Source organism: Toxorhynchites rutilus, chromosome 2 (genome assembly GCF_029784135.1).
Source record: "Toxorhynchites rutilus septentrionalis strain SRP chromosome 2, ASM2978413v1, whole genome shotgun sequence".
NCBI lineage: Eukaryota > Metazoa > Arthropoda > Insecta > Diptera > Culicidae > Toxorhynchites > Toxorhynchites rutilus.
In genome coordinates, this window is record NC_073745.1 from 92,308,933 (window position 1) to 92,453,111 (window position 144,179).

Sequence of the window (144,179 nt, forward strand, 5' to 3'; positions counted from 1 at the left end):
ATGATTTTGCTTCGGATTAGAATCGAAAGGATAGTTCTCAAAACCAAACCTGAAATAGTAAAACATCTGCCAGGGCCTCTGGACTCATGTTGTGAGTTGATTTCATACACTCTACGGCTGAACGCAAACAACGATTCTGTTCTGTTCCTGTTCCTCTCCAGTTTAGTGATGTAGATTTTAGCAGCAGAGTGGAAACAAAACGGAACACATTCCATTACCGACGGTGTTGTTGTTTTGTACAACCATATTAAGTCTTCAGGAAGTCTTCATTCCCCATGTGCCAGTAACTGTCTGGAAAAAAATTGTCAGAATCAAACCTGACTCTAAGATGTTTGTGGAGTAAACGATGATTTTGTTTAACAATTGAAGTTGAAATCCTCTCAACCTCCCAAGGTGTTTCCTAGTAAATCCAACGTGGACCCGTTTCTCTGTTGAGAAATCAATACCTACATCCAAAGCCTATATAAATGAATTTTTCAAGGAAATTTGCAGTGGCCTTACAATAGTTTCAATAGCAAAAGAAAGTTTCAAAAATTACCTGATATAGATATAACACTATTATCTGCCAGGTTTCTCAATGTACATCCATCTGCAACATCTGCAAGATGATCATCTTATCATTAATATAGAAGTTATACATAAGAGGATTTAAAGAAGAGCTCTGAGAAGGTAATTATTGTGGGTAATTCTAGAAACGGCACAATTTCCCTGAGAAAAAATTGCATTTTTATCGTTCAGATTAAGGCTTTATTCGAACGCTAAAAATGCCTGTTCTTGTTTTAATTAAGAATCTACTCCAAAATTGGTTTTGTTTTGCTTTCAACTTGCTTACTGATTTGATTTGATATTACAAAAGTAATTCATTCACATAATTGTTCTCATGATAATTCTTCATGATTTTTGTAGGGAAATGCGTTGGAACCATAGAAAAGAGGACTTCGATATCGCATAACGCATTGTCCGTTGAAACACGGTTGGGTCCGACTGAAACACGAAGCATATCTGATTAGGCTTGGAATCGATGCGTCTAGGATCAAATTGAGGCAAGTAGGAGTGGCTGATCGTAACAGAATCCCTCTTGATAGTAGTGTTGTAATTGACGTCAACGAGTTGGTCGACATCTATCTAACTTGGTTCGTTGATAACAACTGAATACAATAACAGCCACATGAAATTCAAAGACGGATAATCAACATAAATCGTACCTACTATGGATTCCGCAAATCCCTAAGCTCCAACAAACTCTGACTCCGTACGATAGTCCTCTACGGTCACGAAGCATGGAAGATGCTAGAAGAGAACTCGTAAGCACTTGGTGTACAGGAAAACGGAGTATAGAGAAGTAGGTTGAACCACGAACTGACGCAACTCTACGGGGCGAACCCAGCATCCAGAAAGTCAGGTCATGTTGCAAGATTGTCGGACAGCAGTCCCGCAAGGATGGAATTCGCATCGAATCCAGTGGGCAAGAAAATGAGAAGCCCTGGTGATGTAGGCCATGGCAAGGATTGGTGCGGCCCGGATAACTGCGGCTATAGACCAGGTTTATTGGCGAAACAGTGTTGTGATTAAAATCCAATTTCTTCATGGGTTGTTGCATCATTTTAAATCAATAAAATGTTGAAAAACGCTATCCGCTCTCAGCCACGATGAATAGCAGGAAGGACAGACAATCGTCTTGTCGAAGTTCTCTGCGAGGCTGAGACGATTCCGTCAGATCGTATGTATTCCACACACTGCACCGTAAACAAAATCCTACTATGCATGATGCTAAGTGTAAGGTGAATTAATCAATGCCCCCTCTTTGTACTACGCCCTTGTCATGTATTCTATGTTATTACTTGATGTGTCAGAGCATAATATTAGGCTGTCAAAAAAGTCCTGCGGTATTTTTTTTTTGAATTTTCTTTTGTTCATAAAATTAGTTACAATCATCTGTTTTAAGTCAAATATGCGCCGTTTTGTTCGATGACTTGTTCCCAACGAGATGCCGACTTCATAATACCCCTGTTATAGAAGCTCGCTTCCTTTTTGGCAGGACTATACGGCAGATGCAAAAGAACCTCCAATCCGAGCTCCCGGAGCTTCTGGCGCGTCACCAACGAAGTGTGTGGCCTGGCGTTGTCCTGATGGAAGACAATGCGGCCTCTGTTTATCAAAGATGGCCTCTTCTTCATGAGTGCTACCTTCAAGCGGTCCAGTTGTTGGTAGTACAGGTCCGAATTGAGCATTTGGCCATAGGGAAGTAGCTCATAATAGATTATTCCTTGACAATCCCACCAAACACACAGCAGAACCTTCCTGGCCGTTAATGAGGGCTTGGCCACCGTCTGAGCCGCTTCAGCGGGCTTCGACCACGACCGTTTGCGCTTCACGTTGTCGTAAGTGACCCAGTGACGCCAGTCACCATCCGCTTCAGAAACGGGTCGATTTTGTTGCGATTCAGCAGCGATTCGCATGCGTCGATACGGTCAAAGATGTTTTTTGCGTCAACGTGTGTGGTACCCATACATCGAGCTTCTTTGTGAATCCAAACTTCTTCAAATGGTTAATAACGGTTTGATGACTTATCCCCAGCTCTTGGCCGATGCTACGGCTGCTACTATGCCGGTCTTTCTCGGCTAATTCAGCGATTTTGTCGCAATTTCGACGACAGGCCTTCCGGAGCGTGGCGCATCTTCGACGACCTCTACACCAGAACGAAAACGTTGAAACCATCGTTGTGCGATGGAAATGGAAACTGTATCGGGTCCATGAACTGCACAAATTTTATTGGCAGCTTGAGATGCATTTTTGCCTTTGTCATAGTAGTACTGTAAAATATGTCGGATTTTCTCTTTATTTTGCTCCATATTTGCAACACTATAACTCACGAACGACTTAACCAAACAAAACACTGTCAAAGACTATATTATAGCGCGCAAAAATACCTTTCCAACAAGCTATAGTATGAATCAATACAATGAATACAACTAGAACTACGCGCTTACAACGACACCTCGCGGAAATACCGCAGGACTTTTTTGACAGCCTAATATTATCCTTGTCGCAGAAATGTTTGCATCAATCGACTGGATTTCTACGGATTAAAAAAAACTATTAAATAGTTGAAAAATCTCAAGAGTTATCTAACAAAAAATAACGCTCCTATTGTTTCTTTGGTACGTGAAATCTCTGCTCCCAAGATAAAGCCGTCAATGATTAGATAACGTAACAGTGGAATACGATTCAGCTGCTGTCTTGCAAGTCATACGGATCAATTGCAAAATTTTCTATTTGCTAGAATCCATGTATGATCATTCATCTTCGTTCTAAGCTTGGAACGGTAAACATACCGTGCATTCGTGAATTACATACATGTCGCGTCAAGTGAACAGTTGTTTAAAATAGTTGACATATTTTTGGTACATTTGTTTCCATCGATGTAAAAACCCCGGTTTCTAGTGTTTGCTGGAATATCTACGGTCGACTTTGACTCCCGATGCATCTTCAAGCGACAAAACCACATAGACCATCGTTCCTTTCCGGTAGCACTAAACCTTTTGGAAGAGTTAATTCTCAAATTTCGTTTCGTTTGAAAAAGATACCAGAAGAAACATATAAGCAAATCTCTACCATTTTTTATTTGTTATTCATTTATTTATAATTATTTTTTGGTATAGTTGCTTAGAAAAAAATCTCCATCATCAATCCACATAATTCAATGGTTAGTTATATATTTTCCTTTCATCGGTAGTAAAGTGTTTATCATTATAACATTCGAAATTTATTTTGTCTTTTTTGTTCAGTATGAACACATCTTAAAGCATAATAGATAACGCTGTTCCTCGGGCGGTAGGCGTAACGCAACAATGTTGGGAGCCGTTAACACTGCTCCCGTAACGTGTTCAACGACGGTCACAGAGAAACGTCAAACAGCAGTAAAACACACTACCACCAGCTCAAATGAACGACGGCTGCTGCTGGCGATCTAACGCAAAACGTAAACGATCGGTGAGACATCTGGATTTTGAACTAAGAAAATGATGCTAATGTAACCTAAAACTCAAAAACAAATCACGTATATTTTACTTCCGGGCTTTCCAAGGTAGTTCTCACATGCAGGAATCGTGCATTTTTCTACTTGTGTTTGATTGTGCTCTCGAATTTCCTTCTTCAATTCAACCATTGTCAACATTTTTATAGTTTTCACTACTGAAAGAGGTAAATAAATAACAAGTTATATATAAAGTTGCGCAGAATTAAATTTCTTACAAACTCATCGCAATCAAATAATCTTTTATGATTATAACATTGTAATTTCTGGAAAGAACTACAAACCTTCCATTCCATAAGCTCACATGGCAAAATTTAAAACCATCATCACTTTCACCGCAGCGCCGCCTAGGTGTAGATTTGTACGTTAGATCGCCAATTGCGTAGAGCGAATGCTGCTACTGCCGTCTGGGGTTCATTAGTAGTCGCGGATGTGTCCAAGTGAACGACGTTGTGAAGTTATGCGTTGTGCAAAGTGGTGACCCCATCGGATTTACTGCAACTAGGTCTCCCTTGGCTCCTCCGATTCTAGTGCGTATTGCGAGTGGATTTTCGGCTGCCACGGATATATAGTGAGATTGGGCCCATTCCGTGTGGATTAAATCTGTTTCGTGGGCTTTTGTGTACCGTATGGTGAACTAAAAGGTCATTGTGCACAAAAGCGGAGGAAAAAAGTGCGAACAAGTGGATAGGCAAGTTTTATGTATCTGTTTGCTGTCTGTTGGTGTGCTTTGAAATAATGGCGAATGTAAAAGGTGCTGTTTTGAAGAGTGCACTTTTCTTGCTGATTTTGCTGGCAGACTGTTGGGTGAGCTGTGAGGAAGGTGAGTTCAAAAGGCAAAAATATTGCCCTATGTTGCGGAATACTGCAGGATACGGATGTCGGTGCAAGTTTAGAAATTTTCCCCTTCCCCCCTGCCACTGTAAATCTTAATCTTTTGCGTGGTGAAATGTTCTTAAAATACTAAAAGATGTAATATTTCTTCGTTTTCTCCGCACTCGCTATTACTTAGGTATTGCTCTGTTACTGGCAGAAAGAGAGCAACTATATCGATAAATATCGCAAATGAATACCAGAGTGAGACGATAGGTTTTTATAGCAAGCGAGCCCAATATGCCCAAGATATGGTGGAGACGTTGACCCGCACACATCCAATCCAGCAGTAACATACCACTACACAGGCTACAGAGTAGATTTCACAGAATAAATGGGCTGCCCATCGCTGCCCGCAATCCACTGCACACATTGGATCGTCGTGTATATCCAACGATGCACACCCGGCTTTCATGTCTTACAGATTCCCCCCTATCCCCTCACTGAGCTAAGCATGAAGCCGGCTTCATCCCATCACCGCGGGGATTTTGCTAAAACATGTTTCTCCGAAGGTGGATCAAGCCGGGGACGAGATATTGCACTATTGAGAAGGTGAAATTTGCTGCTAAAAGCAATCAGTGCACCGAAAATGAATAATTTATTATTGATACAAATTTCTTTATAATATCATTGAAGATTTAGTCCGTTGATCGATACTATTTGAACTCAAAAGTCGATTGAGTTTATGACACGGAAGCTGCTACTGTTGATTCCTCGTTTCACTCATTGCATTGTCAACACATTCACCATTTTCCAGATAAAATTGCGATGCCGAACAAAACCTTTCTAGATACGGTTCTTATCAGCTGATTTCCTTTTTCTCGATTTGGCAGGTTGCAGTTGCTTTCTCTCTTTCTGTCGCTGTTCAACAGTTTCACGTGAGTTAAGAAACTTCGGACTTACTTAATTTAAAAAAATATCTTTTCTTTCGGAGTGAAGCTCCGTCTTTTATTTACTGTTTGAAATATAACTTCAGAATGCCTTTACTATTGTTATCCCTGTCTTTTATATTCACTGAGATGGTTTACAATAATTTTATCTTATCTTAGTTCAGCATATTTAGCGGGAACGATCCGGGTGGTCTGATGTGTTGTTGATGTTATCCGGGCCGTCTGAGAATATTTATGTTTATCGACCGCTGGTCGATATTGTGATGACTCGTATTTTGTTTATCTCGAGTGTCGTATGTTGAGCTGGCTGGTGTTGCGTTAACTCGTGACAAACATGTCTGGATAGGTATTTTTCGAAAGAATGAAAATATAAACAACGTGTGTTTATGTTTGATTGGTTCACCTTGTCTGTCTCCGTTGGCCACGGTGAGAACTTGGCATTCCCATGTGCATCAAACCTAGCCCTTGACACGTTCATCATGGCCCGTAGTGTTTGTTCAATATTGTTTGAGGATCACATTATTCAGTGTTTGAAACAATTGGTGCCAATTGGTGGAAGAAAAACCATTCCGACCCTTCCGTTACATCCATCCAGTTTTTCTGAACTTTTCACTCCTACAATTCATATAACATAGTGTGATGATTTATACCGAATTTACACAGAGTAAGTTAGTATACCAGTCGGTCTAGAATAGGGTTGAAATTGCATGCAAATCTGTCCATGTTTGTATAGGAGACGTAAGCGACAAAATGGACAAAATCGACTTTTTGGTCGCATTCTACGCAATGCAAAGAAACATTTTTTGTTCGAAAACATTCGAGCAATTATGAAAAAAATGATTTCGAAAAATCACTGTTTGTACGCATAACGGACGTAGTTACATACAGTTTGAAAATCAACAATTATCAGTATTATGTGCTACAAGCTAAATCTACATTTAAAGCACATTCTTAGTAGAGTCCAAACATGCCTTTCATGATAGTGTCTTATTACTTAGTGTTTCCTAATAGATGACTACAAGAAACCATTGAAACGCTGCTTATATAATTAACAAAGAGAAGCAAATGTGTTTTTAATGTTACAATTACCTGAATTTCTGCATTTGAATCTTCAAGTAAATAATGAAACAATCAGATCAGTAGTAAAATTTGAATAATATTGGTTCTTAGCATTATAACTCCTCGAATTCGATATTCGACGAATTCGAATTATTCCACATATTCAGCATTTACTCATACCGTTGGTGTAAGTCACTCCACCATCTTTATGCGATTGGTCGTGATATCGGTAAATCATGTTGCTAAAATTACCAACATTGCAGATTGCCTTTACAAATTCAATTAATTGAAAAACATGAACCTGCTGTTCATATAATATCCTATCATATCTTCTAGTTGAAGAGATTTTTCCGTAACTACACCATCGATTTCAACAATGTGAGCCGGAATATAAACTCTATATTCATTAGTGAAAAAAGAGTTTTCACTATCGCGTTAGCATCTTTGTAATTTGAGAGCACAACGCGAAGTTTATCTCTATTGACTTTCGTCATTTCTAAGACACCTGAGTATTTAGACGTCAGGTCTTTGCAAATTTTAGGTACTCTTAGAGGTTTCCCTTTGGGACGGAAGAATACCATCCAACGGTCTTTCGATGATTCTGCTCAATTTCCTGGTATTGTCTAATACGTGGAAATTGAGCAGAATTAGGCAGAGATTGTGTCGAAGAGCGAAAAACAGAGTCACTATTTGGTACAGACGAAGAGGTTGACTGCGATTGTTTTGGGAAAAAACACTATCATAAACTCGCAACAAATCCAGAGCACCTTTTCCTGACATTTCACTAAATTTCTTCCAAACCTATTTGATTTTATCCGACAACAACTGAAACTATCGACATAAACGTTTTGACTATTATCAGAAATATTAGATAGTAACGCTACAGACAGAGCAACCTGGTGATTACGTCTAGCTTTGCAAACAAATGTTCATTGAAACGATTGATTGTCCGCATAAATAGATGCAAGCGTTTTCCAAATGAAAAAAATATGTTTCAATGCACAAAATCTCCTAGGCCCTTTTTTCGCCGATAATATCCTTCAACTGGACAGATCATTTCATTGGAAATTTACATGGTTACGCTTGTAGGCAAAAAAAAAATGCAAAATGATTTTCTCAATACTAATGGTGTTGGTGATTACGTCTCCTATGCAAACATGGGTAGAAATGGGGACTTCTTTGTCGCTGTCCACATACCAAGTGGACAGAAAAAACATGATTTTCGACTCCCCCTCCGTGGATAAGGGACTGACTATACATTAGGGTGCCAATGAAAATGGTCACCTCGAATTTCAAAAAGTAAACACATAAAAAATGTTTACCACCTCGTAAAAACACCCTACGCAAAATATCAGCTCAATCGGACTTAAAGGAGAGTGGCGTGGCTCAAAACCGATAAATCACCGAAAATCGAGGTTTAAAAAAAATTGATGCCAAATGTCTTAAAATTGCATTACTTGTCGAGATTTACAGTTACTTTTTTATCAAAAAAAAAAATTTTTTTTGCACTTGGTCGTTTTTCGCCTGAAAAATCGATTTTTGACAATTTCTTTTGAGATAACTGTAAATCTCGACGTGTCATGCAATTTTAAGACGTTTGGCATCAACATTTTTTTTAAGCCCGATTTCCGGTGATTTATCGGTTTTAAAAAAAAACTCAAATTTTAACGTTTGTAACACCAGTAAATGAAGTCCGAATGGGTTAATATTTTGCATAGGGTATATTATCGTGCAAATCAACATTTCGTAGCAAGTTCCGAAAAAAAATTTCGAGATGACACTAGATCTTAACGTTTCATGTCATTTTAAGACATTTGGCATCAAAATTATTTTTTCGAAAACCCCTTTACTCTCCCTTGGGTGATTTTTCGATTGTCAAAAAACCCAAACTTTGACCGCTTTGCGCCACTCTCCCTTAAGTCCGATTGAGCTGATATTTTGCATAGGGTGTTTTTTCGAGGTGGTGAACATTTTGTATAGGGTAACTTTTTGAAATTTTAGAGTTCATTTTTTCCTATACATTCACTGGCATCCTAATGATCATAGATGACAATTTCCTTAAAAAATCAACGATATTGATTGATGAGACTTTACAGAAAATAAAGTATCACTTTTCAATTGTTTAGTAACTGTTAATTAATTTTATTTTATAGAATAATTGATCATTGAATATTTATTAGTATGACCTATGTTTTCCCTTCAATTAACACCTCCTATACTCGAGCATACGGTCTCACAGACCAAGAATCAGCAATTTTGTTTTGAGGAGGCTGAATAAAAAGCCTATTGAAACTGAATGAAGTTGAAGAAAAACGTATTTTATGGATTTTTTTTATTACCCCTTTCAGGACCATAAGATATCCAAGACTAAATATGCCAATATTTTAGCTATCACAGTTATCAGAATATCACCAGAAAAACATAGCAGGGTGTATACGTTTCCTGTAATTTCATGGGAAATATTTTCCCCTATGGATCATGAAAGTAAATAAACGAAGAGTTTTATTATATTGGTATTTTATTTATTGCTTTGTAATACAAAAAACATAATAAAAATTATCAGAAAAGTAACATAAATAGTTAGTTATGGTATTCTACGAAACAATTTCGTTTACTTGTGAAGCACAAGTGGACATTGCACATAACACATTTATTATGTGGACCGTGTTAAGGCAGACCGGACCATGTTTGACAGTTCTTTTTTTTTAATTCATTCAGAAACACATTTGCTGCCTTGGACATAAAAAATATCGACTCAATAATAATTGAACAATCGATAACGATTTTTGTAGAAGGGAAAAATATTTCCCTTGGGAGTGAAAGGGTTAAGCAATATTTCATTGAAAATGCTGCTATCCCCGAGGACTAAGAATACGACTGTTATTTGGACCTTTTTGCTTTCTTTTTGATATAAGAAAGTCATAATACAATTGTCATCCATTATAAAAAAATCAGTTACAATTTGGCTCATAAAATCATGAAATCGTGATTTTTTTCAACATTGTTTTGTTTCTTCAATAGATATTTCATATTGCAAATAATGACGACACCATATTTTGTTAACCAATCCAAATATACTCTGCCTACTACCTCACTGCCTCACCTCATATGTACCTCATTGGAATTGTATGATCAATATTACGCGATATATTGATCACTACAGCCCTCTACCGAGAAAATAATGGATTTCTTTTTCCTCAACTTTATTTTCCGTCATTACTTGACAGAAATATAACTAATGGATGGTGATGATCTGGAATACCACGCACAGTATCTTTCATGGACAAGAGTGATAGAGGGATTGAACAAAATCGAATAAACGGCCTGAAAATTAGATCAAGCAGAGAGACTATCCAGTGTCAGAAATATGGGGACAGAAGAGTGCCTATGAAAATGGTTATCTCTAATTTTCAAACTCAAAATCAACGGGATGTTGATTCCCACGAAAAACTACCCTATGAAAAATATCAGCTCAATCGGACTTCATTTACTAGTGTCGCAAAGACTTCAAAGTTTCTGGATGACAACCTTATTTGAACAAGATCTGATTTATTTAATAAAAGATATCCTTTGTTGAAAAAAAAATTAGAGAAAATTTGAAAACGGACCCGTAATCGGATATTCGGCGAAGCATTCGTTTGATGTAGGAATTGGAGCGTTGTACGGCCTTCATGTCAAATTTGCGACTGCATCTCTTGATTCTGTCAATGAACTATTAGCAAATCATGGCTCTTCGATTGGCTGACACTGAGGCAGATTTGTTGGGTTGAGGTTTTTGAGTATAAATGGTATCGAATCGGTATTCAGGAATGACTGAGTGTTTTGGGCGTAATGCGAAGACGCTTTATTCGGCCAAAACACATATTGTCCATCTGCATGATGTTTTTTTTTGGAACGAGATCAAAATTTTCTTCAAACAATCGTTCTGGTACACATCTTACTTGATAGCCAAACCCGTCCCCCCTGGTTTAGAAATATCTGCCTCGGAAATGGCAATGTACAGCATCACTTTTTGTTCAAATCTATGTTTCAATTTAAAGTAGAACGGTCTATGGAATAGTATCGATCGTTTCCGGGAATGCGCGTCTCCGAAAAAGAAAAGTAACTTACGTTGCCCAAAACAAAACTATCTCCGGTGTATTTTTCTATCAATCAGCGGCATTGGGATTTCATCGTCGAAAGCTGTTTCTTAGTGTATTCCTCTTGTCTTCTTTCGGCACTTTATTCTGTTTTCAATGTTTTCTAGATAAACAGTTGGCTCAGTGTTGAGATTGAAGGTACGAGAAAGAGAACATCCACAATTTTGTATTCCACTATTTGCGTGCGAGTAGTGATCTTCGAGGAAGTCCCATGTAGTTAATGCGCAAAACTGTCAAGAATCATGGGAAAAAGTCATAAACAGTAGAGTTATTCGCGAACGTGAATTCCCCAGAATAAAAAGTTTCGATCCTCAAAGAAATCCTCAATTTTAATTCAACCGTCAATAACACAACATTGTTGGGAAGTACAATAGGCTCTCTAATGGGAACACTCTTGTTCTGGTCAAGGTTTTTAAGTTATTTTATCATTGATTTATACAATAGTTTTCAATCTGCAATTTTGGCTATCTGTTGTGGGCCTTGCCACCCTATTCCGCGGATAATCAGGACTTTACTGTATCTTCACGTATCAAGTTAGACATATTTTTTTTTATTCTTGGAGAAATACCATTCAGGTGAAACTTTTGAAGAGGGAATTTAGTGGAAACTGAATCAAAAGCAGCAAATGTTCCAAGATATCAATCTTGGAACATTTGCTGCTTATTATATTAGGCTGTCAAAAAAGTCCTGCGGTATTTCCGCGAGGTGTCGTGTTGTATTCATTGTATCGAGTAATCGAGGCCTGTCGTCGAAAATTGCGACAAAATCGCTGAATTAGCCGAGAAAGACCGTCATAGTAGCAGCCGTAGCATCGGCCAAGAGCTGGGGATAAGTCATCAAACCGTTATTAACCATTTGAAGAAGCTTGGATTCACAAAGAAGCTCGATGTATGGGTGCCACTCACGTTGACGCAAAAAACATCTTTGACCGTATCGACGCATGTGAATCGCTGCTGAATCGCAACAAAATCGACCCGTTTCTGAAGCGGATGGTGACTGACGATGAAAAGTGGGTCACTTACGACAACGTGAAGCACAAACGGTCGTGGTCGAAGCCCGCTGAAGCGGTTCAGACGGTGGCCAAGTCCTCATTAACGGCCAGGAAGGTTCTGCTGTGTGTTTGGTGGGATTGTCAAGGAATAATCTATTATGAGCTGCTTCCCTATGGCCAAACGCTCAATTCGGACCTGTACTGCCAACAACTGGACCGCTTGAAGGTAGCACTCATGAAGAAGAGGCCATCTTTGATAAACAGAGGCCGCATTGTCTTCCATCAGGACAACGCCAGGCCACACACTTCTTTGGTGACGCGCCAGAAGCTCCGGGAGCTCGGATGGGAGGTTCTTTTGCATCCGCCGTATAGTCCGGACCTTGCACCAAGTGACTACCATCTGTTTTTGTCCATGGCGAACGAGCTAGGTAGTCAGAAGTTAGCCACAAAAGAGGCCTGTGAAAATTGGCTATCCGAGTTTTTTTTTGCCAATAAGGAAGCGAGCTTCTATAACAGGGGTATTATGAAGTTGGCATCTCGTTGGGAACAAGTCATCGAACAAAACGGCGCATATTTGACTTGAAACAGATGATTGTAACTAATTTTATGAACAAATGAAAATTCAAACAAATAACGCAGGACTTTTTTGCCAGCCTAATATAAAGCCATGTCAATTTTTGATGAAGACAGGGCAAAACAGTCATTTGTCCTTTGCTTCAATGAAATTTAAACTGCGAAGGTGAGAGGAGATTGTTGAATTAGTTAGTTGGTAATGACGGAAAATTATTTTCTCTAGTAATTGGCGGATGCAATTGATGGATCAGAAGCAGGTTTGTCCGGTTTCAGAATGGCTATAACTTTTTTCGCCACTCGTGCGGAAGAACGTCTGGCCCACAAAAAGTATTCAATAATTTTAACAATCGTTCCAACGCGTTATTAGGTGGGCTTTTCGATTGAATTTGAACTTATCTGAAGCCGGAGCCGTGTTGCCGTATGCAAGAAGAGCGATAGAAACGTTAGCTTTTCAGTCTTGCAACAAATATAATTTGTTGACCTTGCAGCTGAAAATCACTTTGCTGAATAAGTTCATTATTATTGTTATAAAAGTCTGGAAAAAGGAAGGTGTTCAACAGTGGCGTTGTCATATTGGTGTAAATTTCTCCCAACGGATCATCGCCCGTTCGTTTGTAGTGTAGTTTATTTGCGGAAAACGAACGCAAGTTTTCCCTTCTAGTTGTCGGGATTTCTACACGCTTTCTTAATTGAAACTAATGTGAGACAATGTCAACTAAGATGAGTTGGCAGTTTGAAATCGAACGTACTGCATAATATCGTCTGGGCATATATAGGTCTCGAAAGATATTAGTCAGGGTAAGGCAAAAAGATTGTCAGTTTTATCGTGAATCCTTGGAAATGATTCGCACTCTGTAAGCAATGAGAAGATTGGAATACTGTGTTCAATTTTATTGACTTTTGATCCGGCGTTGTCTTGTTTTAGCGTATATTTCATGCATGCAAATGAATATGAAGCAGATTTTGACGTCGTTCAATACATGAAGAGTTTTTACTCGAATCGGAACCAAAATGGAACGGCTAGTGTGTTTGAACAAGGCTAGTTTTTTTAGAGAATTGAATATTCGTGGATAAGATTTGCCTTGGATATTACGAAGCCAACTTCTGCATTGGGTTTTCCGTTTGAAATGTTACACGATTAAAATCTTCATTGAAACCCCTTTTTATTCATTGAAAATGCCTGTGTGAACGTGCGATCTTCTCAATTGTTTGACTCGGCATTTATCTTGTGCCATTTAGTTACCTCCCACGCCGCTGAATTAAACATACATAATTTGCGCTACGGCTTAGTATCATCAACGATGATTTTACTTTCTTTCTCGTGAACTGTGCATTACACTATCGAGCCATTTTAACAACGAAGACTATTTAGCCTCCCAGAATCAGTTATGAATGTTTTTTTACAGAGCCCTTGTTTTTTCTCCGTCTCTAGTCCCGCATAGATGCATCTTTGTTTACGTTTGAAACATCAACCTGACGACAATTATTCACACACATGTACACTCGATTATGTTCCTCGAGCATGTATTCGTGTTATTCGTACATCGATCGGCTTGCTATAACTCCTTCGGCACAATTTCTCTATGTCTTGTTCTGCTTCCTCCACTCAATTAACCCTGGAGATCTGCGAGATGATTACTCTTGTTCTTGTTTTTTTTTTGCTGACGAGGCTGGAATTAATAACCACAATACAGAGTGATGTGCGGTGGTATGCTGTCTATTGACACTCTGGTCCCGGTCTTTTGGTTGGTGGTGTCATAAAATGCGCCATCGCTTCGATGACTGATAATTTGTTGTGCTGTTGCATTGCTATGGCAACTAACGAACTGCTTTTGTTATTGATTTATTCTAGTCAGCTGTGTCCATGCTTTGGGGCTCGAGATGGTATGGACTCAGGCGTGAACTTGTTCTTGAACAAGTATTGATCAAGAACAATTATGTCGTTCCTATTTCAATATCGGCGAATATCGCTACCTCGTTATCGCTTGCAATGTTATTATTGATTGGACGGATTTCGCGTCAACTTGTCTATGAGATTGGCATGACCCTCTCAGAATTTAATGAAACTTTCTGGACGTGAAGACCTTACTTAATCAAGCAAATTGGCATGCTTAGTTTTCCGAAAATTTATCTAGACTAACATATGGAAAGGGCTAAATATTTTTGATTATTTTTTTATACATTTTTTTCTAACTATTGCCAACACTACCACACGTATGCATTATCGAACCCTAGACTATTTTATGGAGCTTGTGCTATTGCTTGAGCTATTTTGGTTAGTTTTATCCTCATGCATACGTCGTTTTTTCTTTGGAACACACCTATTGTACTAAATCACTGCCAAACAAGTTTCACAAATTCGCAGTGTATCATCCAACGGATGGGTATATCCCGTTAAACGTATTTTCTCTATTACTGTTGATGTTAACCGACGTAGTTTAGTACGGTTACACTTGGGGTTGCTAACCCGTTCCCGTACAACATCGAGTCTCGCTCGTAGTGTACTTGCATAACATAGGGCGCTAGAACGCTCAGCAGAGTAGTGAAATCACTTGATGTGTGACGTATTAAATAATACGGGAGGGGGTTAATACCTGCACTGCATTTGCAATCCTTACAAATCCTGGAGATCACGACTTGACTCATGTTGCTAAATAATGTCACACTTTGTTTGCTGATGGTTACGCAGAAACGGAAATAATGCTTTTCCGCCACTTTACATTTGCTGCCGGTCACGACTGGTAATTTTCAAACAAATGCAGAGCCATTTTATTCATCCGTTAGGTATCTACACAATCCATTTATTATTATCATATCTACAGTAACTTACAGTGACTCTTAACAGATACCTAAATCTACAACAACTATTCGATACCTGACCTGACGATCAAGAGATTTTTGGCAGATGGCTATTGTTTGAGAGCTGTCGTTGCTCTCTGAACTGAAACATATTGTATTTGACTACAAAACAAGCTGAAAACTGTACTTTAGCATCCAAGGGTCACCATCACCAAAATCTTGAAAAAGTTTTTGTTAGCAAAACTTGTTTGGCTTAAATATGTACAAGTTGCGTTGTATGGAAGATTTGTAGGGCAAATATTTATCTACAATTTATCTGTCATTTCATCAAAATCTGAGGTGACCATTTTGAGAAAATCGACTTTCAGTTTTTGAAATTGATTTTTTTTTTCAGTGTTGAATTTGAAAAAAAAAATTTTCAGTATTTTTTCTGAAAATTCAATTATTTTCCTAAAAATCTTCCATAGATCACTTTTTTGTAGGACATTTTCGAGTAAAAAAATTTTATAAAAATTATTAAAAATATTTAACCCTTTCCATATGTTAGTCTAGATAAAATTTTGGAATACTAAGTATGCCAAGTTGCTTAATTAGGTAAGGTCTTCACGCCCAGAAAGTTTCATTAAGTTCTGAGAGGGTCATGCCAATCTCATAGACGAGTTGGCGCGAAATCCGTCCAATCAATAATAACATTGCAAGTGATAACGAGGTAGCGACATTCGCTGATATTGAAATAGGAACAACATAATCGGCGATCAATACTTGTTCAAGAACAAGTTCACGCTAGAGCCCATACCATCTCGAAGGTTTCTTTGAGTTCTGACAGGGTCATGTCAACATCTGGCCGAGTTGGCCCGAAATCCGTCATTGCGATTTTCCTTATACGCGGTGACCTAGCCCGAGTATTCCACGGATAATCGGGGTTCTACTGTATATTCCATCTGATCATCTTTAGAAAGGTTGATGACCTACAAAGGATAAATTTATCTTGGGGACATTAAATTGACGTTCATGACATCCAGTCGGACGTTTATCTGCTCTAATAATAATTGTGTGGTTCTCACTAAGCATACATTCCAATGCCGACAGTTCACTGAAATTCATCGCATACCGTTTGATGATTAGGTTGGATGTTGATAATCATTAGCTGCGATACCGATTGTTGCAACAGTATGAATTCGACAATATGAAGACTGAATACCTGAAATTAACCAGATTCAAACAAGCAAATCTGCGGTCAAAGCAGTGTGTACACTCAAGAGATGGAACAAGTTTGAAGGGATATGAAAAAACATTAGTCGTTCGATAAATCTACTGCCACATATGTCGGAAGTCCACGATACATGAATAACATAAGTCCATACTAATTCATTACATTTATTCGCAACCACACAGGATTGAATTAATCAAATATGTGATCCGTTTCATCTACAAAATAAGAAAGGGTCTGAGATTCAATCGAATTCGAAAGGTGTTTCGTGAAGTCACTAATTGAATTACTATTGGAAAAAGTATTTGGCGAGAAATGTGAATGTTCAGAATTATTGGAATCTAAAAAACGATTTTGGGCGGGATGAAATCCGCCACTTTCCGATCAAGAACTCATCATCCGCTCTATGGAATGGGAGTAATCGTTTGTGGCTTGCACTCACGATAAATCTTGAGTAGTAGAAGTAATGCTTCGAGAGTGGGGATTCCTCTTTCGTATTGCTTTTTTGAGATCTTGGTAGCTCACCGTTCCAAGTATTCTCTCTGTGTACATATGAAGAATAAAAGAGCATCGCCTGCTGGGGGTGATTTAAAGACATCCGACTAGAGTAATATACTTATGCATCGATCGTTGAATGTGATTTTTTAACATCCCTGAAAGCGACTTACCAAGTGATGCGTTATAAGCAAAATATATAGAAAAATTGGACTACAACATCTTGTGTTTTTTACTTCCACAGTGTGCTTAGCCAGAATCAGTCCAACCGCAGTTAGTCCAGTTTATGCGCTAACAGGGGGAGTAAAGGAAATGGGGGTTTAAAAAAATTTTTTTTTGGTGCCAAATGTCTTAAAATAACATGAAACGTCGAGATCTACTGTCATTTCGAAAATTTTGTTTTGGTCAAAAATCGACACTCTGGGACTCGTTTCGTTTTTTCGGAATGCGAGGCAAAACTTATGGTTTAGGGTGCCAATAAAAATAGTTCTCTCGATTTTATTTCGGAGCTTGCTGCGAAACGCTGGATTGCACGATAATATACCCAATGCTAAATATTAGCTCAATCGGACTTCATTTTTTAGTCTCGCAGACGTTAAAATTTGAGTTTTTTTGAAAACCGAAAAATCATCGGAAAACGGGGTTTAAAAAAAAATTATGCCGAAAGTCTTAAAATTGCACGAAACGTCGATATTTACTGTTATCTCTTGACTCGTCTATTGAGACATTTGGCATCAACAAATTTTTTTTTTTAAAACCCTGAAACCCTGAAACCCTGATTTTCCCAAGGGGGGAGGGTGATTTTTCAATTTTCAAAAAACTCAAATTTTGACCGCTTTGCGCCACTCTCCCTTAAGTTCGATTGAGCTTACATTTCGCATAGGGTGTTTTTTCGAGGTGGTGAACATTTTGTATGGGGAAGCTTTTTGAAATTTTAGGGTCGATTTTTTCTCATACATTCATTGGCACCCTAATGTGTACACTCAATGTCGCGATTGGCTTTATATTCCAATGTCGTCTGGATGAACCGAATCAAAAGCATGTGATCGTGGTGTTGTTTTTGCAAATTACTATTGTTCTGATGTTTCATAACGCAGCTAACCCTATTAATTATTCTCCGAAATGAATAAAAAAAAAATCCTTGAAGTTAGCGTACGGTTTTAGTAGCAGTGCAATATGGTGAGCCAGTCTCAAGATGAGAAAACATTTTAAATAAAACTTAATTTTCGGTTTTTCCCCCAACATAAAAACAAAGCATTCAGAACTTTCTCAGCTTTGTGATAGCAGATCATCATTACCCATTCGATTCGTATGGGTATTCCCCCGCACAATCTGTGAATAGTCTATCTGCTTACAAATTAGGTAGAGTTCCACAATGCTTCAATTTTATGAGTAAATATTTACGTGCTTACGCGAAAAACGCGATTGGTGTTGACATATTTGAACTTATTTATGTTTTTGAATAATTCAAGGTATTTTCTAGCCACCAGTTTTCTCGGGTCCGAAGGAAGTGTTCGGAATTTGAGCTAGCGGAAAAATACATCTCGCAAGGTTAAACAACGTGCTCGACGTCGTCATAGCCTTGGCCATTAACGCGTTTGCATTAACTCATAAAATTGGTGATTTGAGCGGCATTGTTGTTTGTAGTATGGAGAGCATTACCAAAGATTCTCTTGTAGATAAATTTAACCCATTACTGGCCAGGTTTACAAGAACTTGAAATGGCATGAAAATGGTTTGTCCCGAAACGGGGGGGAAACGCAATATTTGGTTTGGAGTTCTTTGAAAGTTGAGATATATGACGTATTTCATACGCTGAGCCGATACAGTATCAGAAATGAAATCATTTGAATATCGAACAAAACGGTTTTATTTCATAAAATTCAACTTCAACAACCATTTTCATGGTTTATTAGCACTTTCGTGTGCTGCCGTTCTACGCATAATTGTCCCACGGTTCATAGGGATTGCATAGAAAATAGTACAGTAATGCGTAGAACGGCAGCGTATCGGATTTAGTATTACTGAGTATGGTATGGAGCATTCTTGTGATTGGCCTCGTTCAATGTTGCTCTCTATCTTAACTTGTTTGCAATAACCGGAAGGGCCGTCCTCCGAGTCACTATCTCCAGCATCCACATAGCTGTCTCCACCGCTTGGGTGGAGTCAATATCATTTGTTGACACTAGATTTTCGAAAGCGTCTTGTCCAAATCAATCAGATAATCGTACAGCTCCTCCGGATTATCGGGAAGCTGATATATCTTATTGAGAAAAATATATACCGTAGTTGCACTGCGTATGAAATTTCATACGCTCAAAAGTAAACATAGATTTTTTTTGCAGTTTCATAATTTTCATCGGATTTTATGCTAGATATCATTTTTAACACTCGTCTAGTAGTGTTGTGCAGTGTTGCTATATTTCGACAGTATAAGCCGACCCTCAAAAATTGAAATATTTCAATCAGTTACATACCTTAATATTTCACAGCGACTTTTGATAGCCTCACATTTGACATTTCGAAAACAAATGATTCTATCGCAAGACTGGCACTGACCCTTGTATCACAGCAGTGGAACCCCATACAATTCACTCACTAAAATGTGTCCACATTTTCATCGCTTGTTTACGTGAAGAATATAATTTTTTCAGGCACACTTGATTTGAGAGTGTATGGATTTCTAGCTGTCTTGACGCAAGGTCTTTAATGAAGAATTAGAAGATGGGATGGTTTATATAAACATGTTTATAATTACATAAGTTTATTCAAATATTAATATTGCCCTTATTTAACTATTCAGTGCAATTTTATCAAAATTTGAAAGAGAAATTAAAAAAAGAATGTTTTTTTTTTCAATATTTTTATGAGACGTCTATTCAAAATCCATGACTACCTTTACTTTATTATTAACCCCCCATTATTTGTTAATTTTTCCTGCTTTTCGTTCTTTGACCTATCATTTTGACAATTCATTTTGAGAGGTTTAAAATTGCGACAAGATAGAAATTTGGTGTGAAAGAGCGAATTGTAGAAAATTAAGAAGCAAATTCTCTAAATTTTATAATTAAAGTTTTTATGTAGTATTTAATTTTTGAGTTGGATTGAATGACAGATTGAAGTTGATTCATAGAAGAATAAGATTTCATTTGATATTACGATTTTTGAAATCGACTCAATGGTTGTAAAATTATGACGTTTTGGAAGAAATCTTACTTATTTAATCAGCAAAAGGCCCCAGTGGCATGTGCGGTACACAAAAGTCGTCTCCATTCACATCAATTTAATTTTTTTTTCCAATTGTTAACTTTCAAACTTATTTCAAGGATCAACATATCATATCTTTCCATTAATCCGCAAACATGCCTAGTAGTAATTTTTTAGTAGTTTTATAGCGCTTTTTAAGTTGGAGTGTCTTTTAATTGGCAGTTCGCCAGTTGGAGCACGCGCCAATCAAGAAGCACTCAGTTTTTCAATGCCATTTTTATTGAAGGGTCCTTGAACGTTAAACTCAAAAAATGAAGGCACAGTATAAAAGTATTTAGTTTTGCAGTTTGTTTGACAAATGTATTCGTTTGAAAATATTTATTAATATATATATACATATATAAAGTGGATTATATCACATCCACTATTCAAGGAAGTTAATGATATTTTCTAACATCAATCCAAATGCAGTAATCTCAATTATTATTATGGCCGCACTAAAAGACATGAAAAACAACAAGAAAAACGCGAACTTTGAAATTTGTGAACTATTGCAGTATTACTGCAGTATTATTGCAGCCATTCCATGCCAAACTGATATAGTGGTTTTCAGATTTTCGTGAAAATTGGTAGCTTGTTTTCGTTATGGTAAAGTATTGAACCTGTATTATTTTTCTGTTGGGTCCCAGCAAACATTAAGTCGTATGAATAGCTATAATTGGAGGCGATATACATACAACCAAGACACGTATATGCATGATATATGATGCATATAACTAGCATATACACGCAAAAGTGGAGGCGATATACGTATATGCCATATTTTGTACGCATATAAAGCTGTATATAACGATATGCGATGGTTTTTGGACTGCTATGCGAATTGATCCGACAATGTTACCACTCAATCCATCGATGACATGGAAAATCGTGTTTTTGCATTTTATGCGAGACTTGCGTCATTTTTATTAGTACTTAGTTGAGATTTCTATGCCAAATAACACGCCTTGAATGCATTCTGAGTGGCAAGCTCTAGAATACGCGTGATCACAGTGCAAGTCGGAGGAAATTTTTTTGACGAAAAATTCCCCCGACCAGAACGGGAATCGAACCCGAACACCCGGCATGTTAGTTATGACGCTAACCACTCGGCCAAGGGAGCACTACCCAAACATCATACGATATTGGAAACTTTATAAGACATTTTCGTACACAACATTTTAAAGTAGCAAAGTCACAAAACTTATTCTCGGATGATGTAAGTTCCGCTTGTCAGCCTCGACAGGTTCCTATCGATAAACTACTGTAAAACTTGTTAGCTTCCATAACCTTGCATTCAACTGTTTTGAATGGGAAGGTTTCAAACAGCTATTTGACCCTATTGGGACAGTGTTGAGTGTTAAATTAAATCGAACAAATATTAGGGATCATTTGAAAAACATTGCTCAAAAATTCGATTCTTCCTGACCGAAGAAATGCAAGGACAGTTGGTTTGTCTCAAGGTTGATTCGGCGTCGAGGTTTAACCGGAAAGTATTAGGTATAAATGCACAGTTTGAAATGGATGGCAAGGTCGTCGTCCGTACGCTTGGTACGTATAAATAAGGTATATTATTCCCATATATTTCCATCGTCTTTTATTTCGTGATGAACAGGCATGCTGGAGGTGATTCAGCGTCAAACAGCTAAAATGCTCAAGGAAAAAATTCTGGAGGTAATTAGAAGCTACGGTGTAACCCTTGACCAAATATTTGCAATAACCGTGGACAACGGGGCGAATATGGTGTCAGCTGTTAAGGAACTCAAAAAAGAGTTAGAGAAAATGTGGATAATCGGAGATTACGAAGAAGATGGAGAGTATGCAACCGAGCAAAAACTAACCTATGAACTATCGGAGGAACTTCAAAACCAGATAAATCTTGTCAGGTGTGCGGCTCATACACTGCAACTCGCAATATTCGATGTTGTGAACAACATGGATAAGAATGTGAAAGAAATCACTGAGATCGCCAAACGCTGCAGAAACATAAAGTACAAAACGTATTTTGAATTTCACACTGCTAAATATCCACCAATCTGGAGTCAAACCCGATGGGCTGGAGTATACAAAATGATTGACAATTTCGAATCTCAAAAAAATTGTCTTCAAAAATTTGGGAGAAGAGTTTCCAGAATTGGGTAGAAATTTTATCGTGTTCAGATACCCGAAACCAATATTTATATTGGTTTATGTTGTATGTTGTTTTTTTTCAGATCTCAAATCACTGGAAATTTATAAACGATTATCATGTGGCTTTTAAGCCTCTTTATGTTTGCACCAAGGACATGCAAGCCGTACACATGTCATTGTCGGAATTTTATATACGATGGCTGAAGGTCATTAATGATATAAAAAAGCATGTCTCGAACATTAAAATCGTTCTATCTGCTGTAGTGCATTTTTTTATCTTCAATTTGATCAAAGTAAACGCGCTCGGAGAGGAAAATCCGGGCGTTCAGGACGAGAGAGCGAAAATCGTAAATCGTAAGCCATAGAGCTGCTCATTCTCATTGAGCAAGTTCTTGTTACGAGTTGTACACAAAACAAGTGAGGAAAGTAACTCAATTATTCGAACCAGGTTGAGTCTAGCAAAGCTTTGGTCAACTCAGAGTTACCAAGCGAGTATCATTTTGTTATGATGGAACAGAATTCATCGTTAGTCGCAGTTTGTACAGATCGTGATCTGTGCAGTTTGCGATTAACCCTTCCGCTACGAGCGTCGTCTATAGGCGATATCCGCGCGATGAGCTGTACGTACGAGCGTCGTCTTTAGACGACATGAAATTGATACTGCACATCGATCACACTAGCGCGATGTGCATACTTTTCGGCGCAGTGCTCCGTACTGCGGTAGCACTCCGGCGGAGCACACTGCCGTATTGAAGGGTTAATAGTGAATCGCATCATGCTCCTTTGTTTTCCAACCTTGAGCGTGAGTCAAAAAAATGCAAATTCAAACAGCGAAAATAAATTTTTAGTTTGTATGTTCGGTTTTTAAATGCCTTCATGAATGGATCAACTGTTTGTTTAGCTTATTACATAACGATCTTGAACGCTGATTGCTTCCAACTGTTTACAAGCTTGTTTCTATTATTTACCCGTCAACAATTAAAATCCATTATTCTCACTCACTAATTGATCCTCTTTACGAGCCCTTGCTAGACAGAACGAAAATATATAATCGCGTAAGCTGTATATGAAACCGGTGAAAGCCGGCCAGTGCAGAAACAGTTCATCTCCTTTGAAGTCGAAGTCTCATCCAGTAGGTAGTGGAGGTGATATACGGCAACAAATCCACGCGACTGCGATATACACGCATGGATACGAGTGTGAATGTCTGGTTTCCCCAATGTGGAGCAAGCCCCAACCGAACCGAAGTGGTGGGATCGGAGGGCGCGATCGCATTGGATCGTGAGAGGTGCGCTACTTCAATGAGAGTAGATAAAGCAGAGCAGCAGCTGTCAGACCCAAGCGTTGGGCGGTTCAGTAAGCGTGTTATACAAATGCCGTGATGTAATGATCTTTGGTCGTTATTTTTTTTTTGCGGCGGCCAGCGGTTGAAATATGGCGAAAGAGAAGAAAATAACTGGCCTCTGACACATAATGAGTACACGCCGTGACGACGTCAGATTGAAGTGCTTTTGTTTTGGATAAAGATGGCAAAATGAAACAAACAGCGAAAACAACATTGCTGTGGTGTAATAGCGGAGATACTTAAGGACGGATGGACATTGTTTCGTTACTTAATTGTAGAAAGGGGTGAACTTGCAGAGCGTGCCACAGCCGTTTTTCGCTCTAACATTGGAATGGGTATGAAAAAAAATTGCACCATAAACAACGAACGCGGAAAGAGAATGTAAATAATCACGTGACATTGGAAGTGGGATCTTTTTTTTGGCAAATTTCGATTATATCTGTAGCGGTTCGTCCGTGAACCAAAGTCATATGATTGTTACCCATTGAACCACATCAGTTTGTAGCTTTACAAGTGAAATCATCATATCGAAAAACTCCTATATTTCAATTGCACCTACGGATCGTTTGTTGTTGATTGAAAGAACGTGCCTTTATAGAATATCAGAAAGCCGCATGAATGAAGGAAATCACGAAGGTTTGATTTTTTACATCACTCTTTTCGTGTGAAGAGATAACTCATAACGGGTTGAGGTATACTATTTTCAAATTAATTCACATTAAATCTAGGTTATCATTTCTCCTAACTCCAGTCTTGAATTTATGATCATTGATCCATGAAAGCATTAGGTTGGCTTGCTAGATTATTGGTTCATATTGATTCGGCCTTGCTTATTGTTTTCGACTTCCATTAGTTAATTAGTTAAACAGCTCTCTAATGCATGCATTGAATTGTGCATGTTTATCACTTTGTGATTTTACGAATTTATTATATCTAGCGAATGTCGTGCTGTTGGCATGTTAAGGTTGGAAAACATTTTTTTCAAATGCGTTTACTTCAACCCTAGAACGTCGTACAGTCCATTTAATTGCAGTGTTAATAACCAATTTCTTCCGCATAGAAAATGTTGAATTTTGTATCGGAAGAACACAATTTGCGGGAAGTTTCATTGAATCGTCATCGTCATCGTTGGTTTGTCGAAGCTTACAAAGCATATACTTCATCGGTAAGCCACAAAATAACGGGTGGATAATATCGGGGAAATACTTGGAGAGACGTAGGAGCTTTCCGATCAAATTGTAAAGCGGTTAGAGAGCTTTCATGTGATTGATAGAAATAACCAAGTTTAATATGAATTTTTAGGTTAAAATTGATAATAACACATTAAAAATTAGCAACTTTGAAGTTTTCACTTTCAAAATGTTGTTCAAAGCAACTAATTTAGATGTTTCATTATTCTATACTAAATTTTCTCATCTTTCTAATGGAAGCAACAGAATCGTATTGTGTAGGTAGCGTACTTTTCAATGTAGTGCAGTTTGAGGCAACAGAGTCCAAAACAAACAAAAAGTTCTATAACTCTGTCATTGTTGTTGAAATTCGAACATATGCGTAGAAGGATTTTTTCATCAACTATTATTCTCTATCACCTCCTGAATGAATTCGGTTTGTTAATATGAGAAAGGCATAAGGGGATGAATCAAAAATAAAATTTTTCTTTTATTTTCGAAAAACCGAAAAATATACGCATAAAAAAACGATTGAAAGAGAAAAAATAGACTTGATTATATACAAAACTCGATCATATATGTACAGTGAAAATAAATTTGAGACTGTATATAATCGAGTCCGCCCTGTATGTAAAAATGAAGTGATGTCTGTCTGTCTTTCTGTCCGATTCTTATGGACTTGAAAACTCCTGAACCGATCGACGTGAAAATTTGTATTTTGTGGCCGGGTTTTTATGTTAGTTTGAGACCCCTCCTTCCTCTCTAAGGGGGGCTGCCATACAAATGAAACAAAAAATTACTGCATAACTCGAGAACTAATCAAGCAAATGAAACGTAATTTGGTATATGAAGATTTTAGGGTACAATGAATGATTCTATGGTGGTTAGATACTTCTCCCCCTCTCTTAGGGGTGAGAGGGAGGGGGGGGTGCGCTGCCATACAAATGGAACAAAAATTTCTGCATTACTCGAGAATGAATCAAGCAAATGAAAACAAATTAGGCATATGGAGGTTTTAGGGTGCAATAAATGTTTCTATGGTGGTTAGACACTCCACCCCCCTCTCTAAGGGGGGTGGGGGGTCTGTCTTCTATACAAATGAAACACAAATTTCTGCATAACTCGAGAATTAATGAAGCAAATGAAACCAAATTTGACATGTGGAGGTTTCAGAGTGCAATAAATGTTTTTACGGTGGTTGGACACTCCACCCCCCTCTCTAAATGTTTCTATGATGGTATGACACCCCTTCCTCCTCTGGAAAGGAGAGGGGGTCCCATAGAAATAATGCACATATTTCATCCGAACATATTCCAACCAAAAATGACAATTGAAAATTTTCGGAAAACTCTGAAGGAAAATGGGAAAATTCGAAAAATTCAATTCGCATGTGTTCTACAATTACATATTGACAAGCGTTGTTAGATAGATAACGAAATTGATCTTCGTTCGAAAGTGGAAATGGATTTTAATGTGATAAAACACACTCCTATATCGTCTTCTATCTATATAAATAAAAATGGATCGTCGAATATGTTGATAAGAGCAAAACTCGAGAAAGGGCTGTCTTCATTTTATCACATTTTTTGTATCAAACATTTATTCCATGTAACGGAGAAACATGTTATTTGCAAGTGGATGAAAAATCTTGCACGAGAATTGTGTCTGAAAATAATCTGATATTATAATGTCGAGTTTTGACAGAAGTACTAAAAAATAAAATACGAAAAAATAAATTTTGCCGAGTCAGCTAGTTATTAATAAAAAAAACTTCTTTTTATTCTGCGATAAGTGATTCATATTAAACGCAATTCTTGGCATCTTTCCACATTGAATCGAATTATACACTGCGTTTCACAACTATAGAACCACTCATTTTGTTTGAGTTTCCAGAGATATGTAAGAAGTCGGATGAATTGAAGTATTTAGTGTAGGACATAACAACTATCTTCATTTAAAAGACTGGTCATTTGAGCTTTATTGTTGTGTTCAGGCGCGAAACATTCAAAAATCAAAAATTCCAGTGTTTCATAACTATAGAACCAGATGGAAAAACTCTCACTCCTTTACAAAATTAACGTCAATTTCACATGAATTACAATGAGTTTCTAATTCGTAAGTCATCTTCAGTTTTCAATCAGTTCAAATAACCTATTCGGGGTGGTTTCATCAAGTTGCGCCATGTTGTAGTGTGTATCTCGTTCTACGAAGAGGATCGTTTAAGCTCTTCAAATCACTCATAATGCTTGTAAGCTGCATCTACTATTCGTACAATCACTCCTCATAAGTTATTGATAGGGATTCGATCTGGTAAACAAGATGACCAGTTCAGAATCTGAAGCCCCTATTCAATAAACCATACGTTGACTTTTCAGATTTTATGAATTGATGCCAAATTACCCAGTTATCAAATTGTTTTTGATGTTAAAATAGCAGTAAATGATTCTGAAGTACTTCTTTGCACATCTGACTGTTCATTCGTGTTGATGGTAAGCTACCTCAACCAGGCCTTTTTGAGAAAATTCTCCCCAAACCATTAAAATCTCATCTTCAAGGCTGCAGGTCCAAAAACTAATGTAAAAGCTAATCTCATGGGTTTCACTCTGTCAGGAGAACTTCTGTGATAAAAAGAAATCCAATTCGAATGAAATTTCTTTATACTGGAAGGACTTACGGATCGTGTCATGTAATTTTTCAACTCGTAACTTTGCAGGCGACAGTTTGACAGGTTGACAGTTGACAGGTTGAGGGAAATATTTTCAAAACGGCCTGGTTCAGATAGCTTTTCATCAACACAAATGTACAGTCAGAAGTGCAATGAAGTACTTCAGAATCGTTTACTTTTATTTTTGGATCAAAAACACCGTGGTAATTGGGTAATTTGACATCAATTCATAACATCCGGAAAGTCAAGGCATGGTTTATTAAATAGAGGCATCAGATTCTGGACTGGTCAGCTTGTTTACCAGATCAAACCCCTATCAAGAACTTATGAGGAGTGATCGTACGAATAGTAGATGCAGGTTTCAAGCAGTATGATTGTAAAATCATAAACAAGCAGTATCCTCTGCGTAGAATGAGATACACACTACAACATGGCGCAGCTTGGTCAAAACCACCCCAAATGGGGTTTTTGAACTGATTGAGAACTAAAGATGATCTACGAATTAGAAGCTCATTGTAATTCATGCGAAATTGTCGTTAATTTTGTAAAGGAGTGAGAGTTTTTCCATCTGGTTCTATAGTTATGAAACACTGGAACTTTTGTTTTTTGAATGTTTCGCGCCTGAACACAACAATAAAGTTCAAATGACCAGTCTTTTAAATGAAGATAGTTGTTATGTCCCACACTAAATACTTCAATTCAACCGACTTCGTACATATCACTGGAAACTCAGAAAAAATGAGTGGTTCTATAGTTGTGAAACGCAGGGTATGAGCAACTAAGTGTTAAAATAGATGACACTCATTCTAACAAACGATTTGATTAAAAAATGGGTGAGGTAAGTGATTGACCATTAACGTGATCGCAGACAAATAAAATAGAAAGTGGCACATAACTAATAATGGGACGTTCTTAAAAAAAATCTGTAAATTCTGTGTGACACCGAAAAACATCTTCAGTTATAGCAAAACTGCTTGGAAGTAGCAATAAATCTCTCTAGCAGCGAATATCATACTAATATTCCCCATACGATTGTAAAGTAGTGGTCAACGTCGTTATTGAATATGTAATGTTCAAATAATCGAAACATGAGTATGGATGGTCAGTCACAAATTATCAGAAAACAATGTGCAGCATTGAAATATATGCATGGACCAGTTCTAGTATAGTCACTATCATCATTTCCATGAAATTAGGGGTTATTCCGAGAATAACTTTGCGACATGACCATAAATTCTCGCATGTTTTTTGCCGCAAAACGAAGTAAATGAAAAATGTCAGTTCACTCTGTTCATTTGTCATTGTACTTTCAAATCGTCCGACTCTTAGAATTGGATGATAATTTTTCATGTAACTCCGAGAGGAAATATCTCACTTTTACCGCATCTCTCGTAATAATTTCCATTATCTTCAAATTTAATTTGTTGGAATTTTTCGATTATTTTTTAGAATAAATAAGTGATTCGAACTTGTTTTCATTCCATTTTTTATGAATGTAATTCGTGATCAAATGAGCAGAAAGATCACGTGCGTAAATTATGTATTTATAATTGACGTACGTGGGTCATTATTTTGGTAGAAAAAAAAATTAAAACTAATATTTAAAAAAGTATAACACTGACGTCTGATACGGCATTTTTGAACACACTATAGCAGAAGAATTCAACACATAGAACCTGCTCTGGAATTTCCACTATAGCACACATTTGACTTCAGGATTCCCAATTCCGATTGATTGGTTTAGTTTCATTCCCTCACCCACGACAGTGGAATTGTCTGGCTCAGTTAAATTTATTCGTTGCACTGAACTCGGCCAAAACTGGTTTCGGCACTTTGTGGATATGGAGAGCCGCCGCAAGAGAGAAACCATCTTTCGTTATGTGTGATGTCATATTTTTAACCTTGGGACCGAGCTTATTGACGAGGTACCGATACAGAAATTCGCAAAATATCAAATGCTTGCATGCTAGTTAACAATTTATATGATTCATTATACTGGTTGGATTTGAATTATTAGTTTCAATTCATGTTCAATTATGACATACATTGAAATTCGTGCAGTTACCTGTCAACTCTCGGAAACAACGGTCAGAAGGTCGATCAACTCTTCATCACGCAAACCTATCGCACTATATTGAAGATATAGAAAAAAAAACACTTCATGCGGTATAGTTAGCATTCTATACCTTTCGACAGACGGCAAGTTAACAACGATGGTTTGTTTGGTAAAAATCGCTTTCTGTAGTACAAATTTCGAAATCAACTAGAAAAACTTTTTTTGTTGTGACAATTTTTGAAAATTGTCATCAATATACGGAAGATCAAAACACTATATTACGCCATCAACGTCATGATTTATTTAAGGACACTAACGTTTCTTCCATCTTTTCAACATTTGTACATTTAGTTTTGTGAAATTCTTCCTAATCGTATATATGAGTATATATCATCAGTGAAACTCGAAATTGCATATCTTCGACACTCTGGGCTGAATGAAAATCGAAACCAAATCTTTTATCACAACTGTAAGAAAACGGAAAAAATAATTTATTTTTTAATATCGTAAACGATCGAAAGAAGGACAGGAGAAAAAGATTACACGATAACCGAGTGTACGATCCTGAAATAAACAACCTATCGGGAGCGGGTGCAATAAAACTCAGTGCAATAAAACAGTGAAAGGAAAGGGATTGGTCCGATCGCACACATTTCATATTGCGCTAGGCTCCGTTGGTCTTAGAATGCAGTTACAAATCTTAGATAAACATTAGCCAGGAGTTGTATGGTAAAAGCGATAGTTAAAGGATGCATATGAACGAGGCAAGAACGTTTATAGTTTTCTCTTTCCTTCACACATTAAGTTTAAATTTAGGCTAGAATTAGGATAGAAAAATTGAAAAATAGAAAATTGTATAAAAACCCAAGGTTCTCTGAATAAAGCAAGTAGTCTTTGGAATCGTGCCGTACGATTAAATCCGAAATTTCCTATTGAATCGACTGACGAGAGTTCTTCATATTCAAGTTTTCCAACGTCCGCAGCAATAGTTGTATAATTTGCGCTCGGAGTTCGTGAAAATTTTGTACTCGTTGATACTCCCGCTTAGTTGATATTTAATAGATTGATTCTGCTCCCGTTCGTGGCTCGTTCCGTAGGGAATTAGTGCGAAGGCAGTCAATTCAGTTTGTTCTAGGAACAAGGGTAATGCACTCGACACTTTTTCTTACTTCAACCCAGTAAAGTGCCAATCCAGATTCACAAGGTTGATTCCTTCGCATCAACCGAGTTTGCGTATTGGGCAGCTTTTACAACAACTTTGTGTGAATTGAAAAGAGCCGTTTCCGTTTCTGTAATTATTTTACGAACATTTTTTTTTATTTTTTTTTTATCCAAAATATATATTTTTATTAAGGCTCATATGGCGTCAACCTGACGGGGCCGGGAGTTCAATATTTCGACAATGTTTGCCTTATAACTATGTTAGTAATATGTAACCGATTACTCGCGGTTGGCTCGAGGTTAGTATTACAAGTGTTTTCGTAATTGTGATGTTGCTGTCTTCAATGATCTGTACCTGTGCCCGACACGGGATACTTCCTATTGGGATGCAGCTGACCATTAATCAGCAACGCCCCCCTAGTCTGTACCCCATATCTAGCGTGGTGCGTCTTCTCGAGGAATCCAGGATAGAATGGTCACTAGCCGGCGCAATCATCAGCTCGTGTAGAGTTGTCATGAGCGGTACAACCTTTGGCTTTTGTTGAATCATCAGTGGACTGCACAACCTTCGGCCCGTGTATCTGTAAAGAGTGTGTGTATGTATTGCCGCGACTAAGTAAAAGTTTATAGATCGAACAGGAGGGATACGAAACAGGGACACAACGAAGGAAAAATCATTAAACGTTGACATCGGCGTTCCTGAGGAACAGGTATAGATGAAGCAGAAGATCAGGATCACGGCTACCTAAGATATCCCGGACGGGGATATCCGATTGTCTGCCTTTTGCTCTCAGTGCTCTAGAGAGCTGAGAGCGAGCAGCATGGAACCGGATACACGACCAGACAATATGCTCGATGTCGTGGTAACCATCGCCACAATCACAAAGATTGTTTGCTGCGAGCCCAATTCGATAGAGATGCGCGTTTAGGTTGTAGTGATTGGACATAAGCCGAGATATCACGCGAATGAAATCACGACCGACATTCAATCCCTTAAACCAAGCTTTCGTCGAAACCTTAGGGATAATCGTGTGTAACCAACGACCGAACTCATCTTCACTCCACATGCGCTGCCAACTAACGAGTGTGTCCTGACGAGGAATGTGAAAAAATTCGTTATAAGTAATTTGCCTTTCAAAAAGTGTGCCTTCTGAAGCGCCCACCTTAGCTAGCGAGTCCGCTTTCTCATTCCCCGGAATCGAGCAATGAGAGGGAACCCATGCTAAGGTAATCTTGAATAATTTTTCGACCAAAACACTCAATAGATGTCTTATTTTTGTTAGGAAATAAGATGAGCGTTTATCAACTTTCATTGAGCGGATTGCCTCTATTGAGCTGAGACTGTCTGAAAAAATAAAGTAGTGGTCGATGGGCAATGTTTCAATGATCCCTAATGCGTAATATATCGCACCCAGTTCAGCGACATACACGGAACAAGGATCTTTGAGTTTGAAAGAGGCACTGGAATTTTCATTGAAGATGCCGAAGCCAGTGGACCCGTTTATGCATGAACCGTCAGTAAAGAACATTTTATCAGATCTAACTTTCCCATATTCTGCCGAAAATATCTCCGGAATGTAATCGGAGCGTAGATGATCTGGGATTCCATGGATCTTTTGTCGCATGGACAGATCAAAATTGACAGAGGAATTGCAAAAGTATGGGAAGCAAACTTGGTTGGAGATGCCCGGTGAAGGGTGCACTTCATGGGTAAGTTACTCATGGTATAGAGACATAAAACTTGACTGAGGAGTCAGTTGGAGTAGATTTTCGAAGTTATCAATCACCAATGGATTCATGATCTTGCAACGGATGAGAAATCTGTAGGATAATTCTGTGAACCGAAGAGTAAGCGGGGGTACTCCTGCCAAAACTTCGAGACTCATCGTATGTGTCGAATGCAAACACCCCATGGCTATACGCAAGCAACGATATTGTATTCTCTCCAGCTTGAGAATATGAATCCTGGCAGCTGATCGGAAGCAAAAACTGCCATATTCTAACACTGATAATATCGTTGTTTTGTATAACTGAATGAGGTCTCCTGGATGGGCACCCCACCATGTTCCGGTTATTGTTTGGAGAAAATTGATTCTTTGCTTTTTTTTATTGATCGTGATTAGGGAAACTGGGGGTAAGACGGACAGGTTAAGAAGAATTTCGAAAATTTATCTTTGCTGTGATTATCTTTTTGCAGTTTAATTTGAATAATACTGATAAATACAATACATATATAGAGTTTTGTTTGTTAAACATAATAATTCGATCAAAACTGTAAAAAAACGAAAAATATCTCCACTCAACTTAGAATAAATCGTCGGCGGATGATTAAACTAGCTTCACAAATCGTAAATCGAACATCAATCATCATTAAACATCAACATTACACCCCATCACAATGCTTCTAGTCCTTGAACTAGAAAATCGATAACGCGTAATGTGCTGCATTATAGGGACGGCGAATGCTTGTAGAGAATGCATCGCAGGAAACATCACTGCGGACATTTCCGGTTAATTGTGCAACAGGTCGTGTTGGGGGTCAATTCTACAAGCGAGCAAATGCGGCTGAGCGTTGCTGGTATGACCTCATCCATTTCGTGAGGCATCAGTAACTGTGTGGGTCGGGTTGATTATTCTCAAAACACACTGATCATATTTGCAATTCCATTGCATTTCTCTTATCTGTTCACATGGAGCCGTAATCATGAGCACTCTGGCAGACGCCTCGCCTCCCTTCAAGTTGCGAAGCATTTATTTATATAGAAACCAACGACAGCTACGTGATAATGGGATTAGCTTGTTACTATTATTACTAATGTGTGTCTTTTACGACGATTGACGGGCCGTAAAATGTAACTGACAAATTCTAGACATAACTTGAAGTTATCAAGACTTCTGCCATCCGGGACCCGTTATTATAGATAATTGAAAACACTTTTGTTCCCATTATAAGATAAAACAAATTAAGTTTCTCCCGGTTGGAAATTGAATTATTCCACTGATAATGATTGGTGTTTTTTTTCTCTTATTACAGAATGGGGGTCCAGCGGGAAACGACAGTCAACAGAAACGCCCAACAAAACGTCGGCCGAGTCACAGACACCTGATCCGGTAAAATTGTTCAATCTCAAATGGCAACTTGGGATCGAGAACGAGAACAAAACCAGCGCGACTAAGCAGAAATTGCTGAACGAGAATCTCACCGGTAAGAAGGCGTTCAGTGCAAATGAAACTTACTACACCGACCATTTGCTGGGGGTCAATGGAACCGGCCAGCGGAGAGATTACTCGGTGGTCTCGATTAAGCCTGGCGTGGAACCGACCACCGCCAAAACGCCCACACAGGGTAGCGTGTTGCTGAGTGCGATTAATGCATCGATTGAATCCAAAGGGAAACTCGAGGCCAAGCTGGCGGTATCCGAGGATAGCAGCACCACTACTACGTTGGATGCGGTGAGTGATGCCATCAATATCGATACGGTGGAACGAACCGAAGCTGAGTTGAATGCCACCTTGCACGACCATAACATAACCAAATCGCAAGAGGATTACCATACGTACTATAACAGTGTGTGGACCACCGATAAGAATGCAAGTGATGCGTATTGGAAGCGGCTGGATAACATGAACGTGAGCAGCCTACTGTCGAATTCCCATCGGAGAGCTACGGTGAGTGGTGAGAGTTTGTGTTGATGTGTATAAATGTTTGAAGATATAATTGTATTTAAAGGATTATAATATCAATCTATGCGTATATCATTGATATCGTCGCTAAAGGCAAGGATTAAGTTAAACTATGTAAGAGCTGTCGGTTTACCCAATAAGTGAAGGACTTCAAATAGGCCTCAAAATTATTGAACAAAAAGGCTTAATTAAAATCACCTAGAAGGGTCTTGTATTTTTTCTCATTTTTTCAAGTCTAAAATAGCTTCCGAAATGACAAGATTCGATGTGACCACCCCTTATTTCGATTACGCGTTTTAAGGTGAAGGTGGAAGCTAGCCACAAATGGCTGCTACAATGGCGCTCATTTCTTTCATCTCCCTCCCTCACCCCTCGCCCAAAAATCAATAATTTTGCGAAACAGTGTGAAGAAAATGATCGTTTTTGCACACTTCCCATCAAGTAATATCAACCAAACTTTAATCGATTACTCACAAGATATTAAATTTTCATCTGCTTTCGCACCGTATAGTGAAGAACGTCGGAAAACTCGAGCAAGTGCTCTGAAAGTTAAATTTTCGTTTTTCAATCTTCTGCAATGGTTTTGTTTGTATTGGTGGAAGCATCGTTATTTTTTCGACACTGATGCCAACAACATCATCGAAACAGCTATAAAAACCACTCAATAAAATGTTATTCCGGAGTCATAGCGTCCCATGTCATGAAAATCAATAGAATAAAATTGTGTTGATATCAATACAATTATTATTTTTACGTTTAATGGGTCTATAATGTAAGTTTTAGCAACTTTAACATTGGGTAAGAAAATTGTGTTGCAGAGCTCGGAACACTGCCACGGCTGCCTATGCTTTCAAAAACAGTAAACGGAAAAGTATTAAATTCAATCTAAATGCCTCGGCCAACGAAGAGAAGGGTTAAGGCTTTCCAACGTGAATATGTGAAAACAATACGATCAACGAAGGAAAATATTAAGGAATTATCAACATCGAGTTACTATGCGGAAGAACTTGTTAATACCAAAAGAGCCCCAATTCGCATGTGTTATAAATTTGCTCATGTTACGCTCGCGTATAATCAGAATCATATGCAAATGCACCTTCTATATATATTTATATTTGCAATTGTTCATCGGAACATATCGTTCATACATTTTACTTTAGTATTAAATTGTTATTTGTTTTTTTTTTTCAAATGTATTCAAAGACTCGTGTCAAAGAAGCGCCACACAGTCTGATAAGTGAATTGATCTATTTACGTGTGCTTTGCTCTTCTCTCACAAACACTATTACCCCATTTTTACACGAGGGTTTACCTATACTACTACAATGGCTAGCTTCGACCTTCACCTTAAACGGTCAACAAAATTCTTTATGCACAACTCTAACATTACGACTTCGTCGCTGTTGAAAATCCGAGTTATTTCTTCTTTAAGTTCCTCCCAATTTTGTGGCTTCTTAACATAGCAACGGTCCTTCTTCACGCACCTCCAGAGGAAGTAATCGATGACGAGAAATGTTGAAATTCTTACCATGAGATGACATAGTTTCATTAGGGCTTCGACTTCTCGAGTAAAATGTAATATATCAATCATACAGGGGTTTCCATCTTTTCCACTCTGTTCGTCTTCCCCGACCTTCCCCTACATTTGTTCGGTGCAATTGAGTGCTGACCTACCCGTGGTGGCAACAAGAAATCTGTGTTCGTGCTTTGAAGACAGTGAAGAGAGCAAATATTGCAACTTAAGCTCCTCCCGTTGATAACTTTTTGTATAAAAGGAACGATTCGCGGTTTGTAGCACATAGTCTTGTCCCAGCCAACGCTGAATCAACAGCTTTTATCAGTAACAATGTTTCATGCGTTGGTTCTGTGCATTTCAACTTTATATGGATCAGTAGAAAAAAGGAAAATTAGGAGAAGGCAAATATTGCTGTTCAAACTTCCTCCGTTTGCACCTTATAAAAGGGCAAGTTATCGAGAAATGTGAAAACCAAGAAAAAATCCTAGGGAATTGAGTTTGGGACATGACAGAATTACCGACGTAGAACTATGAAATTATATTATTCAATCCGCATGATTATTACTTCGGGTATTATTTCAGAAAAAAATAAAATCTTCGAAATAACTCTTTAGTAGAATGCTTAGTAGTCTGGACTGAGCCGTCGTTTTGTAGAATCATCTGAAATTGTATGAGTTACGGCTCGTTATTTTTCTCACGAGAATAACGAGCAAACATCACAACATCAAAAATCTGAACCTGAACCACACTGGACCTGAATGAAATAATGCAAGATTTCGAATGCTTACAACTCGGTTATTTTTTAATAGATAGCAAAGATCTTGTATCAATTGATTAAAAATATTTCTACGCATCTATCACAATAATTAAAATTGTATAAGAAGCATTATATACACGCGCTGAATATTACGATTTGATCGGCTCAATTTGTGCTTATCAAATTGTACCAACTTAAAAAGGGAACACGATATATACTTTGAATACATCAATACTACTGCGAAAATATTCGTACGAATCCACCGTGCATATCATTCTATCTAAGGGAAATTAAAACGAAAACGAAGGCACCATATCAATTTTGGCGTCACCCTTGTCGATTCAAGTCTCAAATCAGCTAGCGAGCAGATATGAGTTCAGCGATAGCGAAGCAGCAACAACAGTAGAAAGAATCTCAGCAGCATTATCAGAGGCAAACGATTCTCGGTTTTACTGTTGTCCAAAGAAGAACCGCCAGTCTCCGCTATCGGTCCAACACACACAGAGGTGCAATATTATTCGATTGAGACATCACATCCCAATGTGGAATAATATGGTGCTGGTGGAACAAAATATAAACGCCGAGAACAAGAATTAATGAATCATCTTGAGCTAGCTGCTTGCATAGAACCACGATACATTTGGGGTCACTCAAAACCTTCACTAAAGATTTATTTCAAAAAGTACGAAGCATTCATAAATAATAATAATAAGTAAATTGATTTTCATATCTTTGCGGGGGATTTCTTGTGTAGATTTAAGAGTGTGTCACCAAAAACTCACAAATTTTAACGACTTTTTCGGGTAGCTCTGCGTCTCTCCAGTTATGTCCCCGACATTACCCACCTTTTTTTTGAGATAAGGATTTTCACCAAACGCACTGCGCGTTAACCGTATTAAATTAGGAAGTGTTAGAAAATAACACTAAGTTGAGCGTGTGAGAAAAAGAAACATCGAATACAACGAACGATCGAACAGTAAATGTCAAGAAACAAAATTGGTCAAGGGATAGAAAGATAATATTTATACACTGTAAATTTATTTTACATAAAATGGTTAGAACTGAAGCACACATGTAAAAAATCGGGATAAAACTAGATAAAAATTGGAAAAAACTGGAAGTTTCTGAAATTCGCCAAATTCCAAAAAGTTTAAACTGGAACATCGACAGCCACTTGGGTTTTTTTTCGTAGGAGCTTTTGAACTCTCGTTGTGGCTATTCAACCTTTGGGCGTGAAATAACTGCAACAAAAAGGGGCCGTTCAGTATTTTCGGTGCTTGTGGGAGGGGAGGAAAATCGTCATCTTCACTGACCACAAACATGTTACGTTTGCTATGGGTTGTAGTACTAACGATTGACTGCTGCACAAAACAAAAATATTCTGATGTGTCCAAAACTCGATTCCGCCATATATTATAGGGACATAGTTAGTTCCTTGTTGCCTTTCAATGTCAGTCGCTATTTGCTCATCATAATCGATCGGTTCATACGATGGCCTGAGACAATTACGTTGACTGACATGGCAGCGGAAACCGTAGCACGTGTCGGATCCCTGAAAGAAAATAACAACCGATCAAGGCAGACAGTTTGAATCGATTCTGTTTCGAGAATTTGCTCAAATCATGGGAGTAAATTACCACAAACTACAGCGTATCATCCAAACAAATGGTTCAGTTGAGCGATTCCATTGAACATTTAAGGCAGTTATTGTGGCAGTGTATTCAAAACGTTGCACTGATCGATTATCTTTGATTCGAAGGAAATCTGAGACAGTTGATTTACATGTGCCTCTTATGAGACCAACTCATTCTTCATAGAGTAATAGATAGTAATAAATTCGCGTCATGCCCAAGCTATGTGTTGAATGAATGGACATATCACACATGCTCCAGGAGCTTCTGGCGAATCACTCTCTGTGTGTTGCCTGAAATTGTTCTGATGAAACACAGTTCCTCTTCTATTGACTAAAACTGGTTGCTTTTGAGCGATTGATTCCTTCACACGGTACAATAGTTTGTAGTAGGAAATCTGCTCATAATAGACGGATGCCTGTCAATCCCACCAAAAAAACGGCAAATCTTTATCTTTGGCGCGCCTCAAATAAACCAAGCAATGGATCGCGCTTACCCTTTTCCAGAAATCGATAATTACAGCTAACTACCTAAAAAATACAAGATTTTTCCCCAATTTAATGTTATAACAATGTTCTCTCACATCTCTTCACAGACAGTCTTGCTGTCTTTCGATTTCCCATATTACGGTTATCCTATCCGAAACATAACAATCGCTACGGGTGGCTTCTTGTACACCGGTGATTACGTCCACTCGTGGCTTGCCTCAACACAATATATCGCTCCATTAATGGCCAATTTCGATACCAGCCTATCGAACAACTCATTCGTAAAGTTCCGCGACGATGGTAATGATGATATTCCAGAGTTTTGTAACTTATCATCCTAATAAATCGTTTTATTTGTTCAGGAGAAACATTCACGGTGGTGTGGGAGAATGTGTCACTTCAGGATCGGCCCGAGAATGGATCGTTTATGTTCAGCGCTACGCTCAACAAATCAGGAGACATTGTGTTCGCGTACAAAACTATTCCCATTGATATACAACAAATCTACGATGATAAACATCCGGTTAAGGTGGGACTTTCGGATGCTTACATCATCGATAAGACTATTTTCCGTAAGTTTATGATTTTGTAAAATGAATAATTGTGCGTGGAGTAATTCACATTTTTGTTCCAGGCACCAAACAGAAGACAATCTACGAGTACCACAGGGTTAATTTCGGTCGCTCGAAGGTTCAAAATAATACGCTGATTACACTCTACGCTCAGCCGACGTGTTTCAGCTTCAAAGATTGCCAGGCTTGCATGAATCATGAGGGAGCCGAATTTAAGGTGCGTTAGACTGTTCTTGTGTTAAAATCTTGCAACTAGAAAATGTAATTTTCGCTGTTTCAGTGTATCTGGTGTCCGACACTTAACCGCTGCTCAACAGGCGTCGATCGCAAACGCCAAGATTGGATCCACAAAGGTTGTCTGAAGAATTGATAAATCTGTTATCGAGATTTGTTATAAAACATTTTTCTATTTCGACTTCAGGCTGTGACAAAACTCAAATCATGGAAATCTCAGTGTGTCCAGCTTTGGGCCAAAAAGGCAACAATTACGGCGAACCGGTAGAGATCAGCACCGAAGGTAATGACACCAACGGTACCTACCGGCACGAGACCGAGGTCCATCTGTCGAAGAACACTAACAGTAAAACCGGGCCGAGCGGTTCCAGTGGGGACGACAGTGTCAACAAGGTTCCCGCTTTCCATGCCTCCACAGAGCAGGAATCGTCAAGCAACAGCTTGCTAGTGTCCCTGATGATCGTCTCGGGCATCCTGCTCAGTTGCGGATGTTGGGCACTGTATGCGTACCGGAATCCGCACACCAAGAGCGGCCAGTTGCTGATTAGAGTGAGTATCAGAGTGTGGCGTTGAATGTTCATGTTAGCGAGGCGATGTGGAATGACCAAACGTTTTTTTATCTATTCTACTTTCAATGCACTACTTATAAAAGATGCAAAAGGTATGAGGTATTTAGACTGTTGAATAACTTAACTATAAAATTCTATGAATCTTGATTCCATCATTGTACCAACCCAAATTTCTTTTTCGAGCTCTCGAAAAATTGTTAGATTTTAGGCGCCCTTATTATTTTTGGTGTTTTCAACCTTGTTATTATTTTATTATTATCACAACCCTTATTATTATTTTCGATATTTTTCGGTTTATAGTTTTCACTCAGAGTTTTTCATAAACTGTGCAAAAATCACGTAAAGCTGAACATACGGATTTTGTACGTCCTCCCCCTGATGTTAAATAGAGATCCTACGAGTTCAGCCTATAAAGAGCTGGTCGAGAAATTATTAGGAGAAACGGCTAAAATGAGAGCACTATCACAAGAAATCATGGTTGAATAAAGGAATCTGGACGAGACCACGACAGAAGCCGAGTTGGAAGATATTTCCTTGTCTATCGGTTTGAAAATGGCTTTCAGAGTTACATAAAAAGCTACGATAAGACTGCCGAAGAACGCAACAACCAACTGGAGACTACTAAGATATAAGAAGGTTGGACAAATACCCCATTAGAATTACCCATCAAACTGTAAGGTGCCACTACATGGGCTGAAAAGTCCCGGAATTTTTAATGAAAACAATCGTTTTTTGGGCAAAACTGTATTTATTACTCAACATAGTTTCCTTCGAGGACAATACACTTGGTATAGCGAGTTACATTTCGATTCCCTTTCTGTAGCATGAAACGTCTTAGTCATCGAAATATGCTTCAGTGCCACTCTGTAGACTGCCTATTGTACTCAGGAGTGTAGTAATGGATACACGTTTCATCCATTGTCACAAAACGTCGAAAGAAATTCACTTGATTACGCTTCAACAACGCCAAACCGGTTGTTGAATCATCACTGTTTTTGGTCGGCGGTCAGCAAACGCGGCACCCATCGCGCGGATAGCTTTTTCATGTCCAAAATATCGTGCGAAATGTATGTTCTTTTGAAATGTCTACGGCCTCAGCTAACTTGCGTAATTTCACTTGACGATCGCTCAAAACAAGTTGATGTACTTATTTTGCGATTTCTGGATTCTTTTGGCCTTCCAGAGCGACATGCATCTGTGGTGTTTGTATGGTTCATTTTAAATTCACTAAACCACCAATAAACTGTTGTTCTCGAAGGAGCAGAAGTGGAATAACATTCGTCAATCACTGCATTGACTGTTCAGGAGTTTTCCTCATCAACAAACAATGTTTAATCAAAATACGATTTTTCTCCTTTTCCATTTTCTATACGAATGATCAGGTAGTGTCACTTAAGCAACCGTAGTTTGTGATCAAATAAACTGAATGTCATGAATGTCACACCTAAGCTAGTGACAGATGAACCTCTCGAAATAAAACTTGTTCATTTTTAAGTGGCGCCATCTGTTGAAAAATCCCGGGACTTTTCAGCCCATGTAGTATGTGCATGGGATTCGGTCATCATGCGACAAATTGATGTTACCTTTGCCAAAGCTGCGGTGAAAGGGTACATGTAAACTGCAGCAAGCCACCAACATGTCTATTCTGCTAAGCTAAAGAAGGAAATGACCACGTTACAGGAGGCACAATATACCAAATATTCTTCAAGGAGACATTGGTTGCCAAAAGAAAATGGTAATGCAAGCAATAGTTGAAACGATCGTAGCCGAGTCGTAGGGTGTATTCTGATAACAAAAATTGGTTGACCGATAAGGAGAAGTTGTCCGCTATAATGAATACTGGAAAATACGAAAGTTTTTCAAGAAACTAAACGTCTCGTACAAGGATTTGTGCTGCGGACCGAAATGTGCAGGAGCAAGAAAGGAGGCATCCTGATGAACGGTACGGTGAACATCTGAACAGCGCGCAGACAGTAGACCAAAACGGTGTTGAAGAGAGCTACAACGCTGCAGTGAACAACGACGATGTACCACCTCTTACGGTTGGTGGAGTTAAGGAGGCCAGTTAACCAACCAGCTAAAGAAACACAAACCTGTTGGTATGAATGCCTTCGCAACGGAGCTTTTCAAGGGAGGTCCGGAAAAAAATGTAGATGGTAAACACCGGTTGATAGTCAGAATCTGAGACACAACTGCAGCAGAACCTCCAAAACTGCCTCGAATATCAGGTTCCTACGTTTCGTCGAATTCAAAGCCGTATATCATACAATCGAATGACGACAGCTATGGAGAATCATGGACGAATACGGCTCTCCTCAAAAGCTGACAAGACTGATTCAGGCAACGATGAACGATGTGCGGATCTTAGGCGATCTGTCGGAATCGTTTGAGACTCACAGGGAACTTCGCCAAGGCGATGAACTCTCCTGTCTGCTCTTCAACGCATCAACATACAGGGCATGATTTTCAACGAGTGTAGTTAGTTTATCTACTTCACCAATGACGTGTACATAATCGGAAGAACACATGTGACGGTAGCTGACTTTTATACCCGACTGAAATACGAAGCAGAGCTGATGCTAGCATGCTAGCAGGAGGGGCTGATTGTAACAGAACCATTCTTGGAGGTAGTGTTGATGTGATCGACGGCGATGAATTCGTGGTAGTCGAGGAATTTGTCTATTTTGGCCCGTTGAAAACATCTGACAACAACAACCGTGAAATTCAGAAGTTCCGACCCCGATTCAAAATTGCAGTTCGGGTTCCGGAAAGGAAGATCTACAGTGAATGGTATCCTGGCGAATGGCGTCGTCCAAATGACGAGAAAGCGCTAAAAAAAGGTGCGGCAATAATAAAAAATGCAATTTTCAATTGTGCTAGCTGCCATTGCAAAGGCATTACACAAATGATGGTACCGAACTACAGTAATCGTTCGCTAACTGGTCCTGGTTTAACTGGTCTGCGTTTTAACTGGGCGAACGATAACTGGTTCTTGGACCAGTGAAAAGCAGAATTTCACCATATTCAAATGGAAGATTTGCTGTGAGGGGCATTCGAATGTAATTTGAAATGTTATGATAATTGACATTATTTTCGCATGACGAAAACATTGATTAAATTACAGAAAAATAATTTCCTCAAATTATATTTGATATCTGTTGTCACACTCAATCCGAAACTTCCATTGGAATCCTTTTGTTCATCCAATTTCATGATCAACGCGAATCAAACAATTCATTGAAGTTCCCCTCGATTTTATTTGACGTTTAACATTCCGGACCAGTTAAAACGCAAATGTCGATAACTGGTCTTCCCTTTTCGCCCAGTTAGTGAATGTTTACTGTACCTGTACGAAATCTTGAAGAGATACGCTAAAGCTGTCGAAGGGCGTCAATATCATTGGGTTCGCAGACGCCTTTTCTCTAACAGTGGTGAGCGAGACAGTGGAGTAGGTGAAAATTATGGCTACCGAGCTAAAGAAACACAAAGCAGCTAGTACAAATGGCCTCGCATCGGAGCTTTTCAAGGGAGGTTCGGGAATACTCGTAAAGTGTATACACCGGTTGATAGTCAGTATCTGAAACACAACAATTGCCGAAAAACTGGAAAGATGGGGCAATCTGCCCTATCTGTAAAAGAGGAGACAAGCTAGGTTGTGGGAACTATCCTGTAATCACGATCCTGAGTAGTGTCTTCAATATTCTGTCTAGGATCCTCTTTCGCCGTTTATCGCCAATAGTAAACAAATTTGTGGAAAGTCATCAGACCGAATTCATGTCCGGTTGCTCAATCAAAGGATCAGATTTGTACACTGCGGCAAAACCTCCAAAACTACCGCGAATATCAGGCCCCTAAGTACGCACATTTTCGCACAGCCATGTATTATACAATCGACCGACGAAAACTGGAGAATCATGGACGAACACGGCTTTCCCCCAAAATCTGTCAGGACTGGTTCAAGCAACGATGAACGGTTTGCGGATCTCTGGCTACCGAGGTGATCAAAGTTTTTAGGCGATTTACTCTAGTGGTGAAAGTCCAGATGTAGAATCGCCAATGGCTGCATTCGGTGTATCTAGAAGAGAATGCATAACGTGTATTGCACAGTAATACCGAAGGAAAATTTGGACGGACATGAGCTTTTCGATCCATTTGTTATTCATTATAGTTATACCCTCATTTTCGTGTCAGTGAAAATTAGGGTGGGCCAAAAATCAGAGTAATAGAAAAAACAACTTTTTTATTTGCAGAATTAGCGGTATGAGACATTCGACAAAGTTGTAGATCAAGTAACTTTATGCAATTTTTCAAAAAAACAATTTTTTTTGTAACCCATAAATTGACCGACTTGCAGCAATTTTGCCAAATTTGACTTTTTGAACTTTGGAAAACGCAACTTTTCGCGCTGAAACATCGCCGATATCTTTCACCAATAGAAAGTAAACATCGTTTTAATTTTAAAAATTTGCTTTTTTTGAACGTTGATATCTCCGGTAGGCTGCCGTTCTACGCATAGTTGTCCCATGTTCCAGAAAACACAATCAAAATTTTCTAGCACATTTTTTACCAGAAGCTTCAGGCATTTCAGTTTGACAATACACCGGGTTTTTTTATGAACAGTAAACTGTTGTTTAATGAAATGTGTAAAGTTCTCCTCACTCGAATCAATCAAGCTTGATTAGGGTTTAAAAATACATAGTGGGACAGTTATGTCTAAAATAACAACATGGGACAATTGAATTTAATGTTGGTTTTTGAAATACAACGCGGACTCGATTATATACAGTTTATAATTTTTTTTCACTGTATATAATCGAATCCTGTATATGATCGAGTCCAAACAATTTTTTTTATTCGTTTTTGTATGTATTTTTTTTTTGTTGTTTTTGAATATAAAAGAGGAATTTGATTTTTGATTCATCCCCTCAAAGTCAGAGAGCACCTTTCTCACATAAAAAAAATAATTTATCCAAATTCTCTCAGAAGGTGATACACGATCATATTTGATGAAAAAAATCCTTCTACGCATATGTTCGAATTTCAACAATGACAGAGTTATAGAACTTTTTTTTCTGTTTCGGACTCTGTTGCCTCAAACTGGCTCCGCATTACAAGATACGCTACAGAAGACGATTCTGTTGCTTTTATTTGAAAGAAGAGAAAATTTAGCATAGGATATAGTAGTGGAACATCTAATTTAGTGGACTTTAATAACATTTTGGAAGTGAAAAACTTTAAAGTTAATAATTTTTAATCTATTTTAATATAAATTTTTAGGATGAAATTAATAATAAATTAATTTCATCCTAAAAATTTATATTAAAATAGATTGTTTCTATCAATTAAATTGAAGCTTTTTAACTGCTCTACAATTTATTCTTTGACACCCAATTTCTATCTTTCTCAACTTGGCTGCAAAATCGATACATTGATCTGTATTTTAGTGCTTGAATCCCAGCAGTTATTGGCTTGTTATTCTTTCTTTCTATGATTACACTCATTTTTGCAACAGGCGATCAAACCCGTGCATTAACTCAACATTGAACATCAAAAAATTGTAGTTGACACAAGAAGGTCAAATCACGCTAGTGTAAAACTTGATTTCAAGTCGTTTTCATGTATGCCAGTTTGGTAGAGATTGGTAGATCAAACAAACATTTTTGCTTTGATTTGATTGCCATCAATGTCCTGGAAAAAAGGTAATGAAGATGGTCGAGTTTCGAGCGACATAGCATGCGTTGTCATAACTATTTAGCAAATAGTGACGTCAGTCGTTGTGTTTATCTTTGATTGCCCACCGCATCCATTTAAAAATGCTATTTTCAGGAAGTAATTTATCAATTAAAAACGTACATTTTTTAGAGCTCCCGCTGAATATGAGGATAATGTGATAGCGTGGAGTGAATATTCGTGAAATCACATCGAAAAAGACGGATAAAAGTGATATTTCCATGTGCCATTTTCACTCCCCCATGTTCAAAGAAACAAACGAAGTTCCATTATTTTACCGTTATGAAGTTGATGTTTCGAAGGCTCTCAGTGTTGGTGTGTATGTTGTGAGATAATAATCGCCAATTAATCAAAATTTCACCGAAAATGTTACTGCTTTCGAGAACTAAGCATACGACTGCTCTCTGGACCTTTTTACGCAGGAATAATCGAAATAAGCCACGATATAATTGCCATCTGTTATAAACAACCAGTTGAATGATTTCATGAGAATTTTGGCTCAAATTATCATGCAACCGTGAGTACTTTGAACATTGTTTTGTATCTTCCATATACATTCCATATTGAATGCAAATAATAACGACTCGATATTTTGCTTGCCAATACAGATATACTTCGCCTACTGCCTCTATATGTACCTCATTGGATTGCCATGTAGAAATGCTCTACCAAATTGCATTTAATAACAATATTTGTTTCCAGATTGCGAACAGTAACGACTGGCTGCATTTGACGTTAGTTTTTCTCACTTCTCACGTTAATCGGTGCATTCTTTCGAGAAATTGTGAACCTTCTTATAGAAGGACAAAATTTAGAAAATTTAGTTACCTTATTCCCGTACACACTTCACGGTGAAAACGAAATGAACGGCACGTCATTGAACTAAGTTTTACGAGTTAGTGAAGCGTCATAGATAATAATGGGGTTCCGGGTTTCCAAGCAGAATGAATACCTTTCAAATAGAAATTATAGAAATTATTAAATTAACTTCTCCGTATCACATTAGTGCTCAATGTGAATGGAAAACTTTGTTTTTTTCATGTGATAAAATAATCTCGTACAAAAATTGTATCTGAAGATAATTTTATATTATGGTGATAAGTTATAGTGGAAAACTTATTTTGTATCCAGATGTCGACACCGTATCGTTGTCATCGCTGATACACTTCATTTCGTTTTCACCGTGAAGTGGAAACGGAAATAAGGCCCAATTTTATTCGTCAACGCCAACGATTTTCTAATGCTAATTCAGATAGTATCACCTTATTCAAACGTCTGAAATTTCTCATTTCACTAGTTCGAAAGTTGCAGAGTACAATTTGTGGAATATTTCCTTGGGAAACATGTTTTTGGAAACGTTAGAGATGTAATAAGAGACACAGAAAAAATATTTGATTATTCGATAAGTTATTTAAATTTACAGCCCTTGGCGTAGTCCTACGTTCCTCCGGTTATATCTCCGACATTATCTACCCGTCTTTTTCTTTGTTCTTTATTGAAGAATCTTTCATTCTCCTGTGCTGGTTTGTCTCTGTTCCAGTCAACAAAATGATGGATCAAAATATTTTTTTTCCCTTAATTTATTTAATTAGGCTCATGTGGATATAGAACCAGAATCCAGTACATTTTTAAACTTAATTTTAATGTCCAAATATTGATCTTTAATGTATTTAGTGTAAATTGCTTTCTTTGTCGTTCTGCGAATATTTAAGTTCATTTTTATATATTTTAAAAATTGCAAGAAATTTAATTCTCACAAAAATATTGGCATTTTTCGTCTATCGTTATGAATTTAATGTAAAATTGTTCATTCCTTATTAATTGTTCCCCTTTTTTATTTCCTCATTCCTCCAGTACCGCCCGAACAAATGGTCCTGGCGACGGGGTGAAGCACGCTACACTGCCGCCACAATCCACATGTGAGAACGGGACCAACAGAACCATCCCCAGCATCCCGCCTACCATCGACCGATGCTGCATTTCGTTGGCCACGAAGAAGAACGCCTGCTAAGTTACTTGTACCAGCTGGACGAAGCAGGTGGTGGCAACTCGATTGCCACATCCTGTGGTCTCGAAGCAGCCAACTATACATTTACAACGGAACTGGGTGACTGAAACTGCTAACTGCTCTTGATGAAAACGTTGGTAATGGCGATAATGATAATGATGATGTGATGATGGAGGAAAGAAGGAGTAATGAGCACATCGGTATGGGCGGAAAAGAATGAGTGCGCGCATGTATGAGAGAGCTTCTTTGTTACGTTTCCTTTAAATTCTACACACAAAAATACTTAATCGTATAAAAAAATTGTCCTCGACAGTATGAACTCGGCAGAGTAGAGGTTAAGGGTCATACCCACTTACCTTAACATCATCAAATGGCAATTATGGTTTATTATTTTGATTCTTTAACACTTGTAGTGATATTTACATCTATATTTTAGCACAAAAAAAAATCTGTCCAGTTATAACAGTAAGGTAGATTCGTAGATGTTTTCTGCTTTTGTTAATTTTTATTAGTACTTGTGGGCTCTATTGTTTTATCCACATGACTCTATTATTTGTGTTTCCGTTGTATTTAGACTTTCGAAAAATGCTTAGCACCTTTAGTTGTATGCTCATAAATAAATTAGACGTAGTTAGAAACTATTATTTCATTACTTTGTTTCGTTTTATCCTTCTGATATGTAGCATCTCAGCAAGTGAAATCCAAACTGTTAATAATCACACATTCGTTCAGTTATATCATCGATTTATTTCGCAAAACCTCAGTTGAAAAGTAATTTTTGTGTGAACAAAAAAAATAGGATGAAAACAAATTCAAAGTTAATCGATGCGATGAATGAACATAACGAAACCTACCTATATATCACACAACTTGCTGTATTCGTAACATAAGAAAATAATTTTCTAGGCGAAACTATGTGCAAATAAAAATATAATGATAATTATTCCTAGAAGTAAACACATGAGCAACATTATGATCTGTTAGTTTAAGAACATGCACACTTAACTATGATAGTAGCTATAAAACACACAAAACCATCTGCCGTTGCCCGACGAATTCCCAAATTGGTCACAAAGGTACCGATCATGTCACATATAACAAAATGCATCCAAACTATACTCACTTTTGCATAATAAATAAGTGTACGAGCAATGAAAAAAATACCTTACAGCAACAGATTATGTAGGTGCGGAGTAAACCCGAAACCCGGAAGGATAAATGTTTCATGAACGATTTTTTATGTTTGCTCATTGGTTTTGATTTAATCACACTGGAAAGATTGCAAAGTTAAACGAATATACAGTCCCGACTGTTATAGTGCCTTACAATGATAGAGATTTTGTCCCACGCGAGAAAAACACCTATCTAGGGAAGTTGTGTTTCACTCCAAGCGTCTCAGTAAAAGAAACCTTTCGAACGTTGCAAAATCCTAAACAATCCTAAACACAACATAGAGAAAGGATAGATTCCCAAAATCATTTCGATGCGATGAAAATGGAACGTAATTGTGGGTGAGTCTTTTGCATGCATATTTGGTAACGTTGTACGCTATAGGGAAATACACAATAATATGCCTAGGCATTAACTTTTAGAAGACGATGGAAATAATGGTTCAAAATCGTCTAAACAGAAAATGATTGAAATCGGATTGTTTTGTTATTTCGGTAGAATTGAAAGAAAATCCAAAAATACATACGCTACCAGTGATAATGCGTCTGGAAGGTTTAGTTACAAATGAAGTTATCGCGCTATATCACGAAACTTGGGAAAGGCTGGAAGAAAGGTAATCAGCTTCACCGCATGTCGACTGAACTGCACGAATATTTTTACAATGCCTCGATTTTGCGGATGATCTTTCTAGCAAACTGTTGTTTAGTTGAAGAATGCTTTAGAATAAATGTTCTATTTAATTAGTGCTCTTACATCGTTTTCTGTTATGTATAAAATTTGTTCTCTTAGTTCTTTCTTTATTTTGTCTATCTGTACCGGACTGTTTTGCAAACGTTTACACATTATAAATTTGCAAATACTATTGTATTATATTATTACTATTATTACTTTTCACACGTTGTTTTTCATGTTACGTGTAATTCATTTTTGTATTCTTATAGTTAATATGATATTGAGTTTCCAGTAAAGTTTAATTCGTAATCAGTTTAAGCTCACAGATACTTCTAACTGCGGTGAAGTAAAAACGTTTGTTTTGCTTGTTCCTGCTTATTTTAATTATAGAAACTTCTAAATGTATTAAACACGTGTCTTAATAATGTTCACACTGTTGTTGATAGTTGACTTCAGTAAATGTTGTGACTGGTCGCCGGGGGTGCTAGAGTTACCGATGTGATCGGTTTCCTCCTTCATCAACATTACCCTCATCGAAGCCCGTCATCAACATTTTCCCAGAGACTCAAGGCTCCTGTGATCAACGTCCATTGACAGTTGCTGCAGGTATGTTATTTTTTATATCCTGCACAAAATTATCCATCCAGATCTACTTTTACAATTCACGAAATATTGCTCTAAATTCCCACCGGTTCCTCGAATTGAAATATCTATCAAAGAACAAAATAACGCCGATTGTTTAACAATCGCACCACCAAATCGTTATCTGTGATCTATTGGAGCGGGAAACCCGTTGGAAATTCATGGCTGATGGTGCTATAGGTATAGGGTTCAGTTTCCAATCGGTTTAGAGCAGCTATACTCAACCTGCGGCAACCTACTCAGTCATGCAGCAAGCGACCAGATTGCATCGAATTTTTCCAAATGGCCCTTCTCAAGGGCGAGAGTTTAGTTTTTTGAATTGGCTTTTTTCATTGCTAGAGGATATTAAAGCTTCATAATTCAAATCATACTCATCATTATTCAAACACAGTTTCGCTCCAGCAGTGAATACTGATGTCAGGCACAACTGTTTTGCTCGATACAAAAGAAGATTGGAAGGTAAATATCGCATAAAGTGGTGCAATTTTGTTCGGTCAAGGTGCCGTGTTAGGAACACTGGCAACCGTAACTCAAAAAAACCACAGGGCTCACCGTTAGCAGGCGTTTGTCATCGAATTTACGTCATCGATGTGTCACCGAGAATGAGGTTGTCTCATCGAAAACGTGTTCAATTGATCATTCTATTTTAATTGTCTCACGAATAAAGTTTAAGTAATTGTAGCGTTAGTGTATTTTTTTATTTCACCACCTCGCGTTACAACAGTGCCGACGAGAACGCAAGTTTCGTGAGTTTTACGAATTTTGACGAAAAAAAAGAAAAAAAAGCGCGATCGAATTTCAACTACGACGACGCTGCCGAACAAAGAAGGATCACGTAATTCAGAAGAAGTTTCCGAAGCGGTCAACGGAGCGATGGAAAGGTCCTCCAGTGCCGGAAGAAGCGTAGAAAGTTCCTGCGACTCCGTGATGGAACTGCTGTGCGAGGCACTTCTCGAAGCATTGCAGTTTCCATAATCACAGATGCAACGAATGTAGGCAATTTGGCCACAAGGAGGGCAACTGTTCAACGAGGAAACGTTCCTCCAAATCAGTGAAACAACGCAATCGTAAGCTTTCTACCAAAACCATCGCACTTTCCGTGGGCAACATCCAGAGCAAACGACGGTTCGTGCAGGTGGAAATCAATGGTGTACCAGTGCGCCTACAATTGGATACGAAATCGGATATCACAATTGATTCCGAGCAGGTCTGAAAGCAGCTGGGTCATCCAACAACGGTGCCGGCAACGCAGATCGCAAAGTCAGCGTCGGGCGAACAACTCAATCTGCAGTACGAGTTTGCCTGTGAGGTATCGTTCAACGGATTGGCGCAGCAGGGCAGGATTTTCGTCTCCAAGTGTTCGCAAGTGTTCAACCTGCTTCATCGATAAATATAATGCCGATAGACAATTTCTGCAACCATATCAGTGGTGTACCAGTGGATGTGAATTCCTTGCAGAAGGCGTACCCGAAGCTATTCAGCAATACGTTGGGGCTGTGTATTATGGCCAAAGTCAAGCTAGTTTTAAGGACGCCTTTAAAAATAGCTTTCCGCCCTTTCCGAACAGTGAATCATGGTTTGTCCAATTTTTTGAATGCTCTAATTTAGCACACTTTTGTCAAATCAGGTATTCGAATGTTTCAAAACATATAAATAAAATTGTCTTTTTTATGATTTACAGTAGTTTTATAGAATTTTTCTACGGAATCACATGTTTTAAAGGATTATAAAATACACCATTTATTGGTGTCAATGCGCCCCTCATTCGAGCTAGCTTTTAATCGATCACCAGATGATTATTTCGCACGTGTTCAGACCTTTTCTGGATTATAACACTTTCAAATATTGTAAATATCATTCTTGCACACTATTTGTATCAGATTTACATAGCTAAACCATTAGATTAACGCATTTTGATGAACTCAATTCTGATCATGAGTTGTCCAATTCAATAATGTTGTTTTGTCCACATGATTTCTATGGCAACCGCTTGGCGCGCTGCAGTTTGTTTATTGTGTCCTTCGCGCATAACAGAAATAAAGTTTCTCTATGCTGAGTGTATTGAGGTGAACACTTTTAAAATGCCCAAGTAAATGCAATATTGTGGAGAAAGCCTAAACTATGAATGGATCAATATGCTGACAGTAAACTCAAACAATGATAAATGCAACATCTACTTGAGAATTCGGATGTTTTCATTCAAAAATGGTGATTTCTAAAGCCGGACAAACCATGATCATTTTTTGGACAAACCATGATCAGAGGTGGTCAAACCATGATCATAATTCCTCTTTGAGGAAAATCGTTAAAAAACATAAAAATTTGAATAATTTCATCGCCTTAGCCCCGCCGCACATGCCCACACTCGCACTCGTTCACGACACTGCGCCAATGTCACATTGACATTGGTGGGCACGTGTGTGTCCGCAATTCGTTTCACGAGTCGTACATCAGTCAGTGAAGCAAGATGGACGCGATTGATATAAATTCAGAATCCGACAGTGATAACGAGTTTTCAAATAGATTATTGTTAATAAGGAAATCATCCGAAAAAAATATGGAAGAGCACTTACCTGTCCAAAAGGAAAACACATGGTGTTTTACCACGTATAAGCATTTTTCACTTCGAACAGCTTCAATCAGTTCCTCCATTTTGCACTCGTGACACTGCCACTCGAAAACAATGTCTCGGTCACATAGCAGACACGCACGTGCACGTTCATGTACGTGCCTGCGTCGACACGTTAGAGCAAATGCGGAGTTTGGTACTGCGTCATAGGTTTTAAATACAGCCACTCGCACTCTGCTCGTGGCGGCCAATGCGAGTGTGGGCATGTGCGGCGGGGCTTATGGTAGTATTAGCCACTAGACACTTGGGGCTTTTCAACAAACCTAAACTCGTATCGATGATATGTTATTTTCATGAAGAAAAATCGATTTGCATTTACTAGTTGCGTAAAAGCACCCCAAATCGGACAAACCAAGATCGTTTACCCTATATGAGAGCCAAGTAATTGTAATTTTGCTAAGAGATACTGAAAAACTCGTTTGATATACAGTAAGTTCAGAGTTTCACTAACGCTCAATACAGCGAGGAATCAACAGTACATGTTAATTCTGAGAGTTAATTTCAAAATCTGCTCAAATTGGAGTCGCAATTCGAGCTTAAGTTGCACTATTTCCCTCCGCCACAGTGCATGTAATACGTACACTGCATTTGCATTTCGCACGTGCGATTTATCTGATTCGCATTGGTATAAAAAAATGTACTACATTATTTAATCATCATTAACAGCATCGGTATGTAAACATAGAAATGTAAAGAACAAATGTAAGGAAAAATGGGAATGACAATGTTTGAACTCTGAAACATAATTTGAATAAATTAAGTGTTTTCAAAAAATCTGTTGCAAATTTTACTCCCGGATTGATTTGTTCGACTAGATGCTCCGCAGATGATTTACTGTTTCGTCTACATCAGTGTTTGTCCAATGATCCATTCAGTGAAAAAATCGCTTTCGTTCGTTCAAATATGATCATACACAAATCATTTCCCCCAGCGGCATTTTTTTGTTGTTATGTGCTGCAAATCACGACACAAAAGAGAACGAGACAACTCTGCATCGGTTCGCACTTCATGATACACCAGCACGCAAGCAAAACCACCATATACGCTTTCGGTGCCGAATGTTTATTTTCTTCTTTGCCTCTAACATATGCATATCGACCTATCCATGCATCATGAAACAGCAGGATCATACGGACTACGCAAAGCGAATGATTCATATTCAGCTAATGTAACAGATCCTGATTTTTAAGTTTCAGAGAGTGCTAACTATATGATTATTTAGCTCGATAGAGGCTAAGGGAAGGGTAGACAGATCATATTTTCCTTTCACGCAGAGATCACGAGTTCAATTCTCACTCCCGACATTCTTCCAAAAATGGAAGTAAAAGTGACGAATCAGCCGAAATGTGTTGAAAGTCACTATAATAGAGAAAAAAAAGATCATATTTTCCATTTTTAACGCCGCTATCCCTTGAAATATGTATATTCATATAGACCGCATAGTTTTACTAGCAACACCGCTCTCTTTTCCCATTCGTTGCTCTCCGCAAATGGTGACCGAATGATGACGTATTTTTTCTTGTATCATTTATTGCTTTGCACTTGTCTGTACAGTGGGTTTCGCTATAGTAGAGCGGGACGATATATGCGGTTCAAACTTGTATGCAGGCTTTGAAAATGGTTTGCGATGTTTGATACAGCTCGAATATGCAAACAACAGTCTTCGTTCCTATCTTGGTTTAATCATGTAATGTTACACAAGTCATTACTGTCATTCATACAAGTATCTGAATGATCCTCTCATATTTGGTTATATGTTCGTGAGAGGTTACTTGCATGACACATTGTGTATCATTCGATTTTGATCGAAATCCAAACACTGGTCTACATGATTATGAAAGCTGCATAAACTGTCCTGACAGTTCATGATTGAAACAGATGAAAACAATATACAGACAAACCTTTTTTTGTGCGGGGGATAGGGTCCGCACAAAAAAAATCGTGCAAAACTTCACCAGTAGCTTTAAAAAATCGTTTTCGGCACACAATTTGAAAGCAACTTTTTTCTGTGCCGTAGATAGGGACCGCATGAATCCATGCCGTTCACCGTTCCATTTCCTTTCGTTTCCCTGCTTTGCGATGGTACAGTTTGCCATTTCGTTTGCGCATGGCTGTGTTGTGATTTTAGTTGCGTGTCGAAACTTAATGCTGATGGAAATCATGTCATGCACAACATAGAGCATTTGAGGGAAGAAAGGGAATGATTTGAGAAGTGGATAATTTAGACGCAAATATGCTTTTTTTGCACTGAAATGCATTTGAAACATCTAAAAAAAACTAAATGGACGATAATTCCGTCAAATATGCTTCTTTTCATCGTGCATCCGTGGCCGAGTGGTTAGCGTCTCACATTATGATGCCAGGTGTTCGGGTTCGATTTCCGCTCAGGCCGGGGGATTTTTCGTCAGAGAAATTTCCTTCGACTTGCACTGTGGTCACGCGTATTCTAGTGCTTGCCCCTCGGAATACATTCAAGGCGTGTTATTTGGCCTTAAGAAATCTCAACTAAGTATTAATAAATGACGCTAGTTAATGCATACGTTGAGACGGCAAAAGTTCCTAAGGGAACGTTAACGCCATTCAAGAAGAAGATGCTTCCTTTCATACACCGCACAAAAAAAGACCACACAAAAAAGGTTTGCCTGTACTTTGAACTAGTTTTACTCACAATTTCAGATTTTGGCATATAGAGATTTTAGGGATCGATAAAGGTTTCTATGGTGGTTCGACACACCTTCCTTCTTTCTAAGGAAGGGCTGCCATACAAATGAAACACAAATTTCTGCATAACTCAGGAACTAATGAACCAAATGGAACCAAATTTGGTATATGGAGGTTTTGCGCGGCAATAAATGTTTCTATGGTTGTTTTAAAGGGGGGGGGGGGAATGGAAGGTGCGCTGCATTACTCGAGAATCAATCAAGCAAAAGGAACCAAACATGGCATGTGGAAGTTTAACGTGAATATGATAACGGAAAATAAATTTTGGGTAGGACAAAGTTTGCCGGGTCAGCTAGTGAATAATAAATAACGTTACTCAGTATAAACAGAAGTTGTCACCCATGCTTGAGGAAAAGCTTCATGGAAAACTTCATGTTTTGCTGTAAGAGCATTGTTCTGTAAGTCCAAACAGAATGATAAAAGGTGGAATACGCAAAACTAATTAGTTTTGTGAGTCATGCGAACATCTGCATTTTGAGAACTGTTTCGAAAGATATCATGTGAATATATTTTTTTTATATGAAAACAATACATTGTTTAGTAAATACCTATCTGAAGCTTACATTAAAATAAATAAATTTTGTTCATCTTTCAAAAACTCGCAAGTTATACATATTCTGCAAACAATACATCGCTGCTTTTTCAAGTAGAAATAATTCCGACCGTAAAGGGTTAAAAAGATACAGTAGAATTTGTGCGTGGAATTTTGATTGAATATGCAAGTTACCACCAAGAGATAGCGTCACAGGAACTTTTTCGTGCAAGGTTGCAAAGAAAAGCCATTCGAATACTTTAAACTGCAAGGAAACAGGCACTAAAATGTGTTTTATTTTAAGACTTTGTACCAAACAATGGTTATAACAGGTTAGACCGATCGTCTCTTCACAAGCATTGACATTGTTTTTTCCTCAACCACCATTCTGGTGAAAATCGGCGAAATTTGAAAATGACGTGCATTCGTTATAACGGAAATTTCTTTCATAAATCGAAACACTACGACACTTTATCTTGTAACAATGCCTTTTGAAACTGAATTGTGTTTATTAGTATTAGAGTCTTACCTTTTAAAACATCTGTTTTTTTCCTTTTTTCATGGATTACATCCAAATATTTCTAATCTCAATCAGATTTAATCTTGTTCAATCCAGCTCGGTTCTTCAAATGGACTCTTGCATTTTTTATCATTTTAATTTCTCTTAATTTCTCCATTACATATTAATAAGTTTGGTCTGGGATAATGTTCTGTAATTGTTGGAGGCAAATAAAATGATTACGAGTCGTTGAGAATAGGTACAAATTTAGATAGTAACGATTCGGTAGAATGGATTTGAATCAAGAAGCCGTTTTTGGGATTCGCATTAAAAAAGTTACATTCTCGAGAAAGTCTTCTATGTTCGAGTTGAACGCGCGGCAATATTAAAGTCGCTCTGTTTGTCGTATTTTGAATATCTATTATCTTTTGATTATATGTATTCTATTTTTGAACGATAAAATAATCACCATCGTGGTATCCATATTTCCGTGTTTTAAAAAATCCTTCGACAACAATTTTGCGGATCTATCGCGGTTCTTTGTTTGTGCATTCCATTCTCCAGTCTACTTTAAACGCTACGTGACAAACCTAGTTTTATAATGCTTGTTCCTATAATAATCGTTATATATTTTGTATTTCTAACTCTATCTTCCATCCTCAGTAGATATATTGTATCATACGAAACACGTCACACCACAACTAAGAGGTGAGGTTTATGAAAAACATTGTTCACATGATGTTTCTATAAAACACAAAATAAATGCGTGATATTCACAATATGGATGGATTTGAACGTTCGTTACACACTACCACAATTTACCGCTACTAGGATGAAAAATCACAGATATTATTACCGTTAAAAAAATGGTTTGATTCCCTATTTTTTTTAAATTTATTAATTATTGAACTGACTTTGACTCAAGAATAATTCAAGTAATGATCGAATTTATATGATTAGATTTAATGTGATAATTGTTTTCGCGAATAAAAACTATGTGTTTACGTTTCCTGTCCACAACACAAAATCTTCATGCTTGAATAATGTTTTTTTACGATTTACCTTGCATCATTTTGAAATTTAAATTTAACGACTTCAATCAAACTACTAACATTCAAGTTATCTAAAATTTAATATCACACTATATTGTAGTAGTACATGTATGGTATGAGAGGGTTTTTTTTAAAGTTACTTTCTTTTTTTGTGGTTAGATGTCATACATGGTAGATTTTTTTTCTGATCTGTTATCACCATTAGCATCGAACTTCAAATAACAAGACTTTTGCAAAGGATACTTTCTTATTTCGATCAAACGTATCAATGAGTTTAGTCCCAAACTAAGAAAAACTAATAATGGATAACTAATAACTTTGAATATTCCAAGATTCAAACATGATTCTTTTCTCGGCCAAATTTAGTATATGACTTGTCAATCAATGTAGTGTGGAATTTATTTGAAATGCCTTTCTTGTTAATTTCAAAAAAAAGTAATCTCTTTCATCAAGTTGAAAGCCAGCTACAATATCTACCTCATCTTATCGGTTTAGACAGTACTCAAAATTTGTGCCGGAAGGATGAACAACTATCATGCTCGATATATTCAGTAGATTTGAGTACCCCAACCTTGTAACAATGTGGCTCCCGTGGCCGAGTTGTTAGCGTCCCACATTATCATGCCGGGGGTTCGGGTTCGATTCCCATTCTGGTCGGGGGATTTTTCGTCAAAGAAAATTCTTCCGGTTTGCACTGTGGTCACGCGTATTCTAGACCTTGCCACTCCAGAGTATATTCAAGGCGTGTTATTCGGCATAGAAATCTCAACCAAGTAAAAAATAAAAATAGCGCAAGTAATGCTACGTTGAGAAGGCAAAAGTTCCACTGGAACGTTAGTGCCATCCAAGAAGAAGAACTTTGTAACAAAACTCAAATACTTTGAACGTCTACCAAATTTAGTATCAAAACATCGTTGAAATGACATCTCCATCACCGACTACTACGATGTATTCATCTTCACTGAATAGCAAAGCATTGTTGCAACAAAAATGCGATTCACATACAACGTCGCGGAAGAGAACTTAATATTGATTATTCTCTCATGCTATTATGGAAACAAGAGGTGAATGAACTGCAAAGTTTGAAGTCTCTTAAAAACAAAGAAGAAATATCACTATATTTCTTCTTTGTTTTTAAGAGACTTCAAACTTTGCAGTTCATTCACATCTTGTTTTCACACGTTTTCAACGTTCACAACGTTTTCACACAACCGTTAACAAACTTCAAATTAGGACGACGTTTTTGGTTAAAGAGTTTTTCGCAACACAAAATAAAAAGCCTAAATTTTGTTTTGTTTAGGTCTCAAGTTTTTTCGTCAGCATAGAACCACCACCGTTTACTTACCCTCGTTGTCTTAAAAAAAAGCTGTTGGCTACTCGCTGAATGAAGTAAGACTTTGAATGTTGAAATATAAGTAAGCCCAATGACCAAGCCAAACATTCCTCCACCATAGTTATCAGCATTAGCGTCAGCAAGACCAAATCTTTCCATTTTCGTGGTAGCTGGGCAAACAATAGAGAAAGTTGATTTTTTTTTCAATATCTTGGGAAAAATACGGAAGTCGAACCAGATAATCCTGAGCATCAAATACCGGATTATCAAAACTAATGTGAAACCAGTGCTGTCATAGACCACCGAGACATAGTGTGCAATTTAGAGATGGGCAAACCGTTCACGAACGGTACGAAAGAACTAGTTCGCCGAAAAGAGTGAACGAACGGTCGTTCTTTTTCAAAGAACGGTAGTTCTCCCCAGGAACTGATTGCGAGCGAACGGTTTCTGAACGAACTGATTCCGAAAGAACGATTTGCGAGTGAACTGTTTGAGAGTGAACTGTTTGTGAACGAACTGGTTCAGAACGAACTGTTTGCGAGTGAACAGTATGGGAAAGAACTGATTGAGAGTGAACTGTTTGGGAACAAACTGTTTGAGAACGAAGTATTTGCGGGCGAACTGTTTGCGAACTAACGAGTGCAGCTGTACTGATTTGCGATGGACGGAATGGATAAATATAACGAGAATGCTTGTAAGGAAAATAAAATAATATTATTTATGAGCAAAATGCATGTAACGCAGGGTTTATTGTGTTAATGTATACTCAATTTTGGGTTAAACATTAAATTAGATTTTCGTAGTTTTAAAAGCAAAACTATATATTTTCAATTTCATGTATTTTTTCAATTCCGCGTAACATTCATATATTTCCTGATTATCAGAAAAAAATCTGGGGGAAGCTGGGGCGATTCATGGATTAGGTAAACATAAAATCTTATAGTGAGGGCATGTTGAGAAAAACGTTTTTTCGTTGCTTTCAATTCATTGTTTGGCTTATTGCGTGTACGTGTTATCGTGATTGTTTGTATGATTGATTGTTAGTGAAGATCGCTGCTGATTTTTTTCCCTGAATGAACATTATGAAATATGATCTTACATGGAACCTGTGTGTTGTCCAAAAAGAGAATATGAAAAATTGCACATATTTGGTGCGCATCAAATTATTATATAAACTTTTGTCGACCGATAAACCTCTTTTCTCATACAGTTTGCAACTTTCAAAGAAGAAGCAGCTTATCTTTCCCCACTAAATTTCAAAAATAAAAATCCCATTCGTACACTATCCAATCCAACAATATCAATTAATAGCTGTATATTGATGTTGGGTTCTAGCTAACATTCTATATTGTTCTTAATACCGCTGAACGAAAGAGCGAAAGAACTGATTCACTTAGATGAACGGTTAGTGAGTGAACCGTTCATCAAAGTGAACTGGTTTGCCCATCTCTAGTGCAATTGCAAACGTTGGCCCCTCCTAAATCATAGTTTATTACAGTATTGCTTCCAATTCTACGTTCTGATTTGGCTGAATAAGAAATAAAAATAGGTTTTGAGAGAGGAAATTCGTTTGAACGCACTATAGTTTTTATTAATGAAAACAATGAATAATTAACATTTAAAGGAAAAACAATAGTCAATATTTAGTTTGCTTGCCGTTTTTGCGAATAGTTTCGAAAATTCTGTTCGGCATGGAATTAACGAGATTTTCAAGCATTGCTGCAGCGATGGACCTCCAGGAGAGAAGCTTCTAGTTTTCCGAACTGTTCCATACTGACTTCCACCGCTGTGCACACGTCGTGCATGAATTCTTCAAAGGTTCTCAATTGGATTGAGGTCTGGACTACGTGCTGGCCAGTCTAAGATCTTGATGTCTTAGACTGGCCGGCACGTCAGCACGTGATGATGCTCCTAAAACCATTGCATACTTCTCTTACTGACATGGATAGCTGCATTGTCTTGCTCAAAACTGAAATCTTCAAGCATATAATCTTTGGTAAATGGTACCATGGAACTTCTTTTCATCCTAAAATACAACGGTACCTCTTTCATTTCGCCCTGCCATGTGCTGGAGTAAAATTCGCTTCTTGGTAATCGAGAATGCAAGTTCCTTCTTTATTTTCGATGCATTGAACTTTCCAGTTCTGGGCAGCTCCAGAATTCGATTCCTGTCAGGATTGCTTATTTTGGTATTCTTTCTTCTTAACGTCATATATTTCACCTTTCTTCAGCACATTTCGAATCGATGTTTCAGATCTGTTCATTCTCCTTCCTATTTCCCGGTTACTCATACCAGTTTTTCAGTTCACGAACAACTCTTTGTTCTGATTCACTCAAATATCTTTTTTTCGGCATTTTTCACTTCAGATCAACAAATTGCCAGCACCAACAAATGTTTTGCGTACTAACACAACAACAAAATTGAAATGACAGATTGCCAAGGTTTTTGGTGTCATAGGTGCGTCAGTCGCTTAGATTCAATTGTGTGCGTTCAAACGAATTTCACTCCTCAAAATGATATTTTGCCCCCTATTAAAGGTGTACAAAGTTTTCAAATTAAATTATTGTAGGTCTAAACTAGAGATGAAACGGATATCCGGTAACTATCCGGCCGGATACCGGATAGTGAACTACTATTCAGCCGTATACCGGATATTGATAAAAAATCAATAATTACTCATTAACACAATGATTTGTCAGATTTTTTTTCAAAATTAAATTAATATTCACTCATAGCATTAATCCATCAAGACTATGACTTTTATAATGATTTTCTTAACCGACCGATTACACTTCGCTTCGTACATCAGGCTTCAGAGAACAGTCGTTCACTGTAAACACTACTGCAAGGAGCTGAATGATAAACTCTAGTAAACCTTGTCAATTGGGGGTACTACTTAGAGTTTAATGACCACCAAACGTAAGAAACGTTGTTGCGATTAATTTGAAATATACAGTTGATTTTATTAGCAATGGGATTTTTTACTGAACGTGACGCTGACTATCTTTTTGAAAAAAAAATCCCGAAAGGTGTCGTGAGCTTCACGTGTAAGGTTTTATTCAGCTTCGTCTCTTTTTCTTCGTTTAATTTGATTTGTGGTAATGTGTACCCTCTATACTAAGACAACCAGGAATATTTATTGGTAATGATCAAATTTATAAGGTAATTGTAACTGCCCATTGTAATATTTTTTTTCATAGTGATACCTATTATAATTGGAGCTTAGAAGCTTGTCGGATATCCTGTATCCGTCCAAACTACTATCCGTTTCATCACTAGTCAAAACTATACACCCCACGACCAATCGAATATAGTTGTGAAGACAAATTTATGATCGCTTGTCTTAGGACTTCCAACAAAAATTAGCTTGCGTTTAAACGAATTTTCCTCACTATATGTACGCAATAACGGGTAGCAACTAAAATTTTGGAATTTTTCCGAGGCCTCTATGCTCAACAACAAACGAGTTCTGAGAGAAATGAGAATGTGTATGTGTAAACTCTCTCTCCTCTTTCCACTAGTATTTTTTGTTTTGTTTGTGTTTGTTCAGATTTGCTCAAAATGCTGTCGAAGAAAGAAATGTTTCTAAATGCGAAAATATTACGGCCTTGACTGTTTACCATTTCCTAAGGTCCCCAACAACTACTCGCAAGCATGGTAGTGTAAGACCAGGCAAACTTAGGGACGCAAAAGGACTTCGTTCTCTTTCTCGTGCCTTCAACAACAATAAATTCACTGAGCCAACGGAATTTCGCAAAAAAAAGTTCAACTGGTCTCACCAGTACATCTGCTAAACATTGAGAAAAGTCACAATAAGACAAGACATGAAGATAAGAGCCCCGGAATACACTGAAACACAAATCCCAATTAGGCTGATTGATAAAAAAACCGAAAAATGGTTACTTCCCTCGTTCGAAAACGCTCATTCCCGGAAACAATCGATCCTATGCCATGGATAGCTCTACTGCATCTTCGAACATAAAATATATGTTTAAACATAAGTTTGATTTCAAGATGCTGTACTTATCATTTCCGTGAGAGGTATTTCTAAGCCATGGTTCAAGCCCTCTGGCTTGACTACTGTAGCAGAACGAATGCTACAAGAAAATTTTGATCTCGCTTCAACAAAAACATCATCCGCCGGACCGCCGATTACGGTTCGTTTAAAAATAATCACTTTTTTTCAACGATAGGCAATGTATGTTCAATTCCAATCAATCAGATCTTATTCAAGTATGTTTGTCTTTTTTTTTTTTGGCAGCTTTGGAAACAAATTCCAAAATTTTAGCTGCCACCCGCTCTAAAACCTGGTGATCACATGACTTGATCTCGTGTATTGAGTTCCATTATCGATGTCGTCAGAGGCCAATAGGACACGAAATATACAGTAGAAAATTTCACAGGATTTGAATCCATTAAAATATCGCAGTAGAGAAAGACTCAGGGGTTCAAGGCAGCGGAATCTCAACAATGAAAAATACAAAAAAAAACAAATGAAGAAAAAAAGGCCAAACTTTCAGGATAATGGTTTTTACGTTGATCCTAGGCATCACTATGAATGTCCAGTTTTCATCTCAGTCCGAGAAAAGATAGTATCAATTAGAGAACTACGAAAGAATCATGTGGGACCTGGGCTCGGGTGCATCTTGAATCAGTGGAAACGACAATAACCTTACCCAAATGACTTCTTCTTGAGGTGTTCATGCTCAGACTTTGCCTGTCGCAGCCAATTCTTGAGATCGCGCGTCTTCTCAAGCAGATTCGCAGTGTACTGATGCTGATGTAGCTGATGTTGTTGCATCTGATGGGGGGCAGCATTCGGTGTTCCTGGTTTGGGTGACATCACGATATCGCAGAAGTGCTGTGAAGGATTGTTCAAATAATCTAGCTCCTCGTAGCTGCTGGCTTGATGTTGCGGATCTACAAGTAACGATAAACAACGGTTAGTGACTGCACGCTGATCAAAATGTAGCATTCGCCACTTACTCAGGATATTCCAGATGTCTTGAATCTCGCTGTACAGATGCTCCAAACACTTTAACGTTTCAGCTGACTCGTTCGCACTGAATGGATGACGCATGTTGCCGTGTTCTGTGGGCACATCAGTGCTACTGAAACCGGAACTCGAATAAGATGAAAGGTCACTCAGTGTTTCTTTGGGTTTCATGTTTATTGGAATATTCTCCGGCAGCGCTGGGCGTTCCTTTTCGGACAGCTTTTGCAGCGAGCGTTCGAGATGACGCAATCGAATCACCTTCTCTCCCAGCAGTGCCCTTGTACGATGGAGCGATACCTCCATTTCGGTCAACTCTTTCTCCTCCTGTAAAAACAAACAAAAGTATTTGATTAATCATTCGGTGCCCCACCAAACGACGGAACTTACATTAAAAATCTGATCCATCGTATGTTTGTTCTTCATCGTATGTTTGATCGAGATGTCCCGCTGTTTGGATTTGAAGAGATTCTTCTGCGCACGCAACGATTCCTTGGCACGTACCACCGAGTCCCGCTCGAGGAGGATGCGATGCTTGAAGAAGTCCAACTCGGTGCTTCCCCCATTGTTCTCGAGATCACTAAACGGATACCGCAAGTGGTAAGGCGTATCGATGTTACATTCGGGGATTTGATCTTCGAGCTCCTCCAATTTTTTTAGTTGAATCCTCAGATTCTCAACCGGAGTACAAGGACGCTCGCGGTCATGCTTCGAGGAATTAAGCTTTGATGTGGAAGCGGATTTAGTTTTGGTGAAGAGTTTCCTCTTTTGGCGCGACATGGGAACACTGTTCTTGTCGTGGTTTTTATCAAACTCCGAATCGGAACTAAAATTCTCATCGCGAATGTTCGCGAATATGTTACGGATTTGGAAGTAGTTCTTGGAGTATGTTGCCTCACTGTGACTGGTATCCTCAGCATTCTGGAGGCGGTTGTTATTCAGAATGAAAGGTTTGCGGGGTTCCGCTGGTGCAGAAGCAGCTACCACCTGTTGATGATTATTTCCGTTGAAGTGTAAAAGTTTGTTTTTGTTCTCCAGCAAATAGTTACCCTTCGCGAGGAAACGCTTCGATGCAGCTGACGGAGGCGGTGTGCTTATGGAGGACTTCTCTGAATTCATCATAACCGAGGGCGGTCCAGCCGTGTTGGTTTTACTCTCGTAGTGATACTGTGGCGTTGGCCTCGAATGGGTTCGGTCATCCGTTTCATAACTGTTGCTCAGCAAACTTTGCTGCTGCTGTTCACGACGTTTTTTGCGTCGCTCGAGTGAAATCCTCACATCTGTTTTCAGTCGGGTGTATTTCTCTTTCAAACATTTGTACTTGTCCTCCAGAAGTCGCTTCTCACATCGAATCTTCTCGTACAGACGATCCTCGCCAGTTTCCCTCATACGCTGCCTTTCAACATCCAACTCGTGTGCCAATTTTATTTTCATTTCAGTCGAATTTGTGGCATGCTCTTTTTTGATCAATTCTTCTTCCATTTTCAAATCACGTTCCAGCTCTTCCACGATCTCATCGTGATTCTTTTGTAAAGTTGCCATTGTCGCCCTATGTTCATCCGTCACTTCTTTCACACGTCTGTCGAACTCCTCCTGCAATGTCTCCCTGTATACTCTATACTCCTTTTCGTTTTCTTCCTCATAATCAGCCTTCATCTCATTAAGTTTTACTTGGTAGAACTCCTTGATTTCTGCAATATTTTTTTCATGTTGCTCCTTAATTTTTTCTCTTTCAACTGTCAATTGCTCCTCGAATAGGTTCCTTTCCTTCGCCAGTTCGTTCTGAACATTGGCTTCCTCTAATATTCTAAGATTCTTCAACTCATCCTCCAGCTTAGTCTTATATCTCATTTTCTCATCGGCAATGGAATCTTTAAGTTGCCGAATCGAATCATCACTAACCCTCTCAACTGAGAATCTTCGCATTGTGGTTTCCTTAACCACTTCCGCCTTGCTATCAATTTCCTCACTCGCATCAGAATCTTCCTCGGATGTCTCCGTCGATGATGAGGATTTCTTCTCGGAACCCTCTACCACTTCCTCTTCACCTTCTCCCTCGTCCTCCTCTTCCTCCTCTTCGGCATCATTATCGTAACCTTCCGCTAGCTCTTCGAAGTTAATCAATGAGTCATCCCGAACCCCTTCGAGTTTATTAGCTTTCAGTTCGGCATTCAAATCGATATCGAATCGTACACTCTTCCTTTCATCCGAAGAATCCTCATTTGGAGTTCCTTTGTTTCTTATATACGTTAGACTGGAGTCCCTTAAAATACCCTTGACCTCTTCCTTCTTCCCGAACTCAAAGCTTTCAAATTCAGGTTTTTTGGCGGATTTCAAAAACTGTGAACCCGTGCCTGTGATTGTAAAACCCTGGAATGATCCTCGCGAGGTGCTGTTCTCCGATCGGTCTCTCATACTGGAGCCCAAATTGAACGATATCTTCGACGGCACTGCCATCGTACTCGCAACCATCGGTTCCAATCGGCCACTCGTTAACCTTTGGCTATTATTCTCCTTGTTTGAATCGTCACTTTCTTCTGCCTCGATTCCTGCCTCTTCCTCAACATCAATTTCTTCCACCTCAATTTCCCTATCGTTTTCGGACTCCTCCTTCCTCACGTCAGTAGCCTCTTTCACGCTTTCTTCTCGATCGGATTCCACTGATCCCGATCCGGATCCCGTTTGTTCGTCAACAAAATTTTGCTGCCCCTGTTGTTGCTTTTGTTGATCAAATTTCTGCGAGTCCACCACAACTTCTCCCACTCCACAATCATCAACTTCAGCTGCACTTGTTCCTCCGGCCGGCAACGGAGAACCAATCTCGCACTTATCGCATCCACTTCCGCCACTACCACCACTTCCGCTACCACTGCTGTTGTTGCTGTTGTTGCTGGTGGCCGATTTCAGGCTGCGGAAGCCCGAATCCGCTAGCGATGTCGAGTCTGATCGATCAAGAGAGAGCGCCTTGCGCGCATCCACCACCTTCTGGCGGTACAGCACGTCAATCGGATGCTCCCACTGGGATTTGCGGGTGTACCGGTCGTAGTAGTAGTACGCCTTCACCTGCTTGCTGTAGCTGTGAATTGTAGGAAGGGAAAGTTGGAATTAATCGCCACGATATAATCATATAACACTTCTTAATAAATCCATTTCTTATAAGTAAATAATGCGTATGATTCAGGAAATTGTCAACCAAATTGAATAACCATCTGACAGGGGTCTGCAAAATTAACCCTTTTTTGTGCAATTGATGAACAACACTGAAAATGCGGACACTGATTCTGAACTGAAACTCGTAACATTTCTCCAACGTTTACCACGTGTGCCATTAATGTTACATGGCCTCTTTTCAAAACACCGTTATATTCTGCGCACCGATGCAGCATTTAAAATGCATGTGTCAATTTATGGAACCCTCATTTGTTACGGAATTAGAACGTTTCATCTCCCTTTTCCCTTCTGTGACCTGTGTGACTTCCCGCGCCGCGTTGGTAGCACTCATTTTCAGAACTGTTAACCGCACAGCACCTAAAACAGACAATGTACCGAAACGATATTTTTTTAGAGATATCTACGGAAATTATCTGAGTTGAGTGAATACGTTAATTGTTTTCCTTTAAAAAAGCTGAGGAATCGTTTCAAAAGTCGAGCAATGAAAATGACGTCTTTGAATTTCCGGGTACTTCGACAGATCAAGAATTTACCCTTGAGGAGATGACCCCCACACATCGGATTTATCGTGGTTGACACATTGCCAGTACGATAGGGAGAATTCTTCCTACGCACCCTACAGCCCAGTAAAGAGTTCAGTAAACGTACGTCTTGTTCTTGTTGTAGGATTCGTTCCACAACCTCAGTGAATAGGACATCAGTCAAATACGAGCAGTCCTCAAGTGTTCAACTGCAACTGAGGTAATTTACATTAGGATTGAATATAAATAAATATTGTGCGTAAATTGGGTCATTCATTGAGCCATATTAGATCAGCCTTACTTACCTTTTTTTCAGAGGGGCCACGTCAACGCATTGTTGATGTAAGACTATGAAATTGTAGCCGGCGAGAAGTAAAGGCTATAGAAAATCAAGAATGGCATTCTTTGGTACAAACATGTGGTATCCCTGATAATGACCTATGAATGGATGCTTTCACTGATTGAGGGGCACGGTGAAGTAATAAAAAGCTAATTTGAGCTGATTTTCGAATTATCTCTCATAATTGACATGTAGAGTAATGCGGGGCAAAGGTGCGCACCTAACTGTTGGCGTCCAATAACTCTTGAAATAAAAGCAAATAAAATTCCGTTTGTTTACCAAATTGTATTACCTTCGAAACGCAGTACAAGCATTTCTCGAGTTGTGTTTGTAATTGGACAAATACCTATTTGTATACAAAAAGACAAATGCGCACCTTTGCCCCATAGTGGGGGCAAAGGTGCGCACCGTACGGGGCAAAGGTGCACACTTATTGAATTGAACTTCTGAGATAACTTATACCAAAAATAAATGCTTTATCATCAGAAGCGGGAGAAGCATCATTACTAGAGAGTGTAGGCGCCGTCCAGCAGGCAGGAAGGGGGTGTTCTGTGTTTTTCTTTATGGGTGAGGAAGGATGGGTGTTATAGTCGAACATACCACGTGGAAATTTTTGGGAAGACTTGAAGATTCGGGAGACTGACAATATAAGATATCCGAAAATGTCCATCATTTGAAACAGAATTCGTTTTTATTAACAAACTATCTGACCCAGCGAACTTCGTCCCACCCTCAATTGATATATTGATATAGATCATTTCGATTTTTTTTCTGAATTATAGTGACTTTCAACACTTTTTGGCAGGTTCGTCACTGTTACTTCCATTTTTTTGGAAGAATGTCGGGAGTGAGAATTGAACTCATGACCCTTAGCGTGAGAGGTATGGATGTTACCACTACGCCAGATCGCCTCCTGAAAATCATTTCGAACACTCAAGTTCCCACAGAAATTATTTTTATGTACGTAATCTATACTCGCGGTATATAATTTCTTTTTTGACATATAAACCTGATGCAGACTAAGACGCATCAATCCTGAAACTGATTGTTTAAATCCGTGTCTCCGTTCTTGAGTTAAATCGTGAGGAACGGACCCCAAAACATTCTGATTTATATAGATCAAGCTTATAAATACATAGTTACCTTCACTTGATTTATTTGAAACTCATTGTTGAAAAAAAAACAATATTGATTTTAAGTTCATTGTGAAAACATAAACATAAACGAAACATAACCGTTATTGAATTGAATAAAAACATTTTTCATTTGAAATTCATTTTAAATTATTTTTAAGCAATTGTTTATTTTTATTCCTCATCTTGGATTTCGGTTTTGAGGATTCCGATGCTTTGCCTTGGAGCGCTGTTGCTTCGTTGCGTTGTTGTGGGGTTCGAAGAGACAGACGGTGTTTCCACATGAAGCTAGAAGCCCAATCTCTTCCTGCTAGTTTTGCAACTTTGTTGAATTCGTGCTGGAGGTTGTTGGCTTCCGAAAAATCGAACGCCATGCGCCGTAAATCTTTGAGAGTCATACCACAGAAAACTTTGTCCAGTGGCCTGCAGATCCTCAGACTGCTCACTCGTAAATACCTATCTAAACCGCACTAGGTGCTCGCTGACACATTCCAGCAGAAGTAGAAATGTCAATAAAAGAATATTCAAATCATAAATCACTATCGATTCAGAAATACCGAGGTCTGCCGCAATCCAACACTTCGAGACCCTCCCGAAGCCTCTGTCGGGCCATTTGAGCATTTCTGGAGTGCATTTCTTCAAATCGGGTTTCTTCTTGTGGGTCCCGTAAAAAAATTGTTGAAAACATGCGAGCTTTTACTCCACAGCCACTGCGCACCTTTGTCCCACAAGCAATTTTTGAACTTATCGAATTTTTAGAAAAGCTCTTGAACTTTTTCACAAAAACGAATACGCACTATCATCTACTATAGAATGAAGGTTTCCTTGACCGTGTAGTTTCGAACTTTCCAGTTATTGTAGGTAAGTAAATCGTCATCTCCAAAACTGAAAAAATTAGATCAAAACATTGCAAAACTCTTTTTACCTCATAACTTTTTGCCACTTTCATGAAATGTATCTTTTTTTTATATGTGTGAGCTGCTGGTGTAATAATGTATCAAACGACTACACTGTTGTCGGAATTTTATGCTCGTTTGCTTCAAAATGGCCAATGCGCACCTTTGCCCCGCATTACTCTACTGTTGATTGCTCGCTGTCTAGAGCGATACTGAAACAATGAGCTTACTGAATAGCCCAGTAGGTTTTCTGTATCTCTTAGCTTAGCAAAATTACACTCTCAACGCTACCAAAAACAATGCTCCAAAGAACACTCAGAACGGCAACAGAAAATCCGAACCGAATCGGTGTATTAGGATGGCGGTGTCGATAGCAACCACTGTCGCAAAGCATTTTCCCCTTCAATTTTCTTCCGAAGAACGCAACTCTTATGTCTTCTTCACATCCGGTTTGAATTGCACTACATTTTGCCGTCACTTTTAACCCGAAAACAATGCTTGAATTCACGATAACTAATTGATCGATTTGGAAAAGTAATCAATTAGTCTTTCACGATTTATCAGTCATTCTGCTAAATGGCAGCGGCAGCGAGGCTTTCCAAATGGCCTTTCTTAAGACCTAGTGAATGAAATAAGAAAGTCTGAGAGTCTGAGAAAGCCTTTATAATTCTAAAAATCATCTTCATTACACCAATAAATTTGAACACACTTCTTAATTCAGAAGCTCTCTTACAACAACAAAAAATGAAAAATAACTTTTGATTACTTCGAATATTATTTGAGTATGCATTGAAAACTTTTAAAATAACCCGAATGGTGGTCTTGAAACGATGACCAATGGGTTTGAGTGCTCTTGTAGAAGCAGTTGAAGATGGGGTATCTAAGATTCATTCTTGTTTTCGCGGGAACAATACACGAGATTTGTGTCCTTATTGATAATACACGTAGCGAATATTCTTCTCGTGCTAGATACAGTTCGGACCGAGGTGATTACACATTTATTTCCTCGCCACCGTTATTTTTACAATAACGCATAAAATCAATACGAACGTGTGATTCGATCATACACAACCAATCTCCACATAACGGTGTGGTCTGATACGGTCTGATCCAATTCAAAGCAAAGTTCGACCGAGCTTTAGTGAGCGTAAAAAATACAGCTCTTTCCAAAGCAACACTTTCGGTAACGTTCACTATTAATTGTTTTACTGAGTTTCAAGAGGTCTACCAGATTACATGTCGCTGTCCAAAAAAAAACAGCATTGTCGTCTTTCCGAAGCGATCTGACCTTATCATCGTTGTGAGCGGTTGGCCGCGGTTGGGATTCTTGAAGTACAGGGTGTTTCATCATGTGTAGATGCACACCTTGTGCATTCTGTGTAACTGGTGTCAGTTTTAGCCTCATAGATAGGCTAAACGACGCGCACGGCTTTGCTGTCATTTGTTGTTTATTTACCGCGCACGATGGAGTCGTACCGCGACATCGTAGTAAAGTTGTTTGCGAGAGATGAGCGACTCGGTGACATATTCCGGTCATTGAAATCCCACGAGGTGAAGCGGAATTTCATCTATATCACCATCCGTCGGTACCGTGGGACGGGCTCGGCCAAGGACCGTGCGAGATCCGGGCGGCCGCGTTCGGCGAGGAAGCCAGCAGCCATCAAGGTGGTGAGAGTGCGGGTTCGTCGAAACATGAACCACTCGATCCGGAAGACCGCAGCTGATCTGGATGTGTCGATCGGGACACCGCCCACACCATCATGACGAAAGAACTAGGAAGCAAGCCGTACAAGAAACGCAACGTTCACGGGGTGACGAAGGCTACAAGAAAGAAGAGGGGGATGGCGGTGGGTTTTCTACCATACAAATGAAACACAAATTTCTGAATAACTCGAGAACTAATTAAGCAAATTGAATGAAACGTGGTATATAGAGGTTTTAGGGATCGATAAACGTTTCTATGGTGGTTCGACACTCCTCCCCCCTCTTTCAGGAGAGGCTGCCATACAAATGAAGCACAAATTTCTGCATAACTCGAGAACTAATCGAGCAAAAGGAATTTGGCAATGGATGTTTCTGTGGTAGTTTGACACTCCTCCCCCTCCCTAAGAAGGGGGGGGTGCTGCATTACTCGAAAATCAATTAAGCAAACGGAACCAAAATAGTGTATGTGGAGATTTCAGAGGGAGGGGTGGAAGTGGTTTGTATTTGTAAATGAAACACAAACTTCTGCATAACTCGAGAACTAATCAAGCAAATGGAGCCAATTTGCGATGAGAGGGTTTTTGGGTACGAGAAATGTTTCTATGATGGTATGACACCACTCCCTCCTCTGAAATGGAAAGGGGGTCCCATAGAAATAATACACATATATTTTTTTTTATTTTCTTTATTTTCAATTCGCGTATGTTCTACAATTACATATTGACATGCGTTGTTAGTCTATTTAATGTTTGCGTAACGAAATTGTTCTTTGTTCGAAAGTGGTTGTTCACTTTAATGTGATAAAACGCACTCATATATCATCTTTCATCTATATACATAAAAATGGATCACCGAATGTGTTGATAAGAACAAAACTCGAGAAAGAAATTGTCCGATTTAGGGCTGTCTTTATTCTTTCATATTTTTTGTATCAAACACTTATTCCATGTAACGGAAAAACATGTTATTTAAAAGAGTATGAAAAATCTTGCCCGAGAATTGTGTCTGAAAGTAATCTGATATTACAATGTCGAATTTTGGTAGAAGTACTGAACTTTTTTAGTAAAAAATAACTTTAAAGTGTAGATTAGTTGATCAACCAATGAACAGTTCTGCGATTGGACCCATGAACGTGCGCTTTGTAAGAAAACGTGGATGTGATAACGAAAAATAAATTTTGAGCGGGACGAAGTTTGCCGGGTCAGCTAGTATCCTATAAAACTACTGTAAATCATGAAAAACACAATTTTTTTATATTTTTTAAAACATTTGAATACCTGATTTGACAAAGGTGCGCTGAATTAAAGCATTCAAATAAGTGGACGAACCATGATAATATTTTCAACTGGAAAAACCAACATCATTTACATTAACTTCTATTTTCATTTTTTAAAGTGTATTCTGTGAACTTATCGAACACCCTGTAACATCCCCAACCAATTCATCGGCCACGTCAATATTACCGTTGATTTCATTACTAATCTGATTATTTTTATTATCACCTTGATGTTTCAAATGCAGAAATTTAAGTCATACAATATAACAAACAAAATGTTCATTGCTGTGCTGTGAACAATGAATAGTAACAAATAGAGCAGGATTTCAATTGTTTGTAATAGGACATAATAAAAAGCATGTTTGGATTCTACAAGGCATTTAATTCAAATGTAGATGTAGCGTATAGCACAAAATACTGGTAGTTGTTAATTTTTGAACATTGTATGAAAGCTCTATGGAACTACGTCAGTTATGCGTTCAAACTGTGAATATTCGAAAACGTTTCTAAATTGCTCGAATGTTTTCATACAAAAAATGTTTTTTTGGATGTTGAGCATACGTACTACGTAGCAACCAAATACTTGAATATGTTCATTTTGTCGCTTACGTCATCTTTACAAACATGGGCAGATTGGTTCTTTCAAGTTGTGCTTTTTTGTAAAAGACGATGTAGCACCGTCAGTAGCAATCAACTATTCAATTATTATTATTTGAAAGAACTTGCCTTGCTTTTCAATAAGAATGAAAGATTGTGGTAGTTCATAGGGACCATCTTGGACTCTAAAAATCTGATGTACCCATACCTCGCTTTACGGCCTAGATACGTTCCTGGGCCGCTAAGAAAAAAGCCGTATAACGAATCAATTATTCCAATACAAATTCATACAAACTCTATCGGATCGGTTCCAAGCTTGTTCAACGAAAAGTCGTATAAAGAGCGGCCGTATACCGAGGTATGGGTGTATTGGCAGTCAGTTTTCTCCAGCCAGGCTTGTCATTTAATTTTCATTGAGAATTTACAGATTGGGCTTAATAGAGTTTGTGGGCGTGTCGTGTGCATGATTGTTCTATTCTGCTTTGAGCGTTTGCTCTTCAGTTCTCAAAATGGCACCGAAGCAAAATTTGCGGATAAAAAAATCGTCTTGAATGGGATGAGCGACAGTATAGTGGATGGGGTTTGCATGTATTGTGTAGTTCTCATTATTATTTTCAATGTATTTAAATTTAGTTTGGATTGAGTTTGTAACGGTTATAAGGACGTGGTATGAACAACGTTGATCCGATTGTAGAATTTTTATAAGGGTGAACCCTTACTCTACAAGTATGAATAAACAAACAAACAAACAAAAAGTCTGATAATGTTCAAGGTTTGTAATTCTAATTTCAGAAATATGATTTGACCTCAATGTAGTTTTTAGTAACAGAGAAAAAAATATTTAGAACAACATGTTTTAGTAATTACTGGAATACTTCACTATTATTTTATTATATTTTTTGGAAATTTTAAATAGCATTTTTCTAAGTAACCTTAACAACTTATGCTTGTTTCGTCATCATTCAACACATTTGAAGAGGTCGACAGCGTACCTTCTGTGTCGCGAAATGATTCAGTGTACTTTCCACTATCATTAATGCGATAATATCCCTTTCTTGTTACAGTAATAATCTAAAAATGCGAACTTGCATCATTATTGCCTGTCATTCCAACTTAACATGATCATTATATTAGGCTGTCAAAAAAGTCCTGCGGTTTTTTTTTTTTGAATTTTCATTTGTTCATAAAATTAGTTACAATCATCTGTTTTGAGTCAAATATGCGCCGTTTTGTTCGATGACTTGTTCCCAACGAGATGCCAACTTCATAATATCCCTGTTATAGAAGCTCGCTTCCTTATTGGCAAAAAACTCGGATAGCCAATTTTCACAGGCCTCTTTTGTGACTAACTTCTGACTACCTAGCTCGTTCGCCATGGACAAAAACAGGTGGTAGTCACTTGGTGCAAGGTCCGGACTATATGGTGGATGCAAAAGAACCTCCCATCCGAGCTCCCGGAACTTCTGGCGCATCACCAAAGAAGTGTGTGGCCTGGCGTTATCTTGATGGAAGACAATGCGGCCTCTGTTTATCAAAGATTGCCTCTTCTTCATGAGTGCTACCTTCAAGCGGTCCAGTTGTTGGCAGTACAGGTTCGAATTGAGCGTTTGGCCATAGGGAAGCAGCTCATAATAGATTATTCCTTGACAATCCCACCAAACATACAGCAGAACCTTCCTGGCCGTTAATGACGGCTTGGCCACCGTCCGAGCCGCTTCAGCGGGCTTCGACCACGACCGTTTGCGCTTCACGTTGTCGTAAGTGACCCACTTTTCATCGCCAGTCACCATCCGCTTCAGAAACGGGTCGATTTTGTTGCGATTCAGCAGCGATTCACATGCGTCGATACGGTCAAAGATGTTTTTTGCGTCAACGTGTGTGGCACCCATACATCGAGCTTCTTTGTGAATCCAAGCTTCTTCAAATGGTTAATAACGGTTTGATGACTTATCCCCAGCTCTTGGCCGATGCTACGGCTGCTACTATGCCGGTCTTTCTCGGCTAATTCAGCGATTTTGTCGCAATTTTCAACGACAGGCCTTCCGGAGCGTGGCGCATCTTCGACGACCTCTACACCAGAACGAAAACGTTGAAACCATCGTTGTGCGGTGGAAATGGAAACTGTATCGGGTCCATAAACTGCACAAATTTTATTGGCAGCTTGAGATGCATTTTTGCCTTCGTCATAGTAGTACTGTAAAATATGTCGGATTTTCTCTTTATTTAGCTCCACATTTGCGACACTATAACTCACGAACGACTTAACCAAACAAAACACTGTCAAGGACTATATATTTATAGAAACAACAAGCTATAGTATGACTCGATACAATGTATACAACTAGAACTACGCGCTTACAACGACACCTCGCGGAAATACCGCAGGACTTTTTTGACAGCCTAATGAATGTCATTCGGATAAAATAATATCCATATCAATGATCGCGAGAAAGAATATGTAGTTATAGTTATAGTTATAATTATAGTTATAGTTAGAGTTATTAACAAGCTACGCCATTAACACCGGCTGAGTGTATCCTATGGTTTACCTTTCCTATTAACAAATTCCTAAATTCCCGAGACATTTATGAGAGGTCGTAGAGTTCTCTGCATCTCTCTTAAGCAAATGTCGAACTAACATTCCTTCCCTTTCCTTAGCAGTTGCAAGGACGTGGCCAGGACAATTCTTAACTGTTGGAGAAAACATGCCTTCATCTAAGAGATATTACCAATCATCAGCAACGGATGGAGGCTAGTTTCTAACCTGACAGTATTGAATTCGTACCACCTACGATATAGTGCAACTTGCTCAATGCTAATGCTAATGCTAAATATCAATGATCGCGAGAAAGAATAGAACCAAGAGTTTCGAACGCTTCAGATGTAATGTAGGATATGTCGCCGTGAAAGATTAACTTGGAGTAGAGCATGATGCTTGGAATGTCCATGGACTATGATGGGTTCAACACGGTTCGAAATTTTACCATGCAGCTTATATCCGAAGTTTATCAATGATCCTCCTCGTGAACACGCTACGACACGCGTTTTTCGATTAATTCAAACATATTTTGTTGGTAACGGAGCATTCGACAAAAACTTATGTATATGTTTAGTACACTGCAAGCTAAATTCGACATCGTTGGAATACAGAAGAAGAATTGTATGGACCAATATGACTGCCTTGTGGGACATCATATGTTACTCGAATCGGTAAAACCTATTTCATTATATTGAACGAAAGACGGAAACTATCTCTTCTAGAAAAAAAAAATCTATGCTCGACTGGAAAACGCTCCAGTACGGTAACCATGCTATTGATTGCTTCCTGGCCTAACGCCAACACCATAAACTGCACTAGATTATTTTTCCGCTTGCATCGTTGCTGCAGCGCTATATGAGAGCCGAGAGCTGCTCCGGGTGTGGCATGCAATTGAATGTTGGGTAAATATTTGTCTTGAGACGTTCCGTGTTTCTGAATAAAAGGATGTTTAGAAATCTCACAGTTCTACTATAAACTAACCTAAAGCTTGTTTCGAGCACCCTCTCTGTAGTGAACTGACTGACTGACCTTAATAAATCTACGATGTCAACGTTCTGCTAACCAAACACGATGCGTCTCCACCATCAAGCCAGCAAAGATGCAGATGCCTGGCTTTTGGTGCGATTCTGATAACAGATGGTAGAATGGAAACCAACGAAGTTTTTTTCTTTTTTTGGGAAGGTTAATGCACGTCATCCCTTCGCGTGACCCGGTATCTGCGGCGAATGCACACAGAGCGAACCCGCAGAGCGGCAATAACAGTGGCCTCCGAGCATGCGATTCAGCATCCTTCCAAACAATGACCGAGCAATGGTTTACGGACCTCTCTGTGGTAATTTCCGGTGGGCGAATACCGATTCGAAACTTGAGGATTAAATTTCGAGACACACAATGATTGGGCTTGTTCATTAACCGTTGGTTGTGTCATCAACGCCCATGAGACAAAAGCCGTAATTTACTAAGTGTATCAGTCGATGAAGTCATCTGGCATGCTGTTTTCTCAATAGGGCGGGTCTTGCGGAATATAAACATGAGTTCTAAAAACGACAGATACTGAGCGTGACAAACGCTAATGCCATTGTATGTCGGGATATCGAGTAACAACGTAGCGCTTAGCTCTAGCGATGTGGTTAGCAAAGCATTATGATAATGGATGGAAAGAGACTGCAAATATTTGCTAGTTGATCGAGAATGGTGAGCAGCGAGAAGAAGAAAATTCATTCATGTGGATAGAAAACCAAATTCCCGATTCAGTGGAAAATGACATCGTTTAAAATATTCTGAAATTAGGTTTTATTCTTAATTCAATGCATCAATTACTCGTTCGAAATGACAGCAATGTCTTTTGACACCCGAATTAGAAAGCATGAGCACATCTCCACTGGCAGCTATTAAAATTTGATTACCTTTGTGTCCTAATTTGAGTATGATCCGGTGCACTAGAAACTATCAAATTGAGCGGATGAAACTTTAAAACAAGAACGAGGAAGTCAATTCATCCCGGCGACAGCCAACGGAACATAATCCATCTCAAGATGTTAATGAATACCATTTGCCTACTGCTTCTGACAAAGTGTACACTGTTACGTTCGCTTCCAGTCAAGTTGCAGGCCTTATGTAATGGTGAGAACCTCCGTGTGGACATCGCTCTCTCCCCGGCCAGGAGCAATGCAGAATAAAACGACAAAACCAAATGCACTGCCATGCACATGAGCATGCCAATGTATATACGGAGAATTCCATCATATCGCCATCAGCGGTTGTGTACTTGGTGTTGACAACATCCTGCATATTCACTCGGAAACACGTTCCCTTCAGCGACCCGTGTTGTTTCCATCGTTGTATCGAGAGACAACGCCTCTACGGTCCAATGAGGAACAGGAGGCAGGGTCGATTTCTCTGGATGGAGACCGGGCCCTGCTGAATGTGGGTGACGACGTCCTTGCCGGAACAAATGTATGTATTTTTATATCACTTGAACCACGAGAGGTACGGATGCTTTGCTTGAATTCAAATTGCTTATTATGTACAGTTATAACGCTCTCGGTGGGACACGCTGTGCATGCAAAACCAGCTTTGATAAAATATCTTGCAAGTATCAACGGAGGATTTCTTTGCCTCTAGCGGAGCAAAGAAAAGAATGCGTTTTACACTGGTGAACTGCATGGATAGTCCATATCATATCGAGAACAATAAATTTCAACCCTTAAAAGATGTTATTTGAAATCAAGTTTAAATTGTTCACTAAAACGCCGCATATATTTTGGCTGTTTTGTGTTTTAATCCTCGAGTCAATAGAAATGTACACCGGATCAGCTTCATCTTTAATCTAATCAGCTTTAATCTAAATTTTCTTGCAAATCACATTGTCACAACATAATTTGCCTTCACTACTTTTCTTAAAACATACATCAAATGTATTTTTCAGTGTTTATTCCTCCCTTGTTATTTTTTTCTTTTACTGAGAAATTTATGTAATCTGCCCTAACTACCCCAACGGGTCATTTGACCCGTGCAAACATTCATATGATATCAGAAAGATTTGTATGTGTGGTTGTGATACAAAACCATTGCATTACATATTTTTGCTATTGCTTTATACATTTTGTTGTATTTGTGAATAAATAGTGAATGATTAGTATTAATTGTATTGCTGACTATCCAAGCGAGCTAACAGTAACCATTCCAAGTTACAGTGCTATTTTGCGTGTCAAAAATTGTAATTTCATTATTTTGCTAATAATTGTTTTCCTAAAAATGTCGAAATATACAGGAGAAATATGGTATGCCACGTTCCTCAACAAAACTATATAAATCAAGTCATTGATCACTAACTATTCATAAAGGGTCACTTGACTCGATATGGTAGAAATAGGTATACAGAAAACATCGGTAGGATTAGTGTTAAGCAATTTTATATACTTAAAAAAATCTAGACAACTTTTTGAAAAGGGCCTATATATAAAATTTTACAAAAAAAATTCTAACTCAAAAAATATAAAATAAAAAAAATCACTACAATAGATGTCGCGAGAATTTACACACAAAAATGTTACGAATAAAATTTCATGTTATTCGTTATTGAAAAAAAAAATATCATTTTCAAAATAATTTAAAAAAAATAATCATGAACAACCAACACTGTAAATTCAACGTCGAGTTTACAGCGAATTATTAGTTATCACTAATACTGTTCGAAAGTTTAATAATGGAAATAATGAATTCTCGGTCCCGTCAGGTTTCCAGCCTAAGTAAAAATATATATTTTAGAAAAATGTGACTAGCAAAATTTATTCAATATTCTAATATTCACAACTGTTCGAACCCATTTGTATACAACTAGTTTTATTGGACGGGATTTATCTAAGACTTAATTCATTTAGGAATTTGCCACCAGAATTTGCTTCATCTGGTTTCTTGCACGCACGGAAATTACGATAACCTTCTTGCACACCGGATGGTACTTTAGTTAGAATTGTGTTTTTTGGTAATGTCGTAGCCCGAGAGTCCCGGGTCTTGGAAGATTTTCGAGGATCAAAAAAACAAAACTTTGATCGCTTTGAGGCACCCCTAAATCATGTCCGATTGAGCTGAAACTGTGCACAGATAATTTTTTTGGGCCAATAAACAAAATGTACATGGTCGGTTTTTGAAAGTCGATGATGAATTTTTTTCCATACATCCATTCTGCCGTAATCTTGCAAAGTGACGCAAGCGCCAGAGGGAAGAATTTTCAGTACGAGACTTTTCGTAAAATTGCATGTATAATCAGCTTACGCGTACATTACGAAAATCTGATCTGTTCAAATTGTGTACACTTGATGGAAAAACATTGCCATCGACTTGATTTTTGAAAAAATTCCGTTTTATTTAAGCTATTTTACCAACGCCAATTTGTTGTGGAAACAGCAAATTTTAATCGCTGTTTCCACAACCGATTGGCGTTCATCCATAAAAGTATGCGAGAATCTGTTTCCAATTATTTTACCCAAAATGCTGCCGTTGAGCGGAGTATGAGAGAGCATCAGGGAGAAAAGTTCTACACATTTTCCGACTCTGTAACATGCGTTGAACAGGCTAACATAGTTGAGAACCCGATTGTAACAATTATGGACAGTACGGATGATACAGACATCAAAAGACATCAATTCTGGTAATCAACAATTAAATTGATGAGTTTAAACTAATTAGTTACAATTTTTATGTGCAATATGTGATCGATCAAGGATCATTTTTTCCTTTGAGGTGAATTTGATTTTATGAATTTAAATATTTGACGAGATTTATAAACAGAGCAAAGTACATGATTTGTAGTTCTGAAACAAATTGCTATTATAAATGTAGCACTGCATGGGGATGGACTGTTTTGGATTAAAATATTTGACATGAGGAGCATTTCGGAAAAGTGATTTTCATCATGCTAAACGTTCATTACGGAAGATGTTTTTATGTGAAATTTGCTGTCCCTGCTAATCCATTCTATGCTATCAGATCAGATAGAAAATCACATCCTATCACAATTAAATCACGTCACACCATAGGTAAAATGGCGCTTGCGCCACATCACAGTGGAAATGGCGCTTGCGCCACTCCGTTTTTAGGCTTTTACGGGGTCATTTTTTCACATTTCTGTAAAACTTCGCAGTTGTTTGAAAGCATTTGGAATTCTTCATCGATAAATAACAAAAAAAGGAAAATGTCAATTTTGGCGCTTGCGTCACTTTGCGAGATTACGGCAGCATTGCCACCCTACTGTACGCCCCACGCTGCCTGAATGGAAAATCTTCAATAATTGCCGTGACACGGAAGTGTAAATAATTAACTCTTTAATCAAATCTTTGGTGGCCCAGATGCGTGATATTGATGTAACTTTATCGTAGCCTTCGAAAACAGATTTTCATATTGAGTGTCAGCACCAGCATATGGTGTTGACTGATCGCTGCTTAGGGTAAAACTTAAAAAATAGAAAAGTGGTGTCCAAGACACAACCGCATTGCTAACGTTGGACTACAAAATTAATGATAAGAGTTTCTTTGAAATGGGGGTAAGTGGAGGGAAAAATATATAAAAAATGTTGCCTGCGAGAGCAAATATTATAGAAAGGGCCTGGCCGGGTAAGCAAGTAAAAAGTGCCCTCAAACCAAATCACCCACTCTATGGAAAAAAAAGGAATAAACCGCTATGAGGTTCAACATAGGATCTATAGTAAAAACGTAGTTTCAATGTTTTGCACGCTATTCTCGATAGCTTTGAGATAAAAAATTAGAAAAAAATGAAAGTGCATCTTATGATGGTGTATCAAGAAATATTATCAAAAAAAAATAATAATCAAAAATTAAAGTGCCAAAAAAAACTTGAAATATGTTTTTTTTTGGCGATTTAGGGATTCACTACTACTCTAATTCGTATTTAAATGTATTTCTGCACCTTTTTTTAGATATGTGTGTTTTTTTTGAGAATTTTAACAGTGCTGCGCAGTACAAAAAATATATATTTCTAATTTTTTTTTGAATTCTGAGACCCAATACAGGTTTAGTTTATGTTTAAATATGTATGTTTATTTGTTTGTGTTTTTTTATATTGGTGATTTTTTTTCCGGATATTTTGAGAGTGGCGCAGTATGAAAATATCGTTTTTTTTCAATTAAATTTTTAATCCTTTTTTTATTTCTATTTTTTTGTGATTTTCTAACTTTTTTTTTATTTTCCTATAAATCTATTATTGTATTCGTGTATTCGTAAATAAAGCCCCAACCTTACCACCAGCGCTATTTAAAGTATTGTTTCAAATTAGAAAATTAGATAACTTCTGAATCCCTATATGGTTCACTAGAAGAGCTATGACTGAAAACGTAGTTATTTATTTTATTCAACACGCTCTCAACAGCCTGGAAAAGAAAAAATTGAAAAAATACTCATAGTGCATCTTACTATGATGAAATTTCCAAATTTTAGCCAATTTTTTTTTGGCATTCGAAGTATTTTTTTATACGGAATTGGATAATTCTATAAATAGATCAATGTTGATAGATCAATTTAAATTTACGGTTTTATTAATCATCGATTTTATAAAAATGGAAATTTTTTTGAATGGCGTTCACGTTCCCTGTGGAACTTTTGCGTCTCAACGTATACATTAACTAGCTTCATTTATTAATACTTAGTTTAAGTTTCTTTAGCCAAATAACACGCCTTGAATATATTCCGATGGCAAACTCTAGAATACGCGTGACCACAGTACAAGCCGAAGGAAATTTCTTTGCCGAAAAATCCCCCGGCCAGAACGGGGAGCGAACCCGAACATCTGGCATGAAAATGTGAAACGCTAACCACTCGACCACGGGTGCACGACTCAACTTTCACAACTCTACGTTCACTAAATATGTAATGCATTCTGTCAAATTTATACATATAATTTTGTGTTTTTAACCCTCCTGTACTCGCGTGCAAAATCATAACACGTATACTCGCGCACGGTGTCACAGACCGAAAATTGAACTTCTCTGTTATGTTGCCATTGTGTATTTTTCGGGCTTTATTGGCATTTATTTGAAGGAGAGGGTTTGATTGAATGAAAAAACTCCAAAAGATATGTTTTCTTCATCTTTATTATGTTTCAATAGTCATCTAATTCAGTCTCCTCGAAACAGTAATTTCTGATACTCCAACACAAATAACTAAATTCGAATTTTTCACTGTTATAAATTAAAAGTAAGCAACTGAATATAATTCATGGAAGTATAAAGAGCTATAAAACAACATAAAAACGTATTAATCGATTGTGGTTTCATTAGAGTAAGAATCAGAACATAGCATAACTGCATGCTCGAAACAAACATATTTTTTACATTTCATGCAGTTGTCGCGTATTTTTCGGGACTTTTATCAAAGAGAAGAATGTATAACGACCTTCTAGATAATTAACAGATGATAGAGGTTCTAATATTCTTTGTCTCTGTATTTTTGGAAAACTGAAAATCAATGCCTTTTTCAGATGGGGCATGAAAAGATGATATAAAAGGATTTCTAGGAACTTCCTTTTCTTTTTCTTGTTTTCTTGTCGATATTGTTCATTATATAAAAAAAATATCCCCGAAACTGTAACTGTTAGAAATTAGCATAAGCCACCGATTAGTTTATAGTTTACTGTTTACAATTATTCCACAAGTGAAATTCTCTTACAAGTGTGTATATGTATGACCATTATATTTAGCGAATAACTATACGAAAGTCGAACATTTATGTTTTGCTTTTGAACGTATGAATCTAACGACGAATAGTTAAATATGGATCCGTTCAATCCAGTTACAGAAGGGAATGAAATCAAATAAGAATAGTCCGGTAATGATCCTATGCATTATATGCAATAAATATTCCACTCCACTAACATTAATTTACACATTTCGTTCAACAATATTCTAGAATATGAAAAAAGGCACTTGTCCAAAAAAGTTACTCCTATACTCGCGTCGGTGTGTCAGACCGAAAGTGTTAAAAAAGTGGTACACGTCCCCTTTGTACCGACACATGCGATACGCTGAACGATGACGAACGACGAATAACGAAGCTAGAGAGAATCGCAAAGTAGTAGTGTTGATATTTTCTGAGAAATGAACGAATTATTGATTTCTCGGTCTGGCAGACCAATGCGCGAGTATATGAGTATTAAAGAGAATACTTTATTTATCATCTAAATTTATATTATCGCCTTCAAAATATGCCCCTTCTGAATCAATATACTTTTTCCAACGCAAAATCGATTGTTTATAGCTGTATTCAAGAATTGCCTTGAAATGTACCTCAATCCTCAATAAATTATGAAAAAATCATAAATATAAAAAACAGGTACGAACACATTTCAAAGCAGTACTGTGTCTCAAAACATAATTTAAAAATTTAAAAATTTCAAATTATTTAAAAATTGCACCGCAAAATGCTCTAAAATTCTGAAAAAATCATATATCAAAAACAGGAACATTTAAATGAAAATTATGTTTTAATGGATCTAAAAATTAAACAAAATCCAAATTCAAAATACCAAAAAAATATTTTAATTTAAAACAAAATTCTATAATAATTTTGTATAATTTGTAGTGGTACACCATCATAGACGTACTTTGAGTATTTCTCGAATTTTTATTTCCAATTGAGTATGGCGTGAAAAAAAGAAAAACTTCGTTTTTCACTACAGCTCTTATAGTGAATCATATATGGATTCAGAAAATTTTCCTAATTTTCCTAATTTTATAGTTTATACAACATTTTCCATACCGCTGGTGATAAGATTTGTGGGTGCTTTTCACGAACACATGAATACAATACAATTATAGATTTTAGGAAAATAACAAAATATTAGAAAAATAAACAAAATATATTTATTTTTAACACGTTGACTGCCACGTCAGTCACCGGTGACTGACACTGAGTTTTCGTTCAGGCCGCGTCAGTCACCGGTGACTGACAGTATAGCATATGATAATAGAGGTAAATAATATGAGAATATAAGCTCATAAGCTCCCTTTCGAACAAAAATACTTTCCACTATGATAAGAAACGATGGTCCTAATACGTTTAATTTTTTTTTCAATATTCCAAGATTTTTTTTAGTACTTAAATTTTTGATGAAAATTGAAAAAATAATTCTCGAAACACCATCATAAGATGCACATTCAGTATTTTTTAAATTTTTTATCTCGAAGCTATCGAGAATGGCGAGAAAAACAGTGAAAACTACGTTTTCTACTATATTTTTTACTATGTTGAACCTCAATTCAAAAAAATAATCAAAATTTCTCATTAAGTACTCTATACAATATTTTTCATAGAGTGGGTGATTTGGTTTGGGACACTTTTTACTTCCTTACCCGGCCAGGCTCTTTAGAAATGAATTCTTTAGTACAAATGGTCGGAGTTTTGCCAAAACGAACCAAGCGCAATTTTTTTCAAAATTGAGTTACACCATTGGATGCAGAAAATAATAATCTATCGACTGTAAAATGACCATTTCATTCGGATAATTGACAACAGTTCAAAAAATAAAAAATCTGTATAGTAGACTGTAAAAAAACGAAATTGCATTCAACCAAAGCGAACCATAAACCCACAATATGGCATCGGACGATAGCAATCGTTTACTCCAAGAAGGCAGATTCTAAGCTTCAACAGATTTTTGTGCTTCGGACAGCTCCTGGAATCAAAGTAAGACAGCCTACGGGCTGTAATGAAGTGTAGAAACGCTGATCTGGATTTTTCAAAATTCCGTTCAACCACAGCGAACCAAGTGTAAAGCATTCTTAAATCAATTTATTATCATTTATAAAGATATTATTTTGTCATAAACAGCAAAAGTGAGTCAATATATATACCATTCCTTGAAATTAGTCAAGAGCCGTTACAAAATACTAATGTGTTATGTAATGATACTATGTTAATAGCTAGCATGGACTTGGTTCGCTCTGGCTGCACAAAAAACGAAGTTTTGCGTGTCTAGCAGAAACGTAAATTTGTTCTTTTCATATTTCTAAAGGTTTTGAAGCAGAAATTGACGAAGATGTACTTACAGCATGAAAGGGAGTATTATGTTCGACATCCTGTTTGTAACACGTGAGCGATAGAATGATAGATTTGATCCGACACAGTCAATTAGTGGGAGCCCAAACTTCAAATTGAAATATCTCAAAATAATGTTTTTGGCGCGGTTCGTTTTGGCAGAACCCCGACCAAATATTTGATGGCAATGTCAAGGGTCGATAAATCAATACTTGCACTGAGGGAGGCCTGAATGATGCGCATAAAAAGCCAATAAGCCAAGTTGAGCAAATTGACGAATTGAATCTCAACAATAAGATGAACTGTTGATTGCTCACTGTGTAGAGCGGAACTGACACACTTAACTTATTAAACATCCAACAATTCTCCTATAAATATCATTTTCCGGAGAAATGATCCACAAATCATATTATGCAGCATCTTTCACAGAACGGCAACAGATAATCCGTAGTGTGGTTGCAGTGGATGCAATAGCAACCCCTTCGGGACAAAATTTCACCTTGAGTTTTCAACCGAAGAGCAAAGCACTCGCCGTTGGAGAATTCCTGCTTCACATTCGGTATTAAGTACGATGCACTTTCAATCCAAAAACAATGCTCGAATTCACAAAAATTAAATGGTCAATCCGAAAAAAATCACTAATAAGTCCAAATATACTCCTGAATTCACACAAGCCTTCTCCTGACAAAAAGTTATAAAAATCAATTTTCTTTTATTATCCTGGACATTACCTTAGAGTGCATCGATTTTTTTTGCAATATTTCCTCTCTCCACATTGCCCGTAGAACAAACGCTGCATTTGGTTTGCAGTGGTATGTAAATATTGTACCTGACATACTACATGGGCTGTAAAGTCCCGGGATTTTTCAAAAGATGGCGCTACTAGAAAATGAACAGGATTCATTTCGAGAGGCTTCATCTGTCACTGGATTATGTGTGAAGTTTCATGACATTTCGTTTATCTAAACAAACTACCTGAGCATTCACCTAGGAAAAGAGGAATAACATATTTTGATCATTGTTTTTGATGGGAAAAACCTCCTGAACAATCAATGCAGTGGACGAAATGTTATTCCAGTTCTGTTTCTTCGAGAACAACTGTTTGTCGGTGGTTTAGTGAATTTAAAATGAGCCGTACAAGCTCCACAGATGCACCTGGCTGTGGAAGGCCAAAAGAGGCTACGAATCCAGAAATCGTAAAACAAGTGTACGGTTTGAACGATCGTAAAGTGAAGTTACGCGAGTTAGCCGTAGGAATTTCAAAAGAACGAGTGAAATACATTTTGAACGGCATTTTGGACATCAAAAAGCTATCCGCGCGATGGGTTTGCGTTTGCTAACCATCGACCAGAAACAGCGGCGCATTGATGATTCAACAGACGGTTTGACGTTGTTGAAGCGTAATCGAGTGGACTTCTTTCGACGTTTTGTGACAATATATGAAGCGTGTTTCCATTACCACGCTCTTGAGTCCAATAGGCATTCTGCAGAGATTTACATCATTCTGCACTGGGGCATATTTCGAACACTTAGACGTTTCGTACTACAGAAAGGGGATCGAAATGTTGGAATCTCGCTATACCAAGTGTATTGCCCTCGAAGAAAACTATGTTGAGGAATAAATACAGCTATTGTTTTCATTTAAAATCCCGAATCAAAATCAGCCCATGAAGTGTTGAGAAATTGTTAATCAGAAGCTGGAGGAGTTCGTGGAAAAAATGGTTACATTATCACATTGTATACATTGTATTGCACCACCTACATGGAATATTTCTATCAATCGTTTCTTGAAAGCGAGACAGAAAACCTTTCGATTCCTCAACTTTGTTGTTTGATTGGAAACCTGTCGAGATAGAGCTGATTTTGTGATTCTGAATTCTAATTGACTAGAATTTCGTCTCATCTCTGCTTTGCCAAAAAAAAATCAACATTTACCTCTTGTTACCTAACAGTGTCATTCTTCTTCAAAATGAAATTATTTTGATAGGAAGGAAGATAACAAAGATCAATGAAAACACAAGATGCACCCGGCGTCGTAGTAATTCCGCTGTAGCCTCGCATGAAATGTTTGACCATCGTCATAATCGTTCATGTGAAACTACCCAGAATACAGCACTAACTTCAATAACAAAAAGATAACTTCATATCCTATTGTTCCCTCTTACAAAATATAAACAAAATAAAATGCAAATATTAAAATAGAATCATTCAATTTGTATATCAAACAGACAGTCTTGTGGCGTTATTTCTTTTCATCCCATAAATAGAAATCACATATGTCATTTACTATTATATAATCCAAACCCCGTCGAGTCAGAATTGAATAAGTTTGTAGCTATTCGTTATGTTTCTCTCCGTTAGCGAAATCAGATTGAGTCATGAATCCCACTGTCGCTATTTGCCTGCATCGTGCGGTGGAGCCGACGCTTCATGCCGCAGCTTCGCACCATAAAAAAACTAACCATAAATGTAATTAAAGTTGCAGAGAATGAGACCATCCCCAACCACCCAGACCCAGCAGAGCCGATCACCATTTATTTGCTGTCACATGAAGATATGACTCTTTGACATTTAAGCTGGAAGCATCGGGAAAACTTGAACTGTTCCAGTAGAGAAAATGTTTTATATCCCACGGGAGCATAAGATGGAATAGGGCATCTTTTTTAAGTTCGTCCCATTCAATTGTCAAATAATCGGATTAAACCATAACCCATTGTCTAAATTATTGATTTGGTTTAGTGAAGATTTCAGATAAAATGTTTTTCGGGAAAATAACTGAACTTACCAAGGCTTCCAATTTTCCGGCAACGGATGCAGCAATCCTTGCCGGGCTAAGTAAATCAAATTGGTTTCGTTCTCTGGATCGATTCCTATCTTCACTGCATACTCAAGAATTTCTGCATTGTCGTTGTCGAGAGCAAGAAGAGAAAAAACAGAACAATGAATAGGGTGAGTTTTTTCATCTTAGGAGAAAAATCTTCGTTGGAATGGGGAATGAGAAGCTGGTGAAATCACAGTGTATCAATGGGAAACATAATGCTACACAAAAAACACGTCCTTATGCCATTGATTTTTCCTTAATGGTGATGTACTTTTTTTTGCACCCCATCGTACCTTCCTTCGTCGGTTCATATGTCGAGTAAAATACTTCCGCCGGGTTGCTAGCGTCGAGGGCAGAGAACGAAGTCATAATCCACCACTTGGACCCTCGTTTTCCGTGGTCCGGTATCCGCCGTTAAACTGATTTTATCACTGATTTTCGCTTCAGTGACTTATCTTCTCGGGTCACTTTCTTACACCTTACACTTCACTGCACTCCATCACAACGCGCACTCGGAATGCTCTGCTTGGGCTGCAGACCTTTTCTATTTTCGGTCTTCTGGGTTCGACGTTTAATAAAATCAATCCAACCCACCGATCGGGTCGAGCAGAACTAATTCTTCCTCACTCACTACTCTCAATCCTCTGAACGGCGAGACATTGGAAGTTACGAAAATTACGTCCTGTCGGGTGGAGTGCTAGAAAATTTGTGAAAGCTGTGGAAAAAACTGGCAGAGCAAAACAGAGGACAAACTAGACTTTGGATGGTGCGCATGTGCCGCGAACATATGGGCCGTGCTGAAAACGGTGTCAGTATTCGGAAGAAGCTTTCGAAAAGACTGTTCCTGCTTGAACCCCGACAAAGTATTTTTGAAAAAAATAAATCATACAGTGGCAAACATTTCGAACGAATGAGAGTATTATCTCATTAATATAACTTAATCAATTATGAAATTAGGTTTCCCACTAAATCAATTCTGAATGAATCTTGGAATTAAAAATAGATCTGAGATTATAACGCGGGCATCACATATAGGATGTGAATTTTACTGATTAAAATCGAAAGGGCGATATGATATGATAGTAACTGACTCATTCAATGATGGACGGCGAAACGTACGTAAAGATGGATTTTTGGCACATTTCAGATCAAAAGTTCCATGAGACAATTACTCTAAGAGATGTCTCAAACAATTTATAATTTGTTATTGCTGATGAATCTGAAAAACCAGTCTGGTAAAGATTATACAGCAGCGGACAAAAAAATACCGTTCAATCGAGAAATGTTGGGAAATTGTTTCTATTCGGAATCAGAAGAAGGATGGTATCGTGACAAGGGTTTCTCCTGAAACGGATAGATTGTGTAATAAAAAGCCATTTCTTTCATTCTTCACACTGTAGCGAAGTTATCAAATCGTCAAATGAAAATGAACGGTTCCTATATCGAATGAAAGGTCTTATATTCGAATGACAATTTCGTTGGAGCTCGAGCCGTATTCACTGAAAACTAATGAAAATGATGATGTGTAAGTATGCGCAGTGTATCAGCAGGCGTAATCAGTGGCGTAAAACGGACGCTGGATGTGTGATTATGTATGCCCTCATATGCCACTCTTACTTTCACCTTTTTTTTAATACGATCCGGAACAATCTAGTTTGGGGAAATGAAATCGAACGAAACCTTTAGTTGAAAGCAGTGATCGTGAAAATGTGAAAATGAAACTTACATATAGCATATTCGAATGAAAATGCATATACCCCATTCGAGCAGTTTTAATCGTCAAGTGAAAGCATCTGCTTTCAAATTTAAAGTAAAAGACAGGTAGACAGAACGAAATTAAAGAATCGATGTTAAGTATGCCTAGTAAATACACACAAATTGAAAAAAAGAAAAAGCTAAAGAAAAAGGAAGAAATAAAAAAGGCATTTTCATCTTTTAGTTTCGAAATTGAAATGAGTTTGAAGCTAAAAAAAAAACCACTGACACAAAATCATATGTGATACTCGTGAATTTTTGTTTACATTTTAAGACACTGGTACGTACACCGTTTTACCGGGGTTCAAATATTTGACACTTTTCGACAGATGAAGTTTTACTTAAATGGTTCCGGTTTCGCGTATTTATAAAAATTATACATTACTAAAGTATGAGTTAGACACTGCACTACTATACGTCAAACTCTGTAAAATTAAAAGACTTTTCTAATTGAAATTTATAAACAATGTCGAAGGGGAGATCCTTTGAGATATAAAAATTTAATATTAAATTCAATTTTTGAGTGTGATTTTATTTTCTTGATATTATGTTTGAGCTGCATATTATATTTCAATCATATATTTAGATTTGGAGTCATGTTTTTTCCAAATAAAGATCAATGATTCTGGACACGCTTCTGCACGCTTTTATCACGAAAATTGTGATTTTGTGTAGCTGATGCCATGTGTACAAAGCCTCAAGAAATCGGAGAGAATCGGGGCAGTAGCCGGCAGGTTTGGCGTGGAAAATGCTTTATTTATCACTAGCTGACCCGGCAAACTTCGTCCCGCCCAAAATTTGTTTTTTGTTATCACTACCTTCAAACATTCACGATTTCTTACTAAGCGCAAGTTCATGTGTCCAATCGCAGAGCTGTTCATTAATTGATCTTCTAATCGACCCCGTTGAATTTACCTTTTACCTCGATCTTCTTATTTGAACGCTTCTACCAAAACTCATGATTATAATATCAGATTATTTTCAGACACAATTCTCGTTCAAGATTTTTCAACCACTTGCAAATGACATGTTTCTCCGTTACATGGAATAAATATTTGATACAAAAAATAAGATAGAATTCTCTTCTCTTCTCCCCCTAGAGAGGGAGCAGGAGTGTCTATTCACCATAGAAACGTATCGTGTCCCCTAAAATCTTCACATGCCAAATGTGGCTCAATTTGCTTGATTAGTTTTCGAGTTATGCAGAAATTTGTTTTCAATTTGTATGACAGCCCACCCTAAGAGAGGGGGGTGGAGTGTCTAACCACCATAGAAACATTTATTGCACCCTAAAACCTCCATATGCCTAATTTGGTTTCATTTGCTTGATTAATTCTCGAGTTATGCAAAAATTTGTGTTTATTTGTATGGCAGCCTCCCTAAGAGAGGGGGAGGAGTATCTAACCACCATAGAATAATTTATTGCATCATAAAACCTCTACATGCCAAATTTGATTTCGTTTGCTCGATTAATTTTCGAGTAATGCAGAAATTTGGGTTTCATTTGTATGGCAAAAAATCCCCAAAAATCCCTACATACCAATTTTCATGTTGATCGGTTCAGTAGTATATATATATATATATATATATATATATATATATATATATATATATATATATATATATATATATATATATATATATATATATATATATAGATCTAGATTCATATTATCGCCTTCAAAATAGCCCCCTTCTTAAGCGATACACTTATCCAACGAACAACCTAGTCATTGAAACATAGCTGTATTCATGAACTGCCTCAGAATTTGATCGTTCAAGTATATCTTCAGCCACTTGATTGCGAAGAAATTTTTGAAGAAAATTGAGCTTTTTTGACACTAGTCGTGCTGTGACTTTTCTCATGCCGAAAACATCAACCAAAATATGACGAACGGTCTCGTGAGAACCATCGTAGTCTCAACGTAGTATTACTCGAGTAACTTTCATTAGTACTTAGTTGACATTTCTATACCAAATAACACGCCTTGAATGTATTATGAGTGACAAGCTCTAGGATACTTGTGTCGACAATACGGTCGGTGGAAAACGGTGGAACGAGAATCTAACCCGATGTTGAGCTATACACTAAGTGCCAATCAGCAATAACTTTCCTAATTGTATTTATAATCCTGAACGGCGACACAAACCAAACTTGTTTGGGCTCTAGAGTAGCTCTATGAAGGCGTTTAAATCGGTGTCTTGTTAGAGCACCGCAATTGCAGAACAAATGTCCCTAGGTTTCGCTCTCGACATTACAAAAGCGACAAATATCATCTCGTACGAAGTCTATATTTCGAAGATGGTATTTGCCCGGACAGTGTCCTGTTATAAGACCAGTAAATGTGCTGGAGTCTTTCTTATTATCACTAAGCAGATGTGAGTAACTTTTATACTCAGATCATGAGGGATTTCACATGGATCAAAAACTCTAAAAAGGGACCCGGAATTAGAAACGAAACATTTGATGATTTGAACAGGTCGATTTATCTTATAGATAGTATGTATGTTTGCATAAAATTTAAGAGACCAGCATTATAAAGCAAAAACAAAAACGAACTGACTCTGTTGCAGGCATGAATTTCTATTAATCGAACATTATAAATTGGCGAAAACTGTAAAAAAACAATGTTTCTATCCGTATCGACATTGACATAATCATAGTCTCAACTTCAGATCCAAAGCTTTCACAAGGCCTGTCAAGAAAATTTCCAACCCGGGAAGATCCTAGACTGATTGGGAATTTAACCCAATATCTAAAAGTGTCAACTAAGAACATATTAGAGATCTGCCACTATTCAGAAATACTTGATATAACAATCTTATGATAAGATAGTTTACGACAATTCTGAATGAGCTATCCCCATTCCAGTTTCCATTTCAGACCCCATATAAAATTTCATTGTGTATCAGTATTCTGCCAGTGTTCACTATTAACATAGTCCAGACCTACCAAACGCGCGAGGCTCAAACTTTCGTAGACAACGCTCGTTATTATTTTTTACAATATACATTAACAACAACAAAAAACATCATCATCATCAGTACGAACATGGTAGTTTTACCTGTAAATGAATTTTGTAAATGTCAATCAATTATAAACATAGATAAGTTATTGAGCAAAAATTTTATGAAAATCTGTTTACAAAACAGATTTTACGTGTGAAATACACATTTTCTTAAACTCTGCCATTGTTGCCGCACGTTTTATTTCTCTAGGCATCGAATTGAAAAAATTTATACCTTTATACAACAACGAATTCTGTGACCTACTAAACATAAAGTTTGGTGTTCTTGCATCATTCGCGTTTCTTGTATTGTATCTATGAACATCACTTCCTCTTTCAATTCGATCACACAAATATCGAGGCAGCATACCGTTTAAAATTTTAAAGATGAACACCATTGTCAAATAATAAATTCTTTGCTTCACAGATAGCCAGTATGGTGGGTCGTTAGCTGATGTGTGGAATAACCTAGCGATCGTCAAAGCAGAATATATTGCAAACTCCACAGATGAAGCGAAATTAGTACGATATGTAGAGGAGACCCCTGTCTGGAAGGTAAAAAGTAATGAATTTTCGTGATTATTTATCGGATGTTAGGAATAAAGTGAAGTGTTCGTGTATTTTAGTTATTGTTTATGGAACATTTGAAGGTGTATTTTCCATTTTTTGGGTGCACGAATGATGATTATTACGCTGTTGACAGCTGGATGCGTAGATGCTGTCTGAAAATCGGTACCTTGCTGGTGGTATCGGTTCTGAAGCAACGGGGTGTCGTAGAACAATTTCCAATAAACATTTTGAAACTTAGGACAATACCTAAAGCGTCACATAGGGGTTTCCGAAAATTCAAAAAATTGCCAAAATGAAGGCCATTTTTGTTAAAAATGAGTTATTTTTCATGAAAAATCGCTGTTTAGAAGCTCATAGAAAATCGAAAAAATGAGATATCAAAAAAACGGCTATGTAACGATAATCCATTTTTATATGCTGATAAAAAATGTCAGCCAAATCGGTCGAGTAGATCCTGAGATAGCGATACCACCACTTCAAAAAACATGGTTTCGAGAAAAACGCGTTTAGAAATTCGTACAGCAATACTATATCCCTTGAGGTGATTTCATACCTTTGGCTATAACTTTTCAACGAAATCAAATATCAAAAAATCCTTTTAGGACAACATTTCTGGAGGCATAAGCTTCCCGGAAACGTAAAAAACAAAAATGCGATTTTTTTGGATTTTTCAAATCGGGGTCCCCCCTTAAGCCGAGTGGTTTGCTTGTTACTAAAGGACATCCCAAGTATCTTTTGCAAGTAATGAAATGTAACGATAGGAACTGCTGCAACCAAGGAATAACGTGCGCAAAATATAATTCAATGAACCAATTTTTTCTCAAATCCTACGTTTATTGAACTTTCTATAAAAATGTGTCGACGCCCTCATCGGTTGATCCGATACTTTGTTCGTACTGAGAATTTCTCCCCAGAGCGCGAAGAAGTTGGACATCATAAGGCACTTCGCCATCCGAAGTTCATCCATTTTTTTAACGCATAAGTCAGTTACTTTTGTGTAAATCAACATTAACCAGCCCATGTTCCTCTCAGCTGAACACCATATTAGTTGAAAGCACCAATCCTATTAAATGTGGGCATTAATTTTCCGTCTGTTTTTCGAAATTTTATTAACTTGTCGGAAGTTCTTCCGAAGTCACTATTTGCATATAAGAAGCTTCCGTATGAACATTTGGCAGATGTCTGATTTTTTGCGTTGATATTTCCATTTGTTCAATAATTCTCATAAAATCCATGGAATTCCAGATTATCATCGATCGGGGATCATTCCTACGATCTTCAATGCAAAGTATGGGCGTGTCAATTGTGATAATATGTACTTTACTGATGGTTCCTCTATGAATGAGTCCACAGGATTTGGAGTGTTCAACGAAATTTTTAGCACCTCCCACAGTCTTCAGAATCCTTGCTCTGTGTATATTGCTGAATTGGCAGCAATACATGATGATGATGATGATGATGGTCCCACCTCATACCCCTACAATGGTTTGAGCAGGACGATTTATCATTAAGATAATTTTTAAAGTTTAACAAAGCACATCTGGAACCAGTATGCAAAATAAAACGAACTGGTTCTGTTGCAGACATAAATTGATATCATAAGAACATTAAACAAAAGACGGAAACCGAAAAGTAAAGATATAAGGCATGTCGAGCAAATTTCCAACCCGGGAAGATCCTTGACTGATCGGGAATCGAACCCGATATCCTCAAGTTTCCACTAGATACTTACACTGAGATCTGCCGCGGTACAGAAAAAAACTCGATATAACCATCTGCTAATACGATAGTTTACAAGTATTCCGTCTGGGCTATCCCTGGTTCGAATCCGGTTTCCACTGAAGACCCTAGAACATTTAATTGTATAACGATTTTCGCCAGTGTTCAAAATCAAGTTATCTATGTCTACCGAAACGCGCGCGTGGCTCAAGCTTTTGTAGACTACTCATTTATTTTTATTTTTTTTCAAATCTAACTTACAACAACAATAATGTAACAAAAAATCCATCATCATCAATACGAACATGATAGCTTATGCAAACATAGAAACATTGAAACATTTTTACAAGTTCATAACACAGATTTCACATGTGACAGACACAATTCTTTGAACTCAGCTATTGTTGCCGCTCGTTTGATATTTCTGGGCATCGAATTGAAGAATTTTAATCCTTTATACAATAGTGAATTTTGGGACCTGCTAAATAAAAAGTTAGGTGTTCTTGCATCAATCGCGTTTCTTGTATTATATCTATGCAAATCACTTCCTCGTTCAATTCGATCACACAAGTATCGAGGCAGCATATCATTCAAAATTTTAAAGATGAACACCATTGTCAAGTAATAAATCCTTTGCTTCACAGATAACCACTGTAGCGCGTCCAACATTATGACAGAGGAAGTGTACCTATGACATCTTAAAATTAATCGCATGATTTTATTTTGTAACCGCTGCAATCGCAATAGTTGTGTATTATTTGCAAGAAACAGGATGGATGAGCAGAAATTTATGTGTGGTGAGACGAGTGATTTATATAGTTTGACTTTACTAATTGCGTTTAACTCATTCTTCAAACGACAAATGACGCCGTACTTTTTAGCAACCTTTTTGATGACATTATCAATGTGAGACTTAAAAGTTAGTCTGTCATCAATAACTACTCCCAGATATTTTATTTCTTTAACCCGTTCAATAGTCTCACCATCGATTTCAAAATTACCGTTATATCTGGAGTTTGCTGAAGAAATGAGCATGTATTTTGTTTTATTAACATTCAACTTTAATTGTTTGAATTTCAACCACCGAGCGAGAGAATGAAGATCTTCGTTCAAGTGCTCCGCGATTACATTCAACTCCTTAGCTGCGATGAACAGAACAGTGTCATCCGCGAACAAGTTGATATCACAAAAACGTAAAACCCGCCGCATATCATTAATATATAAAATGAATAAAATGGGCCCTAACACACTTCCCTGTGGTACACCAAGTGTGTTATCGATGGGAGTAGAAATAAAATCGTTGAAACGAGTCTTTTGAGTTCTATCACACAAGTAGCTTTCAAACCATTTGTATGATGTCCCTACAATTCCAAAGCGCTTCAATGTTTGCAACAATAAGGCCCTAGAAATTGTTTCAAAAGCGCGTTTCAAATCCAAGAACACCGCAAAAATAGTTTCTTTAGCCTCGATATTCTCTTTCCATTTTGCCAACACCAGATTTAGTGCGGTCTCACAAGAGTGTCCCTCTCGATATCCCGACTGTTCCGGTATCAGCAAACTGTTATTGTCAATAAATTTCATCAGCTGGCCTTTCACAACAAGTTCTAAAATTTTTTCTAATGTGTGCAACATGTTAATGGGGCGGAACTCTTCGGCTTTATCCGTCCCATTAACTTTGGGGATGGGAACCACAAGAGATTCCTTCCAAACTTCAGGCACGTGCCCAGTTTGCAATGATTCATTTATCAGGCCTAGCAATTCGTGTCCAATAACATGAAAGCAATCTTGTATCACTTTTGCGTTGACATTGTCGATACCAGCCGATTTATGCAAAGAAAAACAAATATCTCTCAACTCTGCAAATGTGATGGGTAGAAAACATTCTAATCTGCAATTGCTGCTTATCGGCTGTATTATTTCGTATGGCTCACTGACCAATTCAATACTTTGATTGATCAATTGAACACTATTCACGAAATAACTGTTGAATTTTTCCGCAATGATTTGTTCCGAATGTTCTTCTGAACCTTCAAAAGTTATGGACCGCGATAAACTATTTTTAGTGTTAAGTAAACTTTTTAGTATTTTCCATAACTCCTTGCTGTTATTCTGATGTTGATCGATTTTCCTCTGTATATATTCACATCTTGTCTTTTTCAAGGCTTGTGAATATATATTCCGCGCGCAGGTGTACCTTTTCCAATCGTTTTCTATATTACTTCTACAAAATTTTGAGTACATTTTATCTCGTTTACGTTTGAGACGCAAGAGTGATAAAGTGTACCAGCTGTTCGAATTTTTCAAATTGATTTGTTTCTCAAAAACTAGGCTATTGGTACACACTTTCAAGATATTAGTGAGAACAGCTGCTTTCAAATCCAGATTGTCCGTTATTGCAGTAAAATCCAGGTTTCTAGCAACAAGATGAGACAGTGCTTCCTTTGAATACTTGTTCCAGCACTTGATTTTAACTCTAACTCTACAATTTTTATTTATATTGAGAACGAACAGAGTGAACGTGAAGAAAAACGTTCACTCTGTTCGTTCTCAATATAAATAAAAATTGTCTCATGATCCGTTATTTTCAATTTGGCCTCTATCAAAGAATGAACTGTATTAAAATTAGAGAAAACGTGGTCTATCAAAGATCTACTGTTTTTCGAAATTCTTGTAACTTCTGTTACAGTCTGTTTCAAGTTGTAAAAATCAGATAGTTGCTTCAATTGCTTCGAATTCTGCACGTTGAGCCAGTCAATATTGAAGTCACCAGCAATTACATTCAATTTACTGGAGTCAATGAAACTCTCCCACCAGTTTTCTAAAATTTCTAAAAATCGCTGATCACTAGAACTGGGGGAATGATACAAAATTCCAAAATTTCCCATCTGCATACCTCTTTCAACTGAAATTGCCAAGAACCAATTATTTTCAACAGATTCGTTTAACCGAATGTTGAATTTAATCGATTCTTTTGCGTAAATAGCAACTCCTCCAGTGTGTCTGGAATGTGAAAGGCAAAAAGCAACTTTGTAACCCGGGATGCCATATTGATCAAATGAATTCTCATCAACAACTCATCAACAGTTTCAGAAAGAAAGACTAATCGTGGACGGAAATTTTCTACAAGTTGGCGCATTGCCACATAATTTGTAGAAAGCCCAGCTATATTGAAGTACAACATTTCAAACTTCCTATCACATCTTCTTTCCTTGGGTTGCTATTTACTAGAAAAAATGTTGCTTTTTTTCTTTTCTAACAGCCTCCGATACACTGGACACTGTGTACTATAAGCTGGGTGGTTTATGTCCAATTTAAATTTTTGCTCTTGATTCACTTTTAAACAATTTACGCACTTAAACTCAGTTGACGAGCATCCAGATGTTATATGTTGTTCATTACATCTTGAGCATTTATCTTCATTACTACAAACTTTGCTCTTGTGCCCGAATTCTCCACATTTGAAACAACGTAGAACAATAAAGGCCTCAGCAACTGAACACTTATCCCATCCGATGCTTACTTTACGAGTACTCATCAGACATCCATAAGTGTCATGATCTACTTCAATAATCGTATTATATTTGTTGTACTTTAAACGTGGATTTTCATATTCTGCAACAATTTTAACATCTCCAATCTTGATGTCATCATTTTGACTTTTTAAAAGATCTACGAAAACGTCTGAGGAATATCGATCACTCATTCCTAATATCTTCAATCTTGGTTTTAATGGTTTGGGAACAACAGCGCTCAACTTTTCTCCCAGATTACTTTCTATGTTATTTTTCAAGTTTTCAATGTTATCCCCTGCCGCACACTCAACAATAATCGAGCCGTCTTTCCCGTTCCTAAAATTGCTAATTTTATGGATTCTTGGATTTAATTTTTCTTTTAAAAATTTTCTGGTTTCGTCATTATTTTGCGACTCGACAGGTTTAATCACGATAACAGGGCAAACCTTACGTTTTTTTACGGATTTTGAACTCTTTAATACACTTGCATACGAGCGTGCATTGTTTTCAACCTTTTCTTCATTACCATTGTCATTAATTTCTATTTGTATCGGTTCCTCGCGCTTATTCATTATAATTTGTTTTTTCCTACTAGGGCAGTCCGGTTCCGAATACATTGGGCGCTGGACAGCGTCGCCTCACGACCTGTTGAACACTATTACATTGTAACGGATAGTCTTAGCTCTGTCGAAGCTATCCGTTCAGTGAGGCCGGAAAAGCACTCGCCGTACTTCCTTGAGAGAATACGAGAAATTTTGAGTGCTTTATCCAGACGCTGTTATGTCATTACCTTTGTCTGGGTCCCTTCACATTGCTCAATTCCGGGTAACGAGAGGGCTGACTCATTGGCAAAGGTAGGTGCAATTGAAGGCGATATTTATCAGCGTCAAATCGCTTTCAATGAATTTTATTCTTTAGTCCGTAAAAATACCATCGCTAACTGGCAACGTAAATGGAACGAAGATGAATTGGGCCGGTGGTTTCACTCGATTATTCCTAAGGTTAGCCTCAAACCATGGTTCAAAAGTCTGGACTTAAGTCGGGACTTTATTCGCACCTTCTCTCGACTCATGTCCAATCACTGTTCGTTAGACGCGCTACTCTTTCGTTTGAATCTTGCCGATGGCAATATCTGTGCTTGTGGCCAAGGTTACCACGACATCGAACACGTTGTTTGGTCGTGCGAGGAGTATCTTGTTGCCAGATCGAATTTAGAAAACTCTCTTCGGGCTAGAGGAAGGCAGCCCGCCCAATGTGCCGGTGAGAGATGTGTTAGCTGGTTTAGACCTTGATTACATGTCCCAAATATATGTCTTCCTAAAAGCTATCAATCTTCGTGTGTGATTGTCCTTATATCCTTATATTCTCCTTTTCCTTTCCCTTCGCGAGAAATCAAATCCCTTCTTACTAACAATAGAATAAGGTGAAATGTGAATACATGTTAGATATAAGATAGGCTTAAGAATTGAGTATGATGAATGTGAGTGCGAATGTGAGTGTGAACATTGTCAACATATCCTTATATCCCATCCTTTTCCTGAAACAAAATGTCACCCTTCTAAACTCGAGCAAGCCGCGAGTAATCGGTTCTCTACTTCATTAACATTAGAATTAATAAAAAATGTTTATATATACTTGTAACTATACAAATAGGAGTTTGGCTCCTTTAAACTTATGTAACTGAGCCTGTAAAAATAAACGATTTAATAAAAAAAAAAAAAAATAATTCTCATAACGAAAACTTTTCAACGACTTTGACTTTGATTATTTTAGCGTTACGTAATTTAAGGGGGGTTTGGCTTGGCTTACTTATGGTTACATGGGGGGGAGGGGGTCCATTTTTAGCGTTGACAGATTTCTATAGTAGCATGTCCGAAAAAGAACCTGAAAGTACAGTAGAACCCCGATTATCCGCGAAATAGTCTGGCAAGCTCACCGCGGATTACGAAAATCGTAGATAACGCAATAAATGCCCAAAAAATAAGGTACAAACACAAAAAAAAGACATGTCAGCATGAAAACTATGTTTTATCAATACAGTTATCATAAAACTATCCATCTGTAAGGTCGTGTACACCAGTGGTCAAATAATGTGATAGTCAAGACCAAAACAAAAGAACAAAATCCTACCACTTATTGACAAATTCAGAGAAGGTTCATAGAATTACTATGGAACTCGCTTTCGCGGATAAACCGCACCGCGGATAATCGGGGTTCTACTGTACTGAGAGCCAGAGCAGAGGGTCGAAAGTCCCTAAGGAGGATGGTTGTAATCAGAGATGTCAACTTTCCTGATTTTTCAGGATTTCCCAAATTTTTTGTCACGTTCCCTAATATCCTGACAAAAACTCAATTTTCCCTGATTTTTCCTGATGTTTATACTTTTAATTTTATCAAAAAAAAAATTTTATACACACAAAATAAACACGCTAGGATCCCTACCAAAACTCTTGTGGTGCAAATCTGTGCCTAACTATTTTATCATACATATTGTTAGTTATAAATCGACTGAATAGACTTTTCCAGAATTAAAAACCCGAATTATATTCACAACACATATAACGTGATTAAGTTTGAGGCACAACATTACCTGAGGATGATGTGTATGTAGGAGTAGCCGCAAAATTTATGATGAAGTAATACGGTTAAGAGTGTAAAATTACCCAAGAGAAAACATTTGCTTTCAAAGTCAATATTATACCATTTTTATGATCGAACCAAATAACATAAAAATTTGAAAATGATCGTGATTTTTTTTTTTGACTGGTTAAGTTGTACAGCCATGCAATTAGTTATCACTTCTCAGTCTTCCCATTCCTTTAACTCACATTTCAAAACACAATCAGAAACTTCACAGAATTATACTGGACTAGTGAAGGACATTTTGCAAGTTCATCTGCTTGTTAATTTACCTCTATACCGCAATGGTCTGGAAACCAGTACCGAGCTCATTAGACTTAGCTGCCGTAAAAGGCAAATGCATTCCCATATTTCCTGATTCCCAACAATTTTTGAAGAGCACTTGAAAGCTTGAAGCGCAGATGTTTGTATGTCATTTCACTGATGGCAGACATTTATAAGTTCTATTTTTGCAGCTATTTCTGCCTGAAAAACTGTTGGCCAGTAAGAGACTCGGGATGGCAAGCTTAAAGTAGAGCGCTTTTCTGATTTACTGATAATTGAATCTATGTGTGCGTTCCAGTTTAGTTTAACATCCAGGATTACGCCTAGATATTTCACTGAGACGCTGAATTTTATTTTTTTCTCTTCCAAGGTGTAAAGACTGCAGATGCTGTTTCGATTGTTGTTTTTAAGAGATCTAAGCTCAGACCTCTTGTGATACACCATCTTGTATGCAAGGTTACACCCAAACTAGCGTTGGCAGAAAACATTTCATCTTTGGTAGAAATGATGCCATTTCGTGTGCTGTTTTAAAAGCTTAAAAATGGTTTGTATGTATGCAAACAGACATCTCTTTCTGTTTTCTTTTCTCATTTAATTTGGAATTGTGCCAAAAAAAAAGTTGATTCGACGTCAATGGGGATCGAACCAAGGCCGACTGGAATGCAAAGATATTTCACACGACCACGCTATCCATATAGCTGCCAGTACTGTTATAAAGAAGCGTGATAATATTGCACCTCATCATAACATGAAGTTGGAAAGTGTTTTCTAAGAGAATAAAGAAGAACATGAACGAGAATATATCTTTCTTTGTCTGGGTCGTCTATTTGGCAAACTATATGAAAAGCTTTCATATTCTTTTATTTAAATGTGTCTCCTGTATCGCTCGCTCATATTGGCTTTCCGTAGTTTTTAGCAGTATTTATGATAAACTAATTGGTCTGAATGAATTTGGGGTGATTTATCACGTTTTCCATTTTTTGGAATGAAGTCACCTTTAACAAGTCTCCATATTGAAGGAATGTGCTTTAGTATCAGACTTGCCTTAAAAATTACGATTAGAGATGGAATTAGCTTTGATTCTCCATTTTGAAACAGAGCTGAGAAAATTCCTGCAGATATTCTTCAGATATGTAAGTTTAAAAGGATCTCACCGAGTTTTCTACTCTGGCCCTCGTGAACACCAAATCAGTAACTTAGTTTGCAAACTCTGAAAACAAAAGTGGACTGAAAAAATGAAAACTTTCTCCGGTTGGTTCCGTTTAGCTTGCCCGGATCTAAGACGTGATAGAGACTGCACTGCCTTCCTTTAGCGTGTTTAGTTTCCTAAATTTCGCTGACAGGAATGACACTTTTGACCGAACAGCATCTTCCTTCTAAGAGCGAACTTTGGCGAGCTTTGGTCATGCTCCAGGAAAGTGGGACGGGGAAATCTAGGCTCCTGAGCGTATACCTTTTAAAGTAGCTTTCAGAAAGCATCGAGTTGTGACTTAGTAGATGCATACTGTAAATGTTCCAGTTTGAATGAATATGCATTAGAGTGCCAATGAAAATGGCCATCTCGAATTTTCAAAGCGAACTTGATTAAAAATGTTGATCCCCACGAAAAACTACCCTATGCAAAATATCAGCTCAATCGGACTTCATTTACTAGTGTCGCACAGCGGTCAAAGTTTGAGTTTTTTGAAAAACGAAAAATCACCCAAGCGGGGAGTAAAGGAAATCGGGGTTTTCGAAAAAAAATTTGATGCCAAATGTCTTCAAATTGCATGAAACGTCGAGATCTAGTGTCATCTCGAAATTTTTTTTTGTCAAAAATCGACACTCTGGGACTTAGGTTTTTTTCGGAATACGAGACGAAACGTATGGTTTTAACCCTTTCATTACGGCAGTGTGCTCCGCCGAAGTGCTACCTCTGTACGGAGCACTGCGCCGAAAAATATGCGCATCGCGCTGGTGTGATCGAAGAGCAGTATGAATTTCATGTCGTCTAAAGACGACGCTCGTACACACAGCTCGTCGCGCGACGCTCGTAACGAAAGGGTTAAATGCCAAAAAAAATAATTCTTTTGATTTTTCATTCGGAACTTGCTGCGAAATGTTGATTTGCACGATAAAATACCCTCTGCAAAATATAAGCTCACACGAAAAAAAAAATTTCGTCAAAAATCGACTTTCCAGACAAAAACGACCTAGTGCCGAAAAGTCAATTTCTGACAAAAAAATTTTTTTCGAGATAACAGTAAATCTCGACGTTTCATGCGTTTCATTAATTCTAATATTTGGCATCAAAAAACATTTTTTTAAAACCCCGATTTCCTTTACTCGCCTCTTGGGTGATTTTTCGATTTCCAAAAAATTTAAATTTTGAAATCTGCGACAATAGTAAATGAAGTCCGATTGAGCTGATATTTTGCATAGGGTAGTTTTTCGTGGGAATCAACATTTTTAATCAAGTTCGCTTTGAAAATTCGAGGATCACTTTTTTCCCATACATCCATTGGCACTCTATATACATACTTGAATGTGGCTCTAAAACTACTCTACTTAGAGCGAATTATAGAGCGGTTGGAGAGCTTTAATTTGTTTGATAGGAACAGTCAAGTTCATCATGCATTTTCGAGAGAAAACCTGAGAAAATGCTATCCTAAATGTTTCTCACTTCTACCTTACTCATCTATATAAAAAATAATTTGGTATCCGTTCTTCACGATTTACCTCTTGAACGGAACAACGGAACAAGTTGGAATTAGGTGCGATACGTCAAAGTCTGTGTCAGGTTTACACGCCAAATTTTGTGTATTTATATAAATCAAAATGATTTGATGTCCGTTTATCACGATTTAATTGAAAACGGATTAACGAATTTGATTAAGTAATTAAAAAAATAAGAAGAAGTGAAGTGTACGATTCAATTATTAATTGAAATTAGAGTGGCGTTCTCTATTTTAGATCACGAATATAGATCGCGGGTCAGCTAGATTCAACAAATTTGATTGTTTTACAACTGTGGATACAGATACCAAATTTTCTCATCTTTCGAATGGAAGCAACAGAATGGAATGATATTTTTTTAATTAGAAAAGGTTGAAGTCGAACAAAACCGAAAACAACAAAAGTTCAGTGACTCTTCCATAGTTGTGATTCGAACATTTGCACAGGATTTTTTTCATCAAATATCAATCGCCTCCTGAAAGATTTTTTTAGGCCGTCCACTAGGGTGCCAATGAATGTATGGGAAAAAATCGACCCTAAAATTTCAAAAAGTTACCCTATACAAAAAGTTCACCACCTCGAAAAAAAACCCCATGCCAAATATCAGCTCAATGGGACTTAAGGGAGAGTGGTGCAAAGCGGTTAAAGTTTGAGTTTTTTGAAAATCGTAAAATCGGAAATTTTTGGAAAAGGAAATCGGGGTTTTCGAAAAAAAAATTTGATGCCAAATGTCTCAAAATTGCATGAAACGTCGAGATCTAGTGTCACCTCGAAAAAATTTCTTTTGTCAAAAATCGACACTCTGGGACTTAGTTTTTTTTCGGCATGCGAAACGAAATGTATGGGTTAGGGTGCCAATGAAAATAGTTATCACGGTTTTTCATTCGGGACTTGCTACGTTGATTGTTGATTTACACAATAATATACCCTATGCAAAATATTAGCTCATTCGAACTTCATTTACTGGTGTCGCAGACGTTAAAATTTGAGCTTTTTGAAAATCAAAAAATTAGCGGAAATCGGGGTTTTTAAAATAAAAAATTGATGCCAAAAATCTCAAAATTGCATGAGATTTACAGTTATCTAAAAAAAAAATTTTTTTTAAATCAATTTTTCAGACGAAAAAACGGCAAGTGCAAAAAAAAATTTTTTTGACAAAAAAATTTTTCGAGATGACTAAATCTCGAATAATGCAATTTTAAGACATTTTGAATCAAATTTTTTTTAAAACCTCGATTTTCGGTGATTTTTCGTTTTTCAAAAAAACTCAAATTTTAACGTTTGTGAAACCACCCAGCAAACATTAAATCGTATAATTTTGCACGTGCCAAGTCTTACAAGAAATCCGAATAAATCGTAATCGCATATAATATCAATCAAAGTATGTGTCGTGTATATTTGAAATCACATAAAATGCAAAAACTCGATTTTATATACCATTATCAAATTAAGTCGCAATTCGGTATAACAAACATCAATTTTATGATGCACATTGCCGTAAAATATATTTAATCCGCATCATATGCGTATATTACGCTGATGCAGTTTGTGTGTCGTATAAGCGTATTATTTAAATCGATTCAGTACTGTAGTAAATCATGTTGCATGCTGAAGAAAATCATGAAACAGTAAACCATATTAGATCCTAATAAAGAACATATTACATCATATTGAAATGTCAATGAAATTCTGATGCACTCGAAGGTTTCAACCGCTGTTGAATTAAATTTCAGATAGCTGGGGGATGATAATCCAGACGACCGGAGTTCGAACCCACATCGGAGCAATTTTCACTAAACATTTTAAACATTCATATTCCACGCCCAACACAAGTCAATCAAACAATTATTATTTCTACAAACATAAATACTCATATATAAAAATGGCGATTCGTGAGGCTATAATAAACATTTCACGAAAATATTTATATATGTTTTTTTTCTATGTCTGTAATAAATCGTACAGGAGTATGGCAAAAGTCATATTTGGTGCTTTGACAATTCATGAATATATTCATATTAGATCGCAATTCAATTTCAACATAATCGCTATTATAGCCGGTCAAAGTTGCATATTCATCCAAACAAATTCGGTAAGCATTTGCCATGTATGTATATGGCCTCAACTTTTGCATGCATATGCTAGTTAGGCGCATTATATGCCAACCAAATTTTAGGGCATATGATGTTATATATACGCTTGTTATGCGATTTAATGTTTGCTGGGCAGTAAATGAAGTTCGAATGAGCTAATATTTTGCATAGGGTATATTATTGTGCAAATCAACATTTCGTAGCAAGTTCCGAATGGAAAATTGAGATAACTATTTTTATTATCACCCTAAACCATACTTTTCGTTTCGCATGCCGAAAAAAAACTCCCAGAGTCCCAGAGAGTCGATTTTTGACAAACAAAATTCGAGAGGACACTAGATCTCAATGTTTCATGCAATTTTAAGACATTTGACACAAAAAAAAAATTTTGGGAAAACCCCGATTTCCTTTACTCCCCCTTTGGGTGATTTTTCGATTTTCAAAAAACTCAAACTTTGACCGCTTTGCGCCACTTTCCCTTAAGTCCAATTGAGATGATATTTGACATAGGATATTTTTTCGAGGTGGTGAACATTTTTTATGGGGTAACTTTTTGAAACTCGAGATGACCATTTTCCATTTTCATGACCGTCCACATTGGGGTCCCTCCTTAAGACACAGCAAAATTTTATACAAATGCAGATACAATAAAATGAGTCAATTCATAGATTGTTTGTACACTTTCTACATGAAGGATTTTTTTTGCGTGTTTTTTAGTTTGAACATTGGATCCATTTGAATTTTGTCAAACAGTGAAAATATCAAGCAAAACCATGTCCTTTTGAATGCTCCTTCCAAAGTTCTAACACTCACACATGTTATAAACCCAACTAAAAGAACAGACGTACGGAAGTTTCCAGCCCTTCTATCAATGAATCTCTGTTGCGTACCAATCACCACGGAACTTAATAATTCACTTAATAAAAGCACTTTTCACTAATGCAACTATTACATTCACAACACCAGTTCATACAATGGACTCATTTAGTCTTCATAATTGAAAAAATCACGCAATAATCTACATATTCTCGTATTTGGTCTCCATGCAAAAGGAGCAATTTTCAACTAACTACAGAATATCCTTTTGGGTTGAAACCTCCCACCCCAACACATGCATCGGTGTAAACCTTTGCCAGCACTCTCGCTCACGTTCTCCCTTTTCTTTCTCTCGAATCTCTTCAATTCACTCATGTGTTCAATCGAGTTGCCAGTAGATTTGTTCTATATTTTAGATAAAGTATATCTGATTCCAAGCTAAAAATTGCAATAATTTTTGATAATGATAATGATATATTTCTTCAACAAGATAAAAATAAATAACAATGAAGCTCTTCGCAAAAAAAAATAGTGAATTACGAATAAAACGAGAATAATCAGTTTGGCAACACTTGTGCTGGCATGGTATCATCCAAGGCGCGTAGAAGTATATCCTAAGGTGGGCCAACTTGCTAAAACCACTCTTCAGCCATCTTGTAAGTCTACTGTGTTTTGTTTGTAAACAAAACACAATACGTTTGTGCCCAAGCTCGCTCGTGATCAGTCTGTCTCTTTCACGCTTCAAGGAAAGAATTCCCCTTCTGCTTTCTTCCGTACTGTTTTCATATACCCCTCCCCTAACCAACTTAGTGACGAAACGGCCTCACCTAGTACCATAGACCCGTCTTGGGTATCATGAGGTTTGTTTTGATTGTAACTTCAACACAAATGAATGGAAATGAATTCATAAGGATCGCCTTGGCAATGGCAAAGGTTGTTTGGAAACAGAAAAAAAGATAACAAAACATTGACGAGGTTTCACGGGAAGGAAAATTTAAATCATGTCGTACGTCGCGTGGTTATCAAAAATCCGCAGTGCTGATAAATCATCCGCAATCCAGGGCACGGTAAGAAAGGTGCACTACAGTTTTCCCGATGGTAATGAGATGATAGAAGAATACAGCACCGAAACGGGAGTCATCCTACGGCGAGCCTGGAAGGTGCGCAGTGATTTACTCAAGAATGACAACTGGTCGATCGAGCTGGGGGACGCAATTCCGAAGGTGGAGAAGAACGACGGGTTCCTCATGCGAGAAGCTTCAAGCGAACCATTCCTGTCGAAGCGCGTAACGCGACATGCGATCGAGTGGCGGATCCGAAATTTGCACTACCCACTGTCCACGTACACGATTACTTGTGATGGAGACGCGAGGACCATCACAGTGAGGACGTCGAACAAGAAATATTTCAAGAAGATTGCGGTGCCTGAATTCGAAAGATGCAACTTCCCACCGGTGCAAGAGGATCTGACCGTGAGACATCAGAACCAAACTTTGATTATTTCGGTGAGATGTGATTTGACCCGGTTTTGAGACAGTTAAATAGTATTTTTGTATTTCAGTATAAGAAACCGCCAATTCTGATAGAAATGGAGAAAGCCGTTCTGGTAGAATTGCAAAATGTGGAAACTATTGAATACAACAATATGCAATGTGAAGATCTACTCAAAGGCTTGATCGGGTAATAAATGTCCATCCTAGTAATATTAACAAAAAAATCAGTAAATGCGAACAGCAAGTAACTGATACCAACTACATATAACTAAAAAGAACCAGCCTTTACAAATTGGTTATTCGAGAATTTTTGTTTGGGTACGGGAAACTCTTCGGAGTATGCCACTTCAAGCTTCAAGAATAACTGTCAAGGCCGTTCCATCCCTTCTGGCTATCATATATTTGTATTTTTTGATCCCTAGTTAGTTTAATATCTAATGGCCCATATAACAGATTTGCATTTTCAAGTCAAGAGATTTGTTTGTATAATGAGTTTTTCCATAAATGCAATTTGGTTATTTATAATACTCTGTACGTGTGGCCGACACGGATTATTTTCTATTGGGGTGCAGCTAAATATTAATAAGCAACGGCCCCCATAGTCCGTACCCCATATCGAGCGTGATGCGTCTCAATCGACTCGAGGAATCCAGGGTAGAATGATCCCTGGCCGACACAAACTTCAGCTTATGTAGAGTTGTCATGAGCGGTACAATCTTCGTCTCTCGATGAATAATCAGTGGATTGCACAACCTTCGGCCCATATATATGTAAAGAGCAGGTGTATGTATTGCCGCGACTAAGTAAAAGTTTATCGGCCGGAACGGAGGGATATGATACAGAGATACAACAGAGGAAACATCATTAACCGTTGACATCGGCGTTTCTGAGGAACATGTATAGATGAAGCGGTTCCCGGAATAAAACGCCGCAGAAAACAACTGGAACAGAATCAACCACTCAGAAAAAGTGTAGTAGCCTAGCAATAGTGTGGCGCGGGAGAACCATCATGGGTATAAGAAAGTCTGAGATACTGTGCGCGAGTATACGAGTTATGATTTTGCACGCTAAATGTCCAAACCAAAACACCTATGATTAATCGGGCAAACGTAATGCACCAGTCAAACGTATGCCGTCCGACGCTTACTAAAGCTCGGTCGGACCTTGCTAAAGGATCATATCCTATGATCCAAACTAACCGGGCAATCAGTGGAATACAGGTTTCCGTGCGAGACATCGCCGCTTCCGACGGCGATCTACATTCAATCCCTTGAACCATGCGCTCGTAGAGACCTTAAGTATAATCGTGTGTAATCAACGACCGAACTCATCTTCACCTCATATGATGAATGTCATGCCAACTTTTTCACTGGCCGTTGGTAGCACCATCTCAGATATTGATGAAACGTTGTGGGTGTAAACACATGGGTCTTTTAAGCAACTTTGCATACTTGAAATATTCCAAAAACAATTGGGCTACTTTTTGGAAAGGGCCAAATAAATTTTCTAATCGAAAATTTCTATCTCAAAAACTATAAGACTTACAAAGTTTTAGTCAAAAAAGGAAATTTAGGCAATCGGATAAATTTTCATAAAAAATACTTAAAGAATTATTTTATATATTATAATATATTTTTTATTTTAGTGCACCCATAGCCGATTGGTTAGCATCTCACATTATCATGCCGGGTGTTCGGGTTCGATTCCCGTTCTGGCCGGGGGATTTTACTTTCAAGGCGTGTTATTTGGCTTAAAAAATCTCTATTAAGTATCAATAAATGACACTAGTTAATGCATACGTTGAGACGGCAAAAGTTCCACAGGGAACGTTAACGCCATTCTAGTAGTATATTTTTTTATTTTACACTAAAATTATTTTTTTTCAAAAATTAAAACTCAATTTTCTCAAAATCGTATTTTCTTTTCACTTTAAAAAAAATACAACTAATCCAAATTTTGTTAAAAGTCGAGATAGTGATATAGAGCATTCGACAAAGTTTAAGATCTTATCAAAATATGAACTTTCGTCGAAGACGACAACTTTCTATTATTTATAGTTTCTGGAAAATAAGCAATTTGTATGAAGACTCCTGAATAAAATATGTTTTACTCGTAACATTTTTGTGTGTAAATTCTCGCGTTTGACATGTTTTTGCCTTCTTGATAGGAAAAAGATAGCAGAGCATGTAAATCGTGAAAATGTACACATAAAAATGTTACAAATTAAACATTAATAGTAATTTTTCAAAGAAAACATTAATAGTTGTTGTCAGAAAAACTTTTCCCTGTAAAAGTGCCCATTTTTCGATGTATGGGTAGCTTGTTGAAAATTGTATGGGCTATTTCAAAAATTTGTTTGATTTTTTTAACCAGTTAACTGTGATTGACAAGTATTCTCGTCATGAAGAAGTGACAAAAAATTGTGTATTAACGAGTATTCTCGTCATACGTATAAAACTGTGACCATTAGCTATTCAAATTGCATTTTTTGAGAAAAACAAAACATATCCCCAAATCTCAAGATGTTTAGATGCTGGAATAAAACCTACAAATAAAAAATATATACAGTTTTATATGATGTCATGCGTCCTCGTATGCACTGGTTCACCAGTTCACCAGTTCACATAATGAATTTATTTATGTGCGATAACAATGTTTTTTAGATGTTCGCATTGCTACAAACTTAAGATCAGGAAGTAATCGCATTATTGGTGTTCGATTTGCAAAGTCCCATTGTGTATAATACCCTGTTTTTGCTCCACAACAAGAATTTAAATTCTTACATTTATATGTATAATATTTAATTGAATTCATTGATTTTTTAGTTTAATATGTAGGTAATATATGCTTACGTTAACCGAAGAAGTAAATATAAGTAATAAAATTTTCAATTTTTTGCAATAAACCCATCTTTTTCATCCAATACCAGCGCAACTTACTCTGCGTCATGGCTCGATTCTGGTGACACAGTTGACTGGTTAATGAAAACATCAATAATTCGCTACATTTAATTCTTTGATTAAAATTTTGTAGGTCTGATAGATTTTGAGCGATTTTTTTTCTTGAAATTTTAAGTTTTTTTTCAACTTAAAAAAAATGTGAAAAAGTTATTGTTAAAAAAAACTTTTTTCTTGTAAAAGTGACCATCTAACGATATTTATTCTTTGACTAAAATTTAAGTAAATCTTACAGTTTTTGAGATAAAAATTAAAAAAAAAAATTAGAAAAATGTTTTGGACCTTTTCAAAAAGTAGCCAAATTATTTTTGGAATATTTCAAGTATGCAAAGTTGCTTAATTGACCAATATCTTTACATCCAAAACGTTTGACTACAATCTGAAATAGTGCTACCAACTCCTAAGACGAGTTGGCGTGAAATTCGTCCTATGCACTGTCAACTTACAAGTGTGTGCTGACAAGGAATGTGGAAAAATTCACTATAAGCAATTTGCCTTTCGAAGAGTACCTTCTGAAGCGCCTACCTTAGCTAGCGAGCCCGCTTTCTCATTCCTCGGAATCGAGCAATGAGAGGGAACCCATGCTGAGGTAAATTTGAATAATTTTTCGACACTCAATAGTTGTCTTATTCTTGTCTGGAAACAAAATTAGTGTTTATCAACTTTAATTGAACATACAGCCTCTTTAAGGGCGAATGAACTGCAAAGTTTAAAGTCTCTCTAATACAAATAAGGAAGGAAGGGTAGCCTCTATTGAGCTGAGACTGTCTGAAAAGATAAAATAATGGTCGATGGGCGTTATTTCAATGGCCCCTGGAGCATGCTATATCGCACCCAGTTGAACGACATACACGGAAAAAGGGTCTCTGAGTTTGAAAGAGCCACTGGAATTTTCATCGAAGATTCCGAAACCAGCTGACCCGTTTATCATTGAACTGTCAGTGAAGAAAATTCTATCAGAGCGGAGGCGATCTGACATGGTGGTAACATCCGTATCTCTCACACTAAAGGTCACAACTTCAATCCTCGCTCTCGATATTCTTCCAAAAGTGTTGAAAGTCGCTATAATACAGAAAAAAAAAACATACTATCAGATGTACTTCGTGGGTAAGGTGGGTTATTTATAATGATGCTTCATCCCTTGAAGTGATTAGATCTGACTCACAACATTGTTTCGCCAATGCACTAGGTTCACAGCTGCAGTTCTCCCACTCCCGGCTACACTGACTCTTGTCAAGCCCTACTCCACCTTGTCCAACCACCTCGCTCGCTGGGTTCCTCTCCTTCTTGTTCCTATTGGATTCGATGTACCATATTTGCAAGGCTGTTGTCCGGCAATCTGGCAACATGCACTGCCCATCGAACTCGTCCAGCCTTGGTGACTTTCTGAATGCTGGGTTGGCCGTAGAGTTGCGCCAGTTCGTATTTCATTCTCCTTCTCCATACTCCGTTTACCTATACACCACCATATGTTGTTCTGAGCACTTGGCTTTCGAAAACACCGAGTGCTTGTGAGTCCTTTTCGAGCATCGTTCATAGAGAACAACCGGTCGAATTAGGGATTTGTACATGGTACACTTCGTACGGGGTCGGAGTTTCTTGGTTTGGCAGAGCCCATAATAGGCGCGTTCCGTTGACTATGCGTCTCCGAATTTTACGGCTGCTGTTGTCTGTCGTTATCAACGAGCCAAGGTAGACAAATTTCTCTACCACCTCGGGCCACTCCTCTTGGTCGACCTAAGCTTTCGAATCACCGATGACAATTTTGATGTTCTGTTTGGGCAGCGATCGTAGGCTTTTTCTGGGCGTAGAATTCTTCCTTATCGTCATTGGTACCAGCTAGATAGGGGCTGTGGACATTGGTAATGCTGATGTTGAATAAGCTGCCACGCAACCTCAGTCTGCACATTCTTTCGTTGATTGGCCACCAGGTAATCACCCGTTTCTGCATTTCACCCATCACGATGAAAGCTGTACCTAGCTTGTGTGTGTTGTCGCAGCTCTGATAGATGGTACCTTGAAACGATCGCACCATCGAGCCTTTCCAGCACACCTCTTGCAGCGCTACGATGTTCAAATTGCGGGCTCTCAATATTGCCGAAAGCATTCGGGTATTCGCAAGAAAGTTGAGAGACTTGCAGCTCCATGTCCTGAGTTTCCAATCTCCAGTCCGTGTTCTTTGCTTGGGTCTAGTCCGAATGTCCGAATTTCGAATTTCTTCGAGAATTCTCTGTACCCCAGCCTCTCTGGAGGACCATTGTGCATAGCTCTGTTGAGAGTCTCACGCTGGCACGAGGACAGTGATCAGCTGCCTCTGACAAGGGAAACAGACGCTGTTTTGAGCCGCTCCTCCATGGTGAAGAGACGCTCGGATAGGCCCCCTTCCCTGTCAGCATACGACCAAGATTCCACCGTTATCCGATCTTCAGCTTTTCGATTCATAATATAAGTTCAAACAATTTACCTTCCTTTGAAACAAAAGGATTGACTCTCTTATAAAAAAAATACAAAAAAAAATACCAAATACCAATACAACTATAATGAATTGTCAAATTCCGAGTATTGTTTTGGAAAATCTAAAAATAAAGACTATGAAAATGGAAAACCTGCTGCTTTTGCTTTTGTATTATTGGAATCGTAAAACAATTCGGATTCTGTTTTTGAAGAGTATATTCGCGTAGACAGTATTATGCTTCGTGTGCTTTCATTGGGAGGCGAAAATAATGATGGATATTCAGGTGGAATAAACATGCTTTCAAAATCAAAATTATGAATGAAAATTTACTTTAACGTATCGAATATTTATTTTATGTGATTAAATAAAAGTTTTTTTCCGATATCGCAGAATATTGAACGAAAACTGTGTCTAATGATGGTTTTATATTATAATAGTAATTATTTGTGGAACAAACAGGAAATGCATCGACAAATGGTTAAGTGAGTGTCAGAACTACATGTGTTAGGTAATCAAACAATATTAAGTAAAAATTTTCATTCAAACTTTTATATGTTTACACTGCACTTGGCCCTTCTGATCTGATGGAGAACAATTTACCTCCCAAGCACTAATATCACCACCAGACGTCGACACTGTACATTTGCCGTCGTAAATATAAACAAATCAGACTATATAACGCACACCAACAAACCACCGCATTCGTGAAACTGAAAACGTTTTTTTATTACAGAGTCAGTTTGGCACTGACTCAGTTTTAAAAACGAAATCGCTATGAGTGAATTCAAAAACGTTTTGACAGCAGTTAGTGCGGCACTGGGGTTGAAACTGAACAAAAACGAATTCGCTATTAGTGAATGGCGGTTGAACAGTGAGATTTTGAGAAATCCTGCGAGGATGACTGTGACGGGGCGCACTTCAAGTTCTAGGGCAATTTCTAATGTGTACCCGTCTCGACGGGTAAACGGGTACTGAGGCGGAGAACAACAACATGCCTGCCTGGCAACGCCTGATCGTAGCCTGGATGGAGCAACACTGCATGTGTCAAGGAGGACGTCATCATTAAACCAGTGTATAAACCACGAGGGTAATTGTGACGGATTGCGCGTCAAGTTGGAGGGCATTTCCTATTCGGTGCATGTCTCGAAGGGTAAACGGAAATGAATGAATTGGAACGAAGAAAGAATAAAAAGAACATGAACAACGTTATTCAGAGTTGCAGACAGAAGAAGTGCATGAGCACTGCCGCCCCCCGAAGTAGTCGACTAGATGTGGTCCTAGGGGGAATGAGGCTACGAATAGAGGGCTTGGTTTAAGTGGGTGAGAGCATCACTCAACGTCTGGGTTAACCCTTCCCAGATAAGGCTGGTAGAGCGTTCCTCACCTCTTTGAAAACAAAACATGCCAAAATACACAAAACAAACTATTTCAATATGAAAAACAAATTAAAAACATTGAAAAAATTTATGGCAATATAGTTGCCACTGCCCGGCTAGCGGTAAACACATGATGGTAAAAATATTGTTTACATTTAAATTTTTGAGGTTAGTTTCAACAAAAACAACTAATAAAACTCATCATCAGACTTAGCAAGTCCTAAACAGTTCATATGTATTGAAAAGTTTAACAAATTGACTGTTTCTCAATGACTTTTTAAGAAAGGGCCTGGCCGGGTAAGGGAGTAAAAAGTGCCCCCAAACCAAATCACCATCTTTATGGAAAATGTTATATAGGGTACTAAATATGAACTTTTGACAGTAGTACCATATATTTGAGTTCTTATATGGTACAACATAGGATCTATGGTGAAAAATGCACCTTTTCATTTTTTTCACGCCATTCTTAATAGCTTTGAGACAAATATATAAATAAAAAATACAGAAAGTACATCTTACTAAGGTGTATCGATCAATATTTTCAAATTTTTTTTCATCAAAAAATCAAATACTAGGAGGATGGCGTCAAATAAACGAAAAAGTACGTTTTTCACTATAGATCTTATGTTAAACCACATAGGGGTTCAAAAACACCGCCAAACTTTCTTATTTAATATCCTATACAATATTTGCCATACAGCTGGTGATTTAGTTTTGGGGAACTTTTCACTCTCAGCCAGGCCCTTTGCTCTTGCTGCTCTAAATTGGGAGTTGTTAACACAAAGATGGCTTCAAATTATATCAGATATCAGAATTAGTTACCGCATGAGATTAGAAATCATAATTTATTGTTAGAGAAAAAAAAATTGTTGGTAGCAATAAAGTTGCCACCACCCGTAAAAGGGTTAAAATATTCAATGAAATTAAATAAGAATCATAAATCATGCACAGCCTAGCATCATTTAGCGAGAAGTTCGTCCACACCCACAAGATCCCGATGTATTAAGATGAGCGATAAACCTTTAATGATAAAAAAATCCCTTTCCGAAAATAGGCGAATGTAACATTTTGTCGTTGCTAGATATTGCTGCGTATGTCGCTCACTTTTCTTCAAAATCGTGACAGCTCCTAAAATTTAAGCAAATTCAACATTCCCTATGAATTATTTCGAGGTTTGATCAAAGAAATTTTGCAAAACAAAATGCTTCCCCAATCAAACTCACAAATAAAACAGGTAGCTTTCCTACAGCTAATATTATCAGAGATTTCTTCCCGTAATAACAACACTAATTACAGATGTAACTTTTCACGAACTTTTATTTTCGAATCCACATCTCCCACTGCAAATATCCTTACGACAGCACAATCGTGGCAGCTTCCTTCTTTTGGGCGGCCCGCTGTTTGCTCACAATTTGTGCAGCGATTCGGTCCAGATCCCGCTGACCCTGGCTGGTCAACTTGCGTCCACCCTCGGGGTGTTTCTCAATCAGTTTAATATTCTCCAGCGCTTGGACAGCCTTTCGGGCGGCACTTCCATCAGCACGGCAGAAATGGGAAGGTCGCACACCACAACGCTTGCGGCCACCATAGATCCGGGTGATCGAACCCACTCCCGATGGGCTCTGGTGGTATAAACGACGCAGGATAGAAGCACAACGAACGTAGAACCAGTCGGGATCGGTTGGAGCCAGCTCCTTGAACTTGGCTGTTTTGATCAAGTCAATGTAATCTGGAACCTTCAGCTTGCCAGATCTGAAACATAATTGTATTGTGAAACCGTTAACAATTCTGCATGGACATGACTCACTTCTTCAGGAACAGGGCAACACCCTGGACAACTTTGTCCTGATCGACGTCCTTTACGGTGATTCCTGGCATCTAGAATGAAACCACAAAATACATTTATTTATTGTGTACAACTAGCATACCTAACCTAGTAATAACATGAAAAAATCGGACAACTTCATTAGGACTTCTAGAAAGCTTTCCAGAAATTTTGTCACCATCTTTGAACGTAATTTATATTAAACAAATCAGATCTAGCAAAAAAACAAGTCCTTACATTCTTTTATTTTAGTAAACAGTTAAATCTTGAATTATTTGAACAGAAATGTGAAAACCTTACGTTCACTTCTATGTGCAACCGGAAAAAGAGAAGGAAAGAATTTACGATAGCTAGAAATTGACGTCAGTTTGACGTGAATGCAAGCAAACTACCCAGCTGTCAAATAGGTGACAGATATCAACATCCGCTTTCGAGTGTGATTCCGGGTTTAGGTCAGAGGTGCGTGCAGTGGTGATTTCATAGAGCGAAACAAACCGAAATTGAAAGAAAGAAAAGAGTGCAACATGATCAATTTTGCGAGTAATTTTATTGAATTTTATATATAGTGGCGGCTATCCTAAATGTATTTTTTTAATAGTGATTAAAATAAAATACTTTTCAAAAAAAATCATGCATTGAATAATTTCTGGTCCAACTGAAAAATGGAACAACTAAACGATCTTTGTCGAATCGATCTCTGAAACATTAAAAGTCTTTTTTACAATTTATCTACTTAATCTATATGAGTATAATTTTTAATATTTCTATTCAAATATCAAAAGCATGTTGTTTCGTTTTAAAGTCCAGAAAAAAGTATTTTCCATGACATTTATCTTGTGCCGTCATGGAATCATTGAATTATATAAATTTATTGAAAAATCAGAAATTCTACAACTGGTATGTGCCCAAAATCGATCTTTAACAAACGCCTGCAAAAAAATCAACGGGGAACGACGGCATATCGAAAGAGTTTTCCTGAAGGATTCTGAAATGCTTCATCGCTATTTAGAACGTTGTTTTAAATAGCTTCAACCCAGGTACAATTGAAAAAAAATGTGCCGAAAGCGTTCAACAGAAGGAACAGCTAATGGATTTAGGTATATTTCTTTACAGAAATTTGATTACGAGTACTAGTACTTAATTATACAAAACTCTAACTTTCTTACCATATACTGACAACATTTAATGGTTGAAATGAATCTAAATAGAAATAAAATGAATAATCACGGCCGAATCTTGACTTTCAGTGCGTAGAATAAACAAACATCATCACTTTTGTGGTTCTGAGCTCTAATGTAGGTGTAAATGAGTTAATTCAGCTTTGCGTAAATTCGTCAATTATTCACCAGATATTATTGAAATTTGGGTAGCATTCGTTTCGAAAAGTGCTTCTCAATTTATCTGGAAAATAGAGGTCTTCGTAGCCTGATTGGTTCCGTGTCCGATACTAAGCGAAAAATACCCAGGGCCTCAACTAGCCATCTTTTGTAGCTATTGCGTCCACGCAACAATCACCATTTGATGTTGATCCCAGTCTTTCAGGTTACATACGATCTGCTGCATCGGTAATTGGTGCTAATAATAACATAACCATCGAAGCCTCATACCAACTGTCCCGCTTTGAACAACTTTGAACAATAGGAATATTCTTGCGTCGAAAAAAGTGACATTGTGTAATTTACAACAAGTTTATCGATAAGATAGGAATACTCTTAGGCCTGAATGGCTACAGTGTAATATAGAACATATTTATCGATTAGATAAAAAAAAAACTTACACGAATGAATTCGGCTCTGTTACAGCTATATTGCTAAATGAGCCCAATAAAGTAAACAGATGGGATAAAAAAAAATCTTTGGTGCAGTTTGGAGAAACATAAAGAATAAAAGAGTCACATCAGTAGAATTATTGACCTACTATCTGTTGGTAAATTCAGATATCTCACAGGTATCTTCAGGTCATAGGTACAGGTATTGTATTGTTTATCAGAACATAGAGTGCAATTTATGCTTAAATATGGTAGCTGAGAAGCTGAAAATAATTTTCCTTTGCTACCAAACTATGAGTTTGATGTGAGCTTCTTTCAGGATACAAATTTCAATGAAAAAGTTCGACGATATGGAAAAATGAGTATTCGTGGTATTTAACTATTATAGATTCCGAGCAAGTCGATAGTATCGACCGAGTGCAAGCTATCGGTGCAACTGTCAGAAATTTTCGAGTTGTTTGGTTTGCTTGTTGCATATGGTCGGTGTTAAGTCAGACCGAACCATGTGACATTTTTATGATTTCGGGAAGAACGAGTTTGAAGTTTTGAGCTATAAGAGGTTTCATTGAGCGTTCAAAACAATTTCGATAAGTTATTCCTGTTGTTCGCGTAATTTTCCAAATCTGGAAAATGTGGAATTTAGCTTACAAAATGTTTAACCTAATCCAATCAATAACTCGAAATTTTGACGTAGGACCACGTCTTTCATTTCTGTACCGGGATGTTCGAAGTTCAAAGTTTCGAAAACGAGAGCGTGACGCTTGGAGTGCAAGGTATTAAACGTTAATACTTCTTTGTCGGCTGATCGGAGTGATATGACTATCACTCCATTCGAAAGACAAAATTGCCAAGAGTTATATGATTGTTAATTATTGACCCGAAAACTTGTTTCAATAGCTTAAAAGTTGCTTTGAAAACAGGCTATTGAAATCACACAAATCGTGTATAAACGAATGTCCGCTCGGAAGTCCGCACAGTGGTTGATGTACGATCGCTGGAGTTCGTGTGTTTCCCTAATACAGATTTCAAAACCAATCAGCCAGGGGAAAACGGCGTTGCAAAATAGATGCTGATAGTGATAGTGAAAAAAACAATCTTTGAAGTACTGTTATTTGTAGCACTCAAAGCTAGAAATATTTTCCTATTTAATATAAGCGTTATAAATCTCAATTTCCACTTACATTTTAGTTTTTTTTTTAATTTCTCCTTTCTATCTCAATAGTATTCTATCTTCAATTCAATGCTATTTTAAATTCTACAACAATTTCAACCTTTTATTCGCCAATATCTTCTCGTTCTCAAAATGTGAACAAATATGTCAGATCTTAGTCTTGTATTTATCTCCGTTCATCTTCATCTCTTTAACTACATAGTGCGTTCATCGTATCTGATTGGTATATTCTGCATACACTGAACGCTGGACCCAACACAAGGTGTCGGAATTATTTGTACCCGCATGCATTTCTGCCGACCGGCATAAGTTACCCCAATACAGATTTCAAAACTAATGAGCCAGGGGAAATCGGCATTGCAAATATATGCAAGGAGCGGGTAATTTTACATCCAAAGGGAAATGTAAATACATTGATCGTTTAGCCATTCCTCCGTTCACATATTTTCCAAGGAATCATGACATACATCAGATTTGCAACGAAGAACGTAATCGATCACAATGCATGAATTGACCTAAATTGGGATTTATCCGCAATTAAACTCGGAAATTGTTTCATTCAATCACTTGTTTAATCAATAATTTAAATGATCACTAAGCCAACGCTAGTCCTACGTCTACTTTGCGGTTGTATCTTTGGTATAACCAAGCTGCTTATATAAATGTATAACAGGTGAAGCAATATAATCACTTCAATAGGAAGGGGATTACGGTTTGTGGAGCGGGGGTTGTTTCTTTTGTTATTGCTAGGGTACGCCATTTTTGCATTCTCACATACGATAGTGGATGAACTGGATGAGAATGAAATTTTACAAAATCATCCCTTTCTTTTCAAATAAATTCGAGAATGCCGAACATATAAGGAATCTTTCGAATAGACTTCCTAGCAGTTTGCAGCGTTCTGATGATTTTCCTGTTCTTCTAACCGGCAACAACCCTCGTCATTTGCAGTTGCTGCTGACTACCTGATCCACTGGGCTGAGTCGAAATAGTTACTTGACCGCCTGTAGTATTGCATGCTTGTTTTGCTACCCGTTCTTGTTCAACACTTTTATATCGCTTCCTTCATACAATTTCAAACGTTACACAGAGCTGTTTGTAAACAATTCCGACAGCAATTCCAATATGACTGAAAGTGCATTTCATTCGATTGTTTCACCTGGTATGTATATATATAGGCACCTTGGGTATAACCCACTCATAGTTTTTAATTGTGCGACTTAGTCCGACTTTTCTTAACGCCGACAGTCTTCAGAGAATTATTTTGTTTTGGTTTGTGTCCTTGATCATTTCCTTTGGGAAACATTTTAGAAACGCTTAAATTTATGCAATCGCAACCAGAGCTGCTCAGTTTCATCAATATCACTGACAACTGACGTGCAACTTTAGTCACTTGCTACTGACGGAATACTTGTCCAAATGATGACTGACCAAGTACAATGCAACAAGATACCTGTTGAATTCCTTCCACTTTTCCTTAACCGAGATTCTATTTGAACTGCCTCCACAAATACCTCTAGCAATGTTTACATTCGCTTTCATTGGTTCAACAATTGGTGATTTGTCTGTCCACTCATTTTCAGCCACTGAAATCTGCTCTGGAAGTAAGTTTTGCATTCTAAATTATAACATGATTAATATAAATAATGCTGGATTGAACACTTACCTTGTATGGACTATTCTGGCAGCACCGTAAAACAAATACTGATCAAAACGAACGAACATGTGTTGAAAATTGCATATATTTAAGCGTTTCTGAAATGTTTCCCAAAGGAAAATATCAAGGACGCATACCAAAACAAAATAATTCTCTGAAGATATGCAACACGTGAACCAAACAACTCGAAAAGTTCTGACACTTGCATCGAAAGCTATCACTCGCTCGTTGCTATCGAATTGCTCGATTTCTATAATAGTGAAATAGAGCTAACGAGAAAAATTCTTATCGCCTCGATTTCTATAATAGGGCCCAAGAAAGTGCATGAAAAAGTACATTCTCTAATAATTATATTTTTTTTTGTAAAGCAAATTGTTCCATGATGTCGTTTTTAATACACATCCATGAATGCATTAGGCACATTAAGCTTCATTCGTTGAGGGAATAAAAGTTTTCTCCAAAACATAACCATATTAACACTTCTGAAAACATATATATTTATAATTTTCGTAGCAGATGTCTCAAAAAAAGATTTGGCATCCTTTCTATAGTGCTTTGTGAAACATTTCAAACTCGTTTCAAAATATTTCAGCATGGCCACTGACATTCGAGCAGAGTAACGAATCGAGCTGTTTTCCTCTATTTCTATAATTCCAGATTTTACTCGGTGTGATAGTGATAGTGATTGTATCGAATCCTCGATTCAATTTCTATAATAAGGCTCCTTATATCGATATCCATTTTGATTAGATTCAATACAATAAGTTAAGACAATCTTATGGTTTCTAACTATGCATATGGCAGGTTCGGAATAAAATTAGTTTATCTGTTATATTTTTATTAAGTTACCCGCGCAACCAAAATATGATAGGTTTGAAAATTCATAACTCAAAAACGAAAAACAAACCTCTCTGATTTCTGCAAATTTTATGTAAAAAACCTTCAACTTTTCAAAAAAGACTAGCTCGTTGGCTCCAATTTGTTATATCGATCATCTGAATCGGCCCAGTAGTTAAAAGTTATGAAATTTAAAAATGTCATTTTTGGAAAAAAAAACGAAAAGAAAAAAGCGCAATTTTCAATTAATAATGAAAGAATAAAAACATACAGGTCCAATATTTCGCGATGAGGAACAAAACCACAAATTGCATACATATCCTAGTGCAACATACCGCACGTGAAAATCCATGGAACTCATTGAAGCAAGACGAACAGTTTAAATTGACTTTTTGATTCTATTCAAAGATATCTACAAATTGTTCTCTTAAACTTCTCCGTTATTCTTTATAAGAATTTCGGTATAAATACTAATAACATTCATTAATGGTGTGACCGAAGATTTTTTAAAATTTCAAATAAATTTCAATGATTTACCATTCTCACAACCGACATTATTCCGAAATGGAAGGTAAAAGTGACCAACCAGCCAAATATGTTGAAAGTCACTATATACAGAAAAAAAAGATTTACCATTAAACCAAGACACACCAAGATAAGGAAACAGTTATGCTTAGAGCCCCCGCAGACTGTAGACTGATTTGTCGACCGATAGTTTGGTCGGCTTCCTAATCAGTACGGAGAGGTATGCATGTGTGTACATTACGCCAATTCAGTTGGGTCGGTTTTTGCACCAGAAGGCCGACCTGACCAAACTGTTGGTTGACAGAAAGTCTGTAGTATGCGAAGGCTCTTAGGCTTCTTGCATAAATTATGCCTTTATGTAATTCGTTACATGTATCATTTTTCCTAATATTACACATAAGGTGTTTATTGCGGGTGAATTCAAGACAGAAATTCAACTAGCAATGATAAATCTTCATATGCCGATCTAATGAAGACATTCCTCTTCGATTAAATCCCTTTTCAGTTCATTCGTCTCTAAAAACGTATCTGGCAGTTTTTAGACTCATTTATATATTTTGTTCTCCTCGAAGTTTAGCATTTTTATACAATAAGGATATTTACGAAGTGCAACGTAAATAAATAAACGTAAACGTGTAAACTTTAGTTATACAAGCCGACTAAAGTGTAAACTTGCATTACATCAAGTGACATAGTTTTCCCGTCTTGACCATAAAAGTGAACTTGTTTTGTCGGTTTGTATTTTGTTGCACGTCGTTCGATGATAATGTTGCCATGGTCGTCATGGTAGCTAAAATATGTGCAGTGACAGTGACAAATTTCAGCTCTGATCGTAACACATGAATAGATATTTTTTTTTTTTTATCCAAAATATATATTTTATTAAGGCTCATATGGCGATTTCTAGAAATATGATTTCTGCTGGAGCTGTTGGAAATTGCTGGAAATATGATTTCTGCTGGAAAGTTGTAACGATCGTTCGCGTTGTTTTTTAAGTTGCATTTCTAGATGAATAGATATGATAGTGGTAATGATTGTATCGACTTCATGATTCGATTTATATAATAGGGCCCAGTGTACCTAGTTTTCTATTTACGTTGCCGATAGCTTTCACTCGGTCGATGCTATCGACTTTGCCCGGTATCTATAAACTGTCATTATCGTTCGAGCTTGTTGTATAGCTTCAGAGAATTAGTTTTTTTTTGGTTTGCGTCTCTGATGTTTTCTTTGGGAAACATTTCAAAACGCTCTCATATATGCTAACAACAACACAAGAAGTTCGGGCTAGAACTAGAATCGATACGCTTGCCTCGATTTACAAAATACAAAATAAAGTGATGGTCGATTCTTATCGACTCGATTTATATAATAGTACCCTAAGAAATCCTAATTACCCGACACTATTTTCTACGCGACAGAAGGTTTGATTGAATTTTCATCTACATTTCATTCATTTATTCAAACATCAACAACTTGTGTAATACATTTTTATTGGAATCCCACCGTTCAAGATATGTTATCGCTATAGGTCTTGTTTATCTTAGCTCACCTTTTGCCTCCATCAAGACCCTGAATAGATGCCATTTCGGCACTGCTGAATTTTAGTACAGCTGCGATTGCATTAATCATATGCTTCTTGCCCTCGGTATTTTGCGAAGTGAGGAAACTAAGCACAACATTCTTCAGGTATTCCAGGTTGGCCCCTTCTCGTGATTTGCACCGTTCCAATCTGGAAGTAGAGTACATAACTGTCAGGTGAGGGCTAAAATAGGACACCACTTTACCTATCAATTTGTTCTTCCAGGTTAGCAATGTGTTCATGCAACTCCTCCTGCGAGGCAATCTTATCGTGTAAGGCCTGTCGGAGAGCCGCTTCGGTGTTGTTTTTCGCCGTTCTCAACGAAGTTATTTCGATTTCTCTGCGAGCCAACTCATGAGCGTAATGCAGTATGTGGTGCGTCTCAGAGTTACCGTTAGGTTCCGTTTTGAAAACCGAGTTCAGGGCGTTCATCTTTTTGGACAATGCTGCTGGAAAATTGTCAGCATAGTCTGAATTGTTGTTTTCGGAACTGACTGGTTGCTTCTGTCCGTTACCATCATGCATCAGAATGTCGAATGATGTTCGAAGTGATTTAATTTCCTCTTCCTTCTCTTCTAACAGTTGTAACGATCGTTCGCGTTGTTTTTTAAGTTGCATTTCTAGTTGGGAAAGTTTGGATTTAAAATCTGACTCCAGAACGCAAATTAATTCTTGGGTTCGTGCTTTCTCTGTTTTGATCACATTATTGTATTCGATTTGTTTATTCTTATACTCCACTTCAAGGTCGTCAATATTCTTGTTTAGAACCTTAATTTTCTCCTGGAGAGTTTTAGTATTAGTGCTGTGCACTTCAATGCTCGCCTTCAAAGTTTCGTTTTCACTTAAAACCTGTGCATGGCTATGTTGTAAACTACGGTAATCTTCCAAATCAGTTAGCTGATGACCAGCATCCTCTACTGTAGCACTGATCGAAAATAGGCACGATAAATCAAATGGATTTTCTAGTTTGCTATTTTCAGCCAGTAACAAATTTTTCAAATAACTAATTTCCTCAACTATCCTTTCGACGTTGCTTTCTTGGCTCACACGTCTGGCCGTATTGTTGTCCAAATTTAATTTCGATAATTTTTCCTTCAGCTTTGAAATGTTATCTTGGTCTAGTTGTCTCAATCGATCGTAAGTGCCAACCACATCACTCAACTCGGCAAGACGTGCCTCCAGATTGGCAACGCGTTCCTCGTGTACTTCCTCTAACTTTTTACTTCTCTCTTCAGCCACAAAAACCCGTCTTTGTTCATTTTTGATAGCTGAGGCATGCTGGCGCTTCAAGTTGTCTATCTCCCCCTGAAACTGATGAAGGAGCGATGAAAGTGCTGCATTTTCCTTCTTCGAGCTTTCCAACTGCTCAGAGCTCTGTTTTGTCAATTCCGACGCCTGAGGCATTTCGTTGACCCGTTTCTCGGAATGTCGTTGATTGAATTGAATTTTCAAATCCCTAAGCTGCATTTCCAAAGTTTCATTGAGATGCCGTTCGTCAAGCAATTGTTTCTGTAGCTCGCAGATCATCACCAGCTGTCCATTACATTCTTCCTCACGGTCATGCTTCATTTTGGTTTTGCAATTCTCTAAATCTGTTTTTATCGTGTAGTTGAGGGCCTTTATCTGTTCTTCCAAATCCCGAATGGTTGCCTCTTTCTCAGCGATAACCTCTCGAAGTTGTTTCCGATCGTTTTTAAACGAAACCTCTATGCGGCCTTTTTCCGCCGTAAGAGTGGCTAACGAGTTCATCAGCGTAGCTACTTGTTCTCTAAGATTTTCGCCATTACTTTCTTTCGTACCAGCGGAAGCATTTGTTTGCTCCACATTGCCGGAATCTGTACTGCTCCCATTACTCGTGAAAGCGGCAAGGCTCGTCTCGAGCGCGGTTTTCTCCTTCAGCAAACCCTTGTATGCGGTTACGACATCTGCAACATCGTGTAACAATATTCGATTTTTGAGTCTGATGACTAGTTGAAATACGCACCTTTCAATCGTTTCTCATACCGTAAAAGTTGCTCTTTTTGAGAATTGACCACTGCCTCGAGATCTTGTTTTTGCATCGTAATCTTTTGACAAAGCTTCACCTTATGTTCAGTATGTTACTCCTACAACAAAGTGCAAATGCATTTGTAATATTTTGTTGATTATTATGCACTAGTTCCTGCGTGCAAAAGAATTATTCAATTAAACATAAAACCAAAGCAATGTTTACGTTTGAGTTTTGCAATTTTTAGGCAGGGGTTAGACATCAATTGAATATAGGCTACCCAAAATCAAAATCAATATGGCGTCATTTGTTTATCAACAAATCATTTACGAGGATTGAAATCGAAAAATGCGCTGCTTTATTCTAACAGCATGAGCGATTCTCATATTTCGGTTTCACATGGAGGTGTTCACATTTAACATGGAGTTTAAAGTTAGCCACTATTCGACTATATAACCGAACCGAGTTGTAAACAACAGTAATTTATTGAACCAAAATGTCAATAAACCGCAGCAATATTGGGTACACTGGCAATATGATGGATTTGACGTTTTAGTCGTACCCCTGTTTTTAGGTGAAATTGACATTAAAATACATGTAGAGAGTAAAGAGTAACCAGAAACGGCGATGAATATGATATATAGATGGCGCTATACAAATGGAATAAAACTCGATATACAGAAATTCTCCTCTAATTCCATATCTAGCTAATTAACAAATTTACGTTAGATTTAAAACCAGATGGGCGCAGCGAGTAAAATGATGTTTAAATGTTTTTTTTTTTTAATTTTAAACTTAATAAATTAAAAAATCTGCATTTTTTTAAATTACCTGTTTCGAGTATTCTTTCTACGCTAAAAAGGTTAAAAAATCATCATTCTTTGATTCTTTTGATTCGGTTTCCATAGAAATTCTATCAGACAATCTGGACAGATGTGGACTTCCCGGGATTTTGAATAACTTCTTGTACAATTTGTTGTCAGAAACGCGAATGAACTTCCTCCGTGGACAGCTGACAACTTCCATAAATAGTTATATGGGTCTACCCCAAGACTTATGTCTCAGCTCCCTTCTTTATATTTTTTATGTGAAAGATATTGACAGTTTTTTTTTACAGAACGGTGACAGCTTGCAGATGATGGTGTAGTTTCCGTCAGAGGTTCCCATCCTGAAAACTTGCAAAGTTCTCTAGATAACTTGTTTTCTTGGTCGAGGAACATATGGATCGAATTCTCGCCGCAGAAAACTGAACTGGTAGTGTTTACTCGAAAGCGGTTCCCAGCCCAATAACAACTTAAGCTTTTGGGCAGAAGCATTGACCTTCAAGTACCATGGTGTCTGGTTTGATTCAATATGCACTTGGAATACCCACATCACGTATTTGAAGCAAAAATGTCAGAAGAGGGTTAACTTTTTCCGCTCGATTTGCGGTACGTGGTGGGGAACTCATCCAGGAGATCTCATAACCCTTTTATGAAACAAATATTCTATCTATTCTGGAGTATGGCTCTTTCTGCTTTCTCTCAGCAGCTAAAAGTCACCATCTAAAAGTGAAACGAATTCAATATTATTGTCTGCGTATAGCTCTCTTCTGTATGCACTCAACGCATCACATGAGTCTCGAGGTTCTGGAAGGAATAACACCACTACAGAATAGATCGTGGGAACTTTCTCTCAGAATACTGGTGAAATGCGAAGTCACGAACACACTTGTGATTGAAAACATTGAAAAAATTCTTCATCTAAATATACAATCTCGGTTTATGAGAATTTATCACCACTATATTTCGTCAGATATTTATCTTCCATCGTTTACTCCAGACCGTGCTCACTTCACCATCAGTAGTTCCTCAATTGAATACGATCTGTCGATGGAACAAGCAATACTTGCGATTTCAGCTTCGACCAACTTCCATTCCCCATATTTTTAACCGAAAGCACCACAAAGTCAATTGCATGAAAAGACACTTCACTGATGAGTCTCGCCTCGATGGATCTACTGGCTTCGGTGTTTTCAATGAAAATTCGAGCGCCTTCCGTAAACTGCAGGAACCTTGTTCCGTTTATGTTGCTGAGCTGGCAGCAATCGACTTCGCATTGGGGATGATCTCCAACAAGATCATTACATCATTTTCTCGGATAGTCTCAGTTCGCTTGAGGCTCTCCAGTCGATGAAAATTAGTAGGTACCCATCCTATTTCCTCACAAAAGTGAGGCAGCAGATGAGTGCACTGATCGAAAGATCTTATAAGATAACCTTTGTATTGGCCCCCTCTCATTGCTCAATCCTGGCAATGAGAAGGCGAACATTCTGGTAAAGGTGGATGCCCAGGAAGGCGAATTGTTTGATGGACAGATTTCATACGATGAATTTTTCCAATTACTGGATCAGAGTTCTCTCTTGAGTTGGCAAACCGATTGGGACACTGGAAGTCTTGGACGGTGGTTATATCCAATTATTCCGAAGGTTTCTTCGAGAGGGTGGTTCAAAGGTTTGGACTTAAGTCGTGACTTCATTCGTGTAATGAGTAGACTTATGTCCAACCACTACTCGTTAGATGTGCATCTCCACAGAATAAATCTTGTAAAGCAATGTCTGTCGGTGTGGAAACGGTTACGATGACATCGATCACGCAGTTTGGCAATGCACGGATAATTACGCAGCCAGAGAGTACCTTTTGAATGCCCTTAGGGCTCAAGGAAGACAACCCTATGTTCCTGTTAGAGACGTGTTGGGAATTCGCGACATCTGCTATATGCAGTTGATCTATATGTTCGTGAAACGGTCTAGTGTAAGAATTTAATGCTTTTGTGTTTTTTCTTTTTCGTTATTAGTTTGTTTATCTTGTCCCCTCACCTCATCGTCGCCCATCCTCGACAGCTAATCGAACATCAGATGCTATCCCTGGTCATTACGCACAATGCTACAGTGCGTGCGGCAACCCTCGGTTGAGACAACGATACCTCATATCCATATCCCTAACCTGACCCGTCCCACAAAAATTGTTGCCCCTCTAACCTCGAGTAAACCGCGAGTAATCGGTCGAAACCTACTAAACATAGATTTAAGTTGAATTTTTTGACGTAGGACTACGTCTTTCATTTCTATACTGGGGTGTAAGTTTAAAGTTTCGAAAACGAAAGCGTTACACCGGAGAACGAGATTTTGAGCGTTAATAGATCCTAAACAACTGAAGGAAATGGTATGACAAACACTTCATTCGAAAGATAAAATGTCTACGCGTTATATGCTTGTTACTTTTTGACTCAAAAACTTGTTTCAATAGCCCTAAAATTGCTTTCAAACAGGCTATTTAAATCACACAAATCGGTATATAAGCGAGTGTCGCTTGGAAATCCACTCAGTTATGATTGCGCAACGATTGAGGTACTATCGCTGGAATGAATGGATGATTCCCTAATACTTCAAAACCACGGTGCCTGGGGAAATCGACATTACAAAATAGATGCAAGCTGCGAGTACTTTTGTACTCGCTTGCGTTTCTGGAAATCAGAATGTTTCCCTAACACAGACTTCAAAATCATGAAGCCTGGGGAAATCGGCATTGCAAAATAGATGTGAGCTGCGGGTACTTTTGTACTCGTTTGCGTTTCTGCAAATCGGAATGTTTCCCTACCATAGACTCCAAAACCATGGAGCCTGGGGAAATCGACATAGCAAATTAGATGCAAGCAACGGGAACTTTTGTACTCGTTTGCGTTTTCGCAAATTGGAATATTTCCCTAACACAGACTTCAAAAGCATGAAGCCTGGGGAAATCGACATTGCAAAATTGATGAAAGCTGCGAGTACTTTTGTACTCGTTTGCGTTTCTGGAAATCGGAATGTTTCACTCACACAGACTTCAACCATGGAGCCTGAGAAAATCGGCATTGAAAATTAGATGCAAGCAGCGGGTACTTTTGTACTCGTTTTCGTTTTTGCAACTTGGAATGTTTCCCTAACACAGATTTCAAAAACATGGAGCCTGGACAAATTGGCATTGCAAAATAGATGCAAACTACGGGTACTTTTAAATTCGCTTGCATTTTTGCAAACCGGAATGTGTTTTCCCAATACAGATTCCGAAACCAAGAAAATCGGCATTGCAGATACATTCAAGTCGGCAATACTTCTATACCCCTATGCATTTTTACACTCCGGAATTCGTTTTGCTCACACGGTCTACAAAAGCGGGTACAAATGCAACGCTTTGGCTCGATTATTCTAGACTGCATTGGAAGATATCTATTCATGTCGCCAGCTCACCGAACTTCTACACATACCGCAAAACGCAAAATGTAGTTACATATTTGCTGCGATAACTACTACCATAATACATGAATTGACTTAAATTGAGATTTGTTTGCAATTGAATTCTTAAATAGTTTCATTCATCCACTAGTTTGATCAATAATTTAATCAATGCACACAAAAGATAGCTCTGCGCAGCGCAGATATCGTACCCAATTTGGAACATTCGAGGTGGGATTATTGCTAATTGAGGAGATACAATTGATTACCTAAGCCAACGGCAGTCCTACGTCAACCTTGCGGTTATACCATAGGTATAACCCATCCATAGTTTTTATAAACAAATCTTGAATAAGCAGCTCCGCAAAGCTTATGCGATTGAGCCTTACAAATAAATGAATTGGAAAAAATACGTTTTCATTTTAAATTTTAATGATGTACAAACTTGCAATACAGTGTACATTTGAAACTTACTGTGTACACCTAGCTGGTTTTCTGTTAAAATTGTTTATAAAAACAAAAAAGCATACTACAAAGAGCAGCTCGATGTAAATTTTCGTCTGCAGAAAATAAGAAAATGTGAGTGTTTTACCATCACTTCTCTTCCAGTTTATCGAATCAGCGGTGAAGTTTTCTCATTTTTACTCCAGAAATATTGATGAAAATAAAATTCTAATCGAGTCAGGCAAGACGGACACTCCACCGACTGAAGACAAACATTTTGTTTTTAAAACAATTTGATTATCTCCTTTTTTTAACAGATGTCCACTAACTACGTTTGCAAGTGCAACCAGATATTATGGACGAATCAGCAGAGCGGTTTTTGAAACGTAATCCGAATTTGTCATTCCGAATACTGGAAGCTATTTTAGACATGAAAAATGGGAAAAATTACAAGCCCTTCTAGGTGATTTTAGTCTAGTCTTTTTGTTCGATCATAACCCTAAAACTTATCGAGTACATAAACTTAAATTTTCAGTTAGTGTCCATCTTTCCCAACCCAGGTGTCCATCTTGTCCGTCAAGTGTTCGTTTTTTCCGACTCAATCTTATTTTCTCTAAGATGTCGGAGATGTCAAAGATAAATTTTATTATAAAAGGACACCTAGACTACCAATTTGTGGTGAGATAGGTATATATTTTTTGTGGAATTCACGAGAAAAATCAACGTTTACTCAAGGTGTCCGTCTCATGTAAGCCCCTATATTATGAAGAATGGCTTGTTATAAGTGTTGTAACTTAATTTTTTTTTTTCAACAGGTAAACGATGAGTAGCATGTGTTGCTGTAAAAATACTGCAAATCCTTCTCGGATCGGCCCTTACATAATCAATGATATCATCCAACTTAATATGATATCGATTTCATCGCCATTATCCACTGTATTAATAACCTGTGACCGGGTGACACCCCGGGTCGGTTGTCTTGAGTGTCACCCCTCCAATCGAATTTTATTCTCCAGTCTTTGTTTTCGCTCTCTAATAAAAATTCATTTTAAAATTCGAAAGCATTTTCAACTTGTTTTTAATTGTGCTTTCGAATTTCCTTTTTTGATTCAGCCATTGTCAATATTTATACAGTTTTCATAAGCAATTAGCATGTTATACAAGGTGTGTTCAAAAAGTATCGCGAATTTTGTGTTTTTTGAAAAATCGAAGACGAGCCAAAATACGTGCAAGCAAAGCAACTGTCAATAATTAACTGAACATTCAAAATGACCGAACTTGTCGGCATAAATGATACATGAGTACCAACATAACGCCACTAAATAATCGAAATTACAATATACGTAACCCGTGATACTTTTTGAACATACCTCGTATATGAAATTGCGCAGAATTAAATTTCTTCTAAACTCATCGCAATCAAATATTTTTCCTGGTTATAACATTGTAATTTATGGAAAGAACTACACACCTTACATATACTCACTTTGCGAAATTTAAAACCATCATCGCTTTCACCGCTGCGCCGCCTAGTTGTAGACAAGGCGCTTATATCAATGTATAACAGGTGAAGCAACATCATCACTTCAATAAGATGGGAATTACGGTTTGCGGAGCGGGGGTTGTTTGTTTTGTTATTGCTAGGATACGCCATTTTTGCATTTTCACATGCGAGAGTAGTGGAAATAAGAATGAAATTCTACAAAAACATCTCTTCTTTTCCACAAAAATTCGCGAAAGTCGAACATAGTAGGCATCGTTCTAATAAGCGTCGTAGCAGTTCGTAGAGAGCCGCCGGCAGCGTTCTGATGCTGTTTGTAAACAATACCGACAGCAATTCCAATGTGAAAGTGCATTTAATATGATTGTTTCACCTGGTATATATAGAGGCGCCTTGGTTGTAGATTTTTACGTTAGATCTACAATAACAAAAGTAAACAAATGTCAAACCGGCTGTATATGCCGTCGATTCAACGTTGGTTTCACATATACCCTGAACATGGTCGAAAATGATTCAAAATAATATACAGTAGGTTACCTCTAATTCGACAGACTTGTAATGCGACATATATAATTGAACAATTTCGCCCCTAATTGGACATTTTTGTAAACATCGAGTTTGGGACCCAAATTATGGCCCAAGATTGAAGGTGTCCACAAGATGCCGATACTGTACCACTGTCATCGCGAATGTCCAATTACAAGTCACAATCAAGATGGTGGAGTTAACAGGTGGCTCGTAATTTACACTATTTAGAAAAGACGTATGAGGAATGGCAATACGAAAAGTTTGGATTTGTTTATGTTATTACTTACGTTGGTATGGTTACATTTGATTTCGTCGAAGGTATTTGAAGCAGTATAATAAATATACAGTTGTCGTTGAAAATAGTAACCTAGTAACCTTTTGCATATGCTTCCGCCAGCTGGCTCGGCTAATGTGATTCAGGGAGTGATTTGATCGTGGTACCGCCACTGGCGCATAATTTGCAGCTTTGTTTAGTGCTGGTTCATAACGACATTCAACCGTGCCGGCGAAACTGTAGTCAATGTTTAGTGTTGTTTGGATACCATTTATGTAAATAAGTTCAAACTTACGGGATACGTCCGAACGGCATTTCTGACATTACGTTTTACCTTCCACTTAACTTTACTTGGTCACAATCACCTCTAATGCAATACTGAGTGGTGTCTCGGTATGTCGAATTAGAGGTAACTTACTGTACATTGTTAAGTGCTTTTATTCTGGATCATTCGGATAGAATCAAATTGGTTGTCAAAAAGAATCCAGTAGAAATGTCAAAAGAGACCCGATAATCAGGAGGGGGAAAAAGTGTTAATATTTCACTACATAAAAAAGTATTTTTATTGAAGGTGCAAATAATCGAACTAATAAAATTGAACGAAGTACATTTTTAATAAGGAATCAGAAGCAAAATGTTTCAGTATTATTGACTATTAAATAAACTTAATTATGATTCAATTTTACTTCTCACCAAATGTTAGGTACTTATTATTATGAACGATAAAATTATATTTTTTGAACTTTCATCATTCATTAAAACAATTAAAACATTAAAACAATCAAAACAATTGAATCCACCTATTTATTAATCCTTTCATATTTTGAAGTTCAATAAAGTAAATGGACCTGATTCTTGAATACACTTCACGGTGGAAACGGAATGAAACGTATCCGCGATGACAACGTTACGGTGTCGACATCTGAATACAAGATTAGTTTCCCTCTAAACTTATCATTATAATTGTCGAATTTACGCAAAGCTGAATCAGCTCATGCGACATCTACATTAGAGTTCAGAACCACAAAAGTGAGGGTGTTTGTTTATTTTACGCACTGAAAAGCAAGATTCGGTGGTGATTATTCATTTTATTTTATTTTTAGATTCATTTCAGCCATTGCATGTAGTCAGTATATGGTAAGAAAGTTGGAGTTTTGTATATTTACGATGGTTTCAATATGCGATTTGACCAAAGTCATAGATAATCTTCGAAAATTTTAAGTTTGATAATGCATACCGGTTATTGATACTATGGATAATTGCGATGAAATCGATATCATATCAAATTGGCCATTGATTACGTAGGGGCCGATACGAGAAGGATTTGCAGTATTTTTAGCGAAAACACCCTATTCATCCTTTACTTAGTTGAAAAAAAATAATGTTACAATACTTATAACAAGCCATTCCTCGTAATGTACATAGCACATTGTAAAATGATGATTTTCTAATCTTTTCAGCGTGGAAAGAATACATGAAACCGGGAAATTTGAAGATAAATTCTGATTTTTCTAGAAAATTTGAACGAATTTCATACCAAAAAAACAAAACATCCTATTTTACTCGCTGCGCCATCTGATTGTAAATCCAAAGTAAATTCGTCAATATGAAATTATCTTCAGATGAAATTTTTGTATGAGATTATTATATCACATGAAGAAAACAAAGTTTTCCACTCACATTAAATACCAGTTTGATACAAAGAAGTTAATTTTCATTAATGATTTTTCATTTGAAAAGTTCTCATTCTGCCTGAAAACTCATTATTATCTTCGACACTTCACTAACTCGTAAAACGTAGTTCAGTGGCGTGCCGTTCATTTTGTTTCCACCGTGAAGTGTATTCGAGAATCAGGCCCAATATCTTTACATCTGGCATTCCTGCATACGATGTTCCTGTAGCACTCCCCTTCGCACAAAAGTACCACCTTCCTTTCAACCACCTGCAAATCTTGTTTATATTTTTGTTATGGATTGAGAAATCTAACAGCATAACAGAAAACGAAAACATTTGAATTAAAATTCCAAATAGTTTTAAAAAGGCGCGACGGCAGCAAACTAACATGGACCTGCTAGGATCAATTCTTGGATCGATGGATAAACCTCCTACTAGAGATAAAAAAGAGCGAGAAATCATTGAAAGTATTTATCGTGCAAAATAAATGTCGCATTTGATACCAACCATTTCTAAATTTAGAGCAAAAAAAGGAGCTGGAGCAGATGAAAAACAAGGAACGGGACGAGTTGAATAGATTTCGGAAATACGCTGAGGAACGTTTAGGTCGTCTCGTTAAAGACTCCAATCGTCGATTCATGGAATTTCAGCCACTGGATAAAGTCCACCGTACAGTAGTGTATTTATTATTTCGAGCATTATTCAGAAACGCGTGCATCTTATACCATCTCATATTTCAGACATGACATCGCCGAAATTGCTGGCTTAGTTGCAATGAGCTTTGGTGTGGAAGGCGTAGATCGATATATAGTGGTTTACAAGAAAGAACATATGCCTTCGGAGGAAGAATTGGCAGTGCGTAGGAATGGAGATCCCTGGAATAAGCAAACCGCCGAAGCGTATACTCAAAGACGAAAGCAGCAAAAATTGCTGGAAGAAGAACGCCAGAAAAAACCTCTCAAAGAAGCCGAAATCGCAGTTCCTGTGTCCAATTACAAAGACAAATACGCTCATCTCATCGGCCAGGAAGCAGCTTTGGAGGCCGCGAAGAAAACTGAGACAAATAAATCATACGGTTATGGTAAGGCAGGTTGAGATCTGTGAATATTTGAATACTAAAAGGGAATTATTTCTAGTTCCTAGCGAAAACAAACGCGATATTCGTTCGATCGAGCAAACTATGGCTGATATTCAGGCGAAGAAAAAACTTAAAATTCAACACGAAAATAACGTATCACACGATAGTTGCACAAGCGGACAGATTTGAATCCATTGAAGCCAAAGACTCAAAAATAGTTTAAGGAAAAGATATGGTTATACCGGATAACGGATGAGTTCAATCATTACGTCCGACTATGTAAGCTACGATTTCCTAGCGAAAATGTTTCGTAGTATTACTCACCATATAGTCATCGAACAAGATGTATAGCAATATATTAGTGTACAAGGGAAGAGCCAGGATTCTTCAATAACCGTCGTTCTTCCGAGAGTTAAAAATACTTTAGCGATCGCTATTTCACATAATTTTTTTCCCAGTGAAATGATAATCCTACCACATAAACACAGCCTTTTCACGCAGTATCCGAAGTCCGTACCTGTTCCACTCCGCTTTAGAAAGCCATAGTTCCGCAGCACTCTCGAGGCAAGACATAATGGCAGCTCCTTTCCATGATGTTATTTCTGGATCAATATCCTTTGAGCTAGTGACGATATTATGCTCTGAACGATACATTAGAGGGATTTTGAGTGCCACACGGTTCTGTAACCAGTTGCTAATGCCGACGAATTTCATTCCACCACCGACAACCAGAATGCATCCGTACATCTTACGTTTGAGCTCGTCGTTGGCTGAAAAATAAACAATGAAATTAGAAACAGAGAGTGAATCTTTGAAATCTTCCCTCAGGAGATATATATATATATATATATATATATATATATATATATATATATATATATATATATATATATATAAAACTAGCTGACCCGGCAAACTTCGTCCCGCCCAAAATTTGTTTTTTGCTATCAATACCTTCAAACATTCACGTTTTCTTACTAAGCGCAAGTTCATGAGTCCAATCGTAGAACTGTTCATTGATTGATCTTCTAATCAACCCATACAACTGCTCTGTTCTGCAAGACACATCGGGCTGCTGTTCTATATATAACTCAACAATGATCAATCAACTGTCTCCACTGTCCGGTGGTCTAACTGGATAATGGAAGATCAGAAGGAATACTCTTACACCTAAATGGCTACTGTGTAAATGTACCATATGCAATGGTATAGAAGGAAATACTCTTACGCAACTGTATAATGTGCCATTAGCACATTATACAGACAACTGTATAATGTGCTAATTATAATGACAACTGTATAATGTACTAATTATAATGACAACTGTATAATGTGCTAATTATAGATATGATAAAACATGTGACATGTACACGATCAAAATTCGGCTCTGTCACAACTCAAATGCTAATGAGCCTAAAATACATAAATGGGTGGAGGCGATCTGGCGTAGTGGTAACATTCATACCTCTCACGCTAAAGGTCACGAGTTCAATTCTCACTCCCGACATTCTTCCAAAAATGGAAGCAAAGTGACGAACCAGCCAAATGTGTTGAAAGTCACTAAAATACAGATAAAAAAAAATATACATAAATGGGGCAAAAAAAAAACAATTCTCGTTCAAGATTTTTCTACCACTTGCAAATAACATGTTTCTCCGTTACATGAAATAAATGTTTGATACAGAAAATATGATAGAATAAAGACAGACCACCCCTCTTTCCTAAAATCTTCACATGCCAAATTTGGCTCCATTTGCTTGATTAGTTTTCGAGTTATGGCGAAATTTGTTTTTCATTTGTATGACAGCCCATCCTAAAAGAGGGGGAGGAGTATCAAACCTCCACATGCCAAATTTGGTTTCGTTTGCTTGATTAGTTCTTGAGTTATGCAGAAATTTGTGTTTCATTTGTATGGGAGCCCCCCTCAGAGAGGGAGGGGGAGTGTCGAATCATCTTAGAAATGTTTCTTCCCCATAAAACCTCCACATGCCAAATTTAGTTCCGTTTGCTTCATTAGTCCTTGAATTATGCGGAAATGCATGCGCCATTTGTATGGCAGCCCTCCTCCTCCTCTTCCCTCAGAGAGATGGGAGGAGTGTCTATACACCATACAATCGTTTTGTGTCCCCTAAAACCTTCGCATGTCAAATTTGGCATTTTCTTGATTAGCTTTCGAGTTATGCAGAAATTTGTCCTTCAGTTGTATGACACTCCACCCCCCTTAGAGAGAGAGGTGGAGTGTCTAACCATTCTAAACATATTTATTGCGCCCTAAAACCTCTATATACCTAATTTGGTTTCGTTTGCTTGATTAATTCTCGAGTAATGCAGAAATTGGTGTTTCATTTGTATGGTAGACCCCCCCCCCCCAAGTGAGGGAGGAGTATTTAACCACCATAGAATCATTCGTTGCACCCTAAAACCTCCATACAAATCGCATAACTTGCGAATCAATCAAGCAAACGGAACCAAATTTGGCATGTGGAGGTTTTAGAGGGCACGAAATGTTTTCATGGTGGTTCGACACTCCTCTCCCCTCTCTAAGGGGAAGAGGGCTGTCATACAAATGAAACACAAACTTCTGCATAACTCGAGTACTAATCAAGCCAATCGAGCCAAATTTGAGCTGTGAGGGTTTTTGGGTACGAGAAATATTTTTATGATGATATGACACCCACCCTCCTGTGGAATGAAGAGGGGGTCTCCTAAAAATATTACACATATTTCAACCAAACATGACAATTGAAAATTTTCGGAAAACTCTGAAGGAAATGGGAAATATTTGCGAATACGTCGAAATTTCATAAATAACTCTTTAGTGAAAAGTTCCGGGGACCCTGAAAAGGTTTAATTCCATGCGTGATTTTGTAGAATCATTTCGAAAAGCAACGATTCTTTCTTACCATTGCGAGAACAATACACTAATTGATCATATGTAGCAATTTGTTTTTTATATCAATGCACAATGCAGTATTTAACGAGAGGCACGCATCGCCATTCAACAAACATCATATACGCGTCTAACAGATGCACACAGTTGCAGCGATAAAAATGAAACATCGGGAGAAACAAACATCGGCATGACCGTTCATGAAAAATCATTTCTCGACTCTCGGTCAAAACCGTCAACAAAGCTAGGAGCTTGTTGCATCAGAACAGAGCCGATACACACGAAAGCAAACGGCCTGATTCTACGCGGCGTGTGAGGTGAGATGACAATTGTCACATCACCATCACGCAACTCTCCTCACTCTATTCCTACAGTCGTTTCGGATGCCGTGAGAGGTTCATTTGATGTATGTGAGAGGATGAACAGCAAGTGACAAGGCGTTCATTCTGCTGGTTGCCAAATCTGATCAGAGATGCCACATTCGCACATGTGTTCACGAATTTGTAGACATTTAACTTTTATCATAACCTTTTATTCCTGCTGCAGGCTATTTAAAATAGTGACAAAACATTATTGATTCCATATGATAAACGAAGCTGGTCAGTATGTCAGACATTAGCACATATTTACAAATATTTCAGATTTTTATCGCATATATTTGAGAAAAAACATCTGGCATCCCAGAATTTTATTTGTTTCGCTCAGAGAGGTCAGATATTTGTTTTGCTGCAGTCAGTACCGTATCTATAGATCTGATTTAACCTGGCCTGTTGTTAGTGTATCAGGACATTCTGCCGAATTTGCAGGTATTTGATTTAGATTTGGTGAAACAGTTGATTGCATCCTGTAAAGTTTAGCATTTTTGTTTGTTTTGGTCGTAGTTGCTGCTGCTCTCTGCACTCTCAGTGTTAAATTGTTGCTCTGGCTCCGGCTCGGGCATATACCACGGCTTCTGAAATGGATATGCAGTTCGGTGACGATGACTCGCGGATAGATAGATGAAACACAAGACCCATATGATAGATATATTTTAGAGAAAATAAATAGATTTCATGAAATGAAAATAATTTCGGTGTGCTTATTCGTCCAATTGAGGAATAACAGACTCACTACCGCTTTCACAAAAAAAACAAACTACTTGCAATTTGTCTTTCGTACTGTGAAAATTGAAGATAAATTGAATTTATTGATACATATAATACCATTACTATCGATTCTATACGACCCAAAAAAACACTTATTATTCCTCTTCCTTTTTTCATTTGTTTTCATGCACTGTCGACACCTCAAGCATGTCGACGATTGTCACCTAGAAATCCCAGTTCATGTGACAATCGTCACGTATATTTGAGAGCGGGAATAAAGTGAGAGTTCATTCAAGTGAGATTTCTCACGGCATACGCCTGGTGGAATCGCGTGACATAAGTGACAATTGTCATCTCACCTCACACTCCACGCAGAATAAGGCCGAAATACTAATGGCAACTAGAAGTATCGGAGGTGTGTTATTCACATGTACAAGAAACGAACAAGTTCTAAGTTTCGCGCAACGAAAACAAGCAACACACACAAAGCCAAACACTGATGGCTAGAAGCGGCCAATAATCATGCACTCTTCTCTTTTTTCGCTAGCTTTGCCAAGGCTCGGATGGTTGTGTTAATTGCAATGCCAGATGTACTTCAAGTGAAATATTCGCTAGCGTTCACAGCTCAAGGGGAAACATAAAAAACAAAATAAGCAGAAGAATATTGTTTCGGGTACAGATAGATTCTGAGAATTTTCCTCAGAGGAAATGCAATGCTAATACGCTAGCGACAACTTACTTACTATGCAAGGGTGGAGTTTACTTCGCGAATATTCTCTTTTCACTATCCCCCTTCGTTGTTTCTATTCTAGCGGCAGCATAAGTTGTCCGTTATTGGCAGCTCTGTTCGTGAAAGCACACAAATGGACAGAACAAATGTATGGGGAAATGGGAATGCTTCCAATTTTCATAAATTTAAACCATATACAGATATAAAACATATAAAACATATAAAACAAATCTTAGAAAATCGCCGATTCGATTAGTATGCAAATCGGCAAAATCCGTTCGCAGCAAAATAGTTATTAACGTTAACTTTATTTCATGAAAACCTGACCTGTTTTCTGATTCGGCACCCTTAATGTAAGACGTAGCCCTACATCAAAAAACCTTATACGCATATGTTCGAATTCCAACAATGACAGAGTTATAGAACTTTTTTTTGTTACGGACTTTGTTGCCTCAAACTGGCTCTACACTAAAAAGAACACTGGGTAAGCCAATTCTGTTGCCTTCATTTAAAAGATGAGTAAATGTAGTACACCCAGGTTTTTTTACGCGGATTTTCATATTAGCGCGGTTTTTTTTACTCGGTACCCGCGTAAAAAATATCAGTGCAATATCACATCTCTCCCTCAGCTCACATTTCTTTGTTATACTCCCTTAGAGCATATTATGGTAATTAGTGCTTGTAACGGAGCTTAGCGCTTATGAAGGAAATTAGTGCCGCAACTTATCACGATTCTTACGTGGATTTTAGGTGTTGGATAACGGGGAGCTCACCGGGCGGTACAACGGGACGGGGTTTTTACGGGCAGCGATTCGTGAATGTCTTTCCCTGTCTACCTAGCTCTGGACGGTCCAACAGTGGTACTGCACGTGCATCGGCAGTAGAGTGTACAAATCACAAGGGAATCTTCTAGCAACAGCAGATGACCTCATTCGTGAGGAAAACCGAACTATAGCTACCAGTAAACAACGAAATTGCAGGTACTTCGACCGACCGAGCACTTCACTTCACCATGTGAATTTCAGATCACTAGATAGTTCCACCACTTCACTATTTTACTTCGATAGTTTATTAGTTTTAACTAAACATCTCATCATGATGGTTTAGCTAATACTGAACAATTCACTACGTTGGCTTAGTTGCTACTGATGGTTGATTTGAAACTAAACGATGTACTGAGCATTTCGTGCCCTATTTATACGGTATACGCTACAGTAAATTGTATTGTTGCATTTTTGCTCGGGTATTCTAGAACATTCGCTATAAACAATGAGGCTTTTGCGATCTTCGTGTGTGATTGTCCTTATACCCCTCCTTTTCTTCATTTGCGAGCAATCGGTTCTCTTCTTACTAACAATAGAATAAGTTGAAATGTAGATACATAGTAGTTATTAGATAGGTTTAATAATTGAGTGTGATGAGTGTGAGTGAGAGTGTGTGTGTACATTGTCAACATATCCTTATATCCCATCCTTTTCCTGATAAAAATATGTCACACTTCTAAACTCGAGTTAACCGCGAGTAATCGGTTTTCTACCTTATTGACAATAAGGAAAATTGTTCATAGATATATATACATAGTTAATATGTTTAATTCAGAATTCGGTAACTTATGTAACTGTGCTTGTAAAAATACACGAATTAATAAAACAAAATGGTGCTTTGTTTTATAGCAGGTTC

The 144,179-nt window shown here is 37.7% G+C and overlaps 7 protein-coding genes across 15 annotated transcripts in view; 3 read left to right on the top strand and 4 right to left on the bottom strand.

Annotated features, from left to right (window-relative positions):
- The first annotated feature begins 4,431 nt into the window (after nt 1-4,431).
- LOC129765405 (plexin domain-containing protein 2) lies at nt 4,432-49,669 on the top strand. Its single transcript, XM_055765709.1, has 8 exons — nt 4,432-4,859; nt 33,872-34,506; nt 39,021-39,213; nt 39,276-39,485; nt 39,548-39,702; nt 39,766-39,838; nt 39,907-40,268; nt 47,873-49,669. The coding sequence occupies exons 1-8, from the start codon at nt 4,775-4,777 to the stop codon at nt 47,939-47,941; spliced, it is 1,782 nt and encodes a 593-aa protein (XP_055621684.1). The 5' UTR covers nt 4,432-4,774; the 3' UTR covers nt 47,942-49,669.
- Nucleotides 49,670-56,851: 7,182 nt separating this feature from the next.
- On the bottom strand, nt 56,852-108,680 carry LOC129765400 (centrosomal protein of 164 kDa). 3 transcript variants are annotated; one of them, XM_055765689.1, is made up of 6 exons: nt 108,484-108,680; nt 89,611-90,014; nt 89,282-89,393; nt 64,661-67,346; nt 64,264-64,597; nt 56,852-64,197 (listed from the first exon to the last, which is right to left on the bottom strand). In XM_055765689.1, exons 2-6 carry the CDS (start codon nt 89,684-89,686, stop codon nt 63,950-63,952), a joined length of 3,456 nt encoding a protein of 1,151 aa, XP_055621664.1. In that variant the 5' UTR covers nt 89,687-90,014; nt 108,484-108,680; the 3' UTR covers nt 56,852-63,949. The 3 variants fall into 3 exon arrangements, with proteins under 3 accessions (XP_055621664.1, XP_055621663.1, XP_055621661.1); XM_055765688.1 differs by having other exon boundaries at nt 108,442-108,680; XM_055765686.1 differs by having other exon boundaries at nt 89,611-90,044; nt 108,442-108,680.
- A 577-nt stretch (nt 108,681-109,257) lies between these two features.
- Nucleotides 109,258-110,129, top strand: LOC129765411 (protein DPCD). The gene is made up of 2 exons (XM_055765719.1): nt 109,258-109,914; nt 109,971-110,129. The coding sequence occupies exons 1-2, from the start codon at nt 109,411-109,413 to the stop codon at nt 110,091-110,093; spliced, it is 627 nt and encodes a 208-aa protein (XP_055621694.1). The 5' UTR covers nt 109,258-109,410; the 3' UTR covers nt 110,094-110,129.
- Nucleotides 110,130-117,980: 7,851 nt separating this feature from the next.
- Nucleotides 117,981-118,897, bottom strand: LOC129765412 (40S ribosomal protein S19a-like). Of its 3 annotated transcripts, none has more exons than XM_055765721.1 (3): nt 118,816-118,897; nt 118,498-118,568; nt 117,981-118,442 (listed from the first exon to the last, which is right to left on the bottom strand). In XM_055765721.1, exons 2-3 carry the CDS (start codon nt 118,566-118,568, stop codon nt 118,043-118,045), a joined length of 471 nt encoding a protein of 156 aa, XP_055621696.1. In that variant the 5' UTR covers nt 118,816-118,897; the 3' UTR covers nt 117,981-118,042. The 3 variants fall into 3 exon arrangements, with proteins under 3 accessions (XP_055621696.1, XP_055621695.1, XP_055621697.1); XM_055765720.1 differs by having other exon boundaries at nt 118,753-118,894; XM_055765722.1 differs by having other exon boundaries at nt 118,811-118,828.
- A 6,542-nt stretch (nt 118,898-125,439) lies between these two features.
- On the bottom strand, nt 125,440-128,570 carry LOC129765403 (GRIP and coiled-coil domain-containing protein 1). Of its 5 annotated transcripts, none has more exons than XM_055765705.1 (4): nt 128,320-128,570; nt 128,037-128,157; nt 126,258-127,977; nt 125,440-126,202 (listed from the first exon to the last, which is right to left on the bottom strand). In XM_055765705.1, exons 2-4 carry the CDS (start codon nt 128,110-128,112, stop codon nt 126,019-126,021), a joined length of 1,980 nt encoding a protein of 659 aa, XP_055621680.1. In that variant the 5' UTR covers nt 128,113-128,157; nt 128,320-128,570; the 3' UTR covers nt 125,440-126,018. The 5 variants fall into 5 exon arrangements, with proteins under 5 accessions (XP_055621680.1, XP_055621679.1, XP_055621678.1 ...); XM_055765704.1 differs by having other exon boundaries at nt 128,265-128,570; XM_055765703.1 differs by having other exon boundaries at nt 128,037-128,570.
- Nucleotides 128,571-136,929: 8,359 nt separating this feature from the next.
- LOC129765409 (sperm-associated antigen 7 homolog) lies at nt 136,930-138,300 on the top strand. The gene is made up of 4 exons (XM_055765717.1): nt 136,930-137,183; nt 137,239-137,395; nt 137,457-137,797; nt 137,853-138,300. Exons 1-4 carry the CDS (start codon nt 137,105-137,107, stop codon nt 137,981-137,983), a joined length of 708 nt encoding a protein of 235 aa, XP_055621692.1. The 5' UTR covers nt 136,930-137,104; the 3' UTR covers nt 137,984-138,300.
- LOC129765404 (actin-related protein 8) overlaps nt 138,097-144,179 on the bottom strand; it is an 8,804-nt gene continuing 2,721 nt past the window's right edge. Inside the window, exon 5 of the mRNA XM_055765708.1 lies at nt 138,097-138,564. Coding sequence (XP_055621683.1) covers nt 138,266-138,564 — 299 coding nt within the window. The 3' untranslated portion in view covers nt 138,097-138,265. The remainder of the gene's footprint in view (nt 138,565-144,179) is intronic.

Bases quoted from the DNA above. Each gene is read 5' to 3' on its own strand.
- LOC129765409 (XM_055765717.1), top strand. From the start codon at position 137,105: ATGGACCTGCTAGGATCAATTCTTGGATCGATGGATAAACCTCCTACT. The intron at 137,184-137,238 runs GTATTTATCGTG...TTCTAAATTTAG, and splicing joins AGAGCGAGAAATCATTGAAA to AGCAAAAAAAGGAGCTGGAG. The intron at 137,396-137,456 runs GTATTTATTATT...CTCATATTTCAG, and splicing joins AAAGTCCACCGTACAGTAGT to ACATGACATCGCCGAAATTG.
- LOC129765411 (XM_055765719.1), top strand. From the start codon at position 109,411: ATGTCGTACGTCGCGTGGTTATCAAAAATCCGCAGTGCTGATAAATCA. The intron at 109,915-109,970 runs GTGAGATGTGAT...TTTGTATTTCAG, and splicing joins ACCAAACTTTGATTATTTCG to TATAAGAAACCGCCAATTCT.
- LOC129765405 (XM_055765709.1), top strand. From the start codon at position 4,775: ATGGCGAATGTAAAAGGTGCTGTTTTGAAGAGTGCACTTTTCTTGCTG. The intron at 39,214-39,275 runs GTAATGATGATA...TTATTTGTTCAG, and splicing joins CGTAAAGTTCCGCGACGATG to GAGAAACATTCACGGTGGTG. The intron at 39,839-39,906 runs GTTGTCTGAAGA...TTTCGACTTCAG, and splicing joins CCAAGATTGGATCCACAAAG to GCTGTGACAAAACTCAAATC.
- LOC129765412 (XM_055765721.1), bottom strand. From the start codon at position 118,568: ATGCCAGGAATCACCGTAAAGGACGTCGATCAGGACAAAGTTGTCCAG. The intron at 118,443-118,497 runs GTGAGTCATGTC...ATTATGTTTCAG, and splicing joins GTTGCCCTGTTCCTGAAGAA to ATCTGGCAAGCTGAAGGTTC.
- LOC129765400 (XM_055765689.1), bottom strand. From the start codon at position 89,686: ATGACTTCGTTCTCTGCCCTCGACGCTAGCAACCCGGCGGAAGTATTT. The intron at 67,347-89,281 runs GTAAGTTCAGTT...TACAATTCACAG, and splicing joins CCGGAAAATTGGAAGCCTTG to CTACAGCAAGCAGGTGAAGG. The intron at 64,598-64,660 runs GTAAGTTCCGTC...TTGTTTTTACAG, and splicing joins CGATGGATCAGATTTTTAAT to GAGGAGAAAGAGTTGACCGA.
- LOC129765403 (XM_055765705.1), bottom strand. From the start codon at position 128,112: ATGCAAAAACAAGATCTCGAGGCAGTGGTCAATTCTCAAAAAGAGCAA. The intron at 127,978-128,036 runs GTGCGTATTTCA...ACGATGTTGCAG, and splicing joins GTATGAGAAACGATTGAAAG to ATGTCGTAACCGCATACAAG. The intron at 126,203-126,257 runs GTAAAGTGGTGT...CTCTACTTCCAG, and splicing joins CTGGAAGAACAAATTGATAG to ATTGGAACGGTGCAAATCAC.